General features: G+C 43.6%; 5 protein-coding genes and 1 non-coding gene across 8 annotated transcripts; 3 read left to right on the top strand and 3 right to left on the bottom strand.

Annotated features, from left to right (window-relative positions):
* Positions 1 to 7,246: 7,246 nt before the first annotated feature.
* FSAF1 (40S small subunit processome assembly factor 1) lies at positions 7,247 to 19,525 on the bottom strand. Of its 2 annotated transcripts, none has more exons than XM_016196050.2 (7): positions 19,408 to 19,525; positions 17,850 to 18,193; positions 10,442 to 10,498; positions 9,604 to 9,699; positions 9,399 to 9,485; positions 8,829 to 8,881; positions 7,247 to 7,919 (listed from the first exon to the last, which is right to left on the bottom strand). In XM_016196050.2, the coding sequence occupies exons 1-7, from the start codon at positions 19,490 to 19,492 to the stop codon at positions 7,781 to 7,783; spliced, it is 861 nt and encodes a 286-aa protein (XP_016051536.2). In that variant the 5' UTR covers positions 19,493 to 19,525; the 3' UTR covers positions 7,247 to 7,780. The 2 variants fall into 2 exon arrangements, with proteins under 2 accessions (XP_016051536.2, XP_087685082.1); XM_087828956.1 differs by having other exon boundaries at positions 17,850 to 18,223; positions 19,408 to 19,513.
* A 217-nt stretch (positions 19,526 to 19,742) lies between these two features.
* Positions 19,743 to 47,870, top strand: GNPAT (glyceronephosphate O-acyltransferase). The gene is made up of 16 exons (XM_016196012.2): positions 19,743 to 19,853; positions 27,548 to 27,730; positions 31,699 to 31,875; positions 33,965 to 34,094; positions 36,193 to 36,320; positions 36,619 to 36,694; positions 36,949 to 37,100; positions 37,221 to 37,351; positions 38,696 to 38,919; positions 41,666 to 41,908; positions 43,323 to 43,402; positions 44,234 to 44,374; positions 45,434 to 45,530; positions 45,610 to 45,703; positions 46,280 to 46,341; positions 47,585 to 47,870. Exons 1-16 carry the CDS (start codon positions 19,776 to 19,778, stop codon positions 47,626 to 47,628), a joined length of 2,040 nt encoding a protein of 679 aa, XP_016051498.2. The 5' UTR covers positions 19,743 to 19,775; the 3' UTR covers positions 47,629 to 47,870.
* An 8,408-nt stretch (positions 47,871 to 56,278) lies between these two features.
* EXOC8 (exocyst complex component 8) lies at positions 56,279 to 59,345 on the bottom strand. The gene has a single exon (XM_087829004.1). It carries the CDS (start codon positions 59,343 to 59,345, stop codon positions 57,171 to 57,173), a length of 2,175 nt encoding a protein of 724 aa, XP_087685130.1. The 3' UTR covers positions 56,279 to 57,170.
* A 316-nt stretch (positions 59,346 to 59,661) lies between these two features.
* SPRTN (SprT-like N-terminal domain) lies at positions 59,662 to 70,886 on the top strand. Its single transcript, XM_016196011.2, has 5 exons — positions 59,662 to 60,187; positions 61,089 to 61,188; positions 64,490 to 64,618; positions 67,263 to 67,515; positions 68,483 to 70,886. Exons 1-5 carry the CDS (start codon positions 59,970 to 59,972, stop codon positions 69,223 to 69,225), a joined length of 1,443 nt encoding a protein of 480 aa, XP_016051497.2. The 5' UTR covers positions 59,662 to 59,969; the 3' UTR covers positions 69,226 to 70,886.
* Positions 70,887 to 76,198: 5,312 nt separating this feature from the next.
* Positions 76,199 to 76,301, top strand: LOC148090744 (U6 spliceosomal RNA). The gene has a single exon (XR_015716334.1). It is a non-coding gene; the product is annotated as a U6 spliceosomal RNA (small nuclear RNA).
* A 1,573-nt stretch (positions 76,302 to 77,874) lies between these two features.
* Positions 77,875 to 120,296, bottom strand: EGLN1 (egl-9 family hypoxia inducible factor 1). Of its 2 annotated transcripts, XM_016196048.2 has the most exons (5): positions 119,296 to 120,283; positions 87,591 to 87,710; positions 84,317 to 84,453; positions 81,362 to 81,429; positions 77,875 to 80,325 (listed from the first exon to the last, which is right to left on the bottom strand). In XM_016196048.2, the coding sequence occupies exons 1-5, from the start codon at positions 120,202 to 120,204 to the stop codon at positions 80,261 to 80,263; spliced, it is 1,299 nt and encodes a 432-aa protein (XP_016051534.2). In that variant the 5' UTR covers positions 120,205 to 120,283; the 3' UTR covers positions 77,875 to 80,260. The 2 variants fall into 2 exon arrangements, with proteins under 2 accessions (XP_016051534.2, XP_087685013.1); XM_087828887.1 differs by lacking the exon at positions 81,362 to 81,429 and having other exon boundaries at positions 119,296 to 120,296.
* Positions 120,297 to 121,301: the final 1,005 nt, after the last annotated feature.

The raw sequence follows: 121,301 nt of genomic DNA, 5'->3' as shown, positions 1-121,301 counted from the left end.
CCGGGAAGCCTCTCAGAGCCGGTCCACCATTGCTCTGAGACCCATCTGTCACCATGGAAGCATCATGAGCAGGAAGCGGCCCCAAGGGCAGGGTGGCCCTCGGTGACCGGGCAGCAGGACCTCTGGAGAGGTGGGAAGTAGACAGCAATATTGCGTTCCTTGTCTCCCAGCTTCCCAGCACGAGCCTGGGTGTGCAGAGGCCGCATGGCTGGGTGGGGCCCTGGGTGAGTCCCCCCACTTGCTGGGAGCACTAACCTTCTCCTTTGAGACCCACGTCGAATCATGTCCATCTCTCAGAAAAAGCTCATTCCAGGGTCTGGTCCTGTCCCCAGGCACTTTCTCTGCCTCCCTCGCCCCCTTCCTCTTGTCATCTGCCACCTCCATCTCCACCTGGAAGTAAACCTTCCTCCTTTTTACAAGAATATATTTTATCAAGCATTTTATTTTTGAGGTTGAGGAGTAACTAGTCTATTCGCTGGATTGGGTTTTTATAAAACTTCGCCCGTAAACCGGCACCAACTGTGTTTACTTGGTTCTAGCTGCTTGTTTAGACACCGCACTTGCTTTCTGAGCGACCCGGCCGACGCCGTGCAGATCCTGCCCTCTCTTCAGCAGGTCCGCAAATCCTACCTCGAGCCCCTGCTCCTGGACCACAGGCTGCCCTGTCCAGCTGTGGCCACAGGTGTGGGTGGCTGGGCCGGCTGCCTGGTGGCTTCAGGAGCTGTCTGGTGCTTAAGCCTCGCCCGCCAAGGTCCTGGCAACCAGCTGCCTCTCTTCTCTGCTTCCATGTTCCTTAGCTTCACTCCTTTGCCATAGCTCTCGGTGGACTCGGCTTGGAGGGTGGGGAAGATGCCTGAAGATTGGAGGGCACAGAGGAGCTACGCCTTCCCGGGACCAGCGAAGTCATGGCCCGCAGGTCCAGATGCATCGGCTTTGGGAAATGTCTTCTGGAAAAAATGAGGCCAGTGCACTGGGAAAAAGAGTGCAACTGGGAAGGCAGGGAGGGCTTCCTGGAGAAGGGAGCTTTTTACAGTGGAATCCAGATGAGAGGCTGGGGAGCTCCCAGAATCATCGAAGCTCTGCCTGGACATGGGGTCACCTCGGAGAGCCAGCACCTGCGTCCCAGGGAGATGTGGACAGAGGGAAGGGACATGCCCCCAATTTCAGGTGGCCTCTTTGGGAAGAAAATTACCTGAAATTCAGAGAGAAGCCACCAAAATGCCCTGCCCAGTCCCACCGCAGTCAGCAGACTGGGAGGTCCTGTGGATGCCTGAGTAGCATGGTTCTACCTTCTCTGTCACCTCCAGAGCACAGAAGCAATACGGCTGATACCAGGGGCCGTGTCAGGCTGTCCTTCAGCCTCCTCTCCTGTCTTCAGCACAAACACCTTTCAGGGACAAAAATGGACCTAAGAGAGAGGCAGGTCCATGCCACACACTCGTGTGTCGGGGGATCAGCAACACGGAGCAGGGACCCATCAGCTCCTCGTGGCCTTACGTCACCCTCCCAGGAGGCCCTGGGAATCTCATCGGCCATCGAATTCCCTGTTCCTTTACACTGTGGTGACACTTTTGTACATAAAAATTATACCAAGATGATGCTTTTGTTGGGCAGGCTGAGAAGTAACTCGGTGTCCATCTGTGAGGCGGCTTCAGTGAGACGGGAGTTCCGAGTAATGTAAAATGTCAGGCTCCCCTGCCTTGTAAATTATGCCTCTGTTCCCTGGTTCTTCTGCAGTTTGTTCTTTGCTGGTGAGCAAGTTCAGTCAAAGTCTATGCCTTTCCTTTTAGAATTAATCTCTTTAAAAAAGTTTCCAATAGCATCTCACTGCATAGCCTCCTAGCTCCTGATTCAAAGGAAGGCAAGAAATTACACAGCCCTCCCCCCCCCCTTCTAACCAGTTTAGATCCCAGTAATCCCAACCCACGAAGGAACTGACCTATAAACTGGATGTGGTTCTGGGCTGAATCTTCGGCCCTGTGTGGAGTCTGTAGTTGTGACAGCATCCTCGGGTGCCCAGAGTGAGCCTGGGCCACACTGTGGACTTCACCCGGAGCGGGGGGCACAGGCCTGTCCATATGCTCCTGCTGCCCCCGCCCTCTGCCGCCCGGAGCATCTCGGGTTCTCGGGAAAGCAGGAGAATGCAGGGCCTGCACGTACTTTTTCTAGGGGTGTTTGTGTTTCAGCCTTCGCCCTGATTGCAAGTGTAGGGCTTGGTCCCCTGTGAAGGTGTGCTTCGGCACAGGTGAGCTGGTGGCCCGTAGATGCTGCTGCTGCTGGTCCCACGGCCACCTGCTGGCTGTGAGATGCTCAGGGTGGGTCAAAGCCTTGGGGACTCACGTGTGAATGCTGAGATGCACTATCACAAGGCCTGGGATGGTGCCAGGGTTTCTCGACTTCAGCACCATTGACACTTGGGGTGGGTAATGCCCTGTTGCGGGGGTGTCCTGTGCACTGGAGATGTTTAGCAGCGTCCCGGGCCTCCACCCTCTAGATGCCAGTAGCAACCCCCAAGTTAGTTGTGACAACAGTGTCTACATACATTGCCAGATGTCCCCTGGGGGACACCGCTGGCTGGGAACCGCTGGGCTATGCTAGTGGTTTGTCATGTGCTGCAGGCCTTTGTCTTAATACCGAGACTAGGCTTTCCCATTGATCTGCAGTGTCCTGCCCGCGAGGGGCAGATGGGGAAAACGGGGTCCGCCAGGAACAGAAGCCAACCTATCAGGCCTGTTTGTAGTCACTGAAGATGTCCCAGCCCCCACCCCACCCCTATTCCTAGAAGCAAAACTCCATCTTCCTTGGCCACTTGTGACTGAAACAACAAAAACTTCTTAATGGGCTTGTGGCCTTTACCTGGTTAAAAATCTAACCGGATTCCATTAGAAGACATTCAAGTCTGTGCGGATCCTGGGACATCTCAGGACTCTTCTGGAAGTTTTCATTCATCACGTTCCCAGCAGGTCGTCCTGGCCCCTTTATGTTCAATGGACTAAACTAGACAAGAGCAGGTTTGGGGTGGGATGTATTGGTCAGACACTAAGTTCAGCCCTCAGAAGCTCACTTTAACCTGGTTTTGATACTGGTTCAAGTACGGGTGGGGCAAACCTCTTCAATCCTTCTGTGCCTCAGTATCCCCACCTGAAAATGGGACTAGTCATACTAACCTACCTCCTCTGATATATTGCGAGGATTACAGAATAACGCTTTTTAAATAAAAACAGTCTACTCTGTCATCTATTGAGTCTAGGCTAATGGTTCACGTTCAATGAATCGAGCCTGCGTGGTAACTTTCCAGAGTGTTCTCTGACCAGTGTCTTCCACCCAAGCCTCTTAGGACCATATTTATTACACAGCTGCCTGGCCTTGCAGGGCAAAACTGACATTTAAAACAGGCTTCCTATGAATATAGAGAGTGACGTCCCGAATGTCACCATTCCCACCAGGCCTGCACTCTCTGCCTATGATGCCGGGAGCAGGCCGCCGATCAGCATTCTTGCTATTAGCCCCAAAGGCATCTGTGTGTAGTTCCCTCCCAACATGGAAAGAGATGAACCCCCCACTTTCTGACTCCTTGGTTGCCTTAAGTTCTGGTACCTAAGGAGTCGCCACCCATCGTGTATCTTTGTTTCCAAAGATCTCGGCAAAGAGAACAGTTGGAAACCGGTGTCTCAGTGTGAGGTGAGGTGCACCTGCATGCAGCCTAGAAGGCTGACGGGGCTCAAAGATGAAGGGGGCTGGTGCTCAGCATAGCCCTGGGACTTCACCTGCACTGTCATTCAGGTGGGTCCCCAGCTTTTTCAATGAATGACGTGGATTTCAGTCACAAGGAGGGAGTTGAGACCTGCAGGGGAGACTCATCTGGAAGCCCTGGGACTCTTTCAAAGGGTACTAGTCCTGGGACGACCCGGAGGCTCCTGGGCAGCGAGGTGAGGCCCGCTTACCAGGCCAGGTGCTCAGGAAGGCTGAGAGTCCACAAGCTTCAGGTTTGGAATAGTGACGGCTTGCAGCCGTGCTAGCAGGAACATGGCCGGTGCTCCCTGGGGAGTCCTGCCTGGGGAAGGCCTCCCCACCTCCCACTCCTGGGGGCCACCCCCAGCCCAGACGTCCCCAGCACCAAGAGCAAGTGCAGTGAGCAGAGCAGAAAGTGTTAAATGCATGATGCAGAATTGCCGCTTTCACACTAAACTGTTGTATTAAGCATGAGAGATGTTTGTTTAACGTTGGCAAAGGAATTTAAAAAGTAATGAAAAGCTTCGTGTCCTTGTTTTGGCTGTCAACAGAACTTCCATTTTCCTGCCTTTCTTTACCCGTTTTCTCCCTCCCCGCCTCCCCCATTGCATCCACTTTGTCACTAGTTGTTGGTGTTTGGTGGCAGCCCTTGGTCCCTTTGGTGTTCGTGTCCCACTGGAAGCACGGAGGGGGCAGAGGGAGTGTTTTTTCTAATTTTTGTATTGGTATCCACAGCCTTTGTATTTTTTGGATTGCAAACACTGTGTTTTCTGGTCTTTGGGGGTTGGTTGAACTTTGTGTATTGCCTTTTGGAAAACCTGAGTTTTACCACAGTCTCAAGCAGATTTGAAATAAATTCTTTTGACACTGCCAACAACTAAAAGACAAGGCGTGGGTCTGTAATGACTGCTGGATGCAGGGCTGCCCTTTCCAAACTGGCCCTGACCACCGACCGGACAGAGCAGAGGCTCCAGAACCCTCCTTCCCCTCATCCCCACCCCTGGCCCAGAGGGCCTGTGTGTTCAGGTGCCAGGGTCAATGTGGTTGTGTGGTACATGCCAGGAAATTTGAAGGGATTACACATGACCCAAAATTATGAAGTACTATCTCAAACAGCAGGAGCTCATAGAATTCATTTGTGCAAGAGGTAAAAAGGCTAGAAGGCTATAAGTTGCTAACAGTTAACATATGGCAAAGATAAATTCATGAATAAAAATTGACCATGGGTTATCAGTGGAAACTGAGATTTGGGGTTAACATCCTAACTTACCCGGGAGCATCAGGAGCCTAACCAGTCCCCTCAACCACATAGACAAGCCTGCACGCCTGACCGCAAACTGTCCGTTTCCTTCCTCAAATTATGATCCTCAGGAGCAGCCATCCGCAGGCCCCCCAACAGTTCCCTGCAGATCACTGCTTAGCGGGCGGGACAGTTGCAGGCTCTGAGGTCAGAGAGCAGGAAGTTTGTTAGCAGGTGCTATTGGTGTGGACACAGAGGAGGAAGCAGAATTGGGCCAAGGGAGACATCAGGCTGCGACGCAGACCAAGCGAAGGCCTCCAGGCTCTGGAGCTGTCCAGAGATGTGAGGACTGGCCTTCAATGCCCTCACATCGGTCATTCATTGACCGGGCCATCCCAGCAAGGGCTGAGGTGGTCCCTAAAGAGGGCTAGTGGCTGAGGGCTATGGCTTTGACACTTTCAGTGGCCCAGAGTAAGTCCGTATTCCTGAAAGGGGACCTGAGGGGACATCACAGCGTCCACTACAGTGCCCCCCATGCCACAGACCTGCCTTCACTGGGGTTGGGGAGCAGCTCTTCCAGAATTTCAGTGGGGGGAACTAGCTGGGATGGAGCCGACACAGACACTCACTGCCCCCTCTCCTGTTCATTTTGGACCCCTGGTGCCTCTGTCCATCGTGATTCGGACTCTCACGGCGGGGGGGGGGGGGGGGGGGGGGGGGGTCCAAGCCTCAGCTCCCCAGGCCCTTCTCAGTCCAGGCTGCTGCAATCATCTCTTTACCATCAAAACAGGACAGGGGGAGCAGCCAGAGGGGCCTGAGCGGGCCTCCTGGGCACATATTCATCCCTGCCCCACTGGGTGACAGCAGCCCTACCTCCTCTTGATGGTCAAGGTCAATCACCCCTGCAAGGTGGTGGCTCTTCATGCCCAGGCCACACCCTTGGTTCAGTGGGACATGTACTGTGTGCCGTTTCTCTCTTCGGGAAGCAAGCTGTCCAGGTCCATGGGGACGGGCATCACAAGCTCCCTGAGGGTCACTGGGAGTAACAGCAGGCGGTACTGCTGTGTGGGGCACGGACTGACCCACGCAGGTGTGTCCATGACTGGGAAGAAGCCCCTGCCAAGGGGAAAGGCGTGATGAGGACAGTGAGGAAACACTTTCCACCGCTCTGAAGCAGGTCTCTTCCCTCTGGCTATTGCCAGAATCTTAGTCATAACCATCTTTTTTTTTTAGTTAATCTTCACCCAAGGTTTCCACTGATAAACGTCGATGAGAGAACATCAATTGGTTGCCTCCTGCATGTGCCCCGATGGGGGCTGGGGATCGAGCCTGCAACCCAGGTATGTGCCGCCTTTGATCAGGAATCGAACCAGTGACCCCTCAGTGCGTGGGCTGATGCTCTATCCACTGAGCCACTCTGGCCAGGGCACGACCACCTTCCTTTGTTGACTGTTTTCCTTGCCCTTCTCTCTGCTCACCTTGCTGAAGGAAACTTTATCAGTGGGGAAACAGAAAGCTTGGTTTGAAACTTTATCATCAAAGTACACGTTGCTTTCTTTTAGCCCCTAAACCTCAGAGTGTTTCCAGAACACCTGTGGTCTTTAAATCTTTACTCAGTCAGTTAAAAGGTGAAGCCATAACCAGGTGAGTTATTTATACTTGGCTTGCTCAGTGGTCTGAGGCGCATGGCTCGCTGCAGGCCAGGGCAAGGCGGGCACCTTCATCCCCTGGTCCTCTGCTGAAAAACGAGGGAGTCCACCACCTACTCCAATGGCAAAAACGAGGGAGTTCACCACCTACTTCACCTACTCATTTCCAGCTCCTGAGAATATTCCCAGTGCTTTGTCGTGTTTGGGATCTTCTACACCTTTTTAAGTCTTAAAAAAACTGCCAAAATATACCCTAATGAATACTGCCTTTCAAAATAAACCTGGGTAGCAAAACATTAATCCCAATTTTGCCCCAATTCAAAACATCTCCGAGCTAAGCTGGCAGCACCTTGGAGTCAGCTCAGGCTCACACAGAAAAGCCAGCGTTTCTACCCTCCGTCTTGACCAACATGTCATTATTTACTAGGTTTGGGTCTAAATTTTTTGGCAAAAAAAAAAAAGCCAAAATGGATTTCCAGCATTGAGGACTTTTAAAAATGTGCCATAAGCTTTGAAACACTTTCAGCAAGGGTGAGATCATTAAAACATTTATGTTTAGCCACCCAGGGGGGTCACTTTGGAGGCAGCACTCGCTTACATGCAGGTACTAGGATATGAGCCAAACTCGTCTGCTGCTGTTTAATAGTCACAGCCACATATACACAGAAGCTGTATTTTATTTACATAACTTCTTAGGAAGATTTATATACTTGAAACTGAACACTGAAGCTCCTTTTCCCACAAAATAACTGACAGATCATCACATTTTTAGTTCTTGCATGACACAGTAGCATTAAATCATTTTTAGAAAATTAAATGGCAATTCAAAGTTAATTATTAGCCCTTATGAATCAGTAAATTTATGAAAAACCTTATTACGAAGAAATGCACAAAACACCAGTGAAAGTGAAACTTGAGTGACCTGTGCTGAGAAAATTAAGCATCTTTTCAATAATTTTACTTGACACTCACATGACGCGTGGTTGGCTCAACATGGGCCATCAGACACTTCAGCAACCAGAAGCTTTATCATTTGTTTGATTTTCCCCTGAAAAAGCCGCCTATGAAATAGGAAATAAGAAGAGTCCAGAAGTCCTGCACGGGTCCTGTCCCAGTGCAATGGCCCTTTCCCAGTCCTCTCTTTAGTTCACAGAGCACTTCATTTAGCCACTCGGGAAGAATTGATTTTCTTGATATCAACTTGACTCAGAATCAATGTCCCATTTTTGAATTTTCCAACCTGTCCAACCCGTCCACTTGACAAAATACTGGGAGCTGATTTCTTCTTTTTGGATTTCCTAGATTTAAAGTGAGAGAAAAGTATGAGTTAAGCTTATAAAGAAGGATCGCAGCACCACTAACCAGACCACCATGGTCCGCTCCTGCAAAGCCTCGCCCCTCCCAGGCACAGCCCTGTGGTCCCTGAAACAGCCAACTGCCTTCCTGCCTCAGGGCCTCTGCACTGGTTTCTTCTACATAGTCTTTCCAGGAGGCCCCCTCCTCTTCACTCGGGTCTCAGCCTGGATGTTACCTCCTTGGAATGACATCCCTCCCGGTCCTCCCCGTGATTTTTTCTCACAGAGCATGCCAGCCCGACACCCTGTACTTATCTGTTTATATGCTTTGGTGTGTTTCCCTCACTACAATGTAAGGTTCTCGAGGGTAGGGATGCCCTCAGTGTGCTCATGGCGGTATCCCCAACACCTAAGACGCCTATGTGCCTGGCATCCAGTGCGCCCTCAATAGACAGACACGGGCAGGACACATGACCAGCTGATGGCATATGCAAACTCACAGAGTCCAAGAAACAGGTTACGATAAAAGGGGTCAGTTTTGAAATAGTAACTCGAGGGGGGAAGAAAAGGCACTAGAACAAAAGCTAAGAAACACCCATAAGCAACAAAATCAATATTCAATGCTCTGCCTCGTGCAGTGTCAAAGGACAGGTGCTCTAGACGCAGACCATGCTATATCAGCAGGGGACAGAAGTCTTTGTTGGAAATGTCAATCTCAACTTTTCCACCTGTAGTTTCTGGTCTTTGAAAATGGGAGACTGGAGAAGGTTCCCAATTCAGTTCTGTCTTCCCCTTAAAGGGGTTGATTAGGACACAGGAGAGACTGTGAAGCACTCTGACAGGCTTATTTTCAGAACTAATCAATAGGTTTATCTGTACCATTCCGCCCTAGTATCGAATGGTGTCACTCACCTGTCTTCCTGCCCTTTCCTCTTCTTTTTCTTGAAAATATCTGTGTCCTGGGCCTGATTTCAGAATTTAAAATAATATATGTATCAGTAATGGACATGGAGACTCGAAAAAAGACAAGAGGTCTATGATCAAAAGCCATGAGACACTATTTATTTTAATATTTTTTGAGTCAACATATTAAAATAACAGACTCAGAGTTTCATCCTAAAACCCTTTCAAGAATGTGAAAGACCATTCCAGAGAAGACTGACAACAGAAATGCCCAACCTCCCATTTCAGATGAAAGGTAGTACAATATCCATCCCCCTATAGTGTCTCATAAGCCCTTGTGCACTGTACAACATGAAATACCAAAGAAAGGAATGAGCATAGGAAAACAGTCAAAGTAGCTGACATTATCTGAACAGTTTGTTACTTCAAGCCAACCATTCCTATAAATAAAGGCTGCAGACCTGAATAAGTGGAGAGATCCGGACCACTTAACTCTAGACCTTTCCAAGCATGCCATTGTGACAAGCTGCAACCATCTTTCTGCTCTAGTTTTAGTGAAGAAAAGGCCATCACACCCACCATTCTCTTTTCTTCTTCCTTTGCTGCCTTTTTTTCTTTGATCTGCTCCTGCAAAACCTTGTAATTCACATAACTCTTTTTGGGAGGCTGAAATGAAAGAAAAGGGGCACATGGCATCAATCTTTATTTTGCACAAATCTTCCAGTTTCCCTTGCCCTGGCTTGCCATGTCCCGTCTGGTGACAGGAGGCTAATCAGCCCCTTACCTGCGCACCCAGCATAACCGCGCGTTCCCGCTCCAGGACTCTTTCCTTTCCTTTTCCATAACCCGTGATCCCAAACCGGTGCACCTCCAGCCGAGCCTGGAGACACAAACAGAATCAGACCCAAGTGCATTCTAAAAACTCCACAGAATACACGCTCAGCAGTGATGCGTTTCAGATACAATGTGCTGTGTGTCAAATACCCGTGTGTATTCTCACGACCTGCAGCCAGCAAGACTGCTATGACGGTTTAAGGAGCTGCGTGAGGTCTCCTACAATGTGACCAGCATCTTGCGACACTGTTCCTGTGTTTAATTAGGACAGTTGAAGCAAAGCAGTCTCTCTGCAGGAATTAGTGATAGGAGAAGTAAATGCAGAGCCTGCAGCACTTCAGGACATTCTACAACAAGATGCTACCCACAAAGGCAGTAATTCCAACTTAAAAGTACCTCTCCAAACATACCTACTCACACTTAGAAATCATTTATCACAGCTTTAAACACAGACCTGTGTTTTTTCTTTAAAAGATAATGTAGAAAGAAGAGAAAAAGTCACCAATACCTACTCTTAGCCGTTGAATTACCTGCTCCTGTCTTTTTTCTTATGCAATTTTAAAACCTAGTTACAACCACAGAACACAGTTTCCCTGCTTTTCCTACTCACCACTGTAGCATTGGTATTGCAGTCATAAACTACCATGTTTCAAATGAATGCATGATATTCAAGCAAGGGAGTGTAGTGATGTGTTTAACCATTTCCCCAAACCTTGGACATGTTAACATAAGTCATCTTTTTTTTGGTAGTACAAAGGTGCGAAAATTAACAATTTCAAAACACATACCTTTTCTAAGTTAAATTCTTGTATATTCACATCTTTCTCAAGGATACTAGTTTTGGTCTGAAAAGGAAAAAAAATTCTTATTAAGATCATCTGTTACTACATCTTTACTGTATCTATCAACAAGTGAGTGGCCATGTTTTAAAAAGCCTTGAAACTGGCCCAGATACCTAAATACCAAACAATAATACAAGCATGTTGCACAAAATCCTAATTAACTAATGGAAGAAAAATGGAGAAAAAAATTTTAAGGTCTCAAGGATTAAAGAACTGATGAGAAATTAAGAGAAAAGAAAAGATGGTGAGAGAGACCAGAATTGACCAGAAATTACTGTCAATCTGTATTGGCCAACAACAGAGGCCCCGACTAAATCGCACCCCCAATGTGGACAGACAGGAAGCAGGCGGCAGAGGCTGGGCAGCGTCTGGAAAGGCGGTCCTGCCAGTCCTGCCCCGCAGGGCGGGGGCTATGCTGGGGCAGAGCGGCGCGTGTCCCATCTTCCACCACGCTGAGCGGTGGCCTGTGCACTGCAGTCCATAGGCTTCTAGTTTCTCCTTCCCCAAACTGGAGTTGTACTTCAGCTTATCCTGTTTGTCCCCCACCATGTGGTGGGCGTGTGGGTCACTCACTGAATGTTTCCACCAATGATGGCTCCTGTCTCCATGAGGACCCCTGTACTAACCTCTGGGGGTTACTACAATGACACAGGATAAAGTATCATAAGTGTGCAGCAGAGGATTGGTAACGGGAAGACTTGACCGATGCTCTCATCATCAACTAACCCACCAACAAGGAATCAACAGGCTCCCAGTACCCTTCACAGCACTGCTCGCCTGCTGTCACCTGGACACTGGCCCTGGATGGGCCTGGGTGCTGGGCTAACTGGATCCCATCACAGAGGGTGACTGCCATGCTCTAGGTACATGGCCTAGCTCTGTGCTGTCAACCTCATAAATGCATCTTCCATGTTACCATGCTTTTATTATGCTTACAATTTTCTTCAGACAATCACAGAATCAAATGCCGTGAGACCATGGCCAGAGCGCAGAGGATGCTGTGTGGAGCACTTCCATTTATCCACCCCAGAAAGTCTTATTTCCTCCCCCATGACTGGAAAATATTCCATATTTACTTTGAAGTTAGGATATCTTTTCCAATGGCATGTGCATCTAATCTAACTAATATGATAAACAGTACTTGTGAAGAACAAATGGATTAAATCCTAATGATTCCAGGATCATCATAACCAAATCCTCAAATACAAATTTATATATTTTTTAAAAAGTACAGGAAGGGGGGAAAAAAGTATAGGAAGGAGATTTGACTTGGGGTAGTGAACATACAGTTGATGTATTATGGTATTGTACACCTGAAACCTACATAATTTTATTAACCAATTTCACCCCAATAAATTCAATTAAAAATAAGTATACTATCCACAGATCTCCAAAATCCCAAGAAACATTTATCTCCTTTTCTAAATGTTTGAAAAGGTCTTCTTCTCTTTTCTGCCTTCGCATGAAGCAACAGCTAATAAACTTCTGAGTTGAAAATTTCTTTCAGGAACATCAGATTTCTAGCACTATGGAGACGTCACAGCTGCCCCTGGCTGGTCTGTTATTAGAAGGTCAGCATTACAATGCAACGATCTAAAGAGGACCCACGCACTGAAATAAAATTCTTGGCCAATTATGTGCCGGTTACTGTGAGGCTGAAATCCGTGGGTCCTGGGGAGAAACTGGCCCACAGAGGATAGGCAAAGCCTCTGATGTCCCTGCTTCCCTTGACACTGGCCCCCGGAATACCCAGTCCTTGCCCTGCAGCTCACCTGGCTGTGAGGACATCTGGGCTGAGGGGCTGTGCAGATCAAGGGTAGACCTGAGTAGCAGGTCTGGCCAGACATGGATAGACATCTTGGGGTTCCCAAGTCCTCGTTAACATTTCACCAGCAACCTCATAGCTTTGTAGTGTTGATGTGCTTCTGAGAGAGTTTATAATAAAAGCAAACATTTGGGAAAAAATTCTTGCTAATTATTTCATGATGCTGAGTCTATTAGGACAACCTCAATACTATCAAACGTTAATTTTTACTCGTAGCTTTAAAACCACTTCGGTACATTACTCACAACGCATTCCCTGATGTAGAAACAACTGGAGGTTTCATTTTCTTCCTCCTCATGCTCACTGTGGTGGGAGGCTGTGATTCCCACCTACGGACAACACTGGGTCCTCTTCTGTTCCTAGGCACATAGAACCGGGTGTCACTGCCCCCCTGAAGTCAGACAGGGCTACATGGCTTTCTTTGGCCAAAGAAATGTGAACAGGGGAAGTATGTCCCTTCCATATGGAACCTTTAAGAGCCATTTGTCAACTCCCCTTCCTCACCAAACAACTAAGGACCTTCCAGAGGTGGAGCCCCCATGATCCTAGGTGAGGATGGTATGGAGCAGAACACTCTGCCCCTGCCAATTCCACGGACATGTAACACGAGGAAATAAAAGTTAACTTCTGCTTTTAAACTCCTGAGATGTAGGGACTATTTGTTATAGAACCACGGCCTAGCCTAGCCTGACTCATACAGCCTTACTGTCCCACACGCAGTAAGATATATCAAAAGTATATCAAAACAGAAGTAAAACCAGTGAGTCTCTGAAGTGGTAAGTAGTAAAAGTGTATTATGCACACAACAAAAAGACTGTTTGCAACTCGGGAGCACTCAAACTAACACAGAATGACACTCAGAGGTGCAAGTTCTAAAGCAGCATATAGAGCATGGAGGCAGTGAATTTATTTTTCAGTGACTGGTGACAATATTAGAATTTTCTTAAATGAAAGAGGATTGGTTAATGGTTATTTCATATTAATTTGGGGGACATGTAAGTTTTGCTTGACTTTTGGAGCCAAAAGCACGAAGTAACCCAGGTCAAGTTAGTCTCACTTGTCTTGCAAAATGGGCTAAGTTAAACTTTGCTTGCAGGTCTAAAAAGGTTTTGTCTGCTTAGGGAGTCTTCAAGTCTGATCTCCACTTGTTTCATTTTAAGCTATAAGTGACACTTCCCGAAGAGCACTAGAATTTACTCACTGGCAATATTCATTTGAGAATGGGTTCACCCCAAGCCCATGCCACTCCACTGTACCTGGACCCCTGCAGTGAAGTCCTAACTCAGGCCCCTCATGTCTCTTGTTAAGAGCTGACCTGCAGTCTATTTACTACGGAGGGGCTACAGTGATCTTTTTAAAACATAAATCACCTCATGCCCTTGCTTAAACTTTTTTGGTGGCATCTCAAGTACTTTAAACTAAAACCTGAGGGCCTCACCATCGCCTGCGAGAACTGGCAAGGGCTGGCCAGCTCCCATTACCCTCCCCTTCATCCTACTCCGAGTCTTCCAGCTTCTGGGCCCCGCAGGCCTTTCCACACCTCAGGGTACTTGCAACACAGCCTACTCTTTTCTCGAACTGCTTTTCTGGCTCCTTTGACAAGCAGCCTTTAACAGAGCAGTTAGCCTTATGTCACCTCCTCAGAGAACCTACCTAAAGAAGCTTCTGCCTGTTATTCCCAGGACCCTACGTCTTTCGTTCAGAGGGCTTATAACCGTTTAATTATATTATTCACTTTCCTGGGGTTTGCCTGACTCCACCAGTAAATGATATATTCCCTGAGGGCAAAGGACTGTAGCAGTTAACTGCTGACCTCCTGGGTCTGGCAGATAGTAGGCACTCAATAATTTGTGGAATGAAACTCAGAACAGCCAGATGGGAGAGAAGTACAAGCAAGACACGAGGAAAGGGAGCAGCGCTTCTCTGCCCTCTTCCATTGTACCTCCCTCCCAGCACCACCACATGTTCACCCACCAGGAGGCTCTCCAACCCTGTCCTTTTGGGAATCTATGGAGGTTTCATTACAAATGCATGAATGATTAAAGCATTGGCCACTGGTGACTGAACTCAATCTCCAGCCCCTCTCCTTTCCCTGGAAGCCAGGGGAGTGGGACTGAAAATTCCAACCAACAAGGTTGGTTCTTCAGGCAACCAGCTGCCATCCTTAGATGCTTCCCAAAGGTCACCTCATTAACATAAAAGACACCTTTACCACTCTCATCTCTTAGGAAGTCAAGGGTAGTAGGAGTCCTGTGCCAGAATGGGGACAAAGACCAAATACATATTTAAATTACCGCATCACCCCACGAAAACCTGTTTCAATACACAATACAGTTTAACAACAGTATTTATGGTACAAGCCTTAGTTCTGGGAAAAAGTCATTTCCTGGGTCCGGGCAGAGCCAGCTGTATTGCTGCCCAACTGGCCAATATCCCTTCTGTCCTCAAGTAGTCTTCAAAGATAACCAGCCAAGTCTGATTGATCAATGGAGGCTATCATTAGTTTATAATAAACTTTTGCTGATTCCATCTCTGTTTGGACTGTCCTACAATAACTTATAAGCTTTTAGAGAGCTGGGGCACAACTGTGTTCTACCATGTTGTACAAACTCTTAGCATATAATTATGTATCCTAATGAGCCCCAACTATCTACCTGGCATTCCCTATGCCCAGGATATGACATAATAACTAGCATTACACTCATTTGCATTTATTTACATGTTGCAACAAAACATTCTAAAGCCTTTTCATGTGCATACATTTTTTACTGTGTCCATATTGTCTCCTTAGCCAGACACATTCACCTTTTCAAAGTTTAAATTTTAAAAAGAAGGAAAGGACAGAGCACCAAGGACAATGGAAAAATTTCATTAATGTCAGGAAGTCCAAAATGTAGAATGGGTTGAGGTTCCTGAGAAAAGCCAACCACACTGAAAAGGGGCCCATCTGGAGTAGGAAGAAAAAGACAATTCAATAGTCTCCTGTAGACGTTCCATCATTAAGAAACAAGGAAATGCAGATTCACTCAATGCCAACTTTTTGTCCTTTCTATTAAGAACACTTTCCACTCCAGAAAGGGAAACATGAGTGAGTGTAAGAGGAAATTGAAGACCCAGACCTTGAGGAAGCAAAGTTAAATTCTCCAAATGCAGAATTATATGGCAAAGCAGTGGTACACACAGAAAACATAACATTTGGATGGTTCACTGGGGTAAGGCTAATCACTGTAACCTCCCCTGGGTGGCCAGCTTGGGGGCTCTGGCTGGCCTAAGGGCCAAGGGAATCCATTTCTTCTTGGTCTGCCTGTAACAGTACATAGTGCCTCAGTATCTGGGGTGTAAGAGTTAGAAAGCTGACCTAAAATCCTAAAATAAAGGTAGATGTGATTACAGAATGAAGTAATAATCTTTGAGGAGATGCTGCTGAGCTTGACATGAAGTGCTACCAGAACTGTAGAAAAGATTACACAGGTGTTTTTGGGTTTTTTTATTGATTTTAGTGAGAGGAAGGGAGACAGACAGACATCAACGTGACAGAGAAACATCAAGCATTTGCCTCCTGAATGTGCCCTGACCAGGGATCAAACCCATGTCCTTTTGCTGTACAGGATGACGCTCCAACCAACTGAGCCACACCGGCCTGAGCACAGGTGGTTTTTTAAACCATAAAGATGTAGTAAACACTGGGCACCAGCATGTGTTCATACATTCAGAAAGGACAACAGAGCCTAAATTATCTTTGTAATGGGACGACTTTTGGCCTCCAAAAAGATATGTTCTAATCCCTGGAACCTGTAAATGTGACCTTATTTGGAAAAAGGGTTTTGTAGTATAATTAAGGATCTCATGATGAGATCCATCCTCGATTTAGGATGGGCCCCAAACCCAATGAAAAGTGTCCTTCTAAGTGTCCTCCAGCCAAGAATGCCTGGAGCCACCAGAAGCTGGAAGAAGCCAAGAATAATTCTCCCTTTTGGAAGGGATTACGTCCCAGCCAACACCTTGATTTTGAACTTCTGGCCTCCAGAACTATCTGGGGAGTGTAAAGGGCATGGGGAATGCTACAAAAATGGAGTATCTGGATTTTAGCAATGAACTTAACAAAACCATTATGATATCCTTGTGAAAAAAGTCTGGATGAACAACCACATCTCTTTCATGTACTGAACTTTGAGTGAGACTTACAAATTCAGTCTGAGAAATTGCTGCTCAGTAAAATCAAACTGCTTTTCATCAGAATGTAAGTTCCTTCAGAGCAAGAAGTTTTGTCTACTTTGTCCAATGTTATAGTCCAGTGACTAGAAGAGTGGCCAAAAACAGTTGTTGAATGACTGAGTTTTCTCTGAGCACCATTAAGCAGAGGGCTTGTGACGAGGAAAGTGTTAACTCAGCAGACTTGAGTTTATCAATCCCTGCATACTCCCAAGAAAGTCCTGTTTTCAACATTGGCCCTTGGCCTGCTCCTGGGGATGGAACAATTAGACTGTCCCATCTGATAAGTGTTTCTTCACACCTGAAACCCTGACCCACGCTGTACCAAATTTGCCCAGATAGTTTCCTGCAGTCATCCCCACTTATCCACAGGGAATACATTCCAAGTCCCCCAGTATATGCCTGAAACTGCAGATAGTACGGAACCCTATGTATACTATGCTTTTTCCTATACAAACATACCTACGATGAAGTTTAATTTGTAAATTAGGCACAGTAAAAAGACTAACAATAAGATAGAACAATTAGAACAATACACTATAATAAAAGGTTATGTGAATGTGCTCTCTTTCTCTCTGATAACCAAGACAGCTACTAAGCAACTGACAGGCAGGGAACACATACTGGGTGGATGGATACACTGGACAAAGGAATGATTCATGTCCTGGGCAGGAAAGTCCCACACAGGGTGAGATTTCATCCCGCTCCTCGGAATGGCATGAAATTTAAAAATTACGTATCATTTATTTCTGGAATTTTCCATTTAATATTTTCAAACCGAGGCTGACCATGGTAAACTGAAACCACAGAAAGAGAAACCACAAATAAGGGGGGACTATTGTACTAACAATGTGATTTATGGTGAATACCAGCTTTTCCTCTGAGGGTCTAGAACTTAAATAATTAAGGTCAGTCTATATGCCCACATGACTGACCCTCAATAAACAGTCTGGACACCCAGGCTGGGGTGAGCCTTCCAACTTGGCAGCACTTCCCATGTGCAGTCACACATCACTGCTGGGGAAATTAAGCAGCTCCACGGGAGGGGACCCCTGGACATTGCATCTGGTTTAATCCAGGCTTTGCCCCCAGTACCTTTTCCCTTTGCCAATTCTACTCTGTATCCTTTTGCTATAAGTCATAACTATAACTTATGATATAATATGCTGAGTCCTGAGTCCTGTGAGTGCTTTCAGCAAATCCTCAAGCCTGAGGGTATGGTCTTGGGGATCCCTGACATAGTCTTACAAAGATATCCACCTAATTCTACAATATCAGGGTTTTCACCCTATACATATAAACTAACCAACTCATTACCTTTGTGTTCTCGTCTTGATCCAGCTTCTGTTTTCTCTTCTTATTTCTGCTGTGGAATTCCACCACTTCTACTGGCTCCCTCTTATCCAGGGGGGAGGGAGGTGCTGCAGCAGGAGGGACTTGGGGTCCTGCAGAGGCACCAGTGAGGGTCACAGCAGGGCCACACTGCAGCTCTTCTCTGAGCTCCGAGAAGAAGCTCGAGGCACTCTTCCTCTGGCCTCGTGCGAGAGAGCCAGGTGGGGGAGCAGACTCCGCCCCCAACACCTCCGGTGTCCTCACATCTCTCTTCTTGTTTTCCCTTTTCCTTCTGACCCTTTTCTGTTCTGCTTCATCTTCTGCCTCTCCTGTTTGCTCAAACACAAGAAGGAAAAATATTTTTGGTTTTAGCTACCGCCCATATCAAATCACGAAAATGCATGTATACACGTGCCACAGCTAGAAACACCCTGATCTACACATAGAGAAAAGCTTGTTTTCCTTCAAAGAGAGTTTTATTTGCACAATTTACAGAATCCAAAATGCGCGGTATCTTTTCCTAGGTAACTATATTTATGTCTTTGACTCTCCTTAACATGGTTATTTTAAGCCTTCACCTTGGTCCTTACTAAAAGTGTCATCATGGCAATAGTCCCAGACTGGTAATCCTAGTTGGCTCACACTTTGTACTAAAAAATGTCTGCTTTGTACTAAAAATGACAGCCAGTGTGTTTTTTGTTTTTAACATTTCCTAGGGTTACAGGTGGGCATTATTGTTTCCCTATCTTCTTTCCGTTACGAATTAAGATGAACCTAAAACAACTGCCTTCACTTGAATGCCTTCATTTGCTACTAAAGCTCCTCTTTGTTTCACCTGTTCCAACTCTGCCCACTCACCTGAAGGTTCTGACAAGCCGGTGTGGCTCAGCGGTGGAGCATCAACCTACGATCTTAGCAGATCGGTGTTCGATTCGCGGTCAGGGCACAGGCCCGGGTTGCGGCTCCACCCCCAGCAGGGGGCGTGCGGGAGGCAGCCGATCAACGACTCTCATCATGGATGTTTCTCTCTCCCTCCCTCCCTCTCCCTTCCGCCAACTTATGGACGAAAAGGCTGTGAAAAGCGACCCTCTGAAGCCCTTGGGGAGGGGACGCGCTGAAGGATGAGGCTCCAACAGGACGAGGTGGCACTAACGTACGAGGGTCAGCTGGGTACGGGAAGTGGGGGTGGGGGCTGCCCAGAGGTCCGGCAGAGTGAAACGCGGGCAATTTCGAAAGCCCAAGGGCCGCGCGCATCGCCCCGGTTAAGCCTCGGTGCTTCCGACCCGCCGCTCGGCCGGTCGCCACGCTAAGGGAGAGTCGGGAGGTGTGATTCCTGAAGAATAACTCGACCGAGGGGGCGGGAGAAAGGTGACAGGCGGAGAAGGTGTGTGCTGAACCTGGTACCGCTGCAGGGCGGTCGAGCTGAGGGGGGCCGGCTCCACAGAACCTTGAGCCAGAAGGCAGAGGCCCGGCCGGGTCGGTGCGCACGGCAGACCCTCGGCTCCCCCGTCCGCTCTCCACGTGGACTCGGGGCCCCACTCACCGAAGTCGTAGAGGTTCTGCAGCACGGCGTCCAGCAGCTGACAGGAGGGCGGCGACGACGGCCCGGGCCCCGGCTCCAGCGCCATCGTGGGGTCGGCCCCGCGGGACCCCCGGAGCCCGCCCGCCGGCCCGCGGGATGCGGCGCGGCGCCCTCGCTTCCGGGTTCCGCCGGCTGCGCGCGCCGCAGGACCCCGCGCGGCTTCCGTCCCGGCCAAGATGGCGGCGCCCGGGGTCCCGAAGAGCGGTCGCGGAGGGTGCCACCGCCCTCGGCGAGGTCGGGCCGCCCCGCGCGGAAGAACCGCCCCCAGCCGCCACACCACCTCCGCCTAGCGAAGCATCCCAGGCCCCGCCCGGGACGGCAGCCGCACCATGGATTCTTCCAGTTCATCTAAGTCCTGGCTTTCCGTCAGCTCCGCCAGTCCCGGCTCCGTCGTGCTCCTTTACTCGGTAGGCGCCCAGGGAAGCGAGGCCCGGGGCGGGCCCGAGAGAGGACCCTCCCTCCTCCGTGTCCCGTCTCCCTCCCGGCCGCGACCCCGTGCCCGGGACCGCGGGTCTCGACTTCCCCGAGGAGGGGCTGGGCGGCCGGCTCGGTTTCCAAGGCAACGCTGCATCCCTGTGTCACCGAGCGTGAGCTTGTTCAAGTTTCGGGCGGCGGTGGTTCCTCCGCTTCCTTTCCACTCGTCCCTTCTCTTTCCGTCCCCTGGGCGCAGGGCCTCGGGAAGCTCCCGCCGGCCCGGCCCCGGGCGCGGGAACCGGAGGCTCCGTGTCCGCGAGGGCGGGACGGGCCGTCTCTCGGGCCGACCGCGTTCCCGGCAGGAAAGTGTTTGGCTCCTCTGTGGGCAGAGAGCCCTTAACGGCTTCAGTCTCTCTTTAATCTAGGAAGACTTGAACTTCTGGAAACTTTTATTGCCTGTCTTTGTCCTCTATCTGTCATTGTATTCCCCCCCCAGGTCATTTTGGGAGACAGCTAATCCTCCCAGCCTCTCTCCAACTTGCCTCTTCTCCCCCCGCCGCCTCCCCTCGCTCTCTGATCTTAACCCGTTTTGGGGTTTTTTTGTTTTTTTTATGCCAGCCAAACGTTTTCTTGGTCACTCACAATTTTCAATCCTCGTAGCTCTCAGGATCGCACAATCCTGGGGTAACTGATTTTTTTTTTTTTTTAAACTACATTAATTTTTATCTACTTTAAGAGGAAATCAAAGAATGCATTTAAAGGTATGTAACCGCGCACGTCCTAGCAGTTAGTGTGACTTTCTGACTTAAACATTAACGTTAATTTGTGTGGGAAAGTCAATACAGGGAAAGGGGACGATTTAAAAAAAAAAAAAAAGGTTTCAAAAGAGAATGTGTGTATGCGCCTACCTTCAAATTGGGACACCGGTATTCTTTGGAACGCGAGGAAATTTACATTTTGTGGCATCCTGGAGCTCCTTTTCTGTTGTTGTTCATCTTCACCCGAGGATAATTTTAGAGAGCTGGGGGGGGGGGGGGGGGGGGAGATTGGCTCTAACCACTGCGCACACCTGCCAGGGCTAGGAGCTCCTAAATGCTGTTAACTGTCTATCTGCTTCTCTAAGGCTTATCACTTGAACCTCTCTCCCCGTGGCTTCCTTCTCATCCAGCAGCTCTGTGGTGGAAATATTTTTACCTCTAACGCCGCTACTCCAAAGGGAGTATGCAAAGAGTGTAGGAAAGAGGGGTGCTGTGTGGCTCTGGCGTGCCATAGGCTGCTTTTTCAGCCCCGACCTGGTTTGTGAACTGAGTACAGTTTTCTATACGTGTATGGAAGGAAAGAGTGGACATTTTACTCCCCCATTCGCCAGTGGCTCTTTTCTGCTGAGACCTGTGTTAGCTTTTCATGTGAAAGACTAAGGCAGTTGTACAGGAGCTTGCTCTCACCTGACGCTGCGCACTTCTTGTGACTACACAGTTTTACTCTCGTAATAACCTGAACTTTATCTCAGTATTTCAGGCTTTCCTTGTTTCTTCAGCCACACCGTGATTGTGCAAGGCTCTGTCTAATCTGAGAGTGGTATTTGAGATACTTAAGATACTGCTGATTGCAACAAACATTGCAGCAGTGGGTACCTAAAGTGTCCTTAAGTCATTATTCTCAATGTCCGAGATATAGAAGTTAAAGATCCAGCCCTTGCCTTTAAGGACTTCATAGGAAGTCAGAAAAGTAAAGAAATAATTCCATGAAGTTGAGTAAGGGCAGTGGCTGAAGCATGCACAGTATATTGTGGGAGTACTGAGAAGGAGCACCCGACCTGTTTGGGGACTCCAGGAGAGGGTGTAACACCTGAGCTGAGCTTTTGAGATGTAAATAGGAGATGAGGGAGAGGAAGACTGCTGATGGAAGAAAACTACTCCCTTGCATGTTTGGGGGAACCAAGTATTTAGGTAAAGGTAGAATAGAGGGGACATGAGAAACGAAACTAAGGAAGTAGGCAGATTATATTTCCTAAAGGAATTTTATATATCAGGTTTACTCACCCTTAAGGATAAAATCTTAACTTTATAGGGCACCATTTAAGGATGATCACATTTGTACATTGAAGGTCTAAGAGAACTGCTTGCTTTCTGGCATGATTATCTGTACGAATAACCTCTCTTACTTTACTTAAGTAGAGACTGTAGAAAGAGAGCCTGGCTGGGGAGGAAATTTGATGCCATGATCCTGGAGATGGATCAGGACACCTTTGCAGTAGTCCAGGGAAGGGAAGACAGCCTGAAGTAGGCATTGGCAGTGAGTCTGGGGAGAAGGGAGTTGTGGGGCATTTAGAGCAGCTGAGTGGTGACTAAGGAAAAGGAGGCAGTCTGAAGTCGACTCCTGGCTTCTGGGATTTAGCAACTGGGCGGATGGTGATGCCTTTCCCAGATAGGAAACGCTGGGGAGAAGCAGGTTCAGTCAGGGTAATGATTGGGGTTGTGCTTAGTTTGAGATGTGAGAGGCAAAGTTAATGATTTTTAACTTGTGGATTATTATGTTGTGGACCAGATACATCACAAGGGGCTTGGAAGACACTCAAATAGAGTTAGAAGTATGGTAGCAGAGCAAATGAGGAAGGTCTGGTCCATATAGGTAGATTTGGCAGTCATCAGCAAGTAGGTTGTATCTGAAGCCACTGGTCTGCTTGAAATCTTTCAGTGAGACCACAGGATGGGAAGAAGGCTGGAGTGAGTAGTCGCTGGTGTACCCCTCAGCCAAACTACGGCTTCCTGTTATAGTCTGAATGAAAATCTTGACTCTGTACAACATGCTGCAAGACGCTATAATCGGGCGAGTGCTGCCTCTGAGTTAACTGATCTTGTTCACTGGGCTTCAGCCACACTGGCTCTGTGTTTCTCACATGTTCTCTCCTCAGAGTGTTCGTGGTCCCCTCTGTGCAGCATGCTGTTTCCCCAGCCTTGCTGGCTCTTTTTATTGTTGAGGTCCCAGCACAAACATCACCTCCCCAGAGACGGCTTACCCAGCCATTCAGTCTAAAGTAGCGCTCCACTCACTCACTCTCATTAGTTTCTCTGCCTCATTGTCGCTGCAGTATTCTCTTTCCAGTGTTGGCTACACTCGTCTTGTACTTACTGTCAAAGCTGATCAGTTAAACGTTCATGAAGTTTGTGAGCCTATTGTTAAAACACAGCCATTATTAAAAATTAAATTTGAGCCCTGGCCAGGTGGGTCAGTGGGTTGGAGCATCGTCCCATGCACCAGAAGGGTTGTGGGTTTGATTCCTGGTCAGGGTGCATGCCTGAGTTGAGGGTTAGATCCCCTGTCAGGACACTTACGGGAGGCAATTGATCGATCTCCCCCTGCTCCCCTTCTTCTCTCTAACAATCAATAAACATATCCTCAGGTGAAGATTAAAAAAAGTTAAAGATTAAGATATAACTTTATAATTAAATAGATTCTGTTAAAAGTAAAAGTAATATATACTCAAACTCAGCACTTCCTAATTATTTTACTAACTTTTACTATCTATGCTTTTGAGGTTATATATGTCTATTTATTGGAAATAAATGTTAGGTGGAAAGCCTATATAATGGTGGCCTTTGCACATCTTGCCCCATCTCCGTGTTCAGTCTGGTTGTACAGCTTGAAATCTGCCGTGGTGGGAGTATACATATGAACCACAGAAACTGGCAAATGCTATAAATCAGGGCTCTCCCATAGTCAGGCATTTGCCAGCATGCCACTGGTGGTGGATCCCCAAGTGAACCACCTTGTTTCTTTGTTGTCTGTCTTTCCTTAGGGAATGTAAGCTCCCTCAGTGCATATCCTCTGTCTGTCTATTAATGCTGTATTCTCAGCCTATAGGACAGTACCTGGTACGTTGTGGACTCTTAGGCATTGTCTGGTGGGTGGATGTATCCTCCATAGTACTGGAAAGAGAAGAACAGGGAGAGCCTGTTTAGCTATGAATGAGGAGAGGCCTGTATGAGGTAATTAAGACTGGGACAACAAACAGTGGGAGGAAAAGACTTCACCCAAGTCTTCCTACGTGGGCTCCTCTGTATTGTGCTCCTGGGTGAGTAGCTGTGTAAATATATTTATTTTATGATGGTAAATACTTCTCCAGCATAATCAACTTGTGTGTAGGAATCACTTGGAGTACTTTGAAAAATAATTCTGATGACCAGGTACCATTCACAGACCAAATTCATCAAGAATCTCGAGGCAGGCCTGGGCATCAGTATTTTTTAAGTGTCCCAGGTTATTTTAACGTGCAACCTGTATTAAAACCCACTGGGTTAGGCATTAGGTTAGGACCAGATGGGCAGAAGTTTGTTGTCATCAACAGGGTTTAAAAGTGGCTTCACTCAGTCATTTATCTTTTCTTTCTACAATGATGGAGTTCTCACAAGGAACTGGGAATACAAAAATGTGTAAGACACATAACCTACCCAGACAAGAAGTTCACAGTCTTGTATGGGAGACACCAAATATAAGTTTAATGACTATTTCAGATGCTGTCATGAAAATGTATTGAAGGTTCAGTAAAAACTCAAAGGAGAAGACCAGTTCAGTCTAGTTTAGGCAAGACTTGGAAAATGATACACAGAGGAGGTGAATGGGAACTGTGGTTGACGGCTAAGTTTATCCAGATGAACAGCAGGGGAGCGCCATTTATAAATGCCCTGTCTCCTAACTGGTACCACCATGCACCTGGTTACTCATAAAAGAGACCCCAAGTCTGTCTTCATCAGCACTCTAACCCCATGTACCACAATGCCAAGCATGTAATAGGTGCTCAGATATTGGACAATGAGTTATTCTTAGAGGTAGCAACTTGAACTAAGATGTGGGGAGCCATGAGATATCACAGCTTGTTTAGGCAGCTACAGGTCTTTGTATAGGTGGACTCTTGGGAAAAGGGGAATGCGGGGCAGGGCTGGGGTCCTGTGCTAAGAAGTGTGGACTTTATCCTGCAGGTAACAGAGAACAATGGAAAGATTGTAGATATTTGGCATGCTTTTCAAAATATGCATGCCTACTCTTCTCTTTTATGGGTTCTTGTCTGAGGACTCCCTCTCCCCTTCACTGCCTTTCACCCTTCCTCTCCCCTCTTTCTATATATAGATAAATAGATAGGTCAGTAGGTAGATCAATACATAGATATCCCCAGCTGATTCTGATCCTTTCTCTTCCCACCCCCAGGATCACTAAATGGGAAGTCTCTAAGATCCCTTTTATCCCTATAAATATGTAGCTTATAATGGTAGTTTGTTGCATTCTACGAAGTCTGAGTCTGTATAACTCTATATTACTTTATTAATGAGAAATGTGAAATTTGAGGTTCCCCAGCCTTAAAAACAAGAGTATGTGATATGTTATGACTGCAGTTTTACACCAGAACTCCAGCAGTAACATTTTTCTCTCATATATTCTCTGTATTTATATATGTGGGCACTAAAATGTTCAAGTTTGCATATTTTATATGCTACTCTTTTATAAAAACTCATGAGTGCTTTTTGCTTCTATTTATACTCTTGTTATGCCTAATCCTGGTCTCAGTTTAACATTCTTTATTTCTTTTCTATTACCAAAACATTTTTTATTGATGAAATATGCACATTCCAAACATGGCTCAATGTTGGAAATACAAGGAGAACACAAACTCTCCTGTCCTCAAGATAATTGCACCGTAGTGGGAAGACAGACATGCAGACCATTACAGTGTTATGGGATGCACACCACAGTAGATATACATAGTAGGTAAAGAAGGCCTAATGAGTAAGGCAGAGTAATCCAATCCAGGGAACTCAAGGAGAGTGTTCACCAAAGAGTAACGCCTACAGCAAGGATGACAAAGAAACAGGGCATTCCAGCCAGAGAGATGAGGCTGTGCAAAGGCCCAGAAGTATGTCAATAATGAACTGTGTTGGGCGAATACAAATCACTCGCTGTTCAGTGGACCATGAGGCATGGTGGGTTCTCAGATGACACCAGAAGTGGTTCAGGTCTTATTCGGAAAGAGTTGGGAAGTCATTTAAGTATTTTAGGAACAATTTGGTCAGAATTGTGTTCAAAAGAGTACCTAGCAGCATGGAGGGGGCAAAACAGGCAAGGAGACGAGTGAGGAGGCTGCTGTGGTATTTACATCAATGTACTGTGATATGTTCTTAAAGGCCACATTCATAGGATTGGGTGGACTGGATTTGCAAAAGGTTAAGGGGTTGGGGAGGAGGGGTCTAGAATGATACAAATGCCATGTAGTTGTTGATTACGATTTCAGGAAAATAATCAGGTGGTAGGATTGTGCAAAGGAGAACTGAGTTCAGTTTTGGAAAGGCCGAGTGTGAAGTTTGTAACTAAATATGTATGTGAGGAGCTCAGATAGGGGAAGAGACCAGGACAAGATTCGAAGCATAGCAAATTAGTATTTTAAACCAGTTGATAAGTTAGAGTACTCAATACATGTGAGGAATGAAGAAGAGGTTTGGAGATGTTAACATATTAAAGGGAGTGGGAAGAAAGAAGACATAGGTGTAGTTTTGGGGGGAAATTTTCCCCCAGGTTGGGAACCCTGGATTAGAGAAATGAGCTAGATTTTTTACTGCTACGAGTCTTGAATTAAAAACCAAAGTAGGAGAATTTCAGGGTGGTGGGAGGCCGGGACAGGAGGAGGCACTTGAGAAGGTGTCGCGCTGTAGAGAGGTCCAGGAGCTAACTAAACAGAGGCCAGGGTTCAATGATTAAATTCAAAAGAAATAATAATAGTCATTGCACTTTTTTATAATGGCAATGAATGAATGGCTGTGGAACCTCTAGTGAGTTATTTCATTTCTCTGTGCCTTGGTCTCCCCATAGTTAAATGGGGCAGTGAGAAAAACTACTTCATAGCTTTCACAGGTTTGTTGTGAGAATTGCTCCTTTTTAAAAGATATGTTTTAAAATAGAATTGTTGCTTCATGGATAAGTTCTTAGAATAGTGCGTGACTTTAGTAAGCAACTATGCATGTTACCTATAATTATTATTATTACTACTATGACTTTTATAATAAAAAAACAAACTTAAGAATTAACAGTCCAGAAGTCATTGGTAGCCTCATGAACAGCACTTTCAGAAGCGGGTGACTAGAAGCTGATTTTCAATGGTTGAAAGGAGATAAAATAATCACAGCAAATACAGACTGCTTGACAACAGCTTATGTGGTAACACTTTTTTCCTGAGTAAATCTTCCTTTTACTTGCACCTATGTCATTTTATTTGATTTGACATAATTTTGAGTTTCTAACGTATGCTTTGATTTCATTTTTAAAGCTAAGTGGAAGAAGCAGACAAAGCAAGTTTATCGATGTGATTGATGAAACCTTGTAAAATTGATCAGATTGTTCTACAGCTTAATGTCTCATCTTTGCTATCTTTGTTAACTTTCCCAAAGGGATCCTGGCTTTACAAAGATAGCAGTCAGAAATATAAAAACAAAACATTATGATAATTCAATATCAATTTTTTTATCCTAATTACATTTTTTTCTTGGTATATGAAAATCTAACAACAGATCACTCTGCTTTTGTTCATATGTCACAGAATAAAAATTTTGGGAAAAATAAAGCTTTACAAGTATAGTCCCTAACCTGTCCTAATTTATTTTACAGTATATGTATTACTTTCTTTCATTTGCCTTGTCCACAGAAGGAGCTCAAAAAGTGGGATGAGTTTGAAGATATTTTAGAGGAAAGGAGGCATGTCAGTGACTTGAAGTTTGCGATGAAATGCTACACACCTCTTCTGTATAAGGGAATTATTCCATGCAAGCCAGGTGATATTAAAAGTAGTGTTCTCAATTCTGAAGAGATTTACTATGTCATTAAACAGGTAAGTGATTCCCTCTTCAACCACAGCCACATTTGCTCATTGTCAAGTTCCTTCTCTTCTCGATTCTGTGAACTTATTTTGCTATCTTGAATGTTTCTTTTTAGGTTTAGTTATATTCGGCACACTCATCAAACGTTTATCATAGCCACAATGTGTGTTAGCCTCTCTGCTAATCCTCTTAAGTGTATAATCTGATAAGGAATGAAGACAGTTGTATGTTCAACTACGATACAAGACATGCTAGTGGGAGCCCACTGTACGGGGCCACTAGTTAGAGGGGAAGCTAATTTTGTGTAGGGAGTTAGAGATGGATTTTTTTAAATGAGGCCTGAAAGAGGATTAGGAGTTTTCTGGGTGAAATGGATGAAAAAGTATTTCTAGCAGAGCAAATAACTTTCCCTGTGGTTTTCAAACCTCACTACACATTAAAATGACTCCAGAGCTTTGAAAAATCCCTGTGCAGCGATCTCACCCCATACCAATTACATCAGAATTTCAAGGAGGAAGCCAGGCATCAGTAGTTTCAAGAAGCCCAGTCGATTCCAAAGTATGGCAGTTTGGGAACCACCAGCTTATTTTAAGGACTAGAGAATATGCATAGTTGCAGCACTGAAAGTAGTTTAACATGACCAGACCAAGAAGCAAAGAAGGGATGATGGTAAGAACTGAGGCTGGAGAGGTACACAGGGCCTTTGCCATGAGGGGCTTTGAGACCACCTAGAGGAATTAGATTTTGTGCAAAGCCATCGAGAGATTCCAAGTTGGAGTTGGTGTGATTCGCTTGTTTTAGAAACACATTTTGCTAAAAATGGAGATAAGAAATCTGCTTATGATGCTCTTGCAATAATCCTTTTGTGGGATCATAGTTCGAGAACTGTTAAGTGGCTGTAGAAACGGAAATGGACAGATTTAAGAAATTTGAGCCGCACTGGTGTTGAGACTCGAACTGTGCGCCAGCACCTGCCGGCACGCCCGGAGGACAGCTCCACCACCATGGAGTACAGCAGCAGAGAGTAATTCGCAGAGAGACCCAAGGTCAACGCAAACAGGAGTCAGCAGGATGATGTAAAAATGTTTACTGGAGGCTTGAGCTGAGATGCAGGCAAGAAAGATCTGATTGAATATTTGTCTCAATTTGGGCAAGCTGTAGACTGCCAATTAAAACGGACCCAGTCACCAGAAGATCAAAAGGATTTGGATTTGTGCTTTTCAGAGCGGCTGCTGCCCTGGCTGGGTAGTTCAGTTGCTTAGAGCATCGTCCTGATACGCCAAGGTTGCAGGTTCGATTTCCTGTCAGGGCACATACAAGAATCAACCAATGATGCATAAATAAGTGGAGCAACAAATCGATGTTTCTCTCTTTCCCTTCCTTTCCCTCCCTCCTTCTCTCTCTAAAATCAATCAATACATTTTTTTTTTTTTAAAAAAGATGCTGGTAGTGTTGATAAGGCCCCAAAGAGGCCAAAGCTTTAAAAGGGAAAGAACCACCCCCCAAAAGGGTCTTTGTGGGTGGATTGAGCCCAGATACTTCTGAAGAACAACTTAAAGAATATTTTAGAGCTTTTGGAGAGATTGAAAGTACTAAATTTTCCTTGGATACAAAAGCTAATGAAAGAAGAGGTTTTTGTTTTATCACCTGTACAGATGAGGAGCCAGTGAGGAAATGGTTAGAATAAAGCAGGCATCATCAGATTGGTTCTCGGGAGTGGGAAATCAAAGTTGCCCAGCCCTTTACTTAGTGGCTGAGTAAATGAGCTCTATTCTGTTGTTGTTTCAGGGTTTTTTTGTGTTTGTTTTGTTTTTAAATATATCTTTATTGATTTCAGAGAGAGGAAGGGAGAGAGAGAGAGAGAAACATCAATAATGAGAGAGTCATTGATCGGCTGCAGCCTGCAACCTGGGCACGTGCCTTGACCGGGAACCGAACCCTGATTGCCTGGATCCTAGGTCGACACTCAACTGCTGAGCCACGCTCGGCCGGGCATGTTGTTTCGTTTTTTAATACAGATAATGCATGAGCCGACATGGAAGGAGTAGTGGGAATTGGTATGCTGTAAGTCAGGTTAATGCAAATCTGAATGTGACCAGGTCGTGTCTTTACAACAGACTTCCTAGTGTATTAAAAGGAAGTGGTTTTAGCTCTAGATTTTGGAGGATTTTCTGGGTAAATCCAGGCTTTGAATTTTACATTAATTGTAGTTACTGGATTTAAGGTTTTTTAAGCTTCGTTTTTATGGTTCCTTGTTGGCCACCAGGATTGGCACATGTCCACATGTGGAAGAGTTGAGCGCACCTTAAAGTATAAACTTTTTATGCTGATGAACCAACTGCTTTTTATTTGGTGCCTGCTGCTTTGTTCCAGTGACGTTTGTACTTGCTGGGCTACCAGGTTACAGTGCTCTTGGCTTTGTTTTGCTCCTGTTTCCCTATCTTGATCTTACACCAAGGCCAAGTACAGGGCTGGCTATTGCAAGGGATTCTGTTTATTCTTTAAACATACAAGCCTAGGGAAGAGAAGGGAGGTTTTCATTTTAACTTACGTCATCAAAGTCAGTAGGGGCAGTGTCTTTAGGGCAGTGACTCCTGTAAGCTCAAGTTTATAACTAGGGGACAAGTTGACATTGAGATTGTCCTTTCCCTGATCAAAAATGTATAAAGGCTTTGTAAACAACAACAGCATAAAAGAAATTTGTGAAGTAAAGTAGACATTATTAAGTGAAGGGTAGAGGCAGGGATGATACAGCCATTTACTGAGCTGGGGAACTTGGAAGAGGGAGGGAAGCATGTGGGAGAGAAGGGAATCCTGTTTAGGACAGACCTCCAACGACCTCCTCTCCCTGCCCTCTCTACAGCCTTTCTTTCTCAATCGATTCCTTCCCTTTAGTCTATAAACAGGTCCAAGGCCACTAAACTGTACACTTTAAAATGATTAAAATGGAAAATTGTATATTATGTATATTTTTTATCATAATTTTTTTTAACTGGGATGGTTATAAAACAAGCCCAAGGCTTTCCAACTTGGGAGAGCATTTTTGCTTCAACTGTTGGCCTCCGTCTCCTTCTCACTCAGACTTTTCAGCTGTTCTTTCTGTGGCCACTGCCTTTACTCCCCAGCCTCCTGTGCATCACCTCTTCAGTCTATTTATGTTCAGCTGGGCTCTCTTCTGACTGTGTTACTAACCCTTTCTTGCTGCATCATCTTTCAGAGAAAAATAAAGGGGTACAGGAAAGCAGAGCATTCTGGATAAATACTATATAACACACAGGCTTCACTCCTTTTCAGAGTGCTTGTTTGGGGGGAGTTAAAAGGATTAAATTTGGCTTCCTTGAGGGCAGAAACTGTGGACTTGTTCATCTCCAGGCCCTGGGCAGTCCTAGCACACAGCCAATATTTTGTTCTCTTTATCAAAAGATTGGTTTGCTTTACGAGTGAAGAGAGTTTCCTGTGAGATCGTCGAGCTCACTAATTATCCTCTGGTAGTTTGGGGGTTTTGTATCAGGTTTCTATATATCTAATGTAGTGTGAATGGCATTTCAGTGTAGTCTTGTGTTTTTACCTTGTATGTTACCTTGTAACGGCATCGAGCAAGCAGATGGAGCGCTGCAGCAGTCTGCTGAAAGGTTCCACTAAGTGTGTTCTAGGGCATTGGCTCCTGGGGTGTGAGCTTATTAACACATCTAATGGAGAGGTGAGATGTGCTCCTAGGTCTGAAATGCTATTCTGCAAAGCTGATTAAAGCCGATTCTCTTTGAATTTCTAGTCTTTAAACTTGTCTGAATAGGGTCATTTATCTACTTTTGTTTTGTTGGAAAATAAACTATTTCCATTTAAATTAAGGAGAAAACATACCATTTTTGAGTTCCACAATATTGGCCCATTTGGAACTTGTCCTTTGGAACTAATTTGAGTAAATAGAGCTCTGGCTTCTTTTTACAGAAGTGTATCCCCGCTTTCTCTTTCCTTGTAGCTTTCCAAGGAATCCCTCCAGTCCGTGGATGTCCTCCGAGAGCAAGCTTGTCAGATCTTGGATGAAATGAGCCACAAGCTGCGTCTGGGAGCCATCCGGTTTTTTGCCTTTGCCCTGAGCAAAATATTTAAACAAATTTACTCAAAAGTGTGTGTAAATGAAGAAGGTATTCAGAAAGTGAGTATTGCTTGTTAAAAAACGATCTCTTCAATCCCTCGCTATTTGGTCAACTCCAAATCTTCTCACCCTGCGCTGAATGGGCAGGCCTGTCCTCAGACATCTGTCTGGCAGAAGAGGCTCTGTGCTCTGGAGGGTAATGTTTCCTTCTTTGACCTTCAGATCTGCAGACTTCAGACTGACTGACTTAGGGAAGACTTACAGACGAAGCTAATGTCAGATGTTTGCAAGTTACGGAAGTAATACAAGTAATTGCTGCATATGCTTCACCTGATTCCCGCTCCTTTTGTCCTTTCCCCATTATTGTGGTGTGTGTTTCCTATGAACAGGGACATTCTTTTATGGTGCAATTATCAGAATAAGCAAAATAACGTTGCTAAAATACTATTGATACAACCTTGTACTCACATTTCACCAACTGTCCCATTTATATCTTGTCCATCAGAAGAAAATCCTAGGGCATTTGTTGTTACCTTCCACTACCGTGTCACTGTAGTTTAATCTGGAACGATGCCTTAGTCTTTGCGTTTCATGATAGTATTTTTGAAGAGAACAGGTTTGAGTTCGAGTGGTGTTTTCTTGGTATTAGACTCAGGTTGTGCGCTTTGGCAGGCAGACCTCAGAGGCAATGTTGTATCCTCAGTGCATCAGGCCAGGAGACATGGTGTCTGTTGGTCCCTTCACAGGTGATGTTCACTCATATCAGTTGGTTAAGGCGGTGTTTGGTATTTGCCAGGTTACTCCAACGTAGAGTTACTGTTTTTCCCTTTGTAATAAGTATCTTGTGGAGAGGCACTTTGAGAATGATTGTGTTCTGTTTTTCATCATAATTTCCTTCACTCATTTTTACATTCATGGATGATTTTTGCCCAAATCAGCTATTACTATGTTGCCAAATGGTGTTTTTTCTAATTCTATCATTTCTATTATTTAATAGTTTGCTTTATCCTATAAGGAAAAGCTTTCCTATGAAGATTATTATTTTTTTTTTTGTAAATATGTTTTTATTGGTTTGAGAGAGAGAGAGAGAGGAAGGGAGAGGGAGAAAGAAATATTGATGAAAGAGAGAAACACCATTGGCTGCTTGAGGAACATTATTTTTACTCAACTTTTTCTTTCTGTGACTGTCTTTGGATTGCTCACTTGCTCTCTAGATCTTTGCCGAAGAATGTTTGGCACTGTGTCTGGGGCCAGGACATGTTGGCTAACCCTGTCCTTAAGGATTACAAACTACCTTCCCTCAGTTAGTCATGCTGAGAGTTCAGAAAAACAGATAATACATTGATACCACTGAGCACTGCTGAGGTTGACAGGCTCAGGAACACATCTGGAAGCTCAAATGCATGCCTCCCAGCTACAGGGCACCCATTGTCCCTGGCAATGTCGTTCCTCTCGTGTGTCCTAAAAGTCCATAGATGTTTTTAATCTCCCTGAGAGAGATTTATTCTCTCTTATTGTGGACAACTAGTGTGGAGTAGCAGTTCACTGCTGATTTTAATTCTGACTTTAATTCAGTTCTGTTCCCAGCTCCGCCGTTTATTAGATGCATAACCGTGTCACAAGCAAGGAAGCTAAGGCTATTCACAGATGTGGTATTAAACAATGTGTGTAGAATGATTACTACATGAAGTGCTTAATATGCTGCCCGACTAATATATGTTAGTGGTCACCGCTGTTATTCTTATCCATAAAAATTTACATTTTTAATGTTCTTGCATTAGAAGTCTGGAAAAGTGTTGTGTGTGTAGTAGGGGAGGCAGAAACACAGTATTAGTATTCCCTCTGTATCTACACATATTCTTCCGTGTTCTGATTTGAGATATGATTTTAATAATATGAAAACTGAAATTATTAAAAATGTTACATTTCTTTTTTAAATTTTTTCTTTTTCTTTTTTATTTATCGACTTTGAGAGAGAGAGAGAGAGAAACATCAGTTGGTTGTTCCACTTATTTTTGCATTCACTGGTTGCTTCTTGTATGTGCCGTGACCGGGGGTTGAACCCTCAACTTTGGTGTATTGGGACGACACTTTAACTAACTGAGCTGCCCATTCAGGGCTGAAAACATTGCATTTCTTTATTTTAAAGCTACAACGAGCCATCCAGGAGCATCCAGTTGTCCTGCTGCCTAGTCATCGAAGTTACATCGACTTTCTGATGTTGTCTTTCCTTTTGTACAACTATGATCTGCCTGTACCAGTCATAGCAGCAGGAATGGGTATGTGTTGTCTTTCTACTTTTTTCAATTGTAAAAATTAAAATGTGCACTGGAATGATTTTCATAATACCCAGGTATTTGAGGAAGATGGTGAGGATAGCCTCTCCCTGTTCCTTCAGGCACTGTGTGTAATTTTCCTTCCCTACTGCTCCTCATGGTGCCGACACAGACACGCAGACGTGTGCGCTGAGGATTTCTGGTTTAGGTTGAGAAATGAGGTTATACTGCCTTTATGTACCACCTGCCTTTTACTTTTTTTAATTTGATAATATGTCAATGACTACAGATCAATAAATAGATCTAAATTTTTTAAATATATTTTTAAGTCGTGGTAAAATACACAAAACATAACATTTACCATCTTAACTACTTTTAAGTGTACAGTTCAGTGGCATTAACACACTCACATTGTTGTATCATCACCACCATTCATCCATAGGAGTCTTTTCATCTTGCAAAACTGACACTCTGTCTCCATTAAACTGTAACTTCCCATTGTACTCTCCCCAAGCCCCTGGCAACCACCATTCTACTTTCTGTGTCTGTGGATTTGACTCCTCTACGTACCTTATATTAGTGGAATTATGTACTATTTGCCCTTTTGTGACTGACTTATTTCACTTAGCATAATGTTTTCAAGGTTCATTCATGTTTTGTAGCATGTGTCAGAATTTCTTCCTTTTTAAGGCTGTATAATATTCCATTGTGTGTATATACCACATGTTGTTATCCATTCATGCATTGATGGCTGCTTGGGTTGCTTCTGCTTTTTGGCTATGGGGAGCAGTGCTGCTGTGAACATAGATGTACAAATATCTGTTCAAGTCTCACTTTCAGTTCTTCCAGTGTATTCCCAAAGGTAGAGTTGCTGGGGTCTCTGGTAATTTTATTTTTAATTTTCTTAAGAGAAATATCTATTCAAGTCCTTTGACCATTTTTAAATTTGGTTGTTTGGTTCTTGTTGTTGAGTTGTAGGAGTTTTTTATATATTCTGGATATCAACGCCATGTCAGATATATGATTTGCAAATATTTTCTCCCATCCTGTGGGTCAGCTTTTCACTCTGTTGATTGTTTCCTTTGATGCACAGAAACTTTTAATTCTGGTATCATTCAATTCACCTGGTTTTTCTCTTTTGGTTTCACATTCAAGAAAATATTGCCAATCAAATGTCATAGAGCCTTCCCCCTATGTTTTATTCAAGGTTTTATAGGTATAGGTCTTACATTAAGGGCCTTGGTCCATTCTGAGTTAATTTTTGTACATGGTGTCAGGTAAGAGTCCAGCTGCATGTCTAAAATTTTTAATAGCTATATAATATTCAGTAGTGTAGCTGTAACCTAATTGAGGTTTGCTGTTACAAACAATTTTATAATATATTTTTATATCAGTGCTTTTATTCCTATAGGATTGATTCCCAAAAGTAGGATTGCTAAGGCAAATAAATTATTTATCATCTTCCAAGGTAACCAGGGAAGCTGAGGTTTAAGCATAGACCTTTGTTAATAAATGCAGTAAACAGTGAGGTAAAAAACTGCTGGGACTTATTAGAAGCATTTTCATCTGTATAGACATGTGAGGAAGTTGCTTGAAAATTAGGGAAAATGGAAAGATCTACTGTAACCTGATGATGGAACTCCTCCTCTTATTTTGGGCCTGATTCATTAAATCTGTGCCACTCAAAGAAGGTGGATGTTTTACCTGATGGGTCAGAAGAAAAGGTGAGAGTTGTCTGATGGACACATGTTGGTCTGTCAAGTTCAGCAGCGGTGCTGACTGAAGAAGTCAGCCTGATGACATTGTTACAGTTGTCACATTGCCTGCTATTGCCCTCTGTCTCTAGCTCATCTGGTTGTAAATGCAGAGGTGCACGGAGGACACCAGGTAACCTCCCAGTGAGCACTTGCTCACAGAGTCCCTTCTTTTCCATAATTCTATTAGATGTCTCCTCTTGGGGATTTTATTCTCAGAAAGTATAATCATTAATATCACAGGGGTGTCTTACAGACCTGAAATCTTTCTTGATAGAGTTTGAGTTTAGATCTTTATAGAAAGTTTTAGGCTTTGCAAGTCAACATTAACCCTTCTTTATGTTTAGACTTCCTGGGAATGAAAATGATTGGGGAGCTGCTGCGCATGTCGGGCGCCTTCTTCATGCGGCGCACCTTCGGCGGCAACAGACTCTACTGGGCTGTGTTCTCCGAATACGTGAAAACCATGTTGCGGGTAAGTGCAGATAATTGCCAAGTACTTGCCAGCCATATTTTCTTTTCACTGAAGTTTGCTGCAAGACCTGATTTAAATTCTTACCATCTGAGTGGGCCTCTTAGCTGACTGTTTCCCCTGAAGGAATGTGCAGAACTCAGCAGTCTGTGTACGTGACTCCTGTGGGGTTCCCTGTGAGCAGTGTTTGTTCAGAGGGCTGGGTGGGAGCTGGGGGAGGAATCAAAAGAAGCATTTACCCTTTGAGCGCAGGCAATGGGTTTTGTGTTTTGTTTTGTTTGTTTGTGTTTTCTCTTTAAAGAATGGTTATGCTCCTGTTGAATTTTTCCTCGAAGGGACAAGAAGCCGCTCTGCCAAGACATTGACTCCTAAATTTGGTAGGTCAGCTACGGGCTGGAGGAGAAACACAAACCCAAGGCTTTAGGGGTGGTGTCATTACAGCTGCTGAATAGAACTTGACACTGTTTGCAAGCTGTTGGTTTTTTTATAAGTGTAACTGTTTAAGCTTAACTGTTTATATTTATGGGCCTGCTTAGTCTGTCATGCACACTTGTAGTATCTCCCTGTGTATGTGTTCTTGTTCTCAGACTCTCTGATATTTGTGAAAAACCGTTTCTCCCTTTGTTTACAGGTCTTCTGAATATTGTGATGGAGCCATTTTTCAAAAGGGAAGTGTTTGACACCTACCTTGTTCCAATCAGCATCAGTTATGATAAGATATTGGAAGAAACTCTTTATGTGTATGAGCTTCTAGGGGTTCCCAAGCCAAAGGAATCTACAACTGTATGTAAAGGATGGCCAAACCCGATTTGTTGGACTTTAGAGGAAATGCTCGTTTGCAAACCAACTAATTTCCTAATTTACTTCTTTCTGTTTTCTTTTCCCCTGTTGCGATACTGTTAGGGATTACTGAAAGCCAGGAGGATTCTCTCTGAAAATTTTGGCAGCATCCACGTATACTTTGGAGACCCTGTATCGCTTCGATCTCTGGCAGCTGGGAGGCTGAGCCGAAGCCCATACAACTTGGTCCCAAGGTGCAAGGCTGGTGTTTTTGTAACAGATTTAGAAACAGGGATAAAAACTGGAGGTGTAAATTGTGATTCTTGACTGTTTCTAGGACTGGAACTGGGTTATTTGAGATCACACATTGGGGAAGTGGAAAGCCTCAGTTAAAGAAGAATTACATATTTGCCCAGAACAATTAGCTACAGGATGTGTATGTCAAATACGCAAAGTCGGGCAGTGTTCATTCTCAGGGGATCCAGTTCCCAACTAACCTAACAGTGGAAGGACAGCATTATTAAAAGTGAATGCACGGAAATGGTAGGCCAGCCAGAGCATGTGCTAAGTGTCACTTGGGATCCCGGAAAGGACTGTGTAATAATGAGCGGGAGCGAGTGGGTGTAACAGTGAACAGGACAGTGCTGATAATCAGCAGGAGTGCATTTCTGTTCTTAAGAAGGATATAGCTTTAAGGGCAAGGACATGAAATTGCTTCTTTGGGGATGCAGGTAGGATGCACATTTAGGTTTTCTTAATTCAGAGAAACACACCTGGGAAGCAAAGGAGACAGAAAGCATCTGCTGGGCCCTGCAGCACATGACTGCAGTGTCATTCATGATTTATCTGTACCCCCAACAGCCCCACAGCAGCTAGGGTGCCTCGCTGGCAGCTTCGTTAGTTATCAGAGCAGATGTCAGCTGTTGTTGTCACAGGCCTCTCTATAGGTCTCAGGTTGGGTCATTAGCTAGAACAGGGTGCCCTCATTGGCTACAGCTCTCACATTAAGCCACCTTATCACAAGGCTTGCTTTTAGGTCAGATGTATATTCCGGCTCCAGCCAGCTCTGTGTAGGTTCCCAGTGTCATCTGATTCAATTTGGTGATCCATGCTTGAGGGATCTGTCAGGCAAGGGTTGTGCAGTACTTGGCAAGTGCCCTGAAGCTTCTCAGAAGGACAGAATGGCAGTCAGTCAGACAGGACAGCCTGTCGAGTGCAGACATGTATAGTCATCTGATACGTGTGTTCTTTAGGAGAGATGCGCTAAGTCCTGTGGGTTTGGAGAGGACAGTCGTTCATTCTACTCCAGAGGCATCTGCTTCCACAGAGGTGATTTAGCCTATTGTAAAGCAGCACAAGTTTTTTTGCCTGGAACCAGAAATAATAGGACCCTATTCCCTTGGGTATTTTTATCACCTGTCAGCCTACCTAGAGGCATATGGACAGAATAAAGCAAAAGTCGGCTTCCTACAAGATGACCTGGGAGAGCTCGGTTGGCAGAAAGTCTGAGAACCCTTCCAGGGCCTGTCTTCTCCCATCCCCTCTCCCTGCGCACTTGTCGTGGTAGAACTGTAACTTGTCCCGTGCTCTCCTTTCAGATACATCCCTCAGAAGCAGTCGGAGGACATGCACGCCTTCGTCGTCGAGGTTGCCCACAAAATGCAGCTTCTCCAGATTCAGAACCTGGTGCTGAGCCCATGGGTCCTCGTTGTGGCCGTGCTGCTCCAGCACCGGCCATCCATGGACTTTGACGCACTGGTGGAGAAAACGTTGTGGCTGAAAGGCTTAACACAGACCTTCGGGGGCTTCCTCACGTGGTCCGGTGTGTATGTGGAGCATACACGATGAGAATACTAGCTTTTTATTTCTTCATTTCGAAAAGTTGTAGCCTGGATATGAAAACCTACATAGGACTTGGAGCAAAGCATTGTTCAGAGAGGGAAAGAAAACCCAGTCTGTTTTTATTGCTATAGGACTTTGGTTATGTGAGAATTGTACATGTTTGTTTCTCCCTCCGAGACTATCCTGAGGACTAGAATACCATCTTGGCACCTAGCAGAGTGGAGAGTAAATGGTGGATCTTTTTTGACTCCACATAGAATCCGTCCCTCTATACACAGCTCTTTTAAACCACATTGTGTTTGCAACCCATTTTCCTGACTGGGTTGTGTTAATAACACCTCTAAACATTGGAGTTGTGAACACTGTGCTGCTGGGAGTTGGGTGTATATGACAGTAATTATCCTGAGTTGTTTTCAGTCTCTCTGATTTAACGTTGTAGAGACTGCAGTGGGAAATACAGCCCTTTAAGACCAGGCAATTATTTGGAGTCAGGCACCTGCTGTTCACTCATGAAACTGTGTTGGGCACCTGGTTGGTGCTGGTACTGTCAGGGATGCAGAGATGAGCAAGGTGCAGCCCCTGTTTTGAAGGTTCTGGTTTGTAGAGAGCAGGATGGGTGACCAGCAAACCTGTAAAGACGTCCAGTGAAACAATTACAAGCTACAGACAGGCTCGGAGCGTGGCTGAGAACCTGCAGAGGGAGGGCCCACACTCAGGCAAGATTTCATAGAAGAGACTTCTGAATCAGGCTTGATGGAAAATAGGAGCCTTTCAAGAAGACAGTGGGAGGGGGGCGTTGCTAGCACAGGATTAGGACATTGAAATGGCCTGACAGCACCTGGGACCCCTTGGCCTGCAGGGGGTTATAGGGTTGGGACGCTGGCTCTGGGTATGGGACGTAGGAGGAGGACAGCAGCTGGGCCTACCAGCCTGCGTGCCGTGGGGTCTGCACTACATGTGTAGGTTACATGGGGCAATCACGGATTTTAAGCAGGGAAGGATCACAAACTGGCCTTTAGAAAGCCAGCTGGTACCAGTTTCAGGGTGACCACAGTGGGGAGAGAGTGTGGGCTGGGAGGCTGCTCTGCCAGATGAGGGGCAAAGAAGCCTGGACCAGGGCCGTTCATAGCTGGGTGGAGCTGAGAGACGTTTAGGGGGAATTAGTTACCGAAATGGCCATCAGTTGAGTGTCGGTCACCAGTAGGGGAATAAAGATAAGTAGACACCTGTTCTCAGTGTTTAATGGTCTCACAGGAGGCCGAGGGCATGTGGCTGTATCACAGGCAGACAGGCATGAGCGGCAGAGGTAAAGTGCTAATCTCATATCAGTTTGGCCCACGACCATGGGAAACCATGGACGCCTATTTTTCTAAGTCATTTTGTTTTTTCAAGATGGGATAAATATGTGGCCAGTCCATAGCTAAGAGTATCTGTTCAGCCACTAAAATAACTCCAGTTACTATAAAGCAAGAGTCCATTGGTATCTAAGTACAGGAAGAGTGTGGAGGGAATGATCATCATTTCTAATTTAGAATTATGTAGATGCAGGATTTTTTCTTTTTACTCAGATTATCCCATATTCCTAAACTCTCATATCTAGAGCTTTTTATGATATATGTCATTATATAATATCGTATCGTATTATATACATGAAATCTATTATACATAATACAGGGTGGGGCAAAAGTAGGTTTGCAGTTGCGAGTACTCAAAACAGAGTTTATTCTTGTATTACTGTTTTATTGTATTGTTTATTCTTGTATTCTTGTATTATTTCCCATACGAACAACTGTAAACCCACTTTTGCCCCACCCTATATTATTGTGCCTGTGTCATCACCATAAGCCACCTGAGCTTTGGTTCAGACTGAGTGTGGAGGTGTCCAGACTGAGTGTGAGGGCATCCAGATCAAGTGTGGGGGAGTCCAGAAGGAGAACCACTGCTCTCACTGTCCTTGCCATGAGGCATATGCAGAACCTGTGGCCCAGCTTAGGCAGGTGCCTGCTTACCTGCCTCAACCAGCTCTTTGGCTCAGGCTAACAGTGGAATAATTTCCCTTGCCAAGAAGATTTGTTAAATACCAACACCTCCTCATTATGTTTCGGTAACCCTAACTCGGTTATCTCCAGGCCAGTGTAGTGCCTGCTGGCGAGTTACAGGAACTGTTGTGGTAACTGTTTAGTTACCTTTGATGTAGGAAACCCAGAAAATCCCCTCAGCACCCCTCTGCTCTGGGAGGCCCTTTTGTTCACCTGCAAAGTTGCAGAGCGATTTTCTTGCCATCTTAGAATTGATCTAAGCAAGGTGTGTGTGTGTGTGTACACGTGTGTGAAGCATGTTTTAATATATACTTATGGGCCTTCTTATCTTACTGTTGTTAAATTCACATATAGGTGATGTTCTGATCATGTAACTGGAAGCTCTCACGGAACTCTGGGTACCTTGGTTCCTGAGGAAGTAATTGGTTTTCAGAGTGCATTTGATGTGCAGCTGACAGATTTGGGGAGGATGTGTTACATGTCCTTAGAGAGAGAGTTCGGGTTTTGAAATAGAAAAAATGCCCTTCACATGTGATGTCATTAGCTCAGCTGGTAGAACCTAAAGCCAGTCCTGGCATTTGAATCAGTAGGTCAGGTCACAGCACTGGTGCCTCGTAGGCCTAAGAGTCCCAGTGGTGACCCAGCCCCTTTTTTGCCATTTGCCTGAATGAGTTGTCTTGTGTGTAGATAATGAAGCCGCCGAGGAGGTGATCCAGTCCAGCATCCTGCTGCACTCCAACATAGCCAGCCTTGTCAAAGACCAGGTGGTCCTGAAAGTGGACGCCAGAGACTCAGAAGTAGTCGACGGCCTCATATACCAGCACATCACCCTCCTCGCATGCTCAGCTTACAGAAACCAGCTGCTCAACGTTTTTGTCCGGCCCTCCTTAGTAGCTCTGGCACTGCAGATGGCTCACGGGGTCAGAAAAGGTAACTGTGGGGAATCTGGCCTTGAATCATTGAAGATACCTGGCCATTCAGTTCCTGGTCGGGAGCAACATTGGAGCCTTGCTCAGCCACATGTGTGCAGCCCACATATCAGCAAGGCCAGGCCTGTGCACTCGGAAGTTAGGTTAGGGAACAATCTGGAACTAGAGCCCAGTTTTCCATTTCCAGGCCTGATGCTCTTTTATGCTCTGACAACTCCGTCATCTGACAGGCGGACAGGTGGGCCAACACGCAGCAGCGTCCTGGCTGCGGTGAGGAGTGTGCCGATGAGCAGTTTCTGTTCACAGGAGCCTGTCATCAAGGCCGAGGTTTCCTACCCAGGCTGCACTTTACAGTTACTGGAGGCTGAGCCCCATCCCTGAAAGTTCTGGGTCAGTGGCCTGGAGTGTGGGCTAGATGGTTGGTTTTCAGAGCTCTGTAGGTAATTCCAAGAAAAAGAGTGAAAAGCATGGCTCAGCCAGATCTTTAGCCTTGAGAGGAACCTTAGACATCCTGTGTCCATGCCCTCATTTGGTTATGGAGGAAATGGGCCCAGAGAGCTCAGATGACCCAGTTTAGCCCACAGAAAACTTAAATCTTGATTTCCACTCTGAGGTTTTCTACATCAGAATTCATCCACAACTGAATGCCCTGAAACAGAGGCAACATTTGACATCCATCTGTATGTGTTTCTAAGGAGAAAGTTCACAGCACGTGTCAGGAGGACAAGGGGGCCTCTGTGGTTGGCAGGCAGGTAGCCTACACATCAGGGAATGAGAGAGGACCTTCGGTTGTATGCTCCCGCGTTCTAGTGCGAAAGACGTCAGGAGATTGGAAACAGGAATCCGGAATAGATGAAGCAGCCTGTCTCTGCTCTGCTGGGGGGCCTGGGAAGGGAAAGGGGAGCTCCCTAGTTTCTAAGGAGTGTAGTGTCTTGCTCAGTCCAGACTGACAGATGAGAGGCTTGGTTGTCATTTAGATTCAACCATTAAAACTGTGAGACTAGCCCAGCTGTTGTGGCTCAGTGTTTTGAGCATCGACCCATGAACCTAGAGGTCACGGTTGGATTCCCGGTCAGGGCACATGTCCGGGTTGCGGGCTTGATCCCTAGTGTGGGGCGTGCAGGAGGCAGCCAATCAGTGACTCTTTCTCATCATTGATGTTTCTATCTCTCCCTCTCCCTTCCGCTCTCCGAAATCAATAAAAACATATTTAAAACACAGTGCTAGACTGTAGCTGGCCCTGTATATAAAATTTGGGTTGGTTATAGCTTTCATTGGGGGTCTTAACTCTAATCCTTGATGGATGAATGGCATGCCTTTGAAGGACTGCATTTCTGGAACATTGTGGACTTCTTGCTTCTCCCTGAAAGTTTAAAAACCAATGTTGTAATTTTCTGTAATGAATTTGTTTCCAGAGGATGTCTACAGTTGCTTTCGCTTCCTACACGATGTTTTGTTGGATGAGTTCATCTTCCTTCCAGGAAACACAGTGAAGGTAAATCCTAGCAGCCAGGGAGAAGCGTATCTGCAGAGTGAGTTCTGGGAATGTCCAGCATCGGTGCCCAGATGTGTCCTCCCTTTGGGCAACGTGCAGCAGGCTTAAGGGGAACTGGAACACTCACATTTCAGCAAACTCGAGTTTGACTTTTGGTTAAATTTTATCAATAATTTAGGGATTATTTGGTAAGAAAAGGGTCATTTTTTGAACCGTTACTGCAGCCACTGCAAATAAATCAACTCAACTCTATTTTGCTAAAAATTTACCAGCCAGCACACATTTTCCTGTTAACAACTGTTGGAACGAGTGGGGCCTTTTGCTTTAAGAGTAGACAGTGTGCTCTTGCCTGGTGCTGCAGACAGCTGATGAGGGATTGGCTCCTGGAGCTGGACTGCTGGGGTGCTGGGGTGCTAGGGCGCTGGGGTGGGGAGAGGCCGGGACAGACAGCAGGGGTCAGCTTTTGTACACTGTGTAGGTGTTAGACACTAGAGAGAGAGGCAGGGTGCCACAGCTTTTGAGCATAAATCTAAGAATTTTAGGACTTGCTATATGCACTGCCTGTTTAAGGAGTGTGACTGTGCAAAGGGAAAGAAAATCCATCACCCAGGTTGTGACTCCTCAGCTTACAAATGGTTGTGTTTGCTATGTGTGAAGTTCAGCTCTGAATGTTAGAACAAATGCTTTCTTTGCTACCATGTAACAGCCAGACCCTCTGGGAAGGTTGTGAGAGTTGGGGTTCTCTTGTTCTGTGGCACCTCACTGTACACACTGAGCTCAGCTATGTACTAACATAGTGGATCCATTCTGCCTTCTCCCCACCCCTTCCAGGACTTTGAAGAAGGCTGTTACCTGCTTTGTAAAAGTGAGACCATTCAGATGACAGCAAGGGACATCCTAGTTACAGAGAAAGGAAATACTGTGTTAGAATTTTTAATAGGACTCTTTAAACCTTTTGTGGAAAGCTACCAGGTATGTAAATCTTTCACAAGGTCTCTGTTATCCTTCCATGTCAAATATAACTAAGATTTCCACCCTGTACTTATTTCTGGCCTGATGGGCAAGAATCTTCCCCAGGTGGATGGTAGAACTAGAGAGACTGATTACTGGGTGAGTGATTTCACCTGTCAGGCGAGACGGTGCTCCCTGCATGCAGGAGGGGGCTTGGTGCATTACAGACCCAGGAACTTGACAGCTTAATGACACCGTGAGCACAGTATTCCTGTGACCACAGTTATACCCAAGCATTGTTATTACCTTATAGTGTTTGTTCAGAGTATGTAGCAAGGTGTTTGACACATAGTAGGCACTTAATAATTGCAAGATTTGAGTGATACATAAAGTCAGTGGAAGGGAAAGAAGTTCAAGTGGAAGTATCCACAAGTGTGTCCGACTCTGAGTGAGTAAGGAGAGGGGATGGTGGGTTTGCCAGCAGGAGTCGTGCCCCATTCAGAAGGAGAAGGTTGTTTGAGGTGGAAACCATAAGGGCCTCACACACATTTGGGAGAAGAGAACTCGGCTCTCAGCTCCACACCGGAGAAGGGCACCGGGACCAACTTCCTGGCCAAGCAGTGCTGTGGTCAGTGAGGGGGCCCGTGCCAGCCCTGCCCTTAGTAGGTATTGGATAAATACTATCTCTACCGTTAGGCACCTTTCTTAGTAGAAATCATCAAGTATTTTAAGATCTAGCATGTTATTAAGTCTTTTTAGAGAAAGAATTAAGTTACAGAAAATCTGGTCCCTCTCTTCCTAAGCAGCACAAGATGAATTAAGCTGATTGCAATTCATTTCACTTGTAACCATTAAAGTGGGAAATTATATTTTTATAAATGTCAATACTATTGCATACTTGTTTCTAATTGTAAACAGTGTTATAAGCTCAGTAGAGCTCTTAAAAATTCCATAGCCTTTCTGGGCTTGGACCCTTGCTCTCACAAGTGTATGGTTCTCTGAAGCGGGCATTATAGAATTACCTGCCGCTGTGTTGTACTGACTGCCCTTTTCAGCTCTGCCTTGTCTTCTTAAAATCAGATAATTTGCAAATACCTCCTGAGGGAAGAAGACCTCTTCACTGAGAAGCAGTACTTGGCTGGAGTCAGGGCGTTCACAGGTCAGCTCCTCGATCAAGGTCAGTCACGCCTCGGGGGTGGGGATGGCCGTTAGTTGAGAACAAAAGTGCTCCACTGACCCCTCCACCTCTGCTTTAGGTGCCTCGCAGTGTTATGATGTGTTATCTTCTGAAGTACAGAAGAACGCCCTGGCAGCGATGGTGAGGCTGGGCACGGTGGAGAAAAGGAAGGAGTGAGTACCTTCGAGACGCCATGCGACGCCTGGGTGCCCGAGGGTGTGGCAGCCGGTAACAGTGAGCAAGTCCCGAAGACTCAGAAACTCATGGTCGAGTCAGCACCTACTATACTGCGCTCACCACCACCCCAGCTAGTTATGTCAGGATGAGTCACCCTGCAAACGTCACGTGGCTCAGAATAAAATGATGTGGAAGCAGAGGAAGAAGGGGCTTGTGGCCAGCATGTGGCTTTGGCCCAATGTTGAAATTGATGAATTGCAGGAAAGATTTGGGGGCGTGTAGTGTGTGTGTGCTTATGTATGCGCACATGTGCAGTACGTAAGCACACGTGTATGTGTAGTTGGATACCGACTCTTCTGCATGAGCGAATGTGAGAAAGAGAGAGCTTAGTGGGTCAGCTTGCCCGGCGCGGCTCGTAGGTGGCCAGAGGAGTAAGGCAAAAAGCCAGCAAGTGGGACAGGAAGGAGCAGGTGGGTCCTGAAGGGAAACCATTTAAAGGCGCCTCACGTAAATGGTGAAGGTGGTCTGCCCCCTGCTTTGTGCAGTAACAAGCCTGTTCCTTTTTCTCCTAGAAATAATGACTATGTATTTCATGTGAATGAACCCGCCACAGCAACTTTAGAAGAAATGCTTGGTGAGTACAGATCCGTAAAGCCCGATTGGTTTTCACGTGGTGTTTGTCAACATGCAGTAAAACAGGAAAGTGCTGTGGCACCAAATACGCATCAGAGTGGACAACAATAGAGTTTTAATGTAAAAAGAGAACTATTGTGTCATCTAGAATGTTCTCAAGGAAACTAAGGAGAAAGTGCAAGGAAAGTGGCCAGAGAAAACCCCACATGCCTAAAGTAGGCAGCCTTAGACGACAGACGATTGGCTCCCAGGTTCGCCACTCAGGGTCCAAGATCCAGACCCTTCACGCCTGATATTGGGTGTCAAGCACGTACCTCTCCTATGGTCCTTGGAGTCACTCTCTCGGCACTCTGGTCCCTTCTTTCCCAGGTGAGGGATGGGGTCAGTATCCACATTACCGACACTACACTTCCTGAGCTCAGAGCTGGCAGCAGATAGTTCACCCTTGGAGAGTAATCCAGCCCTTGCTCTTCTCCAGATCCTGTCAGCTTTCAAAGAAATAGTCCAGCCCAGGAAGGTGGGAGCGTGTTTATGGGCTCCAGTAAGAGTCAAGAGTGTGATATAAACAGAGATAAAAGGTCAGAGGAGGCAGAGAACACTTCTCGTAGGAATGACGGGATAATTTGTAAAGGGGCATTTGAAAAAAAATGATTCTAGTGAACAAAGCCCTGATCACTGAGTAGTGTTCTTACCGGTTATAGTTTTGTACCTGCTCCTGATGTAATACCTTTGTCAAACCTGCGTGGAAGAGCTTTAGGTTGAAGTCTGTTGGGATGACAGGAAGGCCAGGATGGCATGTGGTTGGTTAGGGGAGAGTGGGTGTAGGAAAGGGCAGAGGAGTTGTTGGCATAGATCAGGGAAGTGAAACTGAAAACTCAGAATATGGAACCTTGAAACTCAGTTTTGAATTTGGTAAGGGGCAAATAGCTCAAACCTCATTCTGTGAGGATGATGGCATTGATTTCTTAGCGACAGAAGCCACAATAGGGTGGGTGAGCACATAGTGGCCTCGGAGTTCGGAAAATGTGGCTGGGTTCACATCCTGCCTCTTCCTGGCTCAGGGTGCTTGGCTGTGCCCATCACTGGGATACTGCTGCTTCTGCAGAGAGGCCGGTGTCCACTGGTGCTTGTCCGTCCGCCTGTAAAACTGCCCAGTGTCAGCTGTTTCTCTCTGCCAGTGGCTGAAACATCACAAGAGAGAGTAAACTCAGTGTCACGTCATGAGCTGTCTCGTTCTTCCTCAGGTTGTAAGATGCCAGTAGGAAAACCAGCAACTGCGAAACTTTAATAATTGCTGAACAGCTGTGGGACTTTTGGTCATGTAATTACTGTCGTCCAAGGACTCATTACAGCCAACAGGCGTGAAGGACGAGACCATCCTTCCTCCTGCTTCGCAAGACTGAGACTGTGGGCTCGGGAGAGGAGGAGATGACGATTATAGCAGTCAGTGTGACCGTCTCCACCACAATGATTTAAAAGGCATTTGTATCCAACTCTGTGTGTGTTTTAAATAAAACAATCTTTTGGAAACATGTTTGGAAAAACAAAGCCCAGCTCCCGCCACTCACATTTTTCAGCTTCTCACACGTGTTAAACTTCGACACTGACTTCTAAATTAAAGTGCAACAGTGACACTAACAGCTGCGGCTGTTAAAGGAAAACCCTGGAAGGGGTTTTGCTGGCCAGTCCTGTGACTCTTTAATCCAGGTTGCCTCAAACAAGGACACGTTCCACAGAGATGCAGTCAGTCCTCATCTGGCATAGGAGGTTCCTGGAAACGGCGACTTCAGGTGATACAACGTGTAACAAAACCAGTGTCACCACAGGCTAGGAGGCTGCCGTCTTGCTGTGTGTTCACAAGGCCTCTTCTTTGTATGGAAAGTGCAAGCTCTCTGGTGTCTCTTCTCATAAGGGCACTAACCCCATCAGCCAGGGCCCCACCCTTGTTACCCCATCCAGCCTTAATTACTTCCCAAAGGCTACATCTCTAGATACAGCCACACTAGGTTCAGGGCTTCGTCATCTGAATTGGGGACTACAGTTCAGTCCATAGCAACAGGGGTCAACATATGCAGTGGCTAAGAGACTTGTGAAACACTTGAATTGGAATGTAAGTGCCATGGGGAATGTTGGAAAGTTTCTCCATGTGGTTCCAGGAGATGGAGGTTTGATTCCCATGCCTGGGCTGTGGGCTCGATCCCCAGTCAGGGGCGTGCAGGAGGCAGCTCCTCCAATGACTCTCATCATTGATGTTTCTATCTCTCTCTCCCTCTCCCTTCTTCTCTCTCTGAAATCAATAAAAACATATATATTTTTAAAAACGTTTCCCTCTTAGGCTTATGCTCTCAGTGAGTGGAACCCGAGGCAGAAGGAAGCAGAGAGGGGGCAGTCCCTCGGGGCTGGAGAAGCTCGGAGGGGTTCTGTCCAGCAAGCCCTATCCCAGGCCACACTCAGGAGACCCCAAGACCCTGGGTAGGGGCATCTCAAAAAAGGTCCCAAGTCACAGATGTAGCACAGAAGCCACAGGGCTGACGGAGCCACTGGACAGGCAGCCAGAGGGACACCTAGGAGCAACCACATGGACCCTTGACCGGGGCCCAGCAGGGCAGCCCCTCCTGGGTGCTACACAGCGCAGTGCTTTAACAGGGCCTCTGGGTATGTCCTGGGGCCAGCACCCCAACAGCCTCAGGGGTTACGGTTAGAGTTTTGAGGGTCATGACCCGGCCCCTGCTCCTTCCTTACTCTGGAGAAATTGGGAAAGAGACAGGAGGGTCAGATGGACGGAGAAGCACATGGTTTTATCCCCAGTAAAGCTGGATTTGTCTGTGTGTGGCCAGCGTCTTCCTCAGGGAAACCCCAGACCTCCAGCAGGAGCAGAGGACTCCACCTGCAGGCAGCTGGCCTGGAAGGGGACCTTTTTTTTCTTTTTTTTAGCACAAGTATTTGGGATGCTTATATTTGTCCCAAGTATTGCAATATTAGGGACATACCTACACCCAAACTGACTCACTGTTTATGTGAAATTCAAATGAAACTGTGCCCTGTATTTTATCCGGTAAGCCTGACAGTGACAGCCAGACGCCTGCATTGCTGGGGGAGAGGTGGAAGGGGGTCATGGGGGGACTCCAGAAACAAACGGGGAGCTGGGAGGTGAGGGCGGCAGGCAGGGTGGGTGGGGTGAGCCGGCAGGAGCACAGTAACCAGTCAGACTGGACTGGGCAGGCCAGGCCGCAGGACCAGAAGTATGTGGACCACCAGATAGTAACAAGTCTTGAACAAAATCAGAGGGACTGGTTAGGGGTACAGGTGACAGGCCAGATGGCTTCTGGGAAGATGGGGGCCCCCACACTCTCCCCACAACGGCGCCCAGCGTGGTCCTCCCTGCCTGGCCCCGAATGCGTCTGGCACGTCCTGGCCTGTGCTGGGCAGGGGAGGCCCTGCTTTCCTCCTGTGCCCAAGCAAATTTGTTTCTCTGGACACTTCCCCCTACTCTTCAGTTCTCAATGAACTCCTTCTGGGCTTCCTTGTCATTTTAAATACCTTTGGCAGGTCCTTACAGTCAATTATTTACATTTATGTCCCCTCTCTCCATTCAACTGCGAGTCCTTTCAGGAGGTCTGGGAAAAGTCTGTTTACAAAGCAGTAGATCCCATTCCTCACTCCTCAAAGCCTGGACTACCTGTCCCCACCTCAGTGACAACCGGAGGGTTTTCCTCTGATGAGGGTGAAACAGGACCTGGGCCGGGGGTTAGGGACAGCAGGCACCAGGCACAGCTGAGGAGCATACTGAGAGCAAGGGCGAGGTTTTCATCTCCACCCTCTTTCCTGGGCTCCCAGAGCCCTGTCGCCATGCCCTGCCCCTCGGGGAGGAGACTGCAGACATATGACCAGCCCAAGGGGGTCCGGAGAAGTGCAGGCATCGGGGCTCCCAGCTCGGCTCACGCTGATGCCCTGAGCTGGCAAAACCCATGTGCTCAGAGCTTCATGTCAGCTTTTTATTTCTTAACTTGTAAATATGTGCAGGCAACTAAGTCATATTAGATAGAGATAGAAAAAAGCAGGAAAAAATGCAACCAGGAGGAATAAAGCTTACAGAGAAGAAAACCTTCACATGACAACATCAAAACCAGATAGAGATGGTCCCAGCTTATGGTGGTTCCACTTACGGTTTTTTGGGTTTTGGTGTTTTTTAACTTTGTGATGGTGTGAAAGCAATAGGCATAATAAATTACAAGATAGTCAACATTTTACTATAAAATAGGCTCTACGTTAGATGATTTTGCACAACTGTTGACTAATGTAAATGTTCTGAGAACGTTTAAGGTAGGGTAGGCTAAGCTCTGATGTTCGAGAGGTTAGGTGTATTAAATGCATTTTCAAGTTACGATGGATTTATAGGGACATAACCCCATCATAAGTTGAGGAGCATTTGTATTCTTAATATCCTCTGTGAGATAAAAGATGCTGTATAAAAAGGGCACAGTCAGACACACAAAGAGCTCTTAGAAATTAAAAATGTGAAAACAGGCATGAAATGAAAATGCAATAGAAGGTTGGAAGATAAAGTTGAAGAAATTTCTCAAAACTTAGGGCAAAAAAAAGACAAAAATAGGAAAATATGTTCTTTGCTTCTGCGGTTCTAATTACATGTATATTATAGCTTTTACATTTAGCCCATATGCCTTTTATGCCCTTTTTAAAAGTTGTCTGTGTTTCAGTCTGGGTATTTTCTTCTAACCTGTCTTCCAGGTCACTAATGCTTTCTTTAGCTGGGTCTGACTTATTTCTACGCCTATCTCAATTTCAGTTGTTGGGTTTTACAGCTCTAGGCTCTCTGTTTCATTATTTTGTGTGTTGTTGTTTTGTTTGTTTGTTTCAAGTTCTCTGAGAAACTCAGAAAACTTTTTCTATTTTTTTTTTGAGAGACAGAGGCAAAAAAAATCAATTTATTGCTCCACTTATTTATGCATTCATTGGTTGATTCTTGTGTGGCCAGGGATCGAACCTACAACCTTGGCATATTGGGAAGATGTTCTAGCCAACTGAGCTACCCAGTCAGGGCCAGAGAACTTTTTTTGTCATTTATTCTCGTGAAAAAAAAATATATATATATATTTTATTCCTGTGAACACATTAAAAGTCTGTGTGTTTTATCTGGGTCTTCTGTTAGTCTGTTTCTACTGTGCATGTTTCTCTTGGGGTTTAGTCAAATAGTCTCCTTTCCTGATAGATCTCATTTTTATTTGCATGCTGAACATTGTACATAAAAACAACAGAGCCTATTTGAGGCCTAGGAGAATGGCATCATATTCGATAAAAGATTTTGCTTCTGGCCAACCACTAGAGGCACTAGCAATCTCAGATCCCCTTCATCCAATGAGGGTTTTCTTTATTCGTAGGGTATGACTTTTTGGGGTTCCAATCCAAAGCTTAGATGGGATTTTACCAGCGGCACCCTTTTGTGCTTCACCCTACAGTCCAATTTTTGTCTCTCTAGTTCTATGTATCTGTTGACAGCCTGTTTCAACTTCTCAGCCACTTGTAAAACTGCAGATGGTGCTAGGAAAAAATACTTTCAGGAGCTGGGCTCACCTCCCTGGATTTCCTTTTGGATTTTTACCCCTTAATTTTTCACTCCCTTGTTAGCTCTCCAATGCCTTCATGTTCTGACACCGGTTCTCTGACACCAGCTGAGCGTCCTACAATTCAACCTAGTTCTGACACTAACTATCTGAAGCTCGTGTTGACCCCAAAGTTTAAGGAGCTCAGTCCCACAGGACCGCCCTGTCTTCAGACGCTAGCTGCAAGTCCTGGGTGTCCCCAAGTCACCATTCTCCCCATCTGGCTATAAGTTTGGAGCGTCCCGTGACATTTCCCAACCCTCCCAGGTTTGAAAATTGGTTAGAATGACTCAGAACTCAGACAAGTGCTATATTTATGATTACAGTTTATTATAAAAGACACAACTCAGGAACAGCCAAATGAAAGACACACATAAGGCAAGGTCGGAGGGGGGTGGAGGGACACAAGATCCTCTCTCCCTGTGGGGTTTGGATGTGCTGTCTCCCAGGACATCCATATGTCCGCCAACCAGGAAGCTCCAGAGTCTTCTTGAACTAACATTCAAGGTTCCATCCAGGCGCCCTTGAGTAAATCATTGGCTGCGACTGACCTCAATGTCCTGCATCCTACACGTCCCCAGAGGTTGGGGTGGGAGTAGGGGTTGAAAATTCCAGTCCTCTGATCATGTGGTTGGTTTTTCTGGGGACCAGTCCCCATCCTGAAGCTATCTGGGGGCCTCACCAGACGTCACCGTATTAACGTAACAAAGGAAACCGCAAAACACCAAGGATTTTGAAGCTTTGTGCCAAGAACCAGGGAGAAACACCAGGCACGTGTTTTTATTATACCACAGCCTTTAAACATATTCTTTGCATATATATTTTATAAAGTAGTTCTAACTGTCCTCAGAGAAGGGTTGGTGAGAAATACCAAGTCCACTATAACGGGAAGCGAAATTTTCTTGTAGTCAATAAATAGTATTTAATAAAAATCAGGGAAAGAGAAAGGAGAGTCAGGGCACAGGAGACTGGAACGATAAAAAGTGAATGAAACAGAAGGCAAAAGAAAATAAAGCGTGAAGTGAGAAGTGATTCTTTCAAAGGAAACGGCAGCGGGGTCTGTTTGAGGCAAAGACACAACTTTCACCGTTTTCTCAAACTGCACCCCTTGGACCCCTCACTCCCTTTCCACCCCCAGGTCTGCCGGCAGGGTGCTGTCCCCTAGCCGTCTGTGGCTGTTTACACCTGAAATGTGGCTGGTGTAACTGAGAAACTGAATTTTTTATTTTAATTGGCAATTGATACGCTTTGGGGAGTTTCCAATCTTTTGTTATCACAGATAAGATTAGTAAAAATAACTAAACCTAATGAGAGTAATCCTATTATTAAGAAGAAAGAATGGGTGTGGGTGAGCAGGTAAGGAAACAGGTGTTGGGGACAAGGTAAAGTGGTGCAACTGGCCTGACGAGCAGCTTGACAATGTTTTACCTAAACCTGAAATGAACAGTTTGGCAGAGCGGTTACTAGAAATGTGTCCTATAGACCTATTCACACATGTCATTTCGGGGCCACTTTCCAAATCCCTCAGAATAACACTGCTCGCTCCCTTCTGGGCACTCCCATAGTACTTAAACGACAACAGTTTTATTGGAGTTTTTTGCAAGTTTTCATTCATTTTATTTCATTAACTTAATTAGCAATAGTTTTGCATTTCTCAAATTTATTTATTCCAATTTTTAACCTTCATTGTCTCATTTTTAAATAAGTTTATCTTTATTGTTGAAAATATTACAGATGTCCACTTTTCCCCCGCATTGGTCCCCTCCACCCCACACCTGCTCACAGTTTTGTCCAATTTATTATTATTATTATCTTTTTTTAACACTCACCCCAGGATATTTTTTCCATTGCTTTTCAGAGAGTGGAAAGGAGAGAGAGAAACAGTGAGACACATCGATTGGTTGCCTCCCGCCCACACCCCGGCAGGGCTGGGGGTCCAGCTCGCAACGAAGGTATGTGCCCTTGGCCAGGATCGAACCTGGGACCCTTCAGGGCCCAGGCCGGTGCTCTAACCACTGAGGCGAACCAGCTGGGGCCCACTTGCGCCAATTTTACAGCACCTTAAGAGAAAGCATGCTTAAGTAACGTTTGTCGTCCCTGCGTACATTATAGTCAATGTGAGACATGGCATTCAATAAATATGTTTACGTCAATTTTATGTGATAGTTCTCCTAGTATTTAAATATCACTTAAAAAAACAACACAAAACATCCTTAGCCCTGGCAAGGTAGCTCAGTTGGTTAGAGCATCATCTTGATAAGCCAAGGTTGGGGGTTCCATCTCCCATCAGGGCACATACAAGAATCAACCAATGCCTGCATAAAGGAGTGAAACCACACAGCGATGTTTCTCTCTCTTTCTCCTCTCTCTAAAGTTCATAAAAAATTTTTTTAATAAAGAAAAATAAAAAGTACATGCTTGTCATATGGCCTACATTATATTTTCTCCATTTAGGAATGTGCAGTGGTATAAAATCCACTTGTAAATTTGCATTTGGTATAGCTGAAATTTCCCATTGAAGGAAATCCTTCCAAAATTGAGATCTGATTTACCCACAATTCTAATAGTAAGCAGAACACTTATTTAAATTAGCTAACAGCTTCCTACCCATCATCCCCATATGTAAAAACAAAACAAAAAACAACCTATGCTGTTTAAAACTGTATTTCAGTAACAAGGACATAGGAATATTAAATCATGATTAAAGAAGAGACAGAGTAGAACATGGTATTATCAACCAATTTTATCCAGTGTAAGAAAAATTGTCAGCTTTATTTTAATAAACATTTCAGATTCCCTCATATCACAGCATACCAATAGGCAAAATGTACATTAGACTGATTTTATACTGCATGTCAAGTGCCAAATTCCCAATGCTAGGTAAGCAAGTTACAAAATACAAATGCTGATCAGTTAGCTATAGGTAGTATTTTAAACAAAAGTGAGTGAGTTCTCAGCCCTTACATGACATGAGGCTTTAATCAAAAAGAAACTTAATTCCACAGGGTGTCCTTTTTCAACAATAATGAGTTCAATCAAGTCTGTGATTCCAAGCGCAAGTGACAGTGTTATGTCTGAGGCCAGCAAATGCGGCAATCAACCCTTCAGTGGTATAGTACAGTATGTGCTACATTCTGGACAATCTCTAAGTGCGTTCAAGTTTTAGAACTTGCTTTGGAGTCCAATGAAACAAGAATCAGAGAGGAGAGCTCTGCCCTCACTCTGAAGACCCACAATGTAATTGCTCTGTCCTGGCACGAAGGCACACTCTTAACACTGGTGGTCTTTAATCAACCTCCCACACCAACTGATGCACCCAAAGCATACTCCCTTCAGCTGCAGCTTCCAGTTTTCAAAAGCAGACAGTTCTATGAAGAGCAACCATTTAAATATCGGAGTGTATACATTTAAGTTTTTACAACTTCAAGCCTCAAAAGTTCTGATTTCAGAAGGATCATTTTATGTACCCAGCGTCAAATATTTACACAATGTGTTCCATACAATATCATTTTAGAAACTGTAAGTGGCACAAAATAATTGCAATTTTTTTAATCAAATTCAAGTTTCCAGTGATCTTAAAAGAGACAAATTATAATTCTTTTTGTTCAGCTGAGATATCCAGTGTGGTTATTATCTAGAAAATCCTAAAGTTATGTAAAAAATTAGTCAAAGAAATCTGTAACTCTGGTAATTTTCAACCTTTTAAGTAGGCATAGCTAAAAATAAAATAAAAGGGTCCTCTGGCATGAGAAAAATTAACTCAAGGAGCTTTACAAATTAAGCCAGTATTTGGAAGCTATTTGAGGTTTTACATAATTCCCACAGTCTTAATACCACTAATTCAGATAAAAGAAATGACCTTTTGAAGTAATTAGGATCAGAAATTGCACCTAGGGACAAGAATCACAACTAGAAACTGGGGGAAAATGGATCTCAGCTGGCACAATTTCTCTCAGAGTATGAGGAATGTTATACAACCAATATACAATTGAAGCAATAGATTAGAAATCTTGGGAAATTAAAATTTCTTTAGTTATTTTTGTTTTACTAAACAATCTGAAGTAAGCATTATGTTCACTGTAAAAAACAAAGTAAGTAAAATAAAAGATAAAACAATAAAAATGCAGACTGGAGCATTTTAGGAGTCACCAAAAGGTTCTCTTCCTCCCTTTGTTTTGGGTGCACTGTCTCATCTTTCTGTTTTCCATTCTGTTATGTGAAAATTAAAAACTTTTCTCTGCTCAAAGCAGTTATACTTGAGAACACTATGGAGTTTGCATATGATTTTTTCTAATTTCCCATCCACCAGACCCTGAAATCTAAAATAAGTATTTCAATGAATTTGTATGAAGTGTGAGCCACTATAGAATAGGGGGGAAGGGACAGCTAAAAATCACTGGTGCTGCCAGGTTCCTCAATGTGTCCTGTTTTTTTTTATTTTTTTAATGATAAAGACAAAAGCTCCAGCTGGACAGTCACACAGTTCAGGAATATGTTGGAAAAAATATTTGTCATAATCCTTAAGATTTTCAAGTAACTGCTCCCAAATCAAATATTATAAAGCTGTTAATTAGCAGCTAAAAACAATTAGCCATTTGAATCACATTGGAAATGTCTGAACTGCTTTATGAAAGCTTCCTCTTGTATTCTATAAGGATCAGAGTATTTGAGTGCACAAACTAGCTAATTTCAGGAAGAAATTCTGAACAAAATTTACCCTAAAACCAATTTTCTCAACTCCTCCTTTCATTGTCCAGAATTGTTCAATCACATTTTAAGGTGGGGAAGTACATGAAGGAGGGTGTCTTGTATGGCACTATACCCTTGAAGAAATCTAACATTTTAGTGAACTGGGAAACTTTTCATAAAATACTTATAGATATTATTTCCCTGGGCTGCATAATATATCCTATGAGAAAGTATGTTTTGACTCAAAGGATAAACTGAAATGATACAGTGTGACAATATGTTCATTAGAGAGTTAGCATAATTTAAAAGGAAAGCATATTATATTATTTTATTAATTGCAATGTTTTTGTTATTTGGGCTTAACATTTTTTTTTCTTTCTACTTTTGGATTTCTATCTGAGAGGTCATCTTTTATTGTTAAGCTGTGTTTGAGACTACAGAGAAAATGCTAATGCAATTTAACATAAATATAAATAATATAGAAGCAATATATACGCATACATATAAACAGATCCAAGCATCAGACCACTGAGGTTGTGCTTTCAGGATTCACACGAATAAGCCTGGATGCATTCCTCAGGTCCTGGAGTTGCTTGGCAGGTTTCCCTACACCTTCCTCAAACCTTTTCTCCACCACAGGGAGGACTGTTTCATACAGAAAGGATGCGTTCTGTCTGATAAAAGCCTTCTTCTCTGGATCCTGCTCACAGCGAAGACTGTAATCCACGTGCTGAACAGCGACCAAAATGATTTCCATCAGGCTCTCCAAAAGTACCATGTGCAGCTCTGGGAAATACAGCTTCAGGGCCTCTTCCAAGAAGCCCATGGTCTGTTTGGTAAAGGCAACCACTGTGTAACTCAGGTTCACCCAGCAGTCATCTCCTGTGTACTGCTCAAAGCTACTCACCCCACAACTCTTCATCTCCTCTTTGAGTTTACCCAGCGCCTCTGGGGTCATCAAGTTCATTCTCCTCCACATCTCCTCAGAGTTGCGATGTTTAGTGGCTTCGATTATGATTTCTTTGTAACTGTGCAAGGCCCCTTGGATGTCTTTCACCAGAAGGGCATGGATGATGAAGGTGAGGTCTAGTCCGATGTCACCCAGTTGCTGACAGTGCTCCTTCGCCACTTTGACACACTCAGCTGCTGTAGAGAGGCTCTCCTTGCTATCAAACACCTGCTTGCTAAAAGCATCCACAAACATGCCCATGGCCGACCTTGCCCAGACCACAAAGGCAGAGTAGCAGCCACTGTCGGTGCCTGCGAAATCCGTCTCAAATTCCCTCGCAGTCTCAAGAAGGCTGGTAAAGAAGACATGACACAGCTTATGAATATAGAGTAAAGTGGCACCTTCGATGCGAAGCTGACGGATGGCCGTATGCACAGCTGCCGCCCTGTTTCTCAGAAACAGCTCACAGGCCTTTGTGCACTGGCCAAGGCGGATGAGCTGAGAAACTGCCCGGCGAGTAGCCTTTGGACCACCTCTCAGGGACCGATCTGGGGAGAGTTCAAAAACCAGCACCTCCGTCAACTGTCGGACCCGCTCGTCCACTTTGGCCCTTAGTTCTTTTACAGGAGGTGGGCTGGGCTTATCTTCCAGGTAATGGTTCAACTTATCCAGCAGGTCAACGGCCCCTTCAAAGTCCCTCTGGGCAATGCAGACATCCAGGTCTTCAGGCAACTCCTGGACCCATTCCATCGAGAGGTCCACCTTCTCTTCTTCGACCTCAGGAGCGGCGGGCTCGTCGTCCTCTTCATCCTCAAAGGGGTTACTGGCTTTGGCGGTCACCTGGGGGGGCCCTCGAGGAGCTGCGGCTTCCTCCTGCTCCCTTCGTCTCTTCTCGCTGAGGGCCCTCTTGGTTTCCTCCAGCACTTCCAGCCACTCCCGTTTGATTTTCGCATTTTCCGCCTGAAAAATGCGGCTCTCGGGAAACATCAGCAGCTTGAACATGTCCTTCATGGGCGGGTTGTCCTTGACATTGACCACGGCCAAACCGTCCAGGGGATAGAGGGCGTTGTAGCGATACATCCCCCGCCGCTGTGGCAGCCAGGTGGCCACCAGCAAGCAGTCGTTCATGAGAAAGCCGTGGACCCGCTGCAGCTGGGCCATGTGGTCCGCCTCGTACTCCACCAGGTCCCCGTTGTATACCAGGTACTGCCCAGGCGTCTCCAGCAGGTGCCTGCAGCCCTCCACCTTCTCAAGCAGGGTGGTGAGAGTGCGCTGCTTCCCTTCCTCGCCGGGACCCGCGCCGTCGCGGGAGGCGCCCCCGGGGGTGGGAAAAAGGCCAGCCTGGCCCCGGAGGTGGTCCCGGCCCCCCGGGCCCCCTCCTCCCTCCTCCCCTCCGGAGGCCGCGGCGGCGCCGGCGGCGGCGGCGGCGGCCGGCAGCAGGGTGAGCGGGATGCTCTCCAGGCTGCTCTTCTGCTCCGTCAGCAAATGGCTGAGCTGATACATCTCGCTCTCCAGGTAGGAGATCTCCCGCGCCGTCTCTATGAACTGCCGGTAGTTCTGGTAGACGTTGCGCTTCAGGTTCTGCGCCGTCTCCTCCGCCAGCGCCTGGATCCGCTGCCGGTGCTCCTGCAGGTCCCGGTCCCCGTCCGACTGCTGCGAGAGCTGCTTCACGTACAGCCGCGCCTCAAAGCTCCCCGACTCCAGCTGCCGCCGCAGGCGGCTCGCCCCACTGTCCGACATCGCCATCGCCCTTTCCCTCCGGGTCTCACGCCGTCACTGTCACTCTCGCCGCCGGTGCCGCCGCGGTCAGGGCCCACCCAAGCCCCGCGGAGCTCCAGGGCTGAGGAAGCAGGAGTGGAAGGCAGACGAGTACGCCTGCGCCGGAGTCCGAGCATTAGCTATTGCGCCTGCGCGAGGGCCGGAATGCAGGCAGTGCGCCTGCGCAGGGACGCCAGCAGCCTAGAGCGCTTGCGCCGGAGGAGCTACCGCGGAAGTGAGTGGGGGGCGAGGCCCATAGAAATGTAGGTAGTGCGCACGCGCCTAACGTGACGTTATGTTTGAGGTTGTGGGTGTGTCGTGAAGGTGGGTAACAGCTTCCTGAAACCTTCCTCCGGCCGGAATTCCGGGGACCCAGGCTTGGAGCCCCCTAGGACCTGTCATGCTGAGTTCTTGTTCTTAAGCCTCAGAACTTGGCTTCGGTGTTTGGGGCAGGCTCGGGTCTCGTTCACGAGCCGGTTTGCCCTGAGCTCTCGCGAGAGCCACGGGCTGAGCCGAGAGCGGACCAACAGCCGGTATCTCCTCGGAGCTCCAGCCGGCCGCCGGAGCCTCCGTGCCGCGTAGTCGCGGTCGCGCCCGGGGGCGAGCCTGACGATGGACGAGGACCTGGTTTTGGCACTGCGGCTTCAGGAGGAGTGGAACTTGATCTCGGCGCGCGAACGGGCCCAGGAGCCCCTGTCACTGGTGGACGACTCCTGGGAGTTGGTGGATCCCACCCCGGATTTGCAGGCCCTGTTTGTGCAGTTCAACGACCGTTTCTTCTGGGGCCAGCTGGAGGCCGTGGAGGTGAAGTGGAGCAAGAGAATGACCCTGTGAGTCCCGCGCCCCCGGGGGGAGGCGGGCTGGCCGTTGTCCCTCTCCCCACCCCCGGCCGCGGCGCCCTCGGGGGCGGTTGAGGAGGGCCCGGCCTCGGCCGAGGCGGCGCCCCCGGCGTCCGTCCCCTTCCCCGCCCCGCCCCTTCCGCTCTGGCGCCTCCCGGGAGCCGGGGGCCCGCCCCCTGCGGTTCGGCCCGTAACGGCCGTCCTGAGAGGGAAGGGTGCTTCTTGGAATCTCACCGCCCTTGAAAAGAAATGAGCCCGTTTCCGATTTGTCCTCCGGTGGAGCCTTAGGGCCCAGGATGTGTGGCCCCTTTTCTTCTGTGCCGTTAGGACGCCGCCGCCTTAGTAGCGAGCTCGGCGTTGGGGGTGGGGGTGGGGTTGGCCGTTGGCGGTCCCGTAGCTGTGGCCCCCAGGGGTCTCCAGAGACGCCCCTGAAAGGATCCCTGTCCTACACGCTAACTTTGAGAGAGCCCGATAGGACGAATCCAGTCCTGAGCGTGAATGGAGTTATCAATGAGTTCAAGATGCGGTTGTTGAAGATACTGCCTAAACTAAGGCTGTTATAACTTTGGGGGGGGGGGGTGCAGATCAGGCTGTTAGCACCACAAAGGGATGGGTGGTAGCTTGTAGGGAGGGCGTGGGAGCAGCAGAGTAGGGTCACCTGTGAGCAGCTGCCGCCTGGCCAGGGGAAGGGCCGCCACTGCTGTTCACACAGTTCCCTGCGGGGGTGGAATGCAAGGCTCGCGTCCACAGAGGGGTGGCTCCTTTCCAGAAGGCCATGTGCCAGAGAGCTCTCCCGGTGTGCGCTGCCCAAGGACGTGTAAGGTGGTGGCTTTTCATGTTTCCCTTTTGTGTGTATTTGGTAAATAACCGTCTCCTGGTGGTTGTCTTTCAGGTGTGCTGGGATATGCACCTACGAAGGGAAGGGGGGAATGTGTTCCATCCGTCTCAGTGAACCCCTTTTAAAGTTGAGACCAAGAAAGGATCTTGTGGAGGTATTCTTTGCATAAACCTGATTCTTAGCTCAGTAATTTAGAAAGTCTTATTGATTTAGACTGCTGTGAATTCACCTGCCAATGTAAAATACAGAAATCCGTTTTCTCTCATTGCAAACTTTAATTGTGGGGTAAATAATAAAGATTACTTTATGTTTTTATAGGTATAGTATCTAACCTGATATTTATAACAGTAATTTACAGATTTCAGTGGGTGCTATCCTCATTTTTATAAATGAGGAAATTAAGGTTCAGAGAAGTTAAATAACTGGTTTAAGTTGCATATTTAGAAACAGAAAAATTTAGGATCCAGATCTTCCTATTGAGACACAAATTTTGATTTCTCTTCTGTTCAACTATCCATGGTGCTGCCCGCCCAAGGACATCTAGCTGAGCTGGCAGAACAAACCAGTGTGTGGGTACATTTCACGCCTAGAGGTGATGATCACTGCTGCTAGCAAAGTGGAACAGTAGAAACTCCTAGATTACCTTTGAGTCTAGTAAATGCCTGAAATTCCCCCAAGATGCACACAGGATGACTTGTCTTGCCCCAATTATATCACTTGAAATATAAGCACAAAAGAACATAGGGTGATGGAGGTTGAATGGGAAGTATGTGAAAACATGCTTGGAAGTATGGCGTATGCTGTTTTTAAGGATAATAAATGGTAATGGGTTTCACAACAAAGAATGAAATTAACACCACTGAACTGTACATTTAAAAATAGATGGTAAATTTTATGTTACTGTTTTTTTACCACAATTTTTCAAAAAGTAAATAGATACTAAATGTAAAATGGTATAACAGAAATACTTGATTAATAAAAATAATAAAAGAATGAAGGAACAAAGGCCAGAGGAAGAGAAAGGTAGGTATAAACACAGTATCGGTAATTAAATATAAATGGATTAAACACTCCAGTTAAAGACATGGAATGACATACTAGATTAAAAGAGACACACTTAAAGACTCATATGTTAGCCTTGGCCAGATAGGTCAGTTGATGAGAGCTTTTCTGGATACACGAAGGTTGTGTGTTTGATCCCACGGTCATGGCACATAGAAGAATGAATCAATGAATGCACAAATAAGTGGAACAACAAATTCATGTTTCTTTCTCTCCCTTCCTCTCTAAAATCAATAAAAGTTAAAATTTAAAAAAGACTCATATGTTAAATGTAAAAGGATAAAAATAGTATATCATCCAAGCACTTAATAACAGAAAGCTATTGTGCCTATATTAGTATCATACTAAAGATTTAAAGGAAAGTTTTATTTGGGAAAAAGGGGGACATTTTATAATAATAAAGTAAAAAATACCCTAACAACCCTAAAAAATAACGGCCCTAAAAGCAATAATATAGCTTTAAACTACATGAAGCATAAATTAGCTGAATCACAAAGAAATAATCATCTCTTGGTAACTCAATAAGCAGAAAAAAAATAGTAAACATAAAACAAAAACTTGAACATGATTAACCAATTCAGTCTTACGAGGAGCCCTAATTTGAACAGTAGTTGCTTGTTGAATATGTACTGCATTAATTAAACGAACACATGAAAAAAAAATTTAAGGTAATGGGTGAGAAGAGAATGGAAAATGTGTGGTCATGTTATCGAGCATTTGCTGTTGGAGGAAAGTTACAATATTAAATCAGGGGCAAGAAGGAGAAAGGATCAGTGGGACTGAACAAAAGTGAGGCCATTAAATTTATGGCATATTTAGGACCAGAAATAGTTGCTTTGGCTAGATAGAGCAGTGGTGGGAAATAGAGATGTTTTGGGATTATGTTGTGTAGAGCTTTGAATCTGACAAAAATGTGGAAAATGGTAGATATGTTTAATTCTTCTATTTTTCTGTTCAGCATAATTTTATAAGACTAAAATTCATTAATGCCAGCCTAGTTCTTCTAATGGAAATTCTTTTTAAAAAAATTGTGAAGGATTATGAAAAAGGTATATTTTTGAAGACCTTTATTATTTTCATGTTAAAAAATGTAATCATAATTTTTAGAACAAGTTATGAAACAGCAACATTAAATGCTTTGGTTACCTTTGCACCTTAATGTCTCTATCCTTGGTGTCGAATGCAGTAGGTTTTATTTGCTTGTTTTAAAAAATGTTACATTAAAACAATACACTTAGTAATTTCTCCAAATCATTTCATAGAGATCTTTTTCATTTTTTTTGATGGCTGCGTAGAATTCCATTATGTGGATGTGGTATAGTTTATTCTACCAGGCTCTTATTTCCAGTCTTTTGCCATTGTAAACAATGAAAATACCTTGGGCATATGACTTTTCATATCGTCTGGGTATTGCTAGATAGAAGGATAAATGCACTTGTAATTTTCTTAAATGTTCAGATTCTCCATAGAGGTTGTACTGTTTTGCACTCCTACTAGTGATATGTGGAAATGTTTATTTTCCCTAGCTTTACTGATGTCAAACTTTATTAATTTTTATTTTATTTTATTATTTTAAGTAACTCTACTTATCAAGAGTTTTACTATCTTAATAAGAAGTGGCGTACTGCTGTAGTATTAATTTGCATGTTTTTATAAGTGAAGTTGAACGTTTTTTCATGTGTATGGGTTATTTATATGTCTTTTTCTGTGACCTGTCTGTAACCTTGGCCCACTTTAAAATTGGGTTGTTGGTCATTTTCCTGTTGACTTTAGGAGCTCTTTATATTTTAGGAATTAATAGCCTATGAGATGAGTCACACATATATTTTTGAGTTTGTTCACTTAACTTATGGTGTGTTTTTTTCTCCATACAGAATTTTAAAATTTTTATGTCGTGAATTCATTGATCTTTTCTTCTGGATTTTGATTGATAGATAAAAAGACTTTCCTGGAACAGGAAGTTCCTAACGTGGGATCTATAGCACTTCAGACATTCTGTGTACAGTTTTGTGCACATGTGCTTGTAGGTTTTCTAGAAATATGCATCATGACTTTTATCAGCATCTGAAAGGAGCCTGTGAGCCAAAGAAGGTTAAGACCCCAGGTAGAGTAAGAAAATGCATTTTTGCCCAGCCGGCATGGCTCAGTGGTTCAGTGTCGCTTTGTGAACCAGGAGGTCACGGTTCAGTTCCCAGTCAAGGCACATGCCCAGGTTTCCCGCTCCATCCCCAGCAGGGGGTGTGCAGGAGGCAGCTGATCAATGACTCGATCCTTCATCATTGATGTTTCTCTCTCTCCCTTTCCCTTCCTCTCTCTGAAATCAATTTAAGAAAAAGAAAATGCATTTTTATTTCAAAAGTACCATAAATTAATTTGATTGTTTTCTGTTTCAGACCCTCTTGCATGAAATGATACACGCCTATTTATTTGTCACTAATAATGATAAAGACCGGGAAGGGCATGGTCCCGAGTTTTGTAAGCATATGCATCGCATCAATCAGCTGACTGGAGCCAACATAACGGTATATGAAGCCACATATTTGTGATCTTCAGTAGTTAATTCATTCGGTAATTCCTGGGATTTAGTTAAAAACAGAACTGGGTAGAAACAAATACTATCTTGGAAGATTCTGCCCAGCAAGAGAGAGGCCGAGAGAAGCTGATGGCAGCAGAGCCGCTGTGTGGGAGGCCTCTGACCACACCTAAGGCAGCATTCCATGCATAGTTTTCTCAGGCTTGCAGTCCCTCTGGGCTGTCACAGTTGTCTCCTACCTTACTTCCTTCCTTGTAGCCGCCTCCTCCTGCCCACCCTGTATTCTGCTGCCATTCCAGTCCCTAGAAGTCGTCTGCGATTCCTGTTTCGACATAATATTGTGGGAGGTGGCAGAGCCTAGAGTCCAAAAAGCATGAGGATCAGACTGCTTGGGTTCAGATGCTGGTTATAAACTGTGGGGCCTACTTTACACCTCAGTTTACTCACATGTAAAATGGGGATGAGATCAATACCCGTTACTGGATCCTTCCCAAGATTAGAGGAGAAAGTACATGCAGAGCATTTTAGCACAGTCTGAGCGCTAAGTAAATATTAGTTGTTTTATTGTCATCATTCATTTTATCAAATAACCTCTGTTCCTTTTTCCTTCCCTCCCACAGCTCCCCTGCTTAGGGCTTGTGTTTCTAACTGAACTCTTCACCTCTGTGCCTTTCCTCAAAACCTCCCTAACGTGCCATTTCTGTCTTCTATCAGCATGCTCTTCCTCTTCCCACTGGGCTGTGACTTCTCTGTCCTTTGACTCTTGGCAGATACTGAACCTACAGAATTTTACTCTGCTGTCCCCTCTGAACACAGGCGGCCTGCTCCGCTTCCTCCACCTCTGTATGTGACATTTAAGGCAGCCAGTGCCCCTTCAAGGGCTTAACAGACATTGAGCTGAGGTGAAGCAGATAGAACATTCTGACATAGATTGAATTCTGTGGTATTTGGGGTATTTCCTTCCTTTAACAGGCAACAGAGGCCAGTGTGGTGGGGAATGGGCAGTGCTCACCGACGATGTATTTCTTCCTAGCTGTCAGTGTTGGCTTTCTAGAGTGGATAGTTACTTCAACATCAAGAAAGTAAGAAAGTGGCTTGCATTACAAAGCAATCACGTAAAATCCAGATTAGCGAAAGCATTGTGGGATTGCCAGTATAAAAGGCGTCTAGTTGCTTCATTAGAATTTGCACTTGAAGCCAAGTCCTGGTATACTATTGCTCAGCAGGAAGAGGAGAGTCTTTTATCTTGGATGCCTGTGTGTTTCATGTAGGAGAGGTTTGATCGAGTGGACACCGCTGCTTTTTCAGGTTACATCCTGTTATAACAAACTCCACAGGGCATCCAGTTTCACACTGTGGAACAATTTTGTTTTAGCGACTACATTGTTAAAAAGTCATATCCCCAGGCTGTGGGAGTTATAGGAGTTGGAAGCAAAAGAGATCCAATTCCCAGATTTTTTGGCCATTGAATTAGTAAGCAGAGTTCTCAACGTGAGGGAAGGCAGAGTCTTAACATACCTCTGCCCCCAAACCTTTGTTCTCCAGTTTCTTCTGCACCTAATATGTGCATTGTTTGCATGCTTGCCAAGTAGTAGAATTTTTTTTGCTTATAATGGAGAGTGGGTATAAAACTGTTTATCTGTAGAGTTATAGAAGGCTTAGCAGTCTTTCCCACAAAGCAAATTTATTAAAAAGTTAAATGTCTTTGGTAAAAAAACCCCACAAAACACCTCATAGACAGACGCTCCTTATCTTATACAAAGAGTAATGTTCACTGAGAAGACAGAAGAGGGACTCGTGGTCATTTAGGAGAATCAGTTTTTAAGTCGTGCCCTGCCATCCTCATTGCCACCAAGGAGGGCTAACCTTCCTTCCAGTCAAAACTCTTATCTGTCTTTTGTGTAGGTTCTAAATAGATTTCATCTAGGGAGTGAAACAAAATGATTCCATTTAAGGAGTAAAAAGCACATTTACAGAGAACTTGACACATTGAATGAAGCTCTGCAGTCAGCAAATACTGAGCGCCCTCACTGTGCCAAGCTTATATTAGCTACTAGGGATACAAAGAACATTCAAAGAATGAAAACATTCAAATTCTGGAGAATGTTTCACTTGTTAACATAAAATGATACCCCATAGGCTCATCACAAAGACCTGAGCAAAGAGCTGTGCGGATGCGGAGAGCGGGCTTTAGCAGGGGCTGCATCGGGCAAGATGCTTTTAGGGTGCAGCGTGGAAGGAAACACTCCTTCAGAACCCTTTGCTGTTAATACTTGTAGGGGAAAGTTTCAATAAAGCAGTGGGAACAGTTCTTATGGCATTACATAAAATCTTTATCCTATTTTTTGATCATTTTAAACCTGTAGCATGTATAGAGGCTTTGTGGTTTTCTACAAGGTTTTTTGTCTTCTCCAGATTTTCTATCTTTACAGAGTTTATGAAGTATTGAATTAACTGCTGCTCTTTCCCATTAAAATGAACTTTTGAACAGAGCTAAATATAGTTGCTGTCTTTCCCAAAATAAAACTTGAGAAAGCTCTGGGAAACTGGAAAGCTTTAAAAAAAAGCTCCTTCTATATTCTCTTAAAATTGTTAACTTGCCTACTCAATGCTAAAACCTTTCTTTCAACCAGATATACCATACCTTCCACGATGAGGTGGATGAGTACCGGCGACATTGGTGGCGCTGCAATGGGCCCTGTCAGTTCAGAAAACCCTTTTACGGCTACGTTAAGCGTGCAACCAACAGGGCCCCCTCTGCTAATGACTATTGGTGGGCTGAGCACCAGAACACCTGTGGAGGAACGTACATAAAGATCAAGGAACCAGAGAACTACTCAAAAAAAGGCAAAGGGAAGACTAAAGTAGCCGCAGCAGAGAATAAAGGTAACTTGATGTATCTCTTCCAGCTTTTCCACAACCTAGCTACAGTGGAAAGGCAGTCCTGTCCTTTAGAGAGCTGGTATTAAGAGAAGCTTAAGGGTTGTTTCTAGAAGTTTTCAAGTGTGGACTGAAAAAAATCCTATAGTCCATGAAATGATGGTAGAAAAATATACTTTGCTCTATGTAGATGGAAGTAAAAGTGGTTTCCAGTGCTAATGTTTGAGGGTAAAGTCCCTTCCCCTATCTCCACTCAGTGAGTCATTAGGAAACAGAAGGTAAAAAGATTGTCAAAACAAAAACAGTAATTCAAATAACAATGCCCGGAATGTAAGTGGTCACTACACCCCTTCCTATCAGCTGGGTTCCATCCAGGTGACTTCTGTGGATGTCTGTCCTTCTGTTGGGGGACCGGGGAAAGCATGTGCCATGTATGCAAGTACTTCTCCTCAGGATTTGTGCCCTTCCTATGAAGTTCAGAGTCTCTGCCTTTCGAAGAGGTAACCAGGTCACTAAAGTTAATGCTTCCTCCCTTGGGAAGTTGTTGATTTGATGTGATAGGACCCAGGAACATGAGCTGAATTTCCCCAAGTCTGAAATGTTAAGTTGGGAAGCTACAGAAGAATTCGTGTGGAGAGGTGATGTCCTCATTGTCGTGAGGAGACTGCTATGGCAGAGTTCTCCCTTCTGGAACTGAACTTAAAGGGCTCTAAGCAGCTTCCAAGGTGAGGTCATGGCGCTGTAGGTCTGTGCGTGATAAAAGCCACATCTCAGTAGGAGAGCAGGCTTTTTGTGCTTTAGGTTCTCGAAGTGCGAGCTGACTGCTAGATTATCTCTCTCTCATTAATAGGTAATTATGTGGATCTAAGTTAGAAGGAAATATTTCTTCATTTTGAAAAACTATCCTTTGGCCTAATATATGTTACTATATTAATTTTGAGTCAAGGAAAAATCTTATTTGCCTCTTTTGCAGATAAACTTAACCGAATTGTCCCATTTAGTGGGAAAGGACATGTTCTAGGGGAAAAAAACAGTTCGCCTTCACCTGGGAACTTTACCACTTCACGTGCTGTTAGTAAAACCCAAGATCTTTTAAGTCAAGACCATTCAACAAATGCTGGAAGAGCAAATTCTAAAACTGAGGTGAAACGTGAACAGAACGGTTCGAGGAAAAAACCTCTAGTCTCCCCAGCTCTGAACACTAGTCACCAAAATGTTTTAAGCAACTACTTTCCTAGAGCATCAGCTGCCAGTCAGAAGGCTTTCAGAAGTGTGAGTGGATCTCCGACGAAAAGCACGGCCGGTGGTGACGCCGGCAAGAGCTCCGCCTCTGCTGGCTCCCAGAGAAGGACTTCGTCCTCTAAGAGCGCCCTGAGAAACTCTTTAAAGGCAGCCGACCCGGCATCCGCCCCTGCCTCCGCGCTCGCGAGTGGGCCTGAGCACGAACTCCCAAGTAAACGCCATAGGCAGGAAGACAAGGCTGTTTTTGACAATTTCTTCCTCAAGAAAGAGAAAATGCAAGGTGGCGGCGGTGATCCAAAGTGCAGTTCATGTCCTGCGGCTGCGATGCCGAGCTCCAGCAGTTCAGCCAGCCAGAGCAAATTGGTCAGTTGTCCTGTTTGCCAGAAGGGGGTTTTGGAGTCTCAGATTAACGAGCACTTAGATTTGTGCCTTGAAGGTGACAGCCTCAAAGTCAAAAGAAGAAAAAATCTTTGAAAAAAAAAAGTCTCACATACCACCAGTGTTACCTCACCAGCAGAGGAACAGTCACTCAGGAAGTTCTAGTTAATACTAAGACCTGTAGGTTAGAGTCTAGTCCATGCAGCCAGTACAGATGTTCTATTTTCTATATGCATATGACACTGGAATTTAAAGTATTTGCCTAAAGGTGCTATATTTCTATTCACTCTTGCCTTATGTATACTGTAGCCCAGTTTGTTTTGCATGTTTTCATGCATAATTTTCAGGTACTGTTCTTTCTTGCTCTTAATCTGTTAATCTTTTTAGTTGCATACTTTCAGAATACTTAGTGAGTTCAATATTTGGTTAAATTGAGTATTTATTAATATTTAAACTCATCCCCAGTACTATTAATAGTTATAGTGTCAGTCATAGTGACCAAAAACAACCTGGAGTACGAAGTATGTTTGTTGTGTTACGGTACTCAAGGTATTTAAAAATTTTTTTAAATCTTCTAAATCTTAACAGAAAATGCATTTTATATATTTTAAAGGATTTTACTTGACTTTGGTGGCAGCAGATTTTAGGTTAAAGTAGATACAGTAAAACATTTCTTTTGGAGTATTACTGGTAACAAATAGCCACTATAATTTTGTATGCCAGAGTTTAGTTTCCTCAAAATTTAGCAAAATGAGTGGCTAAAACTTGGTGCTAAGTAACTAATACATATAACATAGCATAGTTGCCTAGTTTATGTAACAGTGGAACATTATCTAAAAACGGTATTATGACCCTTTGAGCCAAAGTTGAAACCATTATAATAAAGGGAATACCGTTTGTTCACCGAAAACTTATTAAAAATCCTTTTTCATGTTATAGTGAAGGGACACACTTTATCAGTTTACTTTTGTTTCGTGGCTGTGCCTCCAGCATGCTAGCATATTCCCAAGACTGCACTTCACAATTTTCCTGTCTTTGGTGCGGCGTGGCTGGTACGCACAGCAGGTGCAGAAATCTTGGTGCGAAGCTGGGCGGACGTGTCAGTCACCACAGGTGTCCTCCCGGGCGCCTCTGCCCAGCTAATACCCGCAACCCAGAGGTGGTCGCCGCAGGTTAGCTTGTTTTTGAACTTCATAAGATAGTACTTGTTGCCATGCGTAGCGTAAATTCATTCTTTTTCTTTCATTGCTCTGTAGTGTGTGTGTGAATGTCAGTTTATACATCCCCCCTTTAATGGACGTTGAATCATTTCCAGTCGGAGCTGGCCATTGTAAATAGTGCTGCCGAGAACATCCTCACCATTTTCCTTGGGCATGTGCCCAGGATTGGATGCCGGCACGGTGTATTTCTGGTTGGCCTTAGTCAATATTGCCCGCTTCTGCTCCTACCAGCAGTGTGAGTTTCAATTGTCCAGCTGTTAACACTATTATCAGTCCTCGTCATTTTAGCCCATCTGGTTGAGAGTTCACAAGTTTTGATATTTAAGTGTGAAGTTGAAAAATAGTATTTAATAAATATAGATGACTTAAAATGTGTGTATTATGTTGAATATATGCAGTTACACTTTGATAAAGGATCATTTTCTCTAATTCAGTGTAACAAATTATGTACAGTTACACATTTTTGAGCCAAAATTGACAAGGTTCTGGGGCTACGAAGTAAATACGACAGTCCATGTCCTCAAGTAGCTTTGCAGTCTATGTGGGGAGGGAGACAAAAGCAGATTGATTTCAGTATAAAATGCCATCACAGGTTTCTGCTAGGTGCTGTGGCAACTTAAGGATGCCAGGATGGCATAAGGCTTCAGGGGATGTTCCTTGGAGAAGGTGACATCCGAGCTGCTCCAGGGCGAGTCACGTTGGCCTGGTAAGAAAGAAAGGGCCTTGCAAAGAGAAGGAACACAGAACATGCAAGGAGATAGGCCCGCCCACTCTGTTCCAGCTGAGCTGTTCCAGAGGAGCAGGATAAATTGTGAGGGGTCAAGTGGCAGACAGGACAGATCTACCTGGCTGAGTAGAATTTTGAGGGCACAGACCCTATCTTATGTCCAGTTTGTGGCCCCTGGTAACACACCTGTTGGTTCAGGTGGGGGTGGCCCACTGGGGACGGGACAGGTGTGTAAACCAGTCGTCTGAGGAGCTGGATGGATTCTCGGGGGCAACACAGACAGGAAGAAAGGCGGTGGCAGGGCTGGGGAGAGGGTGGGCTGGAGAAATACTTAGGTGGGAAATGACGTTGGTCAGTTTTAAGGGATAGTGGAAACGTGAGCTGAAGGGAAAATTGAAGTTAAAATTGTAATTAAGCCTTCACTTTAATCTGCTAAAATCTGTTGAGAAAACTTGCTCACTAAGGATTCCCTTACTCAAATCTGAGTTGGTTATTATGTCAACAAAATATTTTATTCTGTTGACTTAGGTTCTTCCATTTTAAAGCAGACTTCCTACCCTTTAACAGCTGGTGATTCTGGGTCCACCTTCAAATGCTGTCGCCTGTCATTTGGGGTAGACAGGGAAGTAGACTTTATTTCGAACTTTTAAAGTCAAGGTTATACGTTATCTAGCAAAACTAACACTAAATTTAGTGTTTTGTCTTGATGACAAAAAACTTCTTACTGTTCCACTGTTCCAAACTCTGAGACTGTATTTTTTCGCAAAGCAAGACAGGATTTTTAAGAAAATTAGAATGTCAAAGTGAAACAGCTGCTGTATGCTGGCAAACCCGGTGCCAGCTGTGACCCTGACGCACACTCGGTATCTCATCGGGCCGCTGGCAGAACAGCTAAACTCGTCGCTGGTTCATCTTTCGTGAGAGGCAATGGTTTGCTGTTCTGTGCCTCCATTGTTGCCCTGTGAGGTTGTCGCTGTGCTTGCGGACTAGAAATGAAGCCAGGTGTCCCGTTATTCCAGATGAAGTTGCCTAGGGAGCTGAGGTTCACAGAGGGATCGACGTGGCGGTCGGCTCTGGCTGGCTTTTATTTTTCCTTGCATTCCGCTAGAATATTAGAAGTTATAGGATGACATACTTCATCATCACAGGAAATAAAAAGTAAAGCGCTTTCTTAAGGGGCCCTGGAACCATGTCATTACTAAAGTTTACGACGACGTATGTTGTGACACGGGAACCTGCCACCGTTTGCGTTGCTCAGCACTGGTGGTAAACCCAGCACAGGATCTACCCTCCCGTTTGCTGAACACCAGGGGGCGCTCTTGGTAAGTTAAATTTCTCTGATACACCCCAGGGCAAAATAAATCCAAAGGACCAGAGAGGAACATGCCAGCAACTGCGACAGTAATTGCCAGTTCCGATTCATAGAGAGGACAGCCCATGACCTCAGGTCCTGTGAGAGGGACACAGCACGCCAGGAGTGTGCAAACACGGGCTCGTCCACAGGGCACCGTCTCCCTAAACTTGTTTGCATTTCACCTTTCCCTCTGAACAAAACCTAAGAGTCTTATGCAAGAAAGAAACCAGTACCCACATTAGCAAAACTTCCCACCCCGGCCGGTGTGGCTCAGCCGGTTAGAGCATCATCCAGTACACCGCAGGGCTGCTGGTTCAATTCCCGGGCAGGGCAAATGACCAGGACCCCCAGGAGGGGGCATGCAGGAGGCAGCGGACGGGTGTTTCTCTCTCTCCCCCTTCATCTTTCTCTTAAAGTCGATTTTAAATCTCTTAAGAAACAAACGAAAAAACCACATGGTAATGCCCAACAGGAAGTCTTCCAGACGAGGCAAGACATGCGCTTCCAGTTCCTGACATGACACTTCTCTTCCTTGCAGTATGTGGCACTGCTCTGCATCGTCTAGTAAGTTAGTCTGAAAGTGTCCCAGGACAGACAGAATGTCCTTTGCCCCGACAGTCGAGGTCTACCAGAACCAAGGGGAGCCGCTTAGATTCTTGGTGTTGAGCAAATGAAACGGCCGGGCATTTCTTAGATCCACTGTCACCTGCTTTTGCAAAAACACCTTAAGGAACACACCCCTCTCCACAGTTCTCTGAAGAATCCGAGTTTGTGTATTTCCAAGCTGTGACCCTCGGGACACAAACCATCCCACATTATAAGCATTCCTCACAAACCGCGTACAGTTGACCCTTGAACACGGGTTTGAACGCCGCAGGCCCACTTATATGTGGGTTCCTTTTTTCATTAAGTACTGTATCGTCCTCATGATTTTCTTGATTTTTTTCCTCTAGCTTACTTCATTTAAAATAATTCACTAGATAAATATGTGTATACACATGTATGTAAATGGTTTTCAGTAACTCATAAAAGACACACCCACAGTACTTGTTCAGCTACAATCTTTTTAAAAAATGTTTTTATTGATTTCAGAGAAGAAGGGAGATGGATAGAGAGAGAAACATCGATGAGAGAGAAACATCATCACCTGGCTGCCTCCTGCGCGCCCCCTGCTGGGGATGGAGCCCGCAGCTCGGGCCTGTGCCCTGACGGGAATGGAACCGCGATCTCCTGGATCCCAGGTGGGTGCTGAACCCTGAGCCGCGGGCAGGGGCAGCTGCATTAACACCGGGAATCCCAGCAGCCACCTCTCTGGGGCCCGCAAGGCGAAGTCCAGTTGCCGCCACGCTGTGAACCGCCCCCCGTTGTATTTTTGGGCTGCTGCTCCTCAGTGCTGTAGTGTTTCACCGTGAGCGTGCCGCCGCGCGTGTCCACTCTGCTTTCAACTCTTGGCTGCTTTCCTACTTTTTATTATAGTTCATTATATTTTCAGTTGGATCTGTTCTATTTTGGGTACCTTATAATGTTAATTTGAGATAATTTTGTCTTTTTCCATTTCTTTGCTGAGTTATATCAATCAACTCTTGTTTCAAAGCTTCCTGAGGTTCCTTTTGGTCCATTTTTTGTTGAGATTTTTAATTTCTAATTTCAGGGTTAGTTTTGATCTCTGCAGTGCTGTGTGAGGCATTTAATTCAGACCAGGTCTCGGTCTGGCTCTCTTCTGCCCATGGTTGGCGAGAGTTTTCCTGAGTGTAATGGACCCTCACTGCTTTCTTACAGCCTTTATATGTTGTTTTCTTTTTCCTGCACATTTGAAAAGCATCATTTTCTTTGACTTGCAAATGCAGCTGGTTCTCTGTGGGCAGGGACAGGTGTGTGGCTTCTGAATTGAGTGCTCTCTTCTGTCGGAACAGTGAAGTGCAGCATTTTTTTGAGGGGTGAGGGGTTTGGAGTCTGTCCTGAGTCTGTAATTTCTCTTTCACTTTACTATCAGGCCGCCAGGAGACACCTTCCCCTCCCCCAGAAATGGTCCGTTCCCTGACAGGCTACCTACAACCTCAAACTTTCAAACTTCCTCTTCTTGATGCACTGTCGTCAGATTTACCAGAGCTCCCTTCACTCATGGTGGGGTCCCTGTCTCCCCCCCCCATGTACTGCCACCGCTGGCCCCCATGGCCCTCATCCCTCCACCATAGTTTCCACCTGACTCGACCTTCACGTGCGTCCTGATGCTGGCTCTAGTTTCAGATGCATGTTTCTCTGCTTTCATACAAGAACTTTTTCTGTGTCTCAGCTGTGCTGTAGGTACAGGTGAAAGGTGACTGTTCCCTTTTCTGTACAGTGTTGGGAAGATTATGAAAGAGATTCAGATTTAGGCAGCTGCCAATATTTATTGAAAAACTAGAAGCCCAAGTACCTCCCCTTAACACACAGCAAGAATTAGCGGACATGTTAGGAAAACTAACAGGAAAGACAAAAATGAAAACAGAAAGGTTAAATACTGTATCCATTAAATGGACCAGGTTATGTATTTTTTTTTAATGTTTTTATTGATTTCGGAGGAAAGGAGAGGGAGAGAGAGAGATAACAGCAATAAGGAGAATCACTTATTGGCTACCTCCTGCACACCCATCACTGGGGATCAAGCCCCAAACCTGAGCATGCGCTCCGACTGGGAATCGAACTGTGACCTCCTGTTCCATAGGTCAACACTCAACCACTGGGCCACACCATCTGGGCTATTTTATTTTTTTAAATTTAGAGAACAAAAAAGAGCTCTTGATTAAAACCTAACAGCAGACATGAAACCCCTGCTGGGAGAGCTGGGAAATAGATGTCTCCAAAATAAAGGGCAGACAGTGACTAAGAGAGAAGCAGCAGGCTCCAGTCAGCAGGTATTCCACAAACAGCAGAGAATAAAGGAGAGAAATAATGTAATTTTAAAAAATGTCCCCTGATGTAGGGCACGAACTCACAGTTTAGCATACTAGCTGTGAGCACACTGTAAGACTACAGAGCCCTGGGGGCAAAGGATAATCCCAGGGAAAAGGCAGGGTACAGAGACAGAATCAGCAGCAGCAAAGGCTTCAGACTGCTCAGCATCCACACTGGAGCCTAGAAGCAGTGCGGCAGTGCCTTCAGATTTCTGCAGAACCATTTCCAAATTAGAATTGGAAACTCAGACAAATGACCAATTAAAACAAAGACATTGGTCTCAGAAAATTTACCTTCCACACACACTCATAGAAGTACTGAAGGACACACACCGAAGGACTTGCTTCAGCAGACGGAGGCTACCGGTAAACCAAGAAAGGAAGCATGGGATCCAGGAAACACAAGATCCAGCGCAGTGGTGAAGGGATCCCCAGAACAATGGTGAGAGGGGATCTAAGGAAGACGGCTGTGCAGCCGGCGCAGAGGGCAAGCACTCCGTAAAGCTGCAGGTTAGAGGCCATGAGGAAAATAATAATCAAGATACGAGGGAAAAGTACATTGTGGAAGAAAAGTCATCCTCGTCTACCCTCGTCGCAGGGCTGAAGCGCACACATAGTCTATGAACGTGACATTCACCTGAGTTACGACATAATTACACACGGGAGATTGGGGATGTGGCACGTGCTTGTACAAGTGTGGTAGGGATGGAGGGGGGCTGGAAAGGCCTGTGCCGTGTCTTCCATGCTGGGAAGTTAGATCTAAGGCCTAATGCTGGAAAGTTGAGGTGCAGCGATGTCATGAGGGTGCTTGCAACCAACTGGGCAAACACCCAAGGATCGCTTCAGCTGTACAATACCAAAGCTGGAACAATACAGAAAAGATGAGTGTGGCCCCTGCGCAAGGATGACACACAATTCCTGAAGCGTTCCATATAAAAGAGTCACTTCTCTCGTCCTGTTTTATTTATAAATGGAGATAAAGTTTGCTCTGCTTACTTTGTGTGTTCTGAGAGAAAACTGTAAGGGTATTTTATAGAACACCATAGAAATATAATAGTTTTGGCAGAAGAAAATCTTAACCTTACCCAATAACTTCTATGATGCTTTGTTCAGAGTTAAATCCATTCGATAAAATAAGCTCGAGCTGCCTGCAGCTCTGTCTTGGGAAGTGGCCTGTGTTCTCCGCTTATAAAAGTCTTCCAGCTCACGAGGCCATGCCCTGTATGTGCATCATTGGTCCCATGATGTATCCTTGAACATTGCCATATTTCAGGTGACATTTACTTGCTGGTGATCATGAAAAGAATCTGCATTAAAACCAAAAGGAGGGCCTGGCCGGTGTTGCTCAGTGGTTGAGCATCGACCCAGGATCTAGGAGATCACAGTTCGATTCCTGGTCAGGGCACATGCCCGGGTTGCAGGCTCCATCCCCAGTATGGTGCTGCAGGAAGCAGCTGATCAATGACTCATCATTGATGTTTTTCTCTCTCTCCCCAATCTTCCTTCCTCTCTCTGAAATCAATAAAGACATATTTAAAAAAACAAACAAAAAAAGCAGAATCCGGGGAATGTATCCCTGATCTCAGATGTCCAAAAAACTACCCTTGAAGCAATGAAGACTGAGTACTTATACACAACTGTTTATAAACAATCCGATGTACTATTATATTATTAAATATATTGTATAAAGATGTACCACTGCGGTCTACAGCCGGAACACAGCTCTCATTCTTGAACCACATGCACCTTGGGAAATCTGTTTCATTTAGGCCTCACACGAGTCTCTAAGTCTGGAGCTACTGTGCTTATTTTCAGATGAAAATGGCTCCAACGGTCACACAATTAGGTGGCTGAGCCAGAACTAAACAGATTTGTCAATGTTGTCTGTGCCCTTTTTACTACACTACCTAATTTAATTAGTCTTCATCTCTAACTCATTTGCCGTCTCCTTTAATTCACCCAGCTATATCTCAGTACAATTTTCCAAATGCCCTAAGATAGGCTGGAAAAAAACCCACTAAAAAATATTCAAATGAGAGACAAATGAACATGTATATTGATCTCACTTTATAAGAGCTCATATATTTTAGTCTATGACCACACAAATTAATTTCCATCATACACAGTAGGACACCTGTGACAATCAGAGACCAGTGTCTAATGCCTTGTCCCTTCGCAGCAAAGGGTGACACAGAGGTGCTCAAGAGTATGAGTGTTAAGAGTCATTTTTAAAATCCTATTAAAAGGGGGAGAACCCAGATGTTGAGAATCTAGACACAAAGCTCATGGACCCCAAGGGCAGTCCAATGACCCCCAGGATGTCTCACACCACTGGACTCCCATGTTTACTGTTCTCTTTCCTGTTATCATTTATAAAAATAGCAAACGTGTGGACTAAGCCAGAGATGTCTGATAGAAAAGCATGGTATCTGACGGAAGGGCCCGTTAAGAAAGTCAGTATACGACAGAGGATTAAAAAACAAAAAAAGACAGATGGAAATAACAACCATGATTTTTTCAAGAACATTTATACATCATTTTAATTAGATTAGCTTTACAAGCAACTTGAGAGCTCTTTCGTAATGAAACACTGCTTTCCAGATTACATGACTTGACACTCTGTATATGAATCCTGAAATCCTTTGCCTGCTGTTTATAAAGGTTCATGTTTTACAGCTGGTTAATGTGTTGAATAAAAACAGCATTAGAAGCTTTACCTTTAACCAGGATTAAACACATATAGGCCACAAATAATTTTAAATTTTGTGTTAAGTAAGAGTCCTGCTTGGTGACAAGATAACGGTCCCACTAACATGAAATGAATAATTTTAAATGGATATTAGAGAAATGGCTATCCTGATTTCTTGATCCTTTCACAATGATCTCCAAGAGATTACACAAACTCTTCAAAAAAAAACCCCCAAAAAACAAAATGTAAGACCTGTCCGGCAGCACAACCCACACAGAGCTGCAGAGATGGACATATGAATGACTTGGGGCTCCCAGACTAAGAGGCGGCTGCCGAACAGCTTGACAATGAGACAACTCTCCCATGAACACAATGCAATCTGTACTAGATTTAAAAATGGTAGCGCTTGAGTGTGGCCGAATGCAGGGCACTGCACTGAGCCCAGCTGGCTGAGGGCTGCGCTCCCAGGCCAGGCTGGAGAGGCACTTGCTGTGATGTTACGTTGCATTATCTGGAACAAGGAGAGGAAGTGGGACGAGACTGAACACAGGTAAAGAAGAAGAACAGAAACTACAGTTTTGTCCTGCAGGTTCTCAGTGAGACCGCAATACTCAGTCCCACTCTAGGTCCACACTGTCAGTTTCACTAAACAATTTTTTTTTCATGTTTTACATGAACAATATCAATCTTTTAATAAAAATTACTGAGCTTTCCATAGAAAAGGTCTCTAATTGAATACAAACTATAGAAATGCTAAAACTGTTGTAAGTTGAAATATACAGAAATATTTCTGTACGCTCACATTATTTTGGCAAAGAAGACCAAGGACAGAGAGAAAACTGGAGTGGGCATTCCACCCACAATGCATGCAAATGTGGATGCCACCCCACGCGCTTTGCCTGGGACACTGAAGTCTAGACATCCATTCCAATACACACATCAAGCAACCAAATCCGGGAGGCCTTGTGTGATTTTGTAACATTCCCTCTTTTTCTGAAAAGTAAAAAACTCATAAAACATAAAATAAAATTATCTTGCTGTTCACCTCTTGTGTTTTTTCAAGCTAACCATACATCTTTCGGTCCTGACAAGGAGGCCAGCATCACGGGTGGGGGGCGACTCAGCGGCGGACTGAGGAGTCACTAACGTTACATCTGTGACAACACAGGCCAGCCTCGGAGCATGCAGTCTCCCGCTAAGGCTGCCCGACAGGAACAAGGCTCTGATCTGCGGTTCAGATGGGTCACAGGAGCGAGAAAACATAACAGCAAAACTGGACGTGCAATCAACCTGACGGGAAGCAAGAGGAAAAGCCTGGGGAATGGGCTGTTATCTTCTACACTATAGGATGCACCTGAAAGCTTGAGAAAGCCCTTAATCTCAGGAACTTGATGCTCAAGATAACCTCAAGTTCATTTACTGCCAGTCACTGTAATTTTAAAAAAATTTAACCTAAAATATAAAATGTATTTTTCTTACTGTGTATTTTTTCTTATAAAACATTCAAAACTAAAAGTTATTGGTAGTAAGTGGTGATGGTTTTACTGTTATGTTTCATTATTAACAATGTCAAAAAACCAACAGAAGCTATTTTTAAGAGTTCAAATTAGTGTAAGGTAGGACTACAAAACAATTTTTCAGATGGCAATTAAAGTGCTCCTTATTTTAAGTAAAAAGGAAAATTAATCAGTCACTGGCAATAATCATTATAGGTCTTTTAGGGCAAAATTTAATAGTACGAAGAGGTTTACAAAAATAGATTGATGCTATTTTGGGGAATACTGTAATTTTTTTTTAATTCAGTTTTGATAAATTGTACCTGATCATACAAAAATTACTTCAAATTCAAACTTGACTATATAAAAAAGGGAGAGATTAAATGAACTCAGCTAGATGGCAGATCTGACAGAATATAAGAATGAAACAATGCTACCTAGGGCACTTCTTTAGTGTCCAGATGTCAATACCATTCTCAGTTGATAGCTTATACTCTTCCATAAGCAATCACAGGTTTGTAGTCAGTCATGCAGTACAAAGCCATAGTCAAATCTTCTTTCTGATGCAACACAAAAGAGTTGTTTCTGTTTCCTTATTAAAAGGCCAACTGGTTGTCTGTTTTCTTTATCCCGTTTATTTGCAGTCACAAGTTAACAAACAGCATCAATGATCATTGTAGGTGAAGAGGGGTATTGCTGGATCAAAGTCTCTCTATAAGACATCTTTACTGACTGAATCAGAAGGTTTATTTAGTTCAACCCTCACACCTTTCTCACCTGCAAGGTAAAACAAAAAACAACAACAAAAATTCATTCATTAAGCACCAGAGAGCCGTTACTGCTTCCCACTGAGTTTCTAACAGTATGCACAAGGTTTCAACTTTGCAAACACATGTCATCTGAAAACTATCACACTTGCACTTCCAAAAGCTACCCTGGGCACTGCACTATGACTCTGAGCTAGTAAACCTTCAAAGGGAAAAGACATTCTCTACACAGAGATTTTGTCTTTTTATTTAAAAAGTAATTTGTATTGTTATAAAATAGTAGTGTGTTCCGCATCACTAAAAGCACACTACTAGGCTTCCGCCAAAAATAATGACTTCCAAAATACAGAGAAAACATATGAATATCCAATTTTCATAGTTTTATGAAAGGTTGATCTGGGATTATCAATGGCTCATGAAAATACAGCTAATCAGTAATGTGAACACTGAGCAAGCTTTTGGAGATACAAGGTAGGGTTAAAGAAGAGAAAGGTACGAGGTCCATCAGATGGAAAACTAGGGCCGGCTGCTCTAGGAACAGTCCCTAAGAGGGGAGTGGAGGGCCCGGCATACTGAGGACTTCAGGCTTAATATGTATGGCTGACCTATGGCCACCACTGGCAGATCCGGACTCTACACGCCTGTCTGATTGACTGATTCCGGCATTTCCATTCACCTCCTGTATCAACTTTCTTCATGTCCACAGTCAACATGGAAGCCCTGGAGAACTCTTTAGAGCATGTACATTTGAAAAGGAAAAGTATTAGCTTCCTTCTAAGGGGGAATGAGAGGAAGCCAGATGGCAGTTATCAAGAGCTCAGCAGTCTGTGACTGAAAAGGAAAATCACAGAAAAACTCAGCTTGTATTGGAATAATTTTCTCAGACTTCTTTGCCTCAAACTTTCCTAATCTTTGGGCAATTCTTTTAAAGATAACAATGAAGACAAGAGAAGTCCTCTTTTAAATAAGGGAATTAAGGAATTTGACAAAAACAAGGACTGTGGGCATTGTCCTTCCAGTGTACCCTGGCCCCAAGTGCTGTTTACCTGTTTGATATTTTACTTTAGCTCGTGCTCTCTCATCTGCATCAAAATACCAAACAGTTATTGCGTACCTAAAAGAAAATTTAGAATAGGGTAAGAATGATCACACTGGGGGAAAAAAAGTGATATGCTGTTGCAATGGTCTATAAAACGTGTAATGTCAAAATAATGTCTCAATCAGAATGTTACCAGAGGATAAATGAGCACGTAACAACCCACTTATCCAGTAACCTCAGTGCTCAAGAGTACAGCAGAGAACCAGGAGCAGCTAAAACTGATGTTGCAAAGTTGATGAGTTTTTATGACTTTCTTAATGCCTGCTTAACCCACACAATGATCTGTTCTATCCAGAAACAGATACTTAGAAGGTAAAAGAAAGGCTGCTGCACTATCAACGGCATGAGCTCTGAAAAAAAGAGATCCGAAAAGGACTCAAGGCCTGGGAGCTTCAGTGACAGCAAGGACTTCACTGACTTACATACAGCAAAGAATCATGATGGGTGTTTACAGTGTTATAATCTTGAGTCATCAAGAAAGATTTCAATAATGCTAAGAACTTTTTAGGATTTTTATTGAAACAATTATACCATGTTTAGACATACAGTTTAGCTAAACTTCATCCTTCTGAAAACTTTACTTATTTGGAATATATCATTCCACAAATAAATGAAGTACACAGTTACACCTTTTGGTACCAATAATGGGGAAAGTGTACACACTATAGGAAGTGACACGTGCTACAGTCAACTCCTTAGTAGAACACAGCAATCAGTTAAAATATCTTGCAGATTCTGGCCAGAATTCACTGGGGGAAAAGCAACACTGGTCAAATGAAGAGGCAGTAAATGTGACAGAGCTAAATCATGTATAATATTTGAAGTAAAGGTAGGGTCGGAGTATGAAAATTTGGACAACTGGGGTAACAGGCTCGTGGATCACTCAGCTGGTGAGTGACAGAGCTGAGGTGACAGCCCAGCCTCCTGACTTCCAGATTCTCCTCTTTCCAGCACCTTTCTTAACATCTAGACTCTTCTATTTTTCCAAGGGGCACTGGCAGCAGGAGAGGGGCACAGATATATGATTTTATACCTGTTTTGCCCATGCCCCAAACTTTTAGTTACTTAGTAATCAGAGTTCTAAATATCTGGATCGACTCCCCTCTTTAGCACTAAGTCCTTACCAGAAACCAAGTAAACACTACTTGTCATTCTCTCTCTCCCTCTTTATCTCCCATTGATCCACTTACAGAATCTTCTCACAATAACTTCTGCACCGGAAATGGACTGGTCGTGTCCTTACCAACCTGGGCTTTATGGACACTACTGTCGTCCTTGCTTCGTGACAGTGTAGGCCCAGCTGAGCTCCTCTTTCTGCTGGACACCTGACCCATCTCTACAGTTCATACACTGTCCCCCCCCTCCAAACTCGTTACATTTACCCTCTGTAATCATCTGGCATTAATTTACTGCCTGAAAATGTGTTCCTTCTTCATCCAGAAAGGACACAACCAGACCATACTCAAGATTCCACGAAAAGGAAGGTCTGTGAAGTGGTTTCTAGGTCAGAAAAGGTTCTAAAGCAGCAGTCAGGGCAGAACTGAGCACTGGGGTGCCGAGAAGAGAGAGGGGAGTCAGACCGGTATGTCGTGTATGTGCCAGGCTTCCGGGTTTCCATTCTCGGTTTCTTATGATCTCCAGCCACAAACTGCTCAGCTTGCTACTACTATATGAATTAGGGCTTTTAAAGGCAACGTGACTCAAAAAGAAGCCAGGAAAACTGAGAGAGGACAACAAAGCCTTTAGAATTTGAACTTCATCAAAGGCTAGCCTGTCTCTAACGTCAACTATTAAAAGCCAGCTCTTCTCAGTGTCTGAGGGCACACCTCTTCTCACCAGATCCAAACAATTCATGCCTTCGCTATCATGATGTTCAAAGTCCTTTTGATAATGAAAAATAGGTATTTAATACATAGTGCTATTTTTCTACAAATGTTTATTTTTACAACATCTATAACATCTTCCATTTTAAGTCTTAATAATTTGAGTCACAGTAAATCATAAAAAAAAATTAAGAATAATTAAACATAAGTTTAGAATATTAAACCTTGCTAAAAAAAATAATAATATAATGTAGAAAAAGAGATGCTATTATTAAAGCTAAAGGGTTATTTTTCTACCCATAACTCCCATACGTAATTTTTTCCTCTATCTTTTCTCTTCACTTTACTCCCTAGGTGCCTCTCATTTTTTACTCTTATCTTTTCCTGCGTCGCCTCTGCCCTGCCTGCCTCTCACCCCGTCAGCGCTCCCCTCTTCCGTCTCTACCCTCTCTCTACTCCAAGGGAATAGAGCTGACCCGTGAACTGCGCAGGTCCACTTACACGCAGATTTAAAAAAACTATCATATTTTATCTTCCTTACGACTTTCTTAATAACATTCTTTCCTATGGCTTACTTTAATGTAAGAATACAGTATAAATATATATAACATAAAATATGTTAACCGACTTCATGTTATCAGTATGGCTTCTGGTCAACAATAAGCTATTACTAGTCACAGTTTTGGGGGGGTCAAAAGTTACACACAGAGTTTCAACTGCCTGCATATCTGCACCCCTTTATCCACACACTGGTCAAGGGCCAACTGTAGTCTCACAAAACCCTAAGACAGACAGTAGTTAAGAGATGAGCAGAACAGGGAGATGGGGCTGTAGAGATGACCGGGCCTGTGCTTCCATTTTCACCTCGAATGAGGGGCAGCTGTGCCAAGAAAGTCCCATTTAGTACTAACTGTGAATAAATCTTATAAAATTATTCAAATTAAAAGCTATGACTGAAGCATTAGGATACAAGTAACTGAAGAACAGGAAAGCACTCATTAGAAAACTTAAGTTTATCTTATCTATCCCCGTCTGTCCCACCACAACCTTTAACAATTGTTTCTTAAGAGGAATACTACCTTGTAGCATATGCTGGTTGTACTTCATGAGGGTTGCGACGGTCAGACCAGAAAAACAGCAGTCTATCAAATTTGGGTTCAATGTCAGCAAACTGGGCTTTGCCTTCTGGAAAAATTCGAAGTATACCTCCACTTACCTAGGAAAAGAGCCAAATAGCTAAGTATGAATAACCACGAATGCTACAAAATTAAAGGGGAAAAAGATCATCACAGTGAATCAAAATTCTTAACTAGATTATTCAGATGTATCTCAATCCACAAGGTCTGAAAGTGAGTTGAGTTTCTAAATATATGCACTGATACAAGAAAAAAATCATTTCCTGTTTTAGGAATTTTGTAAATACTTGATGAAACAGATAAACATTTTCTGAATCCAAAAGTTTTAAAATGAAGTTTTAAGTTGGTAAACATTTCTTATTTACAGGGTGGGGCAAAGGTAGGTTTACAGTTGTTTGTATGGAAAATACAATAATTAATAAATAATAATACAAAAATAAACTCCGTGTTTCACATACTTACAACTGTAAACCTACTCTTGCCCCACCCTGTATGTATACTAATGATTTGCCTAACCTACTTTTTAAAAAAAATTTATCTTTATTGTTGAAAGTATTACAGATGTCCCCTTTTTCCCCCCATTGATCCCCTCCACCCTGCAACCACCCCCCACAGACCTTCTCCATACTTTTGTCGGTGTCCATGGGTTATACATATTTATGCATAAAGTTCTTTGATTAATCTCTCCTCTCCCACTCCCCCACCCCCACCTTCCCATACCTACTCTTAAAATGTACACATTTCAAATCATCTTGACTAAATTACAGGCACACCTCACTTTACTATGCTTCACAGAGGTAGCATTTTTTAAAAATTGAAGGCAAAATCTTCTACTAACAAAAAGATTATGACTTGCTCTATTGTGATAATTGCTTTATTGCAATTATTTGCTTTATTGCAGTGGTTTGGAACCAAAACTGCCGTATCTCTGAGGTAGGCTGTACTATAAATGGTTAAGTATGTCATATAAGCAGCATTTTAAAGTTCAACAGATAATTAATAGGACTGTCACAAATGTAATGCCCCTTACTTAAAGAATTCAGTATATCAGTAGAACATGTCATCATTTATCATCATCATCATCACCACCCCTGTGGTCACTATTAGAAGCTGAAGCCCTCCCTTTCCAGACTGAGCCTGACACACTGATGACTACCTGCTTACAAGACTGGATTCCATCCAGAAAGGATTATTACGATTAACCCAAATATATACCCTTCTCCATTTGGGACCAGGGGGACCCACCTATTCATTGAAGTACTAAGTACCTATTGCTGGCACTGGAGGTGGGTCCAGGGGTGCAGAGTAGGGCATAATGCAGATAGAGGTCGTTCTCATGTATTTACAGTTTAGAGGGAATTAAAGCGAGGTAAAAACCACCCAAATGAGCAGCTCTTTACCCTTGAAAAACTAAACTCCTAAGCAGGTAGATTCTTAAATTGAAAGGAATTTTAATACTTGATCAAGACATCAAGAAGGTTGAGCCTATCCCTAGAATCTATAGTTAGAGAAGCTACTGACCAGGCTCATCCCTAAGTAAGTTAAATTCAAGCTACTTGGTACCCTTGCCCGCCTTCCTCAGGTTCCCGCGTTACTCAGAGTGATTCCAGCTGCACCCGCACACATCGGAAGGAACTTCAGACCATGACCAAGAACATGTCTTCTTTCCCCCTGGCCCCTTCCCTTTGACTGGAGTCATTGGGAATATCACAGGGAGTCTGCTGAAAATGTTTAAAAAGGGACAGTTGAAGCCTTTCCTCTTCCCCTGGGACACCATCCCTGACCTCTGAATTAGGGGCGCTCCTATGTGCTCCCATAGCAATCCGTTCTGAACTTGGCGTAACCTACTGTAAATGTCAGCCTACCGATCTGTGCCTCCACTAGAGCCCAAGCTCTAGAGGGCTGCTGGTTCTACTTCTGCTGTCTCCAGTGCCCAGGACAATGTTTGGCACACTAAACACACTCAGCGCATTCTTGTAATGGAAGTTTTCAGTTCTACATATAAAAATGCTAAGGACTTTTTTCTGCTTATGTACTAATTAAAAACTATATATTAATGACTTTGGCTAGGTCATATCAAAATTAAAATACTGGCCTAAAGGACCTAACGATAGATATAGAAGTTAAGAGCTGATCAATGTATTTCCAGCTTTCCAAATACTCACAAAATCTGAAAAAAAATTTTTTTTTTTAAGTTATAACCAACGTTACACCAATCTATTTTGCATTTTGGGCTCAAGCTGAGTTACCAATTTTTATTTCTCTATTTCAAAGTTTGAAAGTTGTAACAGAAAAACCATGTTTGTTGACATAATGCCTCAAACTCTACTTAGCACTAGAACTTACTTGCATTTTGAACTTGGACTAGGACAGAGGAAACTCCTTAAATCAGAATGGTATAGAGAAAGATCACTGAAGCACTGTAAGCATTCCTAAATTTTAGGATATGTGTTTACGACAGAACTAGGTTTTGCACATTTAAGACCTGGTGGTTTCCATTTCTGTGTATATGTGTGTGTGAGAAGTGGAGAGGCGTTTCAAAACAGGAGAGGTTAAATGTATTATACAGGGGTGGGCAAAAGGTCTATATAATACAAATAAATCACAGTTAATATATAAATAATACAAGAATAAACTGTGTTCTGCATACTCACAACTGTAAACCTATTTGCCCACCCTGTACATTCTCACTGGTTTTATAGGATTTGTCAGTATTGATAAACTTCCAGTTTTTCCATAATCGGGGGGGAAAAGGGATCCTGCCTCCAGTGTTCAATCCAACAACCCAAATGCCAGATAACACCTCTGCAACAATGCAGAGTAAAGCAGGGGTAAGGAGCCAATAAGCTACAATAATTAATTCTACATAATCTCCCTCAAAAGCCATTATGAAGCAATCATTAGCAGGAGTGTTTTTATAAAGACTATTAAAGGAAATTATTTTAATAAAAGATACTTTTGTAACAGTTAAATCTTAGATGAACAGTTCAACATCTGAAAATAAGGGAATCCACTTTTTGAGATATACTAGTATCTGTTTCATTTTACAAAGATCCACTCCTAATACCTAAGACTGAAACAAATCTAAGAGAGAAATTTTTGCTGGTACATGTGTTAAAGACAGTCTTACCTATAAGGAGTGTGGACCTTAATATCTATGAAAAAAAAAAAAAAAAAACCTTTGAGAAAAAGATAAATGTTCAATTAAGTTGCATACCTTGGCATCCCAGTCTTTATTAAGATAATATATACATGTCACACATCTTCCATCTCCATTTGGATTATCAACATGACGTACATATCCCGTTCCATTGCCTGGGTAACAAGCAACCATGGCCTGCAGTAATGATAATGATGATTTTAAAAGTCCACATATGAATTAAAAAACAGCTTATAATAAAAAGAGATCTCTGGGGTTTTTTTACTACTCTGACTTATACTTAAATTTTTCTAATAAAAGTCACATTGTAGATAAGAAGAGGCAAAGACACTCTGTTGACACTATTTTAAAGAATATAAGGTAAGCTGATGAACAACGAAGGCCTAGGGACTCGTGCTTCACAGCAACGGGAAGAGCTGAACCCGAGGGGTCCGAGAGCAACACTGCTATGGACATTACGCTGTCACAAGCCAGGTACCCCTGCTTAAAACCCCAAAGACCAGAAGGATGGCAGGACCCACTTTCATGATTTTTATTCATATTGACAGTCACGATTCAGTGAGTTCTGCCCTCCTCTATGGGAGGTCTTTCCTCCCTGAGCTCACCGCAGACCTACCTTACCGTTGGTCTCACAAACGCCCATCTGGCACTGTCTCTGAATGGTGCCAATCCGGACAGGCATAATTTAGGTCAACTCCAAACATTAACTCATTTCATGTAAGTGATTTTTATTTTTTTTATTTACTTATTTATTTTAATCCTCACCTAAGGATATTTTTTCCATTGCTTTTCAGAGAGAATGGAAGGGGGAGGGAGGGGGAGAGAGAGACAGAGAGATCGATCGATGTGAGAGAAACACATGGACTGGTTGCCTCCCCCACGTGTGCCCCGACCAGAAGCTGGGGAATCGAGCCTGCAACCAAGGTACATGCCCTTGACAAGAATCAAGCCTGAGACCCTTCAGTCCGTGGGCCAACACTCTAACCACTGAGCCAAACTGGCCAGGGCTATCAGTGATTTAAAAAAAAGGCTAAATGACAAGTTAGCAAGTGACTAACCTCTCTTTAAATCAGAAAGTAAGTCATTTTCTCGCTCAGGTTATAAGACAACGTAGTTCACAAGACTGCTAAGTGTCAAATATGAAGATGGAAGAGAGGCCCAAAATAAAAAGCACTAAAGAACTTACATGTTCTAGGAATGTGCACATAATCACCAACTGGGTGATGTAAAACCCTCAGAATTATGAAGACAAAAAGCAAGACACTCGAGGTTACGAGTCATCCTTGAAATCCTTATTTCTCCTGTTTCTTCATGTATTAACATCGATGGATCAGTATTAATGCCAAAGAATCAGTACAAAGCTACCAAACAGTAATTAAGTTAATAATTAAGTGCTAATTTCTAAAATTCGTATTCAGTTGATGAGTAAGTCTCTCCAAGGTCTTCAGCCTATGTAGCTGAACGAGTGGCATTAACCGCTTACTAAATGGAAACACCAGTGAAGGGCGGCTTTCGTAAGACTCCTGGGTAGGAAAGAAGCGTCTCAGCAATGGGCACAATGGGCCAGACACTGGGAATCACACAAAACCGAAGACCAGGATTACGCCTCAATATGGGATCTGTTTGTATCGGTCACTTCTCAATGGCTTTTCTTAGAGCCCTAGGGCTACATGGAGGTACTGGGGGTGGCTCTGGTGGGAGACTGGTGGGCAACGCAGTGAAATGACCTTCAACTAGGGGCTGCATTTATCTGTTTCCTTTATCTGAATGCCAAGTGAGACTTTCTGAAAAAAAATAAAAATAAAAGAGAAGTTTTAAACAATTGTGTTAATTAAATTTTATAATCCCTGTTATAGCTCAATTACCTCCATCTAAATGTATTATTTGAGGTGGCCATTACCACTTTAGCCTTATCTGGTGTTCCCTAGGTCTCTTTAGCTCTGTTCTGGTGATAGGGACTCTGCCAAATGAGGAAAAAGGAAGGAAGAAGGGGGGTGAGTGCTCAACAGGGCCTGCATTTAATCTGCCATCTCAACTTGTCAATACTGCTCCAGGAAAGGGAGCAGCATGTTATTATAGCTGTACAAAGGATAAAATGGAAGACCTCCATGTGAACCAGCAAACTAGAAAGCCTATCGGTAACTCAGCTCAGTGCTGGCGACTGCAAATAAGACTGAGAAGCACAGGCAGTCCTGCTCTGGCAGGAGGAAGGAACAGACCAGCCCCCAGGCCCTGGAACTTGGAGACCAAGAGGAGACAGGAGAGCCCAAGCACACCGGGAAAAACCAGACTGTCAAGAAAAACTGGAGACCCAAAAGAGCCAAACTCCTAGAGGTTCTGGGGAAAGGAAAATTTTGTAGGAAACTTGCAAAAAATCTGGAAGGGTCCTGAACTCATTCAAATAACCGTGTGGCCTAATATGATAGGGTAAAAATGCATTTAGTAATTCCTGCCTGTACTTCTATAAGTCTCATGAAATCTGGCAGCTACTATGTTTAAAACCAGAATTCATATTTTAAGAAAGTTATCCTTAGCTATGGTTGGATTATCAAAATTTAAAGTTCCTTAAATGTAGCACAGCTTTTCCAGTTTTGAAATAATATGCTCTATTTTTTAATTGGTAATTTTGTTGGATGGTGTATTGTATACATATCTTTGTAAAAAAGACTGATATTGCTGCTTCTGCTTAATTTATTTTGAATATGCAGAAGCTAACATAGTCTTATTCACAATATTTTTAGTAAATTCAGTTTCTTTTCTCTTAACCTCTTGGTAAAGCAACTAATAACTCATTGTACACGTGATTCCACCCACTTAAGCACCTTATTATAGTTGAAAAGTCATTAGCAACATTAAAAATATTTATGGAATACCTACCAAATCACACTACAGAAAAAGGTAAGCATGGTATCTGTCTGAAAGGATTTAACTGAAAAGGAAGAAAAAACCAGGCACACACAAAACAAATGATAAGGAAATAATAAATAGAAAAAAGAATTCTGGAAAAAGGAACTACTTGTGTTGGATAAAATAATGCGACAAGGCTTCGAGCTACACTCAAGTCTTAAGCTTACTTTTAAAGGACAGACCTGATTTGAAAAACTGAAAGGAAGAAAAGCGACAGTACGAGCATAACAAATACAGGAAACAGTTAAGGGGCAGTGAGGTACTTTTATAGGGGAAGGGAATTTGGTAGAAATAGGCTGAAATCTTGAAAATTAAGCAGAGGAAATAGGACATGAGCCCCTATGGTCCTTGGGTGGGGACAGCCATAATGAGAGCTTTTCAGAAGGCAGCTTCCTTAGTTCTAGGATTTATAAGATTATTATAAGACAAAGTGCACTGCTAATGTCTGTTTGTGTCCCTCCCCCCACCCTCACCCCAGATTCATGGGTTGAAATCCCAAGGCCCAAAGATTTAAAGTAAGGCCTTTGGGAGGTATCAGGCCATGAAGGTAGAGCACTCACGAATGGGATTAGCGTCTTATTAAAAGAGGCTCTGGAGGGATCCCTGTCCCGTCCTCCAAGTGAGGACAGAGCAAGAAGTGACTGGCTATGAACAGGAAGGCACCCCCACCAGGAGACCAGCATGGTTGCCTTGAACTTGGACTCCCCAGCTTCCACGACTGTGAGCAATAAGCATGCAGTTCTGTTGTTTAGGAGGTTACCCAGCCTGTGGTATTTCAGCCTGAGCGGGCATCTATAAAGGATAAAATTATTCCAAGAGATTGACACTAGATGGACTAATTCTAAGGATAAAGAAATGTATGAAGCCAAATGAAAGTATCTCCATCTCGAGAGATCTGCTAGGGACTGAAGTGACTCCCTAGTTGTCCCGTGTCCTTTCTGAGAACAGGACTAGCCACGACTACACACTTAAGGCTTGGGGTGGACACATTTATCCGAAGAAGAAACAATGCAGTTACCCACTACAGAATTCTGAGACGTATGTTCTTTATCTGCCATTTCTTTGAGACACCAACTTAAATATTTCAATTTCCCACTGGGAAAAGCCTATTTAAACATAAGCAAAACAATTAAATACTATTTTTTTCCTTTTTGATATGAAAATATACATGATTGCGGACGTTCTTAAGATAAAAAAACACCATAAATTTGTTTTTCACTCTGAGAATAAAAGGAAGGAAGAGGTTTGAGATACTTCTTTGGAATCTGAAGACATTTATTTCTGGCACTGGAAGGCTTGTATTCAGTATGAATTTGAACCAGGAAACTTTTTAAAAAAAAAAATTTTCCCCTTTTGAACTGAATTATTTTAAAACATTGATTCAAAGCTAAGAGAACTAAAATTTTATGAGCTATCAAAGTACTATTTTTGCCCTGAATGAGGGGAAGAAGTTTATTATCTGAAAATTCTCCTATGAAAATATATTGCCTTGGGTTCAGACACTCTGCCCTTTGTAATGCTGACGACTAACCTTTAGTAAGCAATTCTTCACATTTTTATGAGGTAGATACAATTAACATCGCTATTTTAGATATCAGAAAGCTGAACGACAGACCAAAAATCTTATCAAAGTCACAGAGACTCTAAGTGGCAGAGGTGAGGCATGAATTGAGGTCATCCAGAGTGGAAATCATCTCCTGTATTCTCACTCATTCCTGGCTCAGTAAGGCTTGTGTTTAGTCTGACCAAAGAGTTCAGATGAAACTGGTAACACAGCTCCTAAGTGACCACCCCGCCCCGCTACAATGATGCACACTTCACACAAAATGCTCAATTCTCCCACGTACAGATGTGCATAAGGTTGTTTCCTATGCTCCAGTCACACCTGTTAAGTCTCTTCCCCATTCACTTCCAAAGCGCACCCACCCACCACTATGGGTACTGTGGGGTTTATATAAGTCTAGCTCAGAAAGGGGAAAAACAGGTCATCAAAAGAACTGGACTGAGAGCAAGTTGGTATTTACTATAAGGTAATTTTTAAAACTTCAGATTTCAATTATACCTACTTAATCTATGTAAATCTCATTTCCTAAAGATAAAATTAATAACTTTATAAAAAGTTATAAATGTTCATTGCATTAATTAGCATACTGAATGGGGGTAATGGGGAAGGGCAATTTATGTGCACTTAAATCTCTTGAATTTTTGCTAAATTTAATGTAAAAATAACATCTCACCATAAACAAACTCAGACTTTATATGTTGAGAAATAAAATTTTCAAATCTGTATCATGGCAAAAATTAAACTAGCACAGAAAACAAGATACAATGATAAGAACAAGGGTGGTTCCTCTAGGTACAGCCTCTAGTCCACACAGGGCTAATGGGCCAATCAGATGATCAGGATTAAAACCTACTCAATTAATCCCAAGTAGAAAGATAGGACCCTAAGGGGAGGCACTCCAAGAGCGTTATGACAGCTCATGGCAAACTTTATGGAAGGAGCAGTATCTGAGCTAAGCTTAAAAGACATAAAAGTTGGAAAATGGCATTTCTAACAGAGTGAATCATATAAAGGAAGTTTTAAATGCAAAATACAGAACATATCTGGTGATAAAGAATATTCAGATTTGCTAAAGCACAGAGTTCTTGAAAAAAGGGAAGAAAACTGAAAAGCTAAGAGGGGCCAAGTTTTGCAGAAACCTGAGTGCCTACTAAGGAGGACCACTTTTATTCTATAGGCAGAGGGAAGCTATCATTTTTGGGCAAGGGAGCAAGATGATCAGAGCTGCTTCAGAAATATGACAAGTAGAATGCAATGAATTTGGGAAAGGGGGCAGGAAAAAAAAAATGACACTGAGACCAGTCAGAACATAAATGCAGCAGACAAAGATGATATTCTGATACAGAGGAGGAGCCTTGGACAGGGTGGGGAAAGAGGGAGCAGGCAAAGTGGAATGGGGAGGGGTAATGAACATGAGAGAAGGGAAAGGACTTGGTAAGTGCTTTCACAGGCAGAGCAAGGGACAGGCTTAAATCAAAGATGGTTTAAGAGGGTTTGTGTCTGGTTGAGATCAACAGACCATTAATGGAAGTAGGGAACACGGGTTTGGGAGAGAGGAGTTCATTTTTTTAGACATACTGAGTTTGTCAAGCTGTTAGGCCATCCAGGTAGAGATGTTCAAAAGGCAGTTGAAAATGTGAGTCTGGAACTCCAAAAAGAGGTAATGGCTGGAGATGCAGATTTAGGAGCCATCTTCATATGGGATAACTGAAGCCATATGGCTGCCGGAGATTGCCAAGGAAGAGAGTGTTGGGAGAAAAGAGAACAAAGGACAGATTCATACAGAATAGTCAGTTAGAGTAAGAGCTCTCTAAGCTTTGTTGCTTTCCTGGTCAAAAGTTGACTCATTGTAAATGATTTTTGACTAATTGTAAATGGTAAACACATAAAACAGAACTTATCAAGGCATTTAGGTTTTTTCCTTAAAATGTTTTAAAAACTTTTTGCTATTATAAATATTGTAATCAACAGTTTTGAAGCTCTACCATTGTACATATCCTTGATGCCTTCCTAAAATTAAATTCCTAGGAGTTAAATTATAAGGCTTAAAAATTTTTATTGCCAAAATTTTCTCCAGAATGGTTATATCAGCTTATATACACACCAGCATTGTAGCAGTACACACATCCTCCCACTCATTTGCCAACCCTGCATATTAAATTGTATTCTTTTAAAAACTGCTCAATTTGATGAGCAAAATTTTATATTATTGTTTAAATTATACCTCAATTTGTAAAAGTAAATATTTTTCATATTTTTATTGGCCATTTAATCATCTTCTGTCAGCTGCTTACTCACACCCTTCATTCAAGTTTCCTATGGGTTATTCATTCCTTCTCTTCTGACTTTTAAGAGCTCTTTAGCTGTTAACTTTCTGACACATGACACAACGACTTCAACATTTTTACTTTCTCTCCTATAGAATATCTTAGTGCAGGCAGTTATTTGCGTAGGAGGGCAGAGTGTAACCTTATTAATTATTAACATAAGTTGAAGTTTCCAAAAGTCCGAGTCTTTTAACTCTATTCACAGGAATGTGAAAAATGCAGGGAAAAGGAAAGATAATAAACTGCCTTGTTCCAAATTACTCCAAATAGCCCAAGAATGAAGGACTGTTTAATCTAACCCCAGACACACTACTTTCCTTATTGGGCTCCAATTCTAGCCCAAGAGAAAACATTTCAATTTACATTTAAAAACTGACTTGCTTAAGACAGCGCTCCCAACGGGCCGTGCAGCCTAGAGACTTGCAATGGTGCCCACTACTCTCCATTCGCTTTAGCATGGAACCGATGAAGTTACCTTACAAACGAGCAATCCGTCTGGTGAAGCAGTTTACACTTGAGCTGTCTAGCTCTGCTGTTGGAACAGAGGCCTATACTTTGCTAACCTTGGCTACACTCCCGCCAGCCCCACACAGTAAAGTTCCTCGTGTTCCTAAGCAGGGCTGTGAGTCTATGCCACTCACAACAGCTGAACCGCAGACTGAAGAAGAGAGCAGCCTCTCCCCCCAGGGCGGAGGGGGATCCCAAGCAGGCCTCAGCATGATCCCCACCCAGGGAGACACACGGTTTCTCCGGCCGTGCAAGGAGATGGCACTGGTAAGTCACAGGCTCAGGCAGCTATGGCAAACTTGTTATGTTATTAATATAACTCCCTGGCAGAGTTTGCCATTTAATTTAGTATTAAAATAAACATAAAAACAGAAGAAAAAACCCAGCTGCTTAAGCCTACATTTACTTCAGCACTTCTGGAGGCTACAGAGCAAGCACTACAGTGGGCATGGGGAGAGAGGAAAAGGTCCACACCTGTCTCAACTCCAGTCTGGAACAGAGGTGTGATCCAAACTATTATGTAAATTATGTCAGCATAGAAGAGTGCAATCCATACTTGTTTTAATGACTGTGGACAGCATAGATTAGATTTCTGATATTCATCCTACAGCAGTGAGTTAACATGTGCAAAACCACTACTGGATATATGGGTGTGCAAAAGTAGGTTGTGACAGTCTTCTGAGTCAATAAAGCTATTGTGATAGTCATAACCTGCATGTCTTTTTCCATTTGAACAACTGTAAACCTACCTTTGCCCACCTCTTTATATAATCACTGGTTAATGTCAAGCTTCTAATAAAAAAACCTCACTCCAGTGAGATAAGTCCAGTGTCATTATCTCTCCTCAAATCCAGTGTGGTAATTAGCATAATAGATATTAGAAATGACTATAGTATCAGAAAAGAGTGGTGTTCAAGATACGTGATCTGCAGAGTGATATTTCACATTGGGACCACTACTTTACACAAGCACATACAAATTGAGTGACTTGTGGCCTGCACTCTTTGGGACTAATTCCTGCTGGTTCTATGATTAGTTTCCCTATTAAGAAATTCTGTTGTCTAATTCTAACCAGGTTAAACTGAATCCTAAAACGAGATTAGCACTTCTGCCTAGAATAAACCTTTCTTTTATAAAAGGTGCTTGTCAGTTCAGCATTGCTGAAAGGATGGAGAGTAGGCACTTCATCCAGTTTGTAAGCCTCTTTGTGCTTGCTTGCTAATCAACTGTTGCATGTGTGGCGGAACTCAGTCTGAGCTTTGCTGTCACAGTAACATGCCACTTGAAAGTTAGGTTCTGTGGAAGCAGATTTATAGCACTCACTTATCTGAAATGTGAGCAGTATCTCTCAAAAAGAACCTACCTAGTATCTAAATTTAACTGAACTGGCTCGGGTGGGGTCACAATAGGGAAGCCAGTCATGCACAGCATCCAGGACAGTGTAATGAACACAACAGTCATACAAGATACCCAGACAGCAAAGATGGTTAATGTTCTCATGGTGATGGGGAGGTCAGAGAAGACTACAGAGAAAAGGACAAATGAGCAGAATTTTGAAAGATAAAAACAGAAGTTTTCCAGAATAGGGGGAGATTCCAAGTAGAGGGAAGAGAGTATTTGGCAAAAGCAGGAACAAATATGGCACCTGAGAGAAATGCAAATAGTAAACACTGTTGCACAGGAGATGGGACAGGAAGGGCAGGAAAGACATGCGGGTGGGGCAGAGAGGCTCTTGCTGACTTGCTGAGGAGCTTTGTTTTAGAAGCCAGTGTAGTCAAATGTGTTCAGTAAGAATCCCCTAGTCTACTTAAAATACAACCGTTCCCCAACCCGTCCACCTGAAATCATAATTAGTACTGATGGGATGAGGCCTGGATCTCCGAATTTAAACAAGCATTCCAAAGAATCCAGATAAGCAAAGGGCCAAATTTTTAGTAACAGTAGTAACATCATCCTTCAATTTTACAAACATCACTCAGGCTACTTGTAGGGGACGGACTGGATGACCTGGAATAAGAGGTTACTGACATACATATGACATGAGAGCCAGAATGAAGGGAGGGGAACAGGAAAGGACAGGACAGCTAAGGCACAATTTTAACAATGTAAAACAGGATTTGGTGATGGTAAGAGGGAAGGGAGAACTCATTTTAAAAAAAACCAAGCTTAAAAGAAAAACTTAAAAATATCTACTATTTATTCCTTTAACAAATATTTTCTGAGCACCTGCTCTATGTCAAGCACTGTTCTAGATCTTGGGGATACAATAATGAACAGAACAGACAAAGTGACTGCCTTCAGGGAACATAATATTCCAGTAGAAGGAAAAAAGGCAAACAAAAGAGTTAAGTCAACAAAGAATAATATATAGTTTGCTAGACGATAAATATTGTGTGGACAAAAACAGGAATGGAGAATACAATGCTGGGGGGGTGTAATTATTAATGGGGTGGTCAGGCAGACCTCTCCGAGAAGCCGACATCTGAGCAGACTGGAAAGAGAGGAAGTGAGTGTCCCAGGCTCAGTGTGCCCAGCATGTCTGAGGGAAAGGAGGGTCAACGTGGCTCAGAGGAGACAGCAAAGTGGGGGGAGAGTGGAAGATGGGACGAGGAAGGTAAAGGGTGGGGGCACAAATCACGCAAGGCTGTAGATGCCACTGGCTGGTGAACTGCAGCCCACTGTGTGTTCTGTAAGTAGAGTTTCATTGGACACTGACTCATTTACTGATCATCTGTGGCTGTTGTCATTCTACAAATGCAGAGCTGAGCAGTCACGACAGAAACTGCATGGGCCACAAAGACTAAAACTGTTCCCATCTGGCCCTTTGCACAAAGTCTGCAGACCCCTGATGTGGAAGCAGCTGAATGCTGAAGGGAGAGGAAGGCAGAAGACAGTCCGAGGCTGGCTCCTATAGTAACTCAGGTGAGGCATGTTGACTGTTCTGATCAGGTGGTAAGAAGTGGCCAGAACGCATTCTATTTTGAAGGCAGAATATGCAGGATTTCCAGGATTGGTATGGGGTATGAGAGAAAGAGGATGACTCTAAGGCTGAAAAGCTGGAACACGTAATTACCATAAATGGCTGAATACAACGGGGCAATCAGGAGCTCAGTTATGAACATTTTCAGGTAAGGTACATGGAAGGTGCAATGCTGGGAAGACGGTCTCTGTTCTTAAAGAACTTACATTCCAATGGAACAGAAAGGAAAACCAATCATTTCAGTACAACCAACAATCAAAATGACCAGACTGGGCATCAGCGGGGAAGGTTGGGGTCAGGAAAGCTTCCTGAAAAATGGGTCTTGAAGAACAGGAATTAGCCAGGCCAAGGAGAAGAGGGAGAATGTTCCAGGAAGAAAGTCACTACAGAAGACAAGAAACAGCACGGTGTGTGCACAGATGTGTGCGGTGTGTAAGCTCTACGTGAGGGGGACCCAAAGTGAGAGGCAAGGGGTGTGACAGATGAAGCTGGCCTCGTCCAAGGCCCTTCCTAGAAGGTGAGCATTCCTTCACAACTAACTTAGACTTTATCTTGTGGGCAACAGGGAGCCACTGAAGAGTTTTGAGCAAGGAAGTGACACCACCAGTTCCGAAAGTTTTTGTTCACTTGAGTAGGTGATTGAGTGGCACCATTTCTGAATAATGAGTCTGCTGTAATCTTATCTTGCAGAGTAAACTATAAAATGAGGGTAAGATAGTTTGGCAGAACAGATAGCTTAAAAAAAAAAAAAAAAAAAAAAAAAGGCCTAAGAGTTTTGGTTGACCATAAACTTAAACCAGACACTGTGTTGCTAAAAAGCTATTGTAACCTTAAGCTACATTAACCGAATCTACTAGATTCTGTACTACTCAGGCTGTATTCATTTCTGGGGGACACATCAGAGAAAGGATACTGACAAAGTGGAGCAGGTATTATAAAAAACATGGCCAAAATGGTGGTGGCAACGTGCAGTAAGGAAGTGAATAGGTTTAAACCTGGAGAAGACACAAGCCTGGTGGACTGTAATCTCCAGAGCACAGGGACCACATCAGATCAAAGTAGCACCACATGTTATGTAGTACTTTCCAGTTTGCAAAATGGCTTTGACCTTCCCTAAAGGCCACATGAAATAAAGGAAGAGATTAGAGAGAGTGGGCTCTGAAGCCAGACTGCCTGCACTTGAATTGTAACTCTGCCCTAACTGGCTCGGTCACTCCAGGCAAGTGATTCAACTTTCTGTGCCCAACTTCCCTTATCTATAAAGTAAAAATAATAGTATACCTGCATGGCTAATAAACTAGTACATAAAAGTGCATAAAACACTGTTTGGTGCACAGACAGCGTTAACTATGACCAATAGCTACCGGGCACTGGGGAAGTCCCAAGCCTTCAGAGCTGTTTCCTCATCTGAAAAATTAGGGTTATCAACATCTACCTCACAGGCATGTGAGTTAACAAGACAGCAAAGCAAAGTGTTCTTTCAATCTTAATTCCTTTCTTTCGTAACACCTTCATTATTATCTCTAAGAGAGTCTACTATGTGCCAGGCACGATTCTAAGTATAATCTTTATCTCATTAACCCTTACACAACATTGTATAAAATGCCTACTTCTGTTATCCTCTTTTTTAAAAATCCTCACTCCAGGACATGTTTTATTGATTTTTAGAGAGGAAGGGAGGGGGGAGAGAAAGAGAGAGAAACATGGATGTGAGAAAAATCCATTGGTTGCCACCCGTATGTGTGCCGATCGGGGATGGAACCCTCAACCTAGGTATGTGCCCTGGCTGGGAATTAAAACCTGCAACCTTTTGGTGTATTGGGACGACGCTCCAATCAAATGAGCTACCTGGCCAGGGCGTATTATCCTCATTTTACAGACAAGGAAACTGAGGCTTGGGATGGCTAACTCACCTAAGGCTGTAGAGCCAAGTGGTTGGCTAGACTATGAACCCAGGTTCTTTGGACTCTACAGCCCAGTTTTGAGCCTCCATACGATCAACATGGATTTTCACGCACATCCCCTCATTTGTACATCTTGGCAGCTAACAACATGCCTAGTAAAATGACTCCTATGTATATGATATTCAATAAATGTTTCCTTAATCAAATAAATGGATCCTAGCTGTCTTCACCTTGGTAAAATTGTTTTGAGGAAAGGGGAGTGTAATATGGCAGAGGCAGAAAAGCCTCTGTCCCTGTTCGTCTGCCACTGAGTGGTGGGAGATCTTGGGCCACCCACTCATCTGGGCTGGCTTTCCTTATCTTTAAAACAAGGAGCCTGAACTCCATCTTTCCCAATACAGCTTGAAGACTGTATGTTCCATTTGACAGTACTTCTGATGTAGCATAAATTTAAAATAAAAACTTCAAAACTGGAAGATACCATAAGGTCTGGTCCCAACCCTTTAGTCAGAGATGGGAATCCCAAAGGGAAAAATCTAGGCCCCCTAATTCCCAATCCTGTATTACTTCCTTATATCTGGTGCAAAGCAGATATTTCAAACAGAATTAAAAGAAATACGACTGGCATCACAAAGCCCAAAATAATGCATGCCAAAATTAAACAGTACCTGGTAACTTTATTACCCTAAAAGCTCAGACTGTATTAGTCACTATAAAACACCAGGTTTTAGTGTTTAAAATAAGTATCTCAAATAAGAACACATTAAGATGTTATCTTTTAATTTTGTGACCACCCAATCCTAATAAATAAACAGCGTAACCTCAGAATAAATTATTCTGATAATAAAAGCTTTGCAATAGCAGTATACTTTTTTTATTTTTTACAAAAAACATTTAAAGAACTACTGGATAAGATTTTGAAACTATTGTTATAAAGGTTAAGCCATGATTAACAAAAAAATTTCCAAAATCTCTTCTAAAGACACCAAAATGCAACAATTCAACTAGAACTTTACACATTCAAGGCTGGTATTACAAGTCTCAGAAAAAAGAAAGAGTTCTGAGGCTAAGTATAAAAAGCCACTTTCGAGATTAAAATAAAAATCACAAAACATTTTTTAAAAGTTAGGAATTTAATTAAACGGAAACAGGCAATTTCCACTGTAAGTTAACACTTAAGATAAATGTTATTTAAGTCATATTAACATTTATTTAGCATATTATATAAAACACATAGTGGTCTGATTCACTATGCTCTCAACCATTGTAACTAAACAGACAAAATGTGAAAACTGCAAATAAAATGTCTAGCCACAGCAATCAGAAAAGAAAAAGATATAAAATGCATCCAAATTGGAAAGAAGTAAAACTGTCATTATTTGAAGATGACATGATACTACTTACAGAGAACCCTAAGGATTCCACCAAAAAACTACTAGAAATGATAAATGAATTCAGTAAAGTAGCAGGATACAAAATTAATATTCAAAATTGGTTGCATTTTTATATACCAAAGAGGAACTATCAAAAAGAGAAATTAAGAAAAAATTCCCATTTACAACTGCGTAAAAAATACCTAGCAACTCTATCCAGTGTGCTCAGTGGTTAGAATGTTGGCCCACGCACTAAAGGGCTATGGGTTCGATTCCTGGTCAAGGGCAAGTGCCTGGGTTTCCAGTTTGCTTCCCTCCCCTGGTCAGGGCGCATTCAGGAGGCAACCAATAGATTTGTCTCTCTCACGTCAATGTTTCTCTTTCTCTCTCTACCCTTCCTTCCCTCCTTTCTACTTTCTCTGAAAAGCAATGGAAAAAGTATCATGTGAGGATTAGCATACACAAAAAATACCTAGGAATAAATTTAACCAAGGAGATAAAACATCTGTACTTGAAAAATTAAAAGACACTGAAGAAATTAAAGATACAAATAACTGGAAGCATATACTGTGCTCATGAATAGGAAGAATTAATATCATTACAATGTCCATACCCAAAGCAATCTATAGATTCAACATAATCCTTATAAAAATACCAATAGCATTTTTCACAGAACTAGAACAAATAATCCTAAAATTTATATGGAACCACAGAAGACCTCAAATAGCCACAGCACTCTTGAGAAAGAAAAACAAAGCTGAAGGTATCATACTACCTGATATCAAACTATACTACAAGGCTATCGTTATCAAAAAGCATAGTACTGGCATAAAAACAGACACACAGATCAATGGAGCATAATAGAGAGCCCAGAAATAAACACATGCATATACGATCAATTAATATATAACAAAGGAGGCAAAAATATACAACGGGATAAAGACAGTCTATTCAATAAATGGTGCTGGGAAAACCAAACAGATACATGCAAAAAAAAAGAAACTGTACACCATATACAAGAAAAAACTGAAAGTAGATTAAAGATTTAAATGTAAAACTTGAAACGATAAAACTAGAAGAAAACACAGCAAAATCTCTGACACTGCTGTTAGATTTTTTCTGATATATCTCCTTGGGCAAGGGAAACAAAGAAAAACAAACAAATGGTACTACACCAAACTAAAAAGTTTTTGCACAGCAAAGAAAATAATCAACAAAACGAAAAGAAAACCTACTAAATGAGAGAAGATATTCACCAATGAGCTACATCTCATAAGAGGTTAGTATTCAAAATTTATAGAGAACTCAGACAACTCAACACTGAAAAAAACAATCCAATTAAAAATGGGCTAAGCACCTGAATAGACACTTCTCCAAAGAGGACATACAGGTGGTCAAGTCAAATAGACATATGAAAAGATGCTCCACATCACTAATCATTAGAGAAATGCAAATTAAAACCATAATGAGGTATCTGGCAGAATGGCTACCATCAATATATCAACGAACAACAAGTTTTGGTGAGGATGCGGAGAAAAGGGAACCCTCATGCATTGTTGGTGGGATTGCTAATTGATACAGCCAATATGAAAACAGTATGGAGGTTCCTCAAAAAACTAAAAATAAAACTACGTTATGACCCAGCAATTCCACTTCTGGGTATTTATCCAAAGAAACGCAAAACACTCATTCAAAAAGATATAGGCACCCCTATGCTCACTGCAGTGTTATTTCCAATAGCCAAGACATGGAAACAACCCAAGTGCCCATCAATAGACAACTGGATAGTGTTCAAGTCTTGTATTGTCCCCTTGTTGGTTTTCTGTCTCCTTGGTCCTAACAATTACTAGAACAAAGTATTAAGATCTCTACCTGTAATATTAAATTTGGTTGTTGCCTTTTTGTATTGTCAGTTTCTGCTTCATGTATTACGAAACACTGTATTCTTTTTATATTAAGAAAACATAAAGTCACAAAAAAAGCGGCCATCTCCTTTCCATATGTAAGATTTTTACAGTTATGATATATATGCATTTCCCAAACTGAACAGATGGTAAGTGCTAAAGTTACCAAGTGTTTATGCTATATTAAATTATTCAACTATTACATAACTCAGAGCAATTACTCTTCCATAAAACTAGACAGCATATATATCTTTAAGAAAAACGCAGATATGGACACACAGTTTAGCTTCACTTTCCCCTTAATTCCTTATTTTCAAATAATCTATATTTTCATATGTTTAGTAGGGTACTTCACATCTAAAAAGCTTGGTTTCAGCTATTAACAATGTTAAGAACTGCCCTGGCTGGTGTGGCTCAGTTGGTTCGGCATCATCCAGTGCACCAAAAGGTTGCTGGTTCGATTCCCAGTCAGGGCACATGCCCAGGTTCTGGGCTCCATCCCTAGGAGTAGGTGTGCAGAAGACAGCAGATTGACGTTTCACTCTCACATAGCCGATGTGTGTTTTTTCTCTCTCTCCCCCTTCCTCTCTCTCTAAAAAAATCAATTAAAATACTTTTAAAAGAAAAGTAGGGGAACAGTTCCCAACATTTTTTAAAATGTTAAGAGCAATCACTATTAGGAAAAAAGTGTGGAATCTACAAGTAATTTCTTATATTAAGAGCAACATGAGCTTCTTAAAATGCATTTTCCACTATGACTAAATTATTAAATGAGTCAAATTCAATAGTGAAGACACCAAAGTAATTCTACAAATTGGTAATATCCACAAAATTATATTATTTAAGAGTAAACAAGCTATAAAGCATGAATGAAAAATCGCTAACCCCTAAACATCCCACATTATTTTAGGGAAGAAAGAATTAACTTTTAGGATTTTGTTTTAAAAGCTTCCTATTACAGACTATATGGTAAATGAAAGAAATACTAAACAGCAGCAACAAATTACATAACAATCTGTTTACATCAATAAAAACTATAAAATAAGTATAAGCTCATTTACATGTTATATGATCCAATCTTCCACATAGGTCTAGCTTATTTGTACACGACTAGCTTTTAAAATTAACATCGAGGAGCATCTGTGACCTTTCACTCTGTCATCAGTTCGGCTGAAAGAAATCCTTTTTTTTTTAAATCCTCACCTGAGGATATTTTTTCCATTGCTTTTCAGAGAGAGTGGGAGGGAGAGAGAGAGAAATCGATGTGAGAGTGACACATCGATCGGTTGTCTCCAAGTACTTGCCCTTGTAGGGGCCAGGGCCTGAGCCTGCAACTGAGGTCCTGGAACAGAACTGCAGACCCTTCAGTCCACTTCGGGCCGGCATGCTGACCACTGAGCACCAGCTAGGGCTGGATGAAATAAACTCCTAAAACTTTTTTAAAATAAAAAAACCCAAAATTAACATCTAAGGGTCTTGATTTTTTTAAATGTACTTTAAATAATTAATGATTATGAATAAAATATGCATTGCCATTTGACTTCCTTTTGCTAAGGGGAGGGTATGAAGAGAGAGAAAGATCCCTTGATAAAGGAGACCCTCAGTTTGACTTACTTCATTACCCATGATCCTTATAAACTGATCAGTTTCTTTTTTCACAGAGCCAAGGCTATGTGCCAACTGCCTAAGCAAAAACAAATTTGTTTTCATCAAAAATAAGGTTCATTAAAAGCAGATCAAGAATTCTGAATTTAAAACTGAACTTTAACCAACACAATGAATGAGAGCAAAGGTTCAGAGTTAAGGGCAGCCAAGGCCACGTCTTAATACTTTGAAAAGGCACTGCTGAGAGCTAAAAATACAATCACTTTTTTAAAAGCTTCTTAAAATAATCAATTACTCAACATTTCTTCTATTAATTAGGTCAACATTATTCCAATTTCATCGATGCAGAGACTGGAGAGGTGCTGATGCCAGGTAACAAGAATCCAGGGCAGTACAAACAGGTCCTGCTCCCATTTCTGTCCACAGTCACATTTTCCCTTACTGCTTTCCCCCCTCCCCAGACAATTCTAGGACAAAGAAACACCTGCAAGAACCTTTAGATTAAGTATACACTAGAGTTATTATGCAACACCAAAGCACAGTTCCTGAAAACTAACCATGAACAAATTGTTCTTATATAGTTTAAAAATACTTTCGACCCAAACTATCAAGAGATGCTTTAGATCGATCTAACAATTAAAGGAATTATTATTATTATTATTTTTAAATATATCTTTATTGATTTCAGAGAGAGGAAAAGAGAGAGAGAGAGAGAAAGATAGAAACATCAATGATGAAAGAGTCATTGATCGAGCCCGCAACCCGGGCATGTGCCTTGACCGGGAATCGAACCCCAATCGCCTGGATCCTAGGTCAACGCTCAACTGCTGAGCCACGCCCGGCCGGGCAAGGAATTATTTTTAGTATGAACAAAACCAACCAATATAAATTCTAGTTTCACTTTTATTAGTAAAAATACACCTCCACCCCAGCCCTCACACACTATTATTACTAAGATTTTCATTTAAAAAAATTTCAGATTAATCTTACTGAAATGCCAGTTACAAGTACAAAAACAAAACACAAAAGAAAACACACATGAACATACACAACAGGAGCAGGGAACAGGACAGTATGAAGGAGTAGGGAAAAAGAGAAAAAATCCCAATCCCATGTTAACCATTAGTGATAGAGGCTGTCAGTCTTTTATGGGAAAATTGCAAATAACGCAGATGTGCTTGGAATCGTATGTCCCCAGGGAAGTCATTCTCAATAAGGTCTCGGTTTCCATCCTGGTACTTACTAGTTAACTGTTTCATTTTAGGGCCAGACTGTACAAGGCAAACATCTTTCAGAAGTCTGTTCATATATACCACTAGTTTTAAGTTATAATGTATATCCCTTTATTTAGGTCTCTATAACTTGACAACTATGGGGGGGGGGCAGGGAGAGACAAAGCATAGTTCTATAGACATGGGGCAAGAACAGTAACTGAGTAAACACAGAACCTTGCTCTGCCATAACCAGGCATGAAATGCTTATAAATGTGTTTTGTTTTTGCTCTTTAGAACTCTTCTTATAACTGGGGTTCTTAATGTAGGAACTATAGATGGGCTTAATTATAAGCAAAACTGCATGAATGTTCATTTTTAAGATGAGAAGGTATACAGCTTCTTAAATAAGCCCAGAGCAAAACAAGGGTAAGCACCATTAACATAACTACCTTGAAAAAACTTGTAAGCTTTTGGGAAGGGTTGCTATCTATTATCATACATAATTTTTAGCCAAAATTTTCTTTATTCAAGAAATTTGATTCCAAAATACTCTGGGTTGTAACCACCATAAACTACCACCATTCTTTGCATATAAATCAGGAGTGGGTAACGTAAGGTCCATGGGCCACATACTGCCTGTGAAATCATTTGGTCTACCCTGCCAAGGCACTGCTGGCGGGACTCGAAATTCAGTAATCTAGGAGCTTTTTTCATAGCTAATTTTTAAGTTGATAATTTTGTATGACCCATGAATGATGTTATAAATATCCAAATGGCCCTTGGCAGAAAAAAGGTTCCCCACCCCTGACATAAGTAATCTGTGATAAATACTAAATCTCAGGCTTTTTTTTTTTTTAAATAAAAAAATAATAATAATTGATTTCAGAGAGAGGAAGGGAGAGGGAGAGAGAGAGATAGAAACATCAATGATGAAAGAGTCAGTGATCAGCTGCCTCCTGCAGGGCCCCTATTGGGGATTGAGCAGGCAACCCAGGCATGTGCCCTGACCAGGAACTGAACCTTGATCTCCTGGATCACAGGTTGATGCTCAACTGCTGAGCATGCTAGCCAGCCAGGCTCAGGTTACTTTCTTTACCAACTAAAAAACTGTACTCAAGAGAATGAAAACACATTTTAAATACAAAAATTAAGCAAAATTAGGACGTGAAATTCTTTATAAACATAAAAATGTTTGTATGCATTTCAAGACCAATTTCAAATGACCTTTCCACTGTCCAGTTTCCATCATCGGCACTACCAGCGCCCTCCTGGAACAGTAAATCACAAAGTTGACTAAGTGCTTGAATGTGGTTAAAACAAAAGGCTTCCTGACCATAAAGAGATAGTCATCCTGGTTAACCAGTCCTCTTCTGTGAAGCACAGCTCTTAAATCTCCTTTAACATTATTTGAAAATCTGAATAAATTATAGTTCTAAAGCTAAGTAAAAAAACATGATAATTTTAGCAGCTTAAAATTTTGCTCTTGAAAACTTTTACTCTATACTCAATCACGTGGGTATCAATGCTGAGCTTTGTGTTGGCTTGCTGGCTACAAGCTTCTCTCTTCTAGGTCATCCAGAAGAGTATTCAAAAGGTCACTTTCAACATCATGTCTATTGTGTTTCTTTGTTTTGAAATGACATGTGTTCCCATACCATTGGTGGTGGTGAGGGAGGTAAGCTATGCAGATCCTATCCCCTCAAGATTCATGGATGGGCAGAATTCTACCACAATCTGTAACCTGATCAGCTGAGTTTGGGCTTAGGCAATGGTGTAAAACTTCATTTCACCTTCAGAGCAGACCTTTCTCCCAGTATCTGAAGTTAAAAATAGTTTAGGCCATGTTGGCCTGAGTTATTTTTATCTGGAAAGTAAGCATAGAATGGAGAGTTGACCACAACAGGACAAAACCCTCATAGACTTTCAGTAAGTCTCACCACAGTTTTAGAAACTGGAATGAAAGGAGGGGAAGCAGAGGTAAGGTACAGGGCAAGTTCACTGAGGTATTCACTAGTAGTGCTAACACAAGCAACAAATAACAACAACAAAAGGTGTTTTGCATGAGACAGAATAGTGTAAAACAGCTCCCCTGCCCTTTTAATTTTCTGGAGAAGATATTTCAGGAATAAAAGGTATATAAAGTTGGTGAGAAGAGAGAGCTCAATGGAGGTTCAGACCTGAGGAAGATATTTGGGAACGGCACTCAAGCAAGATCTTAAAAAATGTATGAGGTTTGAACGGCTGGGGCAAGGGGTGGAAGTCAAAATTCACAGATGTGTTGGCAGGAGTGAGAAGGGGAACAATAAGGAGGAAAATGGTCTGGCTGAAATAGTGGTCGCATTTCAAAGAGTAACTGATGAGGAGTAACAGACCAGAGTGGGTCTACGCAGTTGAGAGTATTAAATACAGAAGAATAAAACTGTTAGAGTAGGCAGCTAGGTACATAAGAGCTGGAAGAAGGAGCTAGGGCTTGGAGGGAGTATGTGTGACACGTGACAAACTGAGAATAGACAATGGCGGTGGCAGACCCCTATGTGAGGAGGAAAGATTCAGAGCCCCTCAAGGAACCAGCAGCATTACACCTAGGTGAAGGAGCCTTATAGCTTAAAGATACATTTTTTTGAGATATGAGGGAGGAGGTGACTTGCTCCTTGCCTAGGGGCGTTCCAATCTAGGGGTATAAGTCCTCTAAGCTTCCAAATATCAGGGCACTTGCTTTGGTTTCAGCCAGCTGAGCTGCCCGTTCAGGCTCTATCTGAGGATTTCTTCCCTACAGATAAATCCTCACTTGCTTTTGCTGCTATTTGTTGTCTCTTGTTTGAATTCATTCCTACAAACAAGACAGGAACTGGGGGTGCAGAATACTGTCTCTGGTCAGAGGCTATCTCGGGCCAGAGGCCACCCCAACCACTGCTGACAAAAATGTAGCCTTTAAATAAATCTTGGAAGACTTTTGAGCAAGATTTGTACAAGTGCTGGTAAAAATGGATGTAGGTGGCACATGGAATAGAATGAATTAGGGGAAAATATAATACTGTGTAACAATCCAGGTATAAAGTGATTAAAATCCCAATTAGTACAGTAGAAATTCAAATGAGTGTCGGGCGCAAGAAGTTTCGCATACTAACATGAATAGGACAAGGGTCCTACCCTCAAGTGGCTCACAATTAGCACAGGAAACCACCTATAGAGGTGCTCTATCAATGATAAGAAATGCCACAGCCACAGACAGAACAGAGTTGTAGTTCTGCTTATAGGGACTGAAGCAAGGAGCAAATTAGAGAAACCTCCCTATCACCTTTCCACAGAGAAAAAGCCAGGGAAATACAGAGGTAGAAAGGGAACCTACAAGCAGGATCTGGCAGCCAGAACAGAAAGCCTATGAGGAAATATAATGCTCTTTGAAAAAAGTTGTCTATCATACCAAGACGTGATGAACAAATATTTTCAAATGGCAGAATGATATGATCTCTGTTTTGGAAAGATAACACCAAAGCAATGCATAGAATGAACTGGAAAGATACAAAAGAAAAACAGAATTAGGTTTTTATAATAATCTTGGATAGAGACCAATGTGGGTTTAAATAGGAAAGTATAAATGGGAAGGAGGAATAAAAGAAACATTTAAATAAGTAAAATTTATATAATGATAAAGGTATGCTAAATCATACTCTTTTCAGACCTGTACACTTTCAATGTACTTATTCCACTGAAATAGGCTCACCCTTTAGAAATCTCAGTCTAGTTATTGCTACTTCAAGGCAGGCTTTTCTGGCTTGCAGACCAAGGTAGGTCTTTTCTAACTGGCTCCCACAGGATCCTGTACATCTCACAAGCATACATCACAAGCGGGACTGCAGGCTCAACACTGTCTTCCCCTTGGACAACAACACTCCAGAGAGCAGAAGTACCCTGACCAGGCACTGTGGTACTCGCAGTGCCCAGCATATATTAGGTACTGTGTAAATAGTTATTGAAAAAGTAATGGAGTTCAGCCCTGGATGGTGTGGATCAGTTGGTGGAGCACCATCCCATGCATGGTTCCATTCCAGGTCAGGTCACACGGTGGACTGCAAGCTCAATCCCCAGTAGGGGTGTGCAGGAGGCAGCCAATTGATGCCTCTCTCTCTGCCCCCCTTCCTCTCTAAAATCAATAAAAACATTTTAAAAAATAATGGAGTTCACAGATAGGATCATTTTAAACTTGTTCCCCCATCTCCCCACCAGACAGCCCCACCAACCCTTACACTCTCCAAGAGGAAATGTCATTCTTAATCTTGCTGAGTTTACAGTACTTCCAGAACATTCAGGTAGAGATGTCCACCAGTTCTCTACAGATGCCAGGGTAAAAGACAGATCAAGGAGCTTTTAACCCTTATCGCTAAAGTCATGGTTGCTCCTTCCTGCACCTCCTCTTCCAGCTATAGGTATAGTTACAGCTAATAATAAAAAGATCACTGCCCAGCTGGGCGTGGCTCAGCGGTTGAGCGTCGACCTAGGATCCAGGTGATCGGGGTTCGATTCCCGGTCAGGGCACATGCCCGGGTTGCGGGCTCAATCAATGACTCTCTCATCATTGATGTTTCTCTCTCTCTCTCTCTCCCTCTCCTTTTCTCTCTCTGAAATCAATAAAGATATATTTAAAAAAAAAAAAAAAAAAGGATCACTGATTATCTGCTGAGCATTTCTCAGGCATTATCGATCTTCAAACAAACCATACTGAATTAGGTACTATTATTAACTCTTATTACACTGATGAAGCTCTGTTAGAAAATTTGCCTAAAATCAGAGAGAAATTAAATAGCAAAACGAGGTTTGAACACAGTCCAACTAACTTAAGAACATGTGCTTCCACTAGTACAAGCTCACCCAGGGAGAAAAAAGTGCCGACTAGAGGAAAAGAGAAAACAAACCACAGGCCATAAAGAACAATCACATTTCAAGGGCAGACACTGTAAAGTAAGAAGCAACCTAAGAAATGATATTCACACCACTGAGTGTGGAATCAATCTAGTGCCTTGCTTCTAACCAAAAGAATACAGTACAGGTGACGGGACGTCACTTCTATGGTTAGATTACAAAAGACTGGAGCTTCAGTCCTGCTAATAGACTCTTTACTGGGCTTGCACATAGAAGCAAGCTACTACGTTGGCGAGGTCCACATGGCGAGGAACTGAGGCTCTCAGCCCAGCAACCCATGAGAAACTGAATGGTGCCAACAGCCAATGAGTGAGCTGGGAAGCAGACTCTGGCCCACACCCTGATTGTAGCCTGAGAGGGTGAAACAGAAGATGCAGCTCTGCTGTGCCCAGACTCCTGATCTACAGAACCTGAAAAAACAAATGCATGTTGTTTTAAGTTGCTAAGTTTTAGAGTAGTTTGTTACATAGCAATAGATAACTAAGCTGAGAAGAAAAGTCCAGAAATACAGATATTTCAAGTCTTCCCTACAGGTATCTTCTGACAGTGATGAGCAGAAAGCTAAGCACTGAGATTCAAGAAAAAAAAACTACAGTTAGAAATTGAGAAAAAAAGAAAAACTCTGAAAAATAAAATGAGAAAAATAATTGAAAGGCTCACACCCAGGCTTGAAAACGAGTCGACAAAGATTTCAGAGGTGGAGTGGTTGATAGTACATTGAAACAGCAGGAAGACCTGGTCTACAGGGGGGATATGGCTGTATTTTCTAATTAAAAAATAATTTTCAAGACATCTATTTCAGAGTAGTGCTACCAGAAGTCAGTGGAAGGCATAATAGTAGGTAAACAGAATGCCCAGAGATAGAGAATAATATGACCAAACTACAGACTCAAAGCTTCTAGTTCCCATTTTTAAAAAATTTGTATTAATGAAACATTTCAAATCCATCACAACGTAGAGAGAATGGTATAATGATCCCCTTGTACTTATCACCCAGCTTCAACTATTTAGTTCATGGCAATTTGTTTCATCCAAATTATTCTGAAGCTCTATTTGCCATTTACAGATGAGTACCAATGTTGAGAGAAAAAATTCTGACACATGGTCAGTCTTTTAATACTCTAAACTCCCGATTAGGCCTTTTCAATTATCTGACTAGATTTGGTGTTTCCAAACTAGGTTCTATTACACAAAAATAAGTTTTAAATTGAAGTTGTTTGAATTAAGTTGATATTATAGATTCCTGGATTCTACAGCTCATGATGACTGACGGTTCAGGGTTTTTTTTTTGGCTTTTGTACTTGCCAACCTTTCAGGTTTTAATTTTTTAAATCCATTCTATACTTGATAACTTAATGTTTACCCACATTTTTGTGACACCCATTTGCCCTGGAGTCAAAGCAAGGCTTCCTATGCTTAAAAAGTCCTGGACACTATATTCTAACTTTAACACTATCAGTTGCCATTTGATAGTTGGCACTTTTATTTCTAATTGCAGTATCAGGCTCCACATCAAGGGGACAGGGGCTTATATTTCCCAGATATCTTTTTAGACCATCAAATACGATAAGTGTATCCCTTCTTTACCGACTACTTCAGGATGCTGTCACACAGTCATTTGTGTCTATATGTCAATGGAATTATTTATTTTTACCCTCTTAATGCTCTATAGCACTTTTATTTTTCAACAGCATGTTTAAATGAAGTATTTTACATACAATTTTATTTTGACATTTATCTAAATCTATGCTTGCGTCTCTGAACCATAGTTTTCCGGTGTTTCCCTAAATTTCAGAGTCTGTGTAGTTCTCTTCACATGGATTTGCATCCACACACCATCTTTAGTGAAGAGTTCATGCAAGAAAGCAAATATTTCTGTTGTCAGCACCAAAAGTGCTGTAAGATTTCCTGCAGTCATCCCTAGGCAGCCCCAGTGGTGAAGCTGACCAGAGGATACTGTGCCAAGAAGCCATACGCCTTTAGAGAAGAAAGGATGGGGCTGGAAGGTCAACAGCAGTAGCAGCAAGCACAGCCAACGTGAAGGAATGTGGAAAAAGAGAGCACAGAACTTTTTTGTTCAGGCTTTGGCTGCAAAGTAAGTGTCGACAATGTTCTATAAATGGAAACTGAAAAAGTGGGGCAAGAGAAGAAAAGCAGAAGAGTCAGGGCAAGATAAAATAATAACTATTTCCTTCCAAGTGCTCGAGCCAAAAACCTTGGCGTCGTTCCTGTCATCTTCCTTTCTCTCATCCCTCACATACAACCCATCAGCAAAACTCATGGACTCTACTTTTGAAATATATCCAGAATCCAACTAATTCTCACTACACCTGCAGCTACTACTTAGAGTACCCCTTGTCCTCAACTTGTTTATTTTCTGTCTTAACATTAACCACCTAACATTGCCTGTATTTGCTTTAAACATATGTTTTAATGACCATCTCTTTCTACTTCTCACCTACCTTAAGTAGAATTTAAGCTCCATGAGAACGGGGCTTTTTAGTTCCTGTTATTCAGGTATTCCTAGCTCCTAAAACAATACTTGTACGTAGAAAGTAGTCACTTCATATTTGTTTAACGAACAAATGAATGAAAAGATCATCAAAACAGGACTCAGAGAGTACAGTAAGCAGAGCCAAGAATACATGTATTTATTTTCCTTTGGTAAAGAAATGGGATTTGGGACAATGGATAAGGAAAATAATTATCCCAAACACTTAAAAAAATTTTAATAAGCAGAGGCTACAGATACTATCCAAGTTCTTTAGAAATAAAACTTTGACTTGGTTCTGGAAAAACGTGATAATGAAATACAAAACATTCCAATAGAGCTGGCAGAACAGTTGAGAGTTTGGACTAGTAAATACAGGTATAATATAAACTTTTGTTAAGGAAAGACTTTGGTTAACCATTCATCAGTTTTTTGTTTGTTTCTTTCATTTTGTTTTTTAGAACAGAAAGGTTTTAACTCAAATAAGAGCCAAAGACAAGCTATGCATATGGCTCAATAAATGATCTGAATGCCATCCTATAGTTAACAAACAATGTTTCAAGTGCAGAAACCCGGGCATAGTGGGAAAGGAGGCAGAATGCAAGCACAGTAGTAAAATGCATCCATGAAAACCGTTAAAGAATGTGCCCAAATGAAAGGAAGACTGAAACACTCGGTGGCATGTGAAAGGCCTAAAGCAAAAAAATAAAAACAACTAAGCTGGTAACATCCATCCAAAGGTATACCAGTAAGGAACAGGCATTAGAAAACATGGGAGGAGATGAACCACCACAGATTTCAAGGCTGACAGAGGAAAACAGAATAAACATGTAAATGAGAAACACAGCAGAAAGACAGCCGGTTCCTGCTCAGGAAACAAGTGAGACCAGGCCTGTTTCAGGGAAAATGGCTCTAATGCTGGAGGAAAGGAAGAAAAGTGAATAAAGAACATCTAGGGAAATTAGGGAGGGATTATCTAAAGGAGGAAAATTTAAACTAGGATATCAGATAATCCAAAGCACAGAATGACGAGCAAATGGGAGAAGGAAAAGGAAGTCATAAATGTTCAAGCAATCCTCAAAAATGGCATAAAATAGTCCCAAATTAGTTAAGTAGAAATATGTAATTTTAACATGAGATGCAGCATAAAGTTACAGATATGAGAATTAACTAAATCAGTCAGTCAGTCGGTCTTGTCCCTAACCAGCTCCATGACCTTGAACAAGTAGGTCACTTAACCTCTGGGACTTATTTCCTCTGTTTAAAAAAAAAGGGTGGGGGGGTGGGGTGTGTGTGTGTGTGTGTGTGTGTGTGTGTATATATATATGTATATATATATATATATATATATATATATATATATATATAGAAGTGGTTAGGTCAAAAATGGGTGATCATTCTAAGTCTTTTTCCTCCAGCTTCTAAGAGGTAGAAAGACAGGGAAAGCACACAACTCTTAAAGAATCATAAAAATAAAAAAAATTTTAAATGGAAAGAGTACCAGTTAACAACAGTTTTGCATAGTGCTTTACAATTTAAAAAGTGCTTTTTTTAAAAATTCTCACCCAAGGATATTTTTCCCATTGCTTTTCAAAGAAAGAGAGAGAAAAAAACATTGATATGAGAGAGAGACATCGATTGGTTGCCTGCCTCACACGACACCGGGGATAGAGCCTGCAACCGAAGTACCTGCCCCTTGGCTGGAATTGACCCGGGAACCCTTTAGTCCGAGGGCTGATACTCTAACCACTGAGCCAAACTATAAACTAGCAAGGGCTAAAAAGTGCTTTTCCATATATGTACTCAGAAAGTTGAGAGGCAGAAGACAGATATCATTTAACACCATTTTACAAATGAAGTAACTGAGGCTCAGAAAGATGAAACTGGTTGAACACAGAAACAGTGGCAGATCCAGGATCCAACCCAGATCTAACAGCAGCACAAAGTCCACTATCCATCTACGTTTAGATGCCCTCCTGTGACTAAGGATATTTTTGCAGTGTATTTTTGTGGCATATTAGGTAATAGATAAGAGTTATAAACATGCCAAAAACCAACAACAAAAAACACACACAAAAAAGACCACCTTTAATATAAAATTCCTTTACAAGTAAAGGAGTTACTTTATATGTAAACTACATGTACATTAATTCACTATAAAAAATGTTTTCCTTTAAAGTTGAACTTTAAAGGAAATAGGCTGTCGTAACCTATTAAGATTACTCTTTCGGTCCACATGTATCTCTTAAATTTTAAAGCACCAAGTAAAAATCATTGAAGTACCAACATTTTCAGCCTTTCTGCATACAGAATAACTGACTTTGATCTTGAATTCTGAGATAGCTATTACAACACTAAACAAGCTGCTGGTTTTGTTTGTGACATCTAAGAGGACTGTCCTCACCACTTCTACAGTAGTGATCACAGAGTAACAGAACTGTCCTCATCCTATTCTTTGCTCTAAAAGCCATAATCAGCCCAAGCTAAGTAATTAACTGCAGTACTAAGTGAAAAATCTTAGGGATATAATTTGCTGCTTATTGGCCTCAACTTATCATTCCTTTTTTTTCCTTTTTTAGTCTGTTTTTATTGATTTCAGAGAGAGGGAGGGAAAAGGAGAGACAGAAACATCAACGATGAGTCATTGACAGGCCACTTCTTGCACGCCCCCTACTGGGGGTAGAGCCTGCAACCCGGGCATGTGCCCTGACCAGAAACGAACCATGACCTCCTGGTTCATAGGTCGACACTCACGCCAGCTGGGTCTTTTCTTTATGTACATTTTAACTGAACAGAGTAAGTTTGGGATAAAATTCTAACAATATGTATATGATTTTAGCATTTTTAATGGGCAATATTTTTCCTTTAGAGTGGCTAAGAATCTCCAAATGAATAATAATTTGACAGTTTCCCACGATCCTTAGTCCTCGGCATTCCTCTTCTTCCTCCGCCCCCTAGTAAAGGCATGGATGATTTCTTATGGAACACTACTCTTCACAAACCAGCAGCCCATGACTCCTCCCTACTGGACATCACTGCAAGTTTTCTCCATGAAAGAAAGAGTATGAGACAAGATCAAGGATCAAAGGGCAGTTTAAGGGCCAAGGGGGGCCCCCAAAAAGGACCAGAGAAAGTGCAAACAAGAGCTCAGTTACATCAGGGGCCACAAGTGTAATCCCCTTCTTCCCCTGTACTACTTCACCCTTCCCCTGTAGTTCCTCTTTTAAAGTAGTTGGACAACGGTGGCCAGATAAGCATGTCTGAAGAAACTTGGGGGAAATCAAAGCCTACACTGAATGAGTCGCAGCCAATTGTATATCATGTGATTACCAGGCCCTGACATACACAAAGACCACACAGAATAATGTAAATGAGAAAGAACATCAGAATCTTGTTCAGAAACCTGAATTTAAGTCTTGGTATCCTGCATGATTTCCTTGTAAGGTGTGACTTAACACTCCTGAGGCTAGCTTTTCTGATCTATAAACAGCAATGACCTACCTATTTTAGAGTTGCTGTGAAAAATCTAGGTGAGAAAAATACTACACACTGAGGCAAGTAACTTTTCAAATCACTATAATGTTGTAAAGGATAATAAAGTTCTGCTCTCTTAAGAGTTACTATACTGAAATGAGCATGATTCAGGTGGATAACTATAAAGTGGTTTTTCAGCCACTTTCTGAAATAAACATTGTATATTCACCTAATCAAAATTTATACAGTCCAACAGTAACACAAGGCTAATACTATTCACACACTATCAACAATATATATATATATATATATATATATATATATATATATATATATATATAAAATTCTAGTTTTAGTAGTATGCTAAGTAATCTACATCTTCCCATCTAATACCCTACCTATGTACAGTGTAATAAAAAAACACCAAAAAACAAAAGCATGGAGCTTGATATTTGAAGGACCTAAGTATGAATCCTGTAGGTTATTCACAGTGTAGGCCTTGGACAAGTCTGAGCTGAAATATTCTCAGATGTAAATTAGAAATGATACTGCCTACTTCACAGGATTAAGATGATCATGATCATATCTGTATTGGAACTAATCTGGTGCCTAGCACACTGTGGTTGCTCAATATAGTATGATGGCCCATTCCCCTTTAAAGCAAGCATCTCTGGATTTTTTTAGGAATAGTTAAATTACATGATTAACCATGCATGTTTAGCAAACAGTCTCTCAGCCAAGAAGTACAATAAAAGGGATTCCCTAAAATCATTTATAGATCCTGAGATTATTATGTCCTTAAAATTACTGTAAGCATTAAATCAAATCTCAAGAGTTTAAAGTCCATCCTTTCTTCAGCTAGTCCCTTATCACATAAGGGTATGTGCTGTCAACTAACTGAAAACCTAAACTATTGTCCCCTTCAGCCACTGGGACATCTTAGGAAGGAGATGGTTATTTTCTAACAGCCTCTTCATAAGAAGCAACTGCTCCAAGAGAGATGCTGATTACTGATGAGGACAGGAGTAAACAGGAAAATAGGAGAGAAGAGGGCTGAGCTTAACATGAAAACCTAAATTAACTATGGAAAGTAGATCAAGGAAGATTTAGGACATTATCTTCGTCATGGCTTCACCTTAAGCTTATATACCCCAACAATATACTTGGTCAGTCTTCACAGAGCTATATTAATATTCCCTCAAGCTAGTTGCTTTCCTGCTCTAGGGTTCACAACTACACTCTTTTAATCCATGATAAAGTTATTTAAAAATATATCAATGAAAATCTCATTAATGACCAAGATTAAGGTTGAATCAAGCCCCCTTTTTTCCTTCCAGCTTAATATTAAGCAACTGTTCATTTTTTTGGGGAAAACATATTAAGACATACCTTCACCCACAGCAATGAAGCAGCAAGACATAAATCAGACTTCCCACTGTACTTCCCTGTGCAAAATTTTCATGTCTAGAACTTTTTTAACTGCCTATGCTCAGCCTCTCCACTGCCTGAGAGTCATCCATGATGATTATCAAAATAGATGGTCTGACACACAAAGAACTACTGGGAAGAGTCAGTGTGTGGGTACAAACCCCTAAGGGTGTGATGATCTCCTAAGATAAGCTCTCCAAAACTTACAAAATCAGATATTGATGAAGGTGTGTGGAGCTGGGTGGCCTGGAATGAACCTGGATACAAAGAAAATATTAAGATCTGGAAAGGAAAATGCATAAGGACTACAAGAGATTATTGCGGAGGAAGGAATCCACTGTTTACCAGGATCAGTAAGGTAGGAACTGAGGAATCTGTTGGGGGAAAGCTACAATTGTAAAGAGGAAACAAATTTCACCAAATTGAGATGTTAGAATGAGCCCTCAACCCCTGCTCCAATTCCATGTGTGTGTTTTTTTTTCAGGAAGCTACAAAACAGTTCTTTTTCAACCGAGGGATTAACAAAGCAAATAAAGGAAACCTATGCTAAAAATGTAACCTACCTACACGGAGAGGTCTGGAAACGGAAACACTTCTTTCCCCCGTTGTGCAGTGGGTTTCAAAACTGCAGGGCCGGAGAGGGAGAGGGGGAGGGGAGCAGCCAAGCTCTTCCTGAAGGAGGACTCTTGACTACATGCTTATTTTAAATTTACCTTTTTGTGGTCAGCTGGCAGATTCTTAACTAAACACAGCATTCGACTCGGTGGGCCGGAATCGGACGAACGGTTCAAAGACCAGAGAATGGAGGGGGGATGGAAAACACAAGGCAGAGGAAGAACCAGCACTTGCTTTGGGCGGTACTTTAATACCCCCCACTGGGCAGCTAAAACTCCAATTAGGTTTGAACTAATAGTGCAACGGGAGAGAGAAGACAGAAGTTAAAAGGAGAGCCTAAGTTCAGCCAGAAAACGGAGAAGTTTGCGAACGGACAGTAGGTGGAAAACAGTGGGCACAGAGAAAGGGGCTAACTAGATAAACACCTACTGACGGATTCTACCCGTTCTCTTAGTGGGGTGCTGCACATGGACGTCGCTTTCGCACAGAGACACCGTGCTCCTCCGTTAAGCGGCTCCTGTCGCGGGCAAGGGCTGAGCACACACTTACTTTCGTCCGGCCATTGATTTTGTAGTTGCCCAGCTTCCCGTTACAGTGGCGGATCAGGTCGTCCATGCTGCTCATGAGCAGCCCAATGGTTTCGCAGCCGGGCTCCTTGCCCTCGATCCAGGTGATCTTATCGCCTCGGATGTCCTTGGACGAGTCGCTCTTCTGGCTGACCAGCTGGCCGTCGGTGAACTTGCCGGTGTCGTGCAGCGCGCGCACCTCGTCGCCGATCTGCTGCCCGGTCTCCTTGCCCAGGAAGTCGTCCACCACGCAGATGCCGTGCTTGTTCATGCACGGCACGATGTACTCCAGCGCCAGCCTCAGCGCGGGCAGCGGCTTCGTCTGCCCGTTGGGCCGCAGGCCGCCGCCGTGGCTCAGCCCCTCGCCCGGCGTGTTGCTCGGCGGGTACAGGTTCGCCTTCTCCTGGAACAGCGACGAGCGGCCCAGCGGCTCCTCCTTCGCGGGCTCCGCCGCGGGCTCCGCCTCGGCCGCCGCTGCCGCCGCCGGGCCCTGGCCGCCGGGCGCCTTGCGAGGCGGGGACGCGGCCGCCGAGGGCTTGGCCTTTGCCTTCGCCTTGGCCGCGTCCCCGGCGGCGGCGGCGGCGCTGTTCCTGCGCGACCCCGCCTTCCTGGCCTCCCGGGCCCCGGCGGCCCTGGGCGGCGGCGCGGCGGAGGCCGGCGCGGGACCGGGGTGCGGGTGCGGTCCCGCCCCGGGGCCCGGGGCGCCGTCGCCGCTCTGGCACACGAGCTTGTGCTTCTTCCAGTCCTGGCGCTGGTGCTCCTTGCTGCAGTAGAAGGAGCTGCGGCAGCGGCTGCAGCGCAGCAGGTTCTCCATCTTCCCGCACAGTTCGCAGTACTGCCGGTCTCGCTCGCTCTGGCTCAGCCCGCCGGGCCCGCCGCTGTCATTGGCCATGGCGGCGGCGGGACAGCGGCGGCGGCCGAGCTGGAGAGGTGGCGGCCGGACCACCTCGCCCGGGGCCGGAGAGCGGGCGGAGCGGCAGGGCCCGTCACTGCGCCATGCACCCGGGGCCCCTCACCTCGCGGAGGCCGGCTCCCGGCCCTCGGCCCGCCCGCTTCCTCGTCCTCGGGTCCGACCTCGGAGCGCCGGCGGCCGCCTCCGCGCCCCGCGGGGTGAGGGAGCGCGGCCTGCACGGCGGACGGCGCCCTCCTCTCGGCGCGCGGGCCCGGGCGCGCGAGACCGGCCTCCTTGGCCGCCTCCGCGTCCCGGGCGCCCGGCGGGCCTGTGGAGGAGCGCAGGGCGTACGGGCGCCACTCGCTCTGCGCGCTCGGCACGTACACCACGGCCCCGCCGCGACCCGGGCGGACGGCGCGTGAGGGCGGGGGCGGGGCGGGGCGGGGCGGGGCGGGGCGGGGCGGGGCGGGCCGAGGGGCGGGGCCGCGCACACGCGCTGGGCCAGGCCCGGCCTCCGAGCGCTCCCCGCGCCGTGGCCCCGCCCCTCGGCCCGCTGCGCCCGGGGCCTGCGCGCGGACGCCGAGGGGCGGGGCCGCGAGCCTCGGGGGCGGGGCGGCTTCGCGGCCGCGCAGCCGGGCGCCCCGCGGGTCCTCCACCTGCCGGGCGAGCGCCGCCGGCGAGGGCTGGGTGGCAACGTGGCTGCTGTTTGTTTAAGCGGCGGGAGTCGGGGGCGCCTCTGGACCCGGTCGCCAGGTGGCTGCTGCAGCCTCGTTTTGCACCGAGGGAAACGGGAGCTCAGGGACGGCCAGTCGCTGGGCCGGCGGCGCGCAGACGGACGACCCGGCGATGGGCCGCCGGGTTCCCAAGCGGCTTTCCCATCGCACCGGTGCCGCCTGTTTCCACAAGGTCTGAAGTGATGGAGAACACGTTAGTATTCCCGCGGGGTGGCCCACGCCCTTGTGCCCCGTTTGGTCATTTGAAAGTATTGAAATCCGATGTATTTTTACCATCTCCAAACGCCGTGAAGTCTTGCCAAGTGCGAAGCCTCGACTGCCGGGTAAAAGTCACCGGTGCTCATTCCAGCATCCACATTGGGC

Source organism: Miniopterus natalensis, chromosome 21 (assembly GCF_054644295.1).
Source record: "Miniopterus natalensis isolate mMinNat1 chromosome 21, mMinNat1.hap1, whole genome shotgun sequence".
Taxonomy (NCBI): Eukaryota; Metazoa; Chordata; class Mammalia; order Chiroptera; family Miniopteridae; genus Miniopterus; species Miniopterus natalensis.
The sequence above is the reverse complement of the archived record's forward strand: the minus strand, read 5'-3'. Positions and strand labels throughout refer to the sequence as shown.

Excerpts from the sequence above, each read along its gene's own strand:
- EXOC8 (XM_087829004.1), bottom strand. The coding sequence starts at position 59,345 with ATGGCGATGTCGGACAGTGGGGCGAGCCGCCTGCGGCGGCAGCTGGAG.
- SPRTN (XM_016196011.2), top strand. The coding sequence starts at position 59,970 with ATGGACGAGGACCTGGTTTTGGCACTGCGGCTTCAGGAGGAGTGGAAC. Across the intron at positions 61,189-64,489 it reads CAAGAAAGGATCTTGTGGAG|ACCCTCTTGCATGAAATGAT; the intron begins GTATTCTTTGCA and ends TTTCTGTTTCAG. Across the intron at positions 64,619-67,262 it reads TGACTGGAGCCAACATAACG|ATATACCATACCTTCCACGA; the intron begins GTATATGAAGCC and ends TCTTTCAACCAG.
- EGLN1 (XM_016196048.2), bottom strand. The coding sequence starts at position 120,204 with ATGGCCAATGACAGCGGCGGGCCCGGCGGGCTGAGCCAGAGCGAGCGA. Across the intron at positions 84,454-87,590 it reads ATAAAGACTGGGATGCCAAG|GTAAGTGGAGGTATACTTCG; the intron begins GTATGCAACTTA and ends CTCTTTTCCTAG. Across the intron at positions 80,326-81,361 it reads TAAAGTAAAATATCAAACAG|GTGAGAAAGGTGTGAGGGTT; the intron begins GTAAACAGCACT and ends TTTACCTTGCAG.
- GNPAT (XM_016196012.2), top strand. The coding sequence starts at position 19,776 with ATGGATTCTTCCAGTTCATCTAAGTCCTGGCTTTCCGTCAGCTCCGCC. Across the intron at positions 34,095-36,192 it reads AGTCATAGCAGCAGGAATGG|ACTTCCTGGGAATGAAAATG; the intron begins GTATGTGTTGTC and ends CTTTATGTTTAG. Across the intron at positions 36,695-36,948 it reads GACATTGACTCCTAAATTTG|GTCTTCTGAATATTGTGATG; the intron begins GTAGGTCAGCTA and ends CTTTGTTTACAG.
- FSAF1 (XM_087828956.1), bottom strand. The coding sequence starts at position 19,492 with ATGGCGCTGGAGCCGGGGCCCGGGCCGTCGTCGCCGCCCTCCTGTCAG. Across the intron at positions 18,224-19,407 it reads GCAGAACCTCTACGACTTCG|TATTTTTCCTTCTTGTGTTT; the intron begins GTGAGTGGGGCC and ends TAAAACCAAAAA. Across the intron at positions 7,920-8,828 it reads AGGAAAGGGCAGGAAGACAG|GAAATCCAAAAAGAAGAAAT; the intron begins GTGAGTGACACC and ends CTTTAAATCTAG.